Source organism: Lissotriton helveticus, chromosome 1_1, assembly GCF_964261635.1.
Source record: "Lissotriton helveticus chromosome 1_1, aLisHel1.1, whole genome shotgun sequence".
In the NCBI taxonomy this organism is placed as follows: Eukaryota; Metazoa; Chordata; class Amphibia; order Caudata; family Salamandridae; genus Lissotriton; species Lissotriton helveticus.
Genome location: NC_136057.1, coordinates 1364194292 through 1364338470, shown reverse-complemented (window position 1 = coordinate 1364338470; position 144179 = coordinate 1364194292). Strand labels below are relative to the sequence as shown.

Genomic DNA, 144179 nt, shown 5'->3' with positions numbered 1-144179 from the left:
CATGTAAATGGTGCAGCGCGGTGCTATGAGCAGTTTTGCAGTGCCGCACTGCGACATTTAAAAAAGGCAGGGATGCACCATATTGACAAGAATATGGCGCACCCATTTGTTTTTCCTGGTGCTAAAAAAGCTGCCTAGTGCTAGCTCAGGCACCTTTGCACCATGGTGGAAGGGTGTCTGCATTGCAGGGATGATTGTGTTTGTGCAGGAAGGACCACCTTCATTAATGGTGTTTTGTCCTTCTGTGTGCTGCAGAATGCAGCACACATACAAAAAGAAAAATACGAGGAAAAAGAAAAGTATTTCTCCTTGTTGCGCCACTTTTACGCCTACTTTTCAAAGGCATCCATTTTTGGTGCTGCCTCAGATTTACAGATTTTTGTAAATCTAGGGCACTATAAAAAATAAATGGATTTTGCATGGGTACGCCCACAGCAACACCCAATGCATGGCCCTTTGCAGCAGAAAACTGCAGCGAGGAGACCCATATGTACAAGACGGCATTAAGACATGCAAAGGGGCTTAGCATCGCTTTGTAAATATGGAGCAGGGCATTGCGCTACGGAAGCGTCGAAAAAAGTGATGCCCCTTGTAAATATGCCCCTAGGTCTCTTGGCTCTATGGCTGAGAAAGCTTCAAGTTGTATGTGACGTGCGTGTTTTTATGTTAATTTAAGGGTATTTTTGTTGAGCGCTCGTTTACCCGGCGGTTTCATGGCGCTGTTGAGGAGGAATCCTGAGTTAGATGGCAGGCGGATTAGATATTAAAAGCCTGTGAAAACAGAGTAGTTTTCAGGGTGCTGCGAAACTCCAGATAGGATGGCATTGATCTCATTTGGAGAGGTAAAGAGTTCCAAAATTGCGGAGCCAGGACAGAGAACGTAGAGCCTCCCATTCTGCTCTTCTTGAACCTGGGGACCACCAAGAGGGACAGAGAGGAGGAACGCAGTTGCCTGCTGGGGATGTAGGGGTTCGATTTTGGACTTAAAAATAGATGGAGCTGTTCCCGCAAGGGCCTGGAACGTAATATATCCCATCTTAAAAAGGGCCATTTCTCTGATAGGGAGCCAATGGAGGGGTCTTAGAAGGGGTATTGTATTGTATTGTATTGCGACTTATATAGCGCACGTATCACCCGAAGGCATCAAGGCGCTTGCCTTGGGAACCCGTCCTGGCTTTTCCCTGTGAGATAACCACTACTGGGTATCCCCAGGGTGAAAGCCAGGCATCCCGCAGCGGGTGGGCCGCCGTAGTTGAGATTAAGCAACTATTGCCCAGAGTTGCAGCGTGGGACCCCATGATTAGAATAGGCACCGAGGCGAGAATTATCGAGTCCGTGGACATTTTTGGGCTCAGGACCCTGCCGCGTCGGGAATTGAACCCTGGTCCCGGGCCAGACCTCTGCATCAGGGTCTGCCGCTCTAATCAGTGAGCCACACTCCTCCTGTAATGTGGTGTGATTTAGGTAAGCCGTAGACCAAGCGGGCAGCTTGGTTCTGTACCAGTTGGAGCCGCCGGAAGGCGTAAGCGGGGGCACCATTGTACAGAACGTTACTGTAATCTAAACGGGAGAGGACCATAGCCATAAGGATCAGTTTGAGGGCTGAGAAGGAAAAAAAACGTGAGATCTTTCGGATGGTGCGCAAAATGAAGAAACAAGAAGAGACCACCGTGCTGATCTGGGAGTGTAAGGTGAGATGTTGGATGAGCGTACTCCCCAGTGTCTTGACGGAGGGAGAAGGAGAGGGGGGAGGACCAAAACAGGGGGGCCAAAAAATAGAAGACCAAGGGTTGAGTTTACCACCAGTGAGGAGAAGCTCGGTCTTATCAGGGTTGAGTTTAAGATGGTTAAAGCTCATCCAATCCCTGATAAAGACCATCTCCGACTGGAAATTGTGGATAGAATTTGGCGAATCAGGCGAATCAGAGAGGTTAAAAATGAGCTGGAGGTCATCGGCGTAATTAAACACCGTAACCTCCATCCTCTGCAGGGCAGAAATAAGTGGGAAGATATACAAATTAAAAAGAAGGGGGGAGAGAGAAGATCCCTGGGGGACGCCACATTGCACTTTGCGGGCAGGGGAGGAAAAGTTCGCCAAATGGACTGCCTGTGAGCGGTCGCTCAGAAATGAGCTGAGCCAGGCCAGGGCAGAACCTCCAATGCCTGCCGCCTTGACACGGGAGAGAAGGATGGTGTGGTCCACCGTGTCGAAGGCAGCCGACAAATCAAGAAGAACCAGTGCCTGTGGAAGGTTAGCATCTAGCCCCTCTCTAAGTGTGTCCATGACGGAGACCACCACTTTTTCGGTGGAATGGAGAGGGCGGAACCCTGCTTGGCACGGTGCGAGGTAGCCACTGTCCTCGATGAAAGAACTGAGGACTTTAGTGGCGTGGCGTTCAAGGACTTTGGCCAGGTAAGGGAGAAGGGAAATAGGCCGATAGTTTACTAAAGCTGTTGAATCTGCGCCTGGTTTTTTTAAGATTGGGATGATGGTGGCTGATTTGTGACAAGGAGGGACAATTCCTGACTTGAGGGTCTCATTGAGAAAAGTGAGAGGAGGGGAAGGGCAAGTCAGGAAAATGTCGCGCAAGATGTGAGCTGGGCAGATGTCAAAAGGGGATCCAGACTTGACGCAGGGGAGCAAAGATAGAAACATTTCTTTAGACAGAGGAGTTATATGATCAAGGTGATTGGTATTGGGTGGTGGGTCGGGGTTTAAAAACGCTGGGGAAGGAGGGGGAATGTTGGCCTTAATGTCTGCGATTTTATTAATAAAAAAATTATTCAGCGAGTCACACAGGGGCTGGGAAGGTACAGGCTTGGAGGTGGTCCTGTCCGAAGAGGCTAATTCAAAGACTGTGGTGAAGATTTCTCTGGGTTGGTTCTCTGCCCGGAGGATCTTATTGGAGAAATAGCTGGTTTTAGCGTCTAGGATGGCTTTCTTGTACTCAGCCTGGATGGAGGAGTACAGTGATTTAGAGGCAGGGCAATAAGTACATCTCCAGGCACGCTCTGCTCGGCGGACAGCCAGTTTTTTCTCCTTGAGCTCCGGGCTGAACCATTTGTTAACGTCGTGGGCGCATCTTACCCTAATACGCCTTAGGGGGGCCACCTGATCACAGGCATTGGACAGCCATTTATTTAAAGTCTCTGCTTGAAGCGTTGTGGAAAGTTCCTCTATGGCTGGACTAGAGGCTAATAGAGAGGAGCAGAGAGAGGGAATATCAACTTTGCCCCAGTTGCGAGCCCAGGTGTTCTTGGGCAGGAGGGGTTTTGTGGTTAAACTTAAATCCAAGGAAAAGGAAATCAAATGATAGTCGAACCACAAACAGGGGGTGACAGTAGGAGCAGGGATAGGGATATTGAGAGACCAGACTTGGTCCAAAATGTGACCCTGAAGGTGGGTTGGAGTATGAATATGTGATATAAAATTCAGACTGTGAAGTGATTCCGTGAAGTCTCTGGAAGGGGCGTCTTCAGCCGGATCAGATGGCCAAAAATTAAAGTCTCCAAGTACCAGGACCGCCGAGTTATTCACAGCCAATGTAGCTAACAGGTCCTGAAAAGCCGAGAGGAAATGAGGCATATTTTGGGGAGGGAGATACATCAGAACACAAGTGATTGGTGTCTGAAAGGAGTTAGAACATACAGCCAAGTAGTCAACTGCTGGGATTAGTGGGTAGGATAATAGTTGAAAGTGTAAGTGGGAACGAATAATCAGAGCCACTCCCCCCCCCTGCTTTGCCAGGAGGCCGGTCTGCCCGTAAAGCATAGTATGAAGTGGGCAGTGCCGCGAGTAAATTGGGCAGGGAGTCCTGGCAAAACCAAGTTTCCGTAAGGAACAAGAGGGCCGGTTTTTGAGTGTCCAAGAAAATGAACAAGTCAAGATGGTGTTTTACAGCCGTCCGTGTATTTAATAGGAAGGCAGAGATGGTCGATGTGTCACTTGCTTGGGGAATGGGAGAACTGGGGCAGGTGGAAGGTCGGGATAGTGAAGGCAGGTTGGGTGGTAAGGAGGGTAGGGGATGAGTGCGTGAAATCCCGGCATCCATGTTATGCCCCAACGCTGCTTGATTCAAGTCCCAAGGGCCTTGGTATGCGCAGAGTATATCTGGGGTATAGGAAGCGAAATGGGCATAGTGCAGTGCCCCTGACCCCGTCCGGCCGCGGACGGGCGCAGACGGGCTTGCCTTTGGCGCGCTGGCGGCGCGCCCGCTGCTCTCGTCCGCTGCGCGTCCGAGAAATGCACATTGTTATAGGGGGAGAGGAGGGGCGTGGCCTCACGGCCGTGGGCATGGCCTGTGGGCTTGTGGTGTAATGGCGGCAATGATTTTTCCAACCCGCGGCAGCGCTTACATCCGCTGCGCGGGGATATCCAGCAAGTTCTTGAGGGGAGAAGTGCCCAGGGAGAAGGAAGCAGGCAGGTAAAAACAATCAGTGCAATATACAATTTTTAAAAGAAACGAGCGTCTCTCCCGGCTTTCCGCCTCAGGAGTCAATGTCCTCTAATGTTACAAATGTCTTCCCTGAAGAAAGACCTTTAAGTCTGTGGGGATAATAATGTAGTTCACCTTCTAAATCTGAAGAGTAACTAGGCAGCTCTGTGAGCCTCTCATGTGAGATGCAAAAGTAAATTGAATAAGTGTTCAACTATGAATTTAACAAGCACTGGCGTTGCCAATAGGTTTCGCATTTGGAAAGTTGGAGCTATTGGTTTTGTAAATGACATTTTATATTTATATATTGTTATTGACAATGCCAATAACGAGGGGCGTAACACAGGCCCACGCATCCCCGCAGTGCGGGGGGGGCCCTCAAGCTCAAGGGGCCCCCTCAGCACTGCACTTCGGCCTGAGAGCTCCTAATAGAGTCCGAAGGGGGCCCCTCCACGTACCTGGCAGGGGGGCACCCTCAATTATCGTAACGCCACTGCCAATGGTAAGCAATGTATATATGATGTCTACTAGGCAAGACCTAAAAAAGTCATTATGGAGGTTTAGGAGAGGTCATCTATGTTTTTTGTTGCAGTTTTATATTTTATATTACGGGAACAAGACCCGAAGGTATCAGAGCGCTATACACGAGCACCAGTTGCATTACAGATGGACGCATTCATTTTTGTTGGGCACGGGGAGATTAAGTGATTTGCCCAGAATCACAGAATGTTGAGCGTCCCAGCCAAGACTCAAACCTGTTTCCCCAGCGCAGAGGTCGACCGATGTGACCGTTAGGCCACATCCTCTCCCTTTGTTTCTCCATTTGGTGACATTTTTGACCCATCTTTAAGAATCCCAGCAGATAAAGAAAGAATGAAGCAAGCAAATATTTGTGAAGTTTGATGTACATTGGTTCAGTGGCAAAAGTTATAGCTGTCACAAACTTCCTCTTTCATTGGTTATAATTTTAACTATGCGGCATTGCTCTGACCTATAAATACATACCCAATGCAGAATAGAATTCTGGATATCAATTTGAGCCAACCCTGATAATAATTCATGTAGAATGCGACTGGGAAGTCACAGAGAAACCAATATTATAACACTATTTATTTAAATAAAAAAGAACACTGCTACCAAACATGAGGGCATATTTACATGAAAATGGCACAGTGCGGTGCCGCAAGCAATTTAGCTGCACTGAGCTCCGTCATTTTCAAAATGCAGGGTTGGGCCTCATTAACAAGAATAAGGCCCAACCCTGTGCTCACCTCTGTGCCGGAGCTAAAAAAAAAGCTGCCTAGCGCCAACACAGGCACCCTTGCACCTGTGTTGCAGGGATGATTGTGTTTATGTAGGAAGGGACACCTTCCTGCAAAAAATAATCATTAATAGTATTTTGCTCCTTCTATGTGTGCTGCAGAATGAGCAAATAATGAGAAGAAATAAAAGTATTTCTCCTCGTTGTGCCACATTAACACCTCCTTTTCAAAGGCATTCGTTTTTGGCACTACCTCGGGTTTACAGTTCCTTGTAAATCTGGAGCAGTGTCAAAAAGCCATGGGCGTTGCTAGGCACTCCCACAGCAACACACATTGCATGCCCCTTTGCTGCAGAAAACTGCATTGTAGAGAGACACATTTATAAGGCTGTGTAAAGCCACGCATAGTGGCTTAGCGCGGCCCTGTATATATGGGCTTGCATGGAGCACCACCGGAGTGTCAAAAAAGTGACGCTCCGGAGGCTCTAGGGGCTTGTAAATATGCCCACGGTTTCTTGGCGCTAACATGATGGAGAACGAAGAGAAGAGAACCCACAGAGAATACTGTGGATTAATCAAAAATGAAAAGACCTGATGACATTTCCTTAATGACCAGGTGGGAATTTTCAAATTTGGCGTAGACATTGTGTACTACTGTATCCCTATTGGGGAATATCTGGTGGGAAATTAGCATTTTTGGGAACAAATGGCTAAAGGTTCACATTGAAAGGAGAAATTATGGTAGAAAAGGTATACCTTATAGCAATTAGAATGAAGCACAGCATAATATTTGGAGGACATTGTCATATTTAGATTCTGAAGCTTTTGTATTCCTGTTTTTAGTCACTGAAGTTTGGGCTAGATGGTAAAAAATAAAGGACAGTATTTTGAGGCCTGGATAAGGGGCGCCATTTAGAGAAATAAGAGGACATACATCTTTCCCAATACATGTAATATCAGCCTAGCACTGCTAGATGGATGACACACAACTCGTCCACCCCAACACACAGCATCAGGGTCGGCACAGCTATGTAGACTACATCCCACTCATCTCCACCGACACAGGCGACATCAGGACTGACAGTGCTAAGTAGATGACACAAAGCACATTCTCCTGAATACAAGTGACATCAAGAACGACAACGCTACAAAGATGACACCCAACATATCTTCGCCAAGACAGCTATCTTCACAATGGGCACTGCTACATAGCACACATTTCCTCACCCCTGATATATGTAAGGCAAAAAACAGCCATACTATATGAGGGAGACACAGCTCATTCTCAACAACACCTGTAAAATCTAGCCTGGCACTGCTGCATAGACGACACACAGCACATCCGTCCCACCATGGGACAGGCATCCACCACTTTTGGGGCGATGCCCTGCATTTACCCAACTCTAAATGAGGCTCTAGGGGCATATTTACATGTAAATGGTGCAGCGCGGTGCTATGAGCAGTTTTGCAGTGCCGCACTGCGACATTTAAAAAAGGCAGGGATGCACCATATTGACAAGAATATGGCGCACCCATTTGTTTTTCCTGGTGCTAAAAAAGCTGCCTAGTGCTAGCTCAGGCACCTTTGCACCATGGTGGAAGGGTGTCTGCATTGCAGGGATGATTGTGTTTGTGCAGGAAGGACCACCTTCATTAATGGTGTTTTGTCCTTCTGTGTGCTGCAGAATGCAGCACACATACAAAAAGAAAAATACGAGGAAAAAGAAAAGTATTTCTCCTTGTTGCGCCACTTTTACGCCTACTTTTCAAAGGCATCCATTTTTGGTGCTGCCTCAGATTTACAGATTTTTGTAAATCTAGGGCACTATAAAAAATAAATGGATTTTGCATGGGTACGCCCACAGCAACACCCAATGCATGGCCCTTTGCAGCAGAAAACTGCAGCGAGGAGACCCATATGTACAAGACGGCATTAAGACATGCAAAGGGGCTTAGCATCGCTTTGTAAATATGGAGCAGGGCATTGCGCTACGGAAGCGTCGAAAAAAGTGATGCCCCTTGTAAATATGCCCCTAGGTCTCTTGGCTCTATGGCTGAGAAAGCTTCAAGTTGTATGTGACGTGGGTGTTTTTATGTTAATTTAAGGGTATTTTTGTTGAGCGCTCGTTTACCCGGCGGTTTCATGGCGCTGTTGAGGAGGAATCCTGAGTTAGATGGCAGGCGGATTAGATATTAAAAGCCTGTGAAAACAGAGTAGTTTTCAGGGTGCTGCGAAACTCCAGATAGGATGGAATTGATCTCATTTGGAGAGATAAAGAGTTCCAAAATTGCGGAGCCAGGACAGAGAACGTAGAGCCTCCCATTCTGCTCTTCTTGAACCTGGGGACCACCAAGAGGGACAGAGAGGAGGAACGCAGTTGCCTGCTGGGGATGTAGGGGTTCGATTTTGGACTTAAAAATAGATGGAGCTGTTCCCGCAAGGGCCTGGAACGTAATACATCCCATCTTAAAAAGGGCCATTTCTCTGATAGGGAGCCAATGGAGGGGTCTTAGAAGGGGTATTGTATTGTATTGTATTGCGACTTATATAGCGCACGTATCACCCGAAGGCATCAAGGCGCTTGCCTTGGGAACCCGTCCTGGCTTTTCCCTGTGAGATAACCACTACTGGGTATCCCCAGGGTGAAAGCCAGGCATCCCGCAGCAGGTGGGCCGCCGTGGTTGAGATTAAGCAACTATTGCCCAGAGTTGCAGCGTGGGACCCCATGATTAGAATAGGCACCGAGGCGAGAATTATCGAGTCCGTGGACATTTTTGGGCTCAGGACCCTGCCGCGTCGGGAATTGAACCCTGGTCCCGGGCCAGACCTCTGCATCAGGGTCTGCCGCTCTAATTAGTGAGCCACACTCCTCCTGTAATGTGGTGTGATTTAGGTAAGCCGTAGACCAAGCGGGCAGCTTGGTTCTGTACCAGTTGGAGCCGCCGGAAGGCGTAAGCGGGGGCACCATTGTACAGAACGTTACTGTAATCTAAACGGGAGAGGACCATAGCCATAAGGATCAGTTTGAGGGCTGAGAAGGAAAAAAAACGTGAGATCTTTCGGATGGTGCGCAAAATGAAGAAACAAGAAGAGACCACCGTGCTGATCTGGGAGTGTAAGGTGAGATGTTGGATGAGCGTACTCCCCAGTGTCTTGACGGAGGGAGAAGGAGAGGGGGGAGGACCAAAACAGGGGGGCCAAAAAATAGAAGACCAAGGGTTGAGTTTACCACCAGTGAGGAGAAGCTCGGTCTTATCAGGGTTGAGTTTAAGATGGTTAAAGCTCATCCAATCCCTGATAAAGACCATCTCCGACTGGAAATTGTGGATAGAATTTGGCGAATCAGGCGAATCAGAGAGGTTAAAAATGAGCTGGAGGTCATCGGCGTAATTAAACACCGTAACCTCCATCCTCTGCAGGGCAGAAATAAGTGGGAAGATATACAAATTAAAAAGAAGGGGGGAGAGAGAAGATCCCTGGGGGACGCCACATTGCACTTTGCGGGCAGGGGAGGAAAAGTTCGCCAAATGGACTGCCTGTGAGCGGTCGCTCAGAAATGAGCTGAGCCAGGCCAGGGCAGAACCTCCAATGCCTGCCGCCTTGACACGGGAGAGAAGGATGGTGTGGTCCACCGTGTCGAAGGCAGCCGACAAATCAAGAAGAACCAGTGCCTGTGGAAGGTTAGCATCTAGCCCCTCTCTAAGTGTGTCCATGACGGAGACCACCACTTTTTCGGTGGAATGGAGAGGGCGGAACCCTGCTTGGCACGGTGCGAGGTAGCCACTGTCCTCGATGAAAGAACTGAGGACTTTAGTGGCGTGGCGTTCAAGGACTTTGGCCAGGTAAGGGAGAAGGGAAATAGGCCGATAGTTTACTAAAGCTGTTGAATCTGCGCCTGGTTTTTTTAAGATTGGGATGATGGTGGCTGATTTGTGACAAGGAGGGACAATTCCTGACTTGAGGGTCTCATTGAGAAAAGTGAGAGGAGGGGAAGGGCAAGTCAGGAAAATGTCGCGCAAGATGTGAGCTGGGCAGATGTCAAAAGGGGATCCAGACTTGACGCAGGGGAGCAAAGATAGAAACATTTCTTTAGACAGAGGAGTTATATGATCAAGGTGATTGGTATTGGGTGGTGGGTCGGGGTTTAAAAACGCTGGGGAAGGAGGGGGAATGTTGGCCTTAATGTCTGCGATTTTATTAATAAAAAAATTATTCAGCGAGTCACACAGGGGCTGGGAAGGTACAGGCTTGGAGGTGGTCCTGTCCGAAGAGGCTAATTCAAAGACTGTGGTGAAGATTTCTCTGGGTTGGTTCTCTGCCCGGAGGATCTTATTGGAGAAATAGCTGGTTTTAGCGTCTAGGATGGCTTTCTTGTACTCAGCCTGGATGGAGGAGTACAGTGATTTAGAGGCAGGGCAATAAGTACATCTCCAGGCACGCTCTGCTCGGCGGACAGCCAGTTTTTTCTCCTTGAGCTCCGGGCTGAACCATTTGTTAACGTCGTGGGCGCATCTTACCCTAATACGCCTTAGGGGGGCCACCTGATCACAGGCATTGGACAGCCATTTATTTAAAGTCTCTGCTTGAAGCGTTGTGGAAAGTTCCTCTATGGCTGGACTAGAGGCTAATAGAGAGGAGCAGAGAGAGGGAATATCAACTTTGCCCCAGTTGCGAGCCCAGGTGTTCTTGGGCAGGAGGGGTTTTGTGGTTAAACTTAAATCCAAGGAAAAGGAAATCAAATGATAGTCGAACCACAAACAGGGGGTGACAGTAGGAGCAGGGATAGGGATATTGAGAGACCAGACTTGGTCCAAAATGTGACCCTGAAGGTGGGTTGGAGTATGAATATGTGATATAAAATTCAGACTGTGAAGTGATTCCGTGAAGTCTCTGGAAGGGGCGTCTTCAGCCGGATCAGATGGCCAAAAATTAAAGTCTCCAAGTACCAGGACCGCCGAGTTATTCACAGCCAATGTAGCTAACAGGTCCTGAAAAGCCGAGAGGAAATGAGGCATATTTTGGGGAGGGAGATACATCAGAACACAAGTGATTGGTGTCTGAAAGGAGTTAGAACGTACAGCCAAGTAGTCAACTGCTGGGATTAGTGGGTAGGATAATAGTTGAAAGTGTAAGTCGGAACGAATAATCAGAGCCACTCCCCCCCCCTGCTTTGCCAGGAGGCCGGTCTGCCCGTAAAGCATAGTATGAAGTGGGCAGTGCCGCGAGTAAATTGGGCAGGGAGTCCTGGCAAAACCAAGTTTCCGTAAGGAACAAGAGGGCCGGTTTTTGAGTGTCCAAGAAAATGAACAAGTCAAGATGGTGTTTTACAGCCGTCCGTGTATTTAATAGGAAGGCAGAGATGGTCGATGTGTCACTTGCTTGGGGAATGGGAGAACTGGGGCAGGTGGAAGGTCGGGATAGTGAAGGCAGGTTGGGTGGTAAGGAGGGTAGGGGATGAGTGCGTGAAATCCCGGCATCCATGTTATGCCCCAACGCTGCTTGATTCAAGTCCCAAGGGCCTTGGTATGCGCAGAGTATATCTGGGGTATAGGAAGCGAAATGGGCATAGTGCAGTGCCCCTGACCCCGTCCGGCCGCGGACGGGCGCAGACGGGCTTGCCTTTGGCGCGCTGGCGGCGCGCCCGCTGCTCTCGTCCGCTGCGCGTCCGAGAAATGCACATTGTTATAGGGGGAGAGGAGGGGCGTGGCCTCACGGCCGTGGGCATGGCCTGTGGGCTTGTGGTGTAATGGCGGCAATGATTTTTCCAACCCGCGGCAGCGCTTACATCCGCTGCGCGGGGATATCCAGCAAGTTCTTGAGGGGAGAAGTGCCCAGGGAGAAGGAAGCAGGCAGGTAAAAACAATCAGTGCAATATACAATTTTTAAAAGAAACGAGCGTCTCTCCCGGCTTTCCGCCTCAGGAGTCAATGTCCTCTAATGTTACAAATGTCTTCCCTGAAGAAAGACCTTTAAGTCTGTGGGGATAATAATGTAGTTCACCTTCTAAATCTGAAGAGTAACTAGGCAGCTCTGTGAGCCTCTCATGTGAGATGCAAAAGTAAATTGAATAAGTGTTCAACTATGAATTTAACAAGCACTGGCGTTTGCCAATAGGTTTCGCATTTGGAAAGTTGGAGCTATTGGTTTTGTAAATGACATTTTATATTTATATATTGTTATTGACAATGCCAATAACGATATATAAATAGAAAATGTCATTTACAAAACCAATAGCTCCAACTTTCCAAATGCGAAACCTATTGGCAACGCCAGTGCTTGTTGTCACTGTTTTGTTAAGCACTGCCTTGCGACAGGAACCACTTCATAGCACTAACAGATGATGTTTTATTGTCTATAGTGGAATATGAAATATGTCGATGGGTTGTACATTAAACACGGCACCCATATTTTAGAGGTAGTGATCATAAGCTCTAGGGCCCGATGTAGGTAGCCCTTTACCGATCGGAATCGGCCGAAAATACCGATTTTCGGCCGTTTCCGATCGGTAAAGGGCTATCGAGATGTAGGGGCACATTTTCGGTAATTTTACCGATTCGTTATCATTACCGAATCGGTAAACTTACCGATTCGGTAATATTTACCGATTCGGTAATGATAAGGATTCAGTAAAATTACCGAAAATGCAATGTAGGTAGCCTATGTTCCATCAGCACATGGCTTACAGAATCGGTATTTTACCATGGAATACAAACCATGGTAAAAAACCGATTCCTGTGTACATGCACATCTGTGCATGTACACATGTGCCATGTGACAGACAGACGTGCCCTTAGGGCATGTCTGTGTGCCACATTGCACACATGCCCGTTTTGGGGGTGCTAGAGGGTGTCAAAGTGACACCCCCTGCACCCTTGTGAATTCTTTAATTACCGATTCGGTAAATACCGAATCGGTAATGCCTAATCATTCCTATGGGCTTCAAAGCCCATAGGAATGAATGGGCATTACCGATTCGGTATTTACCGAATCGGTAATTAAAGAATTGTTAAGGATTCGGTAACGAATCCAGATGTTGGGACCTACATCCCATTTACCGATTTTGAAATACAGAATCGGTAAAATTCGGTATTTCAAAATCGGTAAATGGGATTTACCTACATCGGGCCCCTAGTTCGATGTGCGTATGTTATTTTGACTCCAACCTGCAGCATGCCTCGCGCCATGTGACATGCTGCAGAATGGGATACCATGTACTCTACTCGCACCACCAGCTAAACACGGTGTCTAAACACGTCTTGTGGTGCAATTTGAGGACAATTCGTGTTTGGGGATTGTTGGACTTACAAACTGCTCTGACAAAACAATGACGTGGTTGTTGACAATGCATCCCCAGATCTCAACAAATCTGATGGGTCTACTAGTGATGCAGAAATCATAATAGATAAAAGACAGCTAACGCCTTGTGTGTGGTTCTTATGCCAAATTTAATGCATTTGAGTTTATTTTATTCCACTGTTGCCGATTCTTTACTGTTACTCGTGTGCTTCTGTCAATGACGTCAGCGTAAAACGTTACCTGTCTACTCTGAAGAGAGTATGACACGATTTAGCAACCAGTTAGGCACTGGACGGAGCTGAGCAAGATGGAAAGCGGGTAGAATGCAGTTTCTATTGAGCACATAACCTTCAAGAAGTTTCTTTACTGTCACATAGAGTAGTGTATCTTCTCTAGAGCTGTGGGTTTTTTCCTGGTATTAACAAACAACCCCTTCGGTCTGCGCACAATTGTTTACAATTTCAACCCCGGCGGCACAACCCGCTTCCATTTCGTTTCAGATTACATTTATATAGCTCTCACTAGCCTTGACGATTAAATATTTTTTTTAAACAACCCGTAATCTGTGGAACCCCGAAAAACTTTCATAAACGCCTTTAGCTCGACTGGCGGTGCACTGCAGAGGTCACACATGCAGAGGGTGTAAACAGGCGCTCGATGAACCATAACAAAGAAGGAAGATATCAACTACAAAAGTGAACCAACCACTCCGTCAGGATATGAAACTGTCCACTCCGGACGCATAAATGTTCAGCACACAAACAGGTCCGAAGCTAAAAGGCAGAGGTCAAAAGAAACAAACATACAGAAAACAGGTTCGTTGCAAACTCGCAGATAACGCCAGATGCCAGTGGAGCAATGACAGGAAAATGTCCTAACATAACGCGCTGAGAGGGTGGGGGTGCCCTTGTGTTCATTACCAGCGCCTAATTACTTCGGATTGTTATGCGAAAGCGGGTGTTCACGTGACAGTGTCCGCTAAGGGGCGTGAAGCGCATCAAGAAACCTGTCTATATTCGCAGGCTGAGACAAATGGCAATGCCAGGGTGGGCGCCGTGTGGAGAGGGCCGGGTGGCGCTCGTGAGATAAACAGCGTCTTGTTTCATGGTGTGCACAAACATAACCAAGTGCTTTCTAGAGGACTTCACTGACGGAAATTATGTAAAGCTAAACCAGTTGGAGGGAAGCCGGATGGGGGCGGTGTTGAAATCTAGTTTGTGAACTGAACATCATCTGCGCCATCTTGTCCATTTCCTCAGACTCACGCACAAATATGCACGGCAGCCATTTTAAGCACCATGGTCTCCCTGCTCACGATCGATCGCCAGCACGTTCCCCTGGCGCTGCAAGCACCCCCCCCCTTTTGCGCACTCTGGCTGCCCCCGCTCTCTCATGCACGGGTCATAAGACCTCTCCTTCTGCGCGACTCTGCCCCTGGGAATCACACCCCGCGCCTGACCAACACCTCCCTTCCTTTCATGAATACCTCTCCTTTGATGACCCCTTCCTCTGAGCCCGATTGTCTGCACGGATCCCAGGCCGTCACTTAGCCTGAAGATACAGTTTATTGCCCCTTACTGTATGGAATCGCCCCTCTTCAAAGGAGCTACGATTGATCATGGCCCCCCCCCCCTTGAGATCCTATCAGGCGCACACATTCTAAGAATCGGCGGAATGTCCAGCTGTGTGATAGCCATCTCCTATTGTATGTGGGGTGGGGATCTCTACTGTAGATATGTGTGGGAATGGGCCTGAAGCGGGGATTCCGGGGATGTCTTTCCATACATCAAAGCATTACCAAGAATGTGTTGTATGTAATAAAGTAATAAACCAGTGTATAAGAGGCCAGGCCTCAGAGATGTTGTTAGAGCACCTCGAGAAGATACCCTGTTGTCTGATTTGACGTGTTCTGCTCCGTCGGAATAAACTCCTGTTTCTTGCCTTCCAGTCTCCAGCGCCTGCCTCTTTGTTTGGTAATATTGAATGGTATGAGAGGCGGCTAACGCCGGGCAACTATTGAAGGGTCCTTGGTCACAAGCGGCCCTGCCATTTTACAATTGGCGTCCCAAGCGTGGGGCCCATCAGCGACACGTGGATCCAGTGGGAGAGGTCCCGACGACAGAGTGAACGACTGCAACGATCGGAAGTGCACCTGCCCGATAGACCCTCGTCTGGCAGCCGGTCATCCGAACTTCACTGGTTCCGAGCAGACCTCTCTCGAGTGATCTACGGTCCTGACTGGGAACCATCAGGAGTGCCGCAGTAACGACAGAGAGTAGAGGACGATCGGGCGCTGGAAGCGGAAGACGAGAAACTGTCCATGCGGTCCGGGTAAGGTCGTGTAACACGACGAATTGCGAATTGATTGTTTGATTGTCATTGGAAAATACTAGTATTATGCATTTGATTGTTTGGTTCTGAGAGATTCTCTGTCTACAAACGTGGAAGGATAGGAGTATTCTCCCTTTGCAGATAGTGAAGGGTGGGTAGCGCAGGCTTTTGCCCCCGTTGTAACCCGTCGCGCCTACTTCCCTCTCCATTGATTGATTGTTTGTTCGAGCATTTACTGTTCGAAATTGGTTCTCTGAAAGGATCTTCTCTGCCTACAAACAGGGAGGAACAGGAATTTCCCTCTCTCTTTGCAGATAGTGAAGGGTAGGTAGCGCAGGCTTTTGCCCCCGTTGTAACCCGTCGCGCCTATTTTATTCCTCATTTGATTGATTGATTGTTTGTCCGAACATTGGCTGTTTGGAATTGGTTCTCTCTTTGGGTATTCCCTATTTGCGAATACTGTAGAATAGAAATATTCTATCTAGTCTTCGCAAAGTAGTGAAGGATAGGTAGTGCAGACTTTTGTCCCCATTGTAACCCGTCATGCCTATCTTCTCCCCATTGTTCAGTAGTTGGTTCAGCCCGGACCGCTTATTAGAGGTGGATCATCCGGCTCCTCTGGAGGGCACCCCTAATAAGGATATGTTTTTGAAGTATGGACTAGTCGCCGTAGCTTATAGTAAGTTGTGGCATAAATATACCAAAAAGGATCGGGAAAGTCCGTGGCCACTGATAGGATCCTTCGATGACGCAAACATAAGCGTGCTGGAAACAGCCCTTTGTAACAATAAAACAACGCCCACTATGCTTGATAGTTTCGGCATGTGGCGCAAGGAGACGGAACAACGAAAGAAAAGAAACGAAGTCAGACTAGAGAAAGAATTGCGAAAAGCAGCTCATTTAGCCGCGAGCAAGTTGAAAGAAGAGATAAAGGAAAGAGAGGGAGCTAGACTGAAGCAAGAATCCGAGACATCGAGCCAATGTCCCATTAGAACACCCTCTACGCTTTACCCTGAGCTACCTTCGAAGCAGCGAGCGAACGATGATCTACTGCTAGGTCCCCCGATCATCTACATGCCCCCTCCATACGCCCCTTCCCAACCCTTAGTGCAACGCGCGCAGCCCCCTAGCACAGATGAGAGCAGTGCCAGAGCCTCGGTCCTCACGGCCTCCGCGCCGGCCGAGCCCCTTGTACTCAGCGCAAGCAGCAACATTAGATGAGCCCGAAACTGAGAAGAAAGACTCTGCTAGACTCAATCGATTGAGTAAGAATGAACGAGCAGGGATTGATAAGATTGTAAAGACGCTAGTAGAACGGAAAGAAAACGAAGATTACGTGACAGATATATGCAATACATATGCTGATAACCACAAACGACACTTTGTTGCACGTTTCTGTTACCACACCCTTAACGCCTATGAAGACCGGTATCGGAACAAAGGTCCTGAAAGCCTAACGACTCTGTATAGAAAAGTCGACATTGGAAACGAGGGCGAGGGTGATGTGACGGACCTCTTCACGCGCACGCTTGAAGTCTTCCGCCACCTCACTGAACAAAGATTAGAAGCCGACACCACGACCCCTGTAGCGACTGAACCTCAAACCGAGAGAACTGACACCATGATGCCAATAAGAGAAGCAGCACCTTATTGGGTCCCCTCACGAGGACAGGGAACACACGACGATATTAACCACCAAGATGCGAGAGGGAGGGTAGTGTACAACTGGGTCTACCAACCCTGGGATCGGCAAGACATCCTGACTTTCCGAAAGTCCTTGCCCGATCTACGAAAGAACCCCACTGCCTTCTACACAGAATTAGGTACCGCCTTGGGTTCGACGATTATGACCCTAGCGGACATCGACTTGTTTTTCGGGCTATGTCTGCCAGCTGATGTGTGGAAGCAAATCCGGAAAGTCGACCACCTTGAGCTGTTCGGACATACCTGGTCACAACTCGATGGCATAGACAAACAGCGAGAGCCCGGACAGAAACCTTTGAAATCGATTCTAGACCTGCCAGACAAAATAGTACTAAAACTGAAAACCATAGTACCAGAAAAGAAGGTGGACTGGTCGATAGTAACGGCCTGCTGCCAGAAACCACAGGAAGACGCCTCAGAATATTTCTCCCGGTTCGAAACGGTGTTCTCCGATTACAGTGGCCAGGACATGACCTCTGCGACAGGACATCACTTGTTCGTCCAGAACTTTGTAAAAGGCCTGACACCAGAAGTCTCGCAAAAACTGCAGACTAGTGAAAGTAGTTGGGCTGCCTCCAAACCCGCGGCTATCCTTCAGATGGCTCAATACTATGAGCGACAAAAGAACGAGAATGATCAAGCGACTGAGAAAAAGAAAAGGGACTTGAAAGAGAGGGTGATGATCGCTCAGTTTCAAGGGGTGACTATAGGAAGGGAACAGTATAGAGGAAACTACCAGTCGAATGCTCCTAGAAATCCACCCCCTAGAGACCGCACACCCGCGCCCGGCGCTCCACGAACAGACCTCGATGAGAACCAGTGTGCGTTTTGCAAAGGATTTGGCCATTGGAAGTCTCAATGTCCGGTTCTTCTGGAAATGATAAAAAATAAAGAGACGAGGGACATGACGAATGGCCCCAGGACTAGAGGGCAGGGACGAGGGTACACAAACGACACCAACAACGAATGACCAGGTAGATCGAACACATTTGACCGTCCCCGACTGAACCAGTATCAACTATCTGACTGTGAGAACGCCCCTGACTTTGCATAGGACTGCCCGGGGCAAGGGAGGGATCCAGTCGAGCTCTATGTTGACCAGCAAGGTCCTTATGTCACCGCTAAGGTCCTAGGTACGAAGTCTCCATTTCTGGTAGACACTGGCGCGACACGTAGTGCGTTATCTAAACGACTGATTCCAAGGGCACCCTTGTCTGGCTCACACATAACATCAATAGGTTTTGATGGAACGCCCTCCACTAACCCCTTATCCGCACCGGTTTCCTTCGACTTGGACAGTAACCCCACTGACACGACGTTCTTGCTCTCCTCCAACACCCCCGACGCCATTATGGGACTTGACTTGTTGAAACATTTTCGAGCCACTATTAGGTGTTCACAAGACGGAGTTCGAGTCATTCTGTACGATAACCCGACTCTGCTCAGACCTCATCCCGCACGACACATGTTCTCCATCTCTGACGCTGACGCATCCTTACTTGACTCTCTACCTCTGTATCTGTGGGCTAAAACTGACGCTGACGTAGGACGAATGATGATCGACCCCGTGCACATAACTGTTCGCCAAGATGCGATACTCCCAGAACTCCCACAGTATCGGATATCGCCCGAAGGTGAGAAGGCATTGGTAATGATAATCCAGTCCCTGGTGGAGGCAGGAGTGGTAGAGGAAGTAGTCAGCAATATTTGCAACAGCCCTATCCTACCCATTGTGAAGAAGCAGGGCGAGGGAGATGAGAAAGCGTACCGCTTCATCATCGACCTTCGAGAGGTCAACAAGGTAGTTATACCTCAGTACCCCGTAGTCTCAGATATCACCACCATTCTGACCCTGATTCCTTCCACAGCCACCACCTTCACTGTAATAGACCTCAAGAACGCTTTCTTCTCCATCCCCATCCACCCAGACAGCCGCTACCTTTTTGGCTTCACGTTAAAATCCCGCTCATATAGATTTTGTAGAGCTCCCCAAGGTTACACAGAAAGTCCCAGCATCTATAGCCAGGCCCTCAAGCGACAACTGGACGCCGTTCAGCTACCGGATGGAGTGGTGTTGATACAGTACGTCGATGACATCCTTTTGGCGGCCGACACCACTCCACTTGCAGTCACAGCCACCATCCAACTCTTGCACTTCCTTGCGGAGAATGGCCACAAGGTCTCCAAGAAGAAGTTGCAATTCTGCCAACCCGAGGTCACCTACCTAGGCCACCTCTTGTCCAAAGACGGGAGAAAGCTTACACCCGATCGAATTCAGGCCATTCTAGAAACCCCTGTCCCAAAGACCCAGAAACAAGTCCGCTCCCTGATAGGCCTCACCTCCTTCTGCCGGCAGTGGTTGCCAAATTTCAGTCTCATTGTAAAACCTCTACTTTCCCTGTTGGCTAAAGATGTCCCCTTCCCGCTCCCTTGGACCCCCGAATGCCAGGCGTCCTTTAAAGAGTTGCGAGATGCCCTTTATTCAGCACCTGTCCTAGGAACACCAGATTACTCCAAGCCTTTCTCCCTCTTCACTCACGAAAGGGAGGGATGCGCGTTGTCTGTTCTAACTCAGCCTATCGGCCCTAAGCAACGCCCTTGTGCCTACTTCTCTGCCACTCTTGACCCCGTAGCCAGAGCTTTGCCTGCCTGCCTTCGAGCAGTAGCTGCCGCTGCTGTCTCTATCCGTCAGAGCGAGGGAATCGTACTCTCGAACTCCCTCACTGTGTTAGTACCCCATGCGGTCGACACCCTTTTGAACCAGACCAAGACTCAACACCTGACTAGTGCACGACTGACTAAGTACGAATTGACACTACTTGCACCCCACATCACTCTGAAAAGATGTACGACTTTGAATCCCGCCACACTGTTGCACTTGCCTGAAAACGACCCCGATGTGCCCCCTATACACGACTGTGTGACCCGCACGGACGAACAGACTAGGAGTAGAGTTGACCTCCGAGACACTGCTTTCACAGACCCTGACGGAGAGCTATGGGTAGACGGGTCTTGCATCAAACTCTCCGACGGCACCACCTCAGCTGCCTATGCAGTAACGACAGCCCGAACAGTAATTGAGACAGCCCGCATCACACAATGATCCGCACAGGCGGCAGAACTGATTGCCCTCACACGAGCATGTATTATAGCGACAGGGACCACGGCAAACATTTACACGGACAGCCAGTACGCCTTCGGAGTGGTTCACCATTTTGGACTCTTGTGGAGAGAAAGGGGATTCCTGACGTCCCACGGCACGCCCATTCTCCACGGAGATCTAGTCTCCGCCCTGATTGAAGCAGTTCTCCTCCCCAAACGATTAGCAGTAATCAAATGCCAGGCACACAAGAAGGTGACAGACTTAGTCGGACAGGGAAACGCACTGGCCGACATCACTGCCCGAACCACAGCTGAGAATAGGACGACGACACGCATGTATGTGACCAGGTCACAAGCAGAAAAATGGACTGACGCTAGGGAAACGATTAGGGACATCCAGTCGGCCAGCACACCTCACGAACTGACTGAGTGGGCACGGGTGGGTTTAAAGGACGATGACGGCTGCTGGCGGACAAAAGACACAAACAAATGGTTGCTGCCTGACTCGTACCTGATCCCCATACTGACTATGGCACACTCCCCCGCACACATAGGATCTGCCCCCATGATCGAACTCACCTCCAAGGTCTGGCACAACGACAAAATCCACGACTCAGCCAGACGCCTGGTCCAGCAATGCCTTATCTGCCTGCAACACAACCCTGGGAAAGGAACTGTGGTACCCCGGGGAGGGTTTGGGGTCCCCGACCATCCCTTTGAGGTCCTCCAGATGGACTACATCCAACTAGAAAGATGCCAAAGCCTGAAGTATGTATTAGTCATTGTGTGTGCCTTCAGCAAATGGGTAGAAGCCTATCCAACCCGTGATAACACCGCCATGACCACTGCCAAGGTACTACTGAAAGAGTTTTTCCCTCGCTACGGTCTTTGTCGAATTCTATGGAGCGACAACGGCCCCCACTTCATAGCTGAAGTTATCCAACTAATCTTGAAAGGGTTGGGCGTAAAACAGAGGTTTCATGCAGTCTTTCACCCCCAATCTGCTGGCTTAGTTGAGCGACACAACGCCGCACTGAAACTAAAACTGTCGAAGATAGTGGCCACCACAGGACTTAAATGGCCAGATGCCCTCCCACTGGCATTGCTATCGATGCGCTCCACTCCCACTAAGCACCATTTGACCCCCTACGAGGTTGTATTTGGGCGACCGATGAACCTCTGGACTGCCCCTAAACCGACCTCCATTCACGACGTCCCGGACGTCCTACTGTCTGATTACTTGTGCAAATTGACTAAAACGTTGTCTGTCATTCATCAGCAGGTGCAGCAGGCCATCCCCGATGCTTCCAGGGGTCCGGGTCACGATATCCAACCGGGGGATTATGTGCTGATCCGAAATTTCCAACGGGCGAAGAGTCTGGAACCCCGGTGGACGGGCCCCTGGCAAGTACTGATCACCACCCGGACGGCTCTTCGAGTGGAGGGGAAACGGCACTGGCTGCATGCACACCACTGTAAGAAGGTCTCCTCGACCCTGGCCACGACAGAAAACGTCAGCACCCAAGAAGAGCTCCTGAACAAAGACCGGCCATCACTGAACTGTTATCCTGATACAGAGGCACTCGAACTTGCAAAATTCTCTGATCCCACTGTGCCATCCAGGGAAGGGTATTTCCTGCTTCGAAAGGAGGGAGCTTCGGCTAAGTAGACCACGGACTAAGTTGAATCTCAGAACGGTAGCCTAAACACAACCAAGGGTTACCCGGAGAGAAGCTAAACGAAGTCTGCGGTTCTGCCCACTACCGAGCACCTCGAAGATGATGGAAGCGCCAGATAAGAAGATGATGGAAGCAACCGGAAATACCCACTACCGGAACCCAAAGACTGACAGTATGCACAAATCGAAGACAATTGCCCTTTTCATTGTCCTCCTCTTTTGCCTCCTCCTCATGACTTCCTTCTGGATCGTGGAAGAGAGCGCACCCGCTCATCAGATATTGCTGACCACTGCACAGCCAACCACTATGAAAGAGCATCACCTGATCTCCCTTTCGCCTCAGCTCCAAGAAAGGCGTAAGGAGTTCTGGAACAATTCCTTCGTGCAACTGTTGCACCAACACTACCTTGCCGCCAACGCCACAAACTGCTGGATCTGCGGGTTGCTCCCGCATGCCACCGGACACTCCATCCCTTTCATCCCTTCCCCTTTCTCAGTTCACGGCTCCTGCCTTGCCTGGTTGATCCTCTTGCAAGAGAGCTACAAGGACAACGCCACTTCTGGTCAAACAGTGTCCCACTTCTACCATGGGTTCTGGCTGAACAAAACCGGAAGGACATCTGCTCCCTTTTGTCCTTTGACCTCTGGTTCCTCCTTCCATATGGACATCCCTGCCAAGGAACGAGTTGAAATGCAGGTGTTCCATAATCTAGCCAGACCCACCTTCTCCTACCTACGGAAACGAACTGCTGCCACTCTGACTGTGGCTCTGTCTGTTATCAATGTCACGGGCCTCGTGTGCCTCGAAGGCCTGGGAACACAGCTGGTGGGTCACAGTTCCTGCCACATCACCAGAACATTGGACTCAATTGATCCCCCCTCCTTTGTTGCTTCTCCGAATATGTACTTTGTTTGTGGCACCAAAGCTTACACTTGGCTTCCAAAAGGTTGGGGGGGTACTTGCTACATCGCCTTCATTCTCCCTCCAACGTACGTGGCCCCAGCAAACCATCACCGGCAGAAGCGCGCAAGAGACATTGAACAAGCCGACTCCACCGGAGCACAGTTCCTGGATGCAGTGAAGGGACTTGTTCCTCTGTGGGGCCCAATGGCAAACAGCCGCGCCATCCGACACCTGACCCAGGCAGTAGAAACGACCATGAACATCACGGCTGGCATCCTCACTAACAATACGGCCGAGCTTCAGGCAGTCCGCCTGGTGGCTCTTCAGAACCGCCTTGTTCTAGACGTGGTTCTAGCTGACCGTGGAGGAGCATGTGGCATCATCGGATCCAGCTGTTGCACCTACATGCCAGATAACTCGCCCTCAGTCTACAAAGCAATCGAGCACCTCCACAGACTTTCCTCAGAGGTTCACCAGGAGCAGGAAGGATGGTCGCTTGGGAGCTGGTTTTGGGGTACTTTGAAGGACTGGGGATGGAGGTTGTTTACATTTATATTGATACCGGTCGTGGTACTGTGTGGGTGTTGCCTAGGTATTCAATGCTTGCCACCTTTGTGTTCACTCATTGCTAACTGCATGTGCCCTAAGACTTTGGACTTCGGAACTGAGCACATGAGCCCCCTCTATGAGGTAGAAATACGTGGCCTTATGGGGATAGATCCGAATTGACAAGTTGGCGAGACATGTTAAAAGGGAGGACTGTTGAAATCTAGTTTGTGAACTGAACATCATCTGCGCCATCTTGTCCATTTCCTCAGACTCACGCACAAATATGCACGGCAGCCATTTTAAGCACCATGGTCTCCCTGCTCACGATCGATCGCCAGCACGTTCCCCTGGCGCTGCAAGCACCCCCCCCCCTTTTGCGCACTCTGGCTGCCCCCGCTCTCTCATGCACGGGTCATAAGACCTCTCCTTCTGCGCGACTCTGCCCTTGGGAATCACACCCCGCGCCTGACCAACACCTCCCTTCCTTTCATGAATACCTCTCCTTTGATGACCCCTTCCTCTGAGCCCGATTGTCTGCACGGATCCCAGGCCGTCACTTAGCCTGAGGATACAGTTTATTGCCCCTTACTGTATGGAATCGCCCCTCTTCAAAGGAGCTACGATTGATCATGGCCCACCCCCCCCTTGAGATCCGATCAGGCGCACACATTCTAAGAATCGGCGGAATGTCCAGCTGTGTGATAGCCATCTCCTATTGTATGTGGGGTGGGGACCTCTACTGTAGATATGTGTGGGAATGGGCCTGAAGCGGGGATTCCGGGGATGTCTTTCCGTACATCAAAGCATTACCAAGAATGTGTTGTATGTAATAAAGTAATAAACCAGTGTATAAGAGGCCAGGCCTCAGAGATGTTGTTAGAGCACCTCGAGAAGATACCCTGTTGTCTGATTGGACGTGTTCTGCTCCGTCGGAATAAACTCCTGTTTCTTGCCTTCCAGTCTCCAGCGCCTGCCTCTTTGTTTGGTAATATTGAATGGTATGAGAGGCGGCTAACGCCGGGCAACTATTGAAGGGTCCTTGGTCACAAGCGGCCCTGCCGTTTTACAGCGGGAGAGCCTGGTGGGGGGGGGGGCAGAAATGCAAGCGAGCGCTCGTGAGATAAACAGCGTCTTGTTTCATGGTGTGCACAAACATAACCAAGTGCTTTCTAGAGGACTTCACTGTCGGAAATGATGTAAAGCTAAACCAGTTGGAGGGAAGCCGGATGAGCCTGGGGCGGGAATGCGAGCGAGGGGAGGCAGGCGGATTAGGAGGGAAGCCGGATGGGGGCGGGAGAGCCTGATGGGGGGGCGTGAATGCGAGCGAGGGGAGGCAGGCGGATTAGGAGGGAAGCCGGATGGGGGCGGGAGAGCCTGGTGGGGGGGCGTGAATGCGAGCGAGGGGAGGCAGGCGGATTAGGGAGATGCGCGTGCTTGTGTGGTCACGTGACCCGCTTTTGTGGTACATGCACTGTGAAGAAACCGCAGTGGTTTCACTAGTCGATTGAGCCCTTGCATTTTCGCCTATTACATTCGCAAGCGAATGATAATAGGCGAAACCTAAAAATGGAGTCCTGATTTGTATTCGCATTGGCCTTATAAATTTATGGCTTACGACAATATTGAAATAATGTTCTATTTCGCACGTGCGTGGTGTTTGGATATTTTTTCAGGATATTTTTAGAATCTCATTTTGGAATGCTAACTAAGCCTGTGGATGTCAGCCATTGAGTGAATTAATGCACCCCGGGACTACTCCCAGAGCCGGCTTTAGCACTGGAGGCTCCCAATGTGACAATGTCTGTTGGCGCCCCCTAATGACCACTTCTGCCACAGACTCCCTCACTACCACCCTTTAACAGTGCCCCTCAAGTGCCTATAACCACTCTCTCTCAGATGCATTTAATTAGTTTTCAAGAACCACTCATACCAGTGTAGGGTGTCAGAGCACTTTACATCACACACATTACACAGCGACAATCAATCATACTTGTGTAAATCAGTGCATATGAAATGTTACACAAGACAGAGGACTACAAGGTGTAGGAGTCATATGTCATCCATACAGGCTGGCAGTGTAGTTTAAGAGTGCTTGGTCTGGAGAAGCACATATTTAACATTTAAAATGTAACGCCATGGTTGGGGGTTCTCTTTAATAATAAGAAATAATTTCTACCCAAATGTACCCTTTTTGCCACATTAGGATGATGAAAAACTGAGGAAAAAAGCATAACTCTCTAATCTATACCTTGCAGTTTGCATGCATCTCTTTGATGACTGTTAATAGCTCACTGTTCTATATTCGAATTTTAACCTATAAACTGCAAGTAACTAAAGGGTCTCTCTGACAAAAGCAGTAACCCATTGACCTATTTACATTATATGCATTCTGTGATCTGCAGGGTACACATTCTTTGCATCAGGCATATTAACTCTCTGCGCTACCTTAGGATGAGTCAACACTTCCATTAGACAAAACTCAGATCTCTCTCCAAGAAGACCATTAATCACTGGAGTTATGTTGACATTTTTATTGTTGCCTGAAAATGGTTGGAGACCAGGAATGAGGCAGCAGGTGCTTTTAACTCCATAATACACTTACAAAAACAGTGCCCTCACCCAAAGTCAGCAGTGGCACCGGTCGCACCTACTTAGAGCCTGCCCTGACTACTCCTAGCATCAGGTGCAGCCATGGAGAAAGATTGAATGCCCGGATATCACGGGCAACAATAGCGACCTACACATATATTGACTCCAGAAATTGACTCCCAACATATGTTATGTTATAAGGATTTGTATCGGATGCTAATCGCTGGGGAGGGTATCAGGGAGCCCTAAAAGGTGCATGCAGGGTTGTCTGAGAGAAGTCTAGTGGAAGAGCCATATTCTCAATTTTCTTCACAAGAAAGAATATACCATCAAGGTAGGAATACAGGGGAAATATAGATTTGCTATTCTTAACTCCACCTCTTCTTACATGGGCGTTATATTAGTATCAACACTGTGAAGTTGATACAAGTGCAGGTCAACATTGAAACTTCATCATTGTCGTAGAACTCTTGGATAACAAAACCGCTAGGATTTAATAACATGGCACACATCATTCTAGTCTTGAAAAGAGTGCTTTAGCCTGTGAGTAACAGAGTATGTAGGCTTAAAATACCTAACTTGTACTTTTAAATATATCAGCAGCTGTTCTGCAAAGAAGAAACTACAACATAACTAAAAAATAGGTCAGCTTTTCTCTTCAAGAACCACAACATACACAACTCAAGACTAGGTTTCTCTGGCTGTCTTCGAGAAGCGACAAGAGGTTTATCGTCTAATTATTGCCTACTAGAAGAGATTTCTAGAAAACCAATAACTGTGTAAATGGATTCCTTTTAGGCCAATCGTTTGTAGATTTATATCATGCGGATATCCACTTTCATATCCCCCATCAAAATATGCTGTAGTGGGACTGATAGTGATGAAGAGCAAATAATAACAAACCTTCTAGAATGCACTAGGAAGCATGCCAGAAAAAAACAACAGATCAGGAGGAACAACATAACAGCATTATTTTTTAAACTAAAATGTTATGTTGTGCAGATCTTCCATAACTGCAATAAATCTATTTTGGTCTACTCATAAAGCATGTGGTCATGATTTATACCATGTACAACATATAACTTCAGGTATCACAGGTTATGTACTTACTCAAGCAGTTGAGAGGGCTTTTTATGTGTCTAAATGATTTTGCCTTCAAACTACCAGTGCAGGGCTCACTTTATTAAGATATGAGGAAAACACCTACCAAGTGTACTGATAAAAAACATAAGAGTAACATCTCCGAAGGACCTCACGGCTATGTTCTACTCTTAACATTGGAAATGTTTCCAGTTCCTATACACAGTGCCAGGTGCTCCTAGGTGGGCCCAGTGGGAACACTCCTGTGGATCCCTATTGATCTACTTGTTCACAGAACACTACTCACAGGTGCATGGGACCAGTTCCAGTCTGAGGGATGGAGGTTAGGGTTTACGAGAGGTAGGTTTTGGATTTGGTGTAGTACGATAAGGGATCAAAGAGATAGGTTAGGGTTTGAGTGAAGGAGGATTGGGCTTGGATGAAATAGGTTATGGTTTGGCTCTGGTTATAGAGGGTTTGGAGGAACCCATAGGGGAAAGGAAAGACCCATATTTAAGCTGTAATACAGAATTCTTAGCTCGCTTCATTAATGTGCATCAAAACACCTGCACATTTTATGGAGTGTAAAACACTGGCCAAGTGCATGGCATTCTGGGATGTACAGTATTCTAAAACAGGGTGCCATAATGAAGAGTTATCATTGAAGCAATGGCTACATGCGATGAGACTCAACAACGTTTAGCACTTCCAAATTTTCAGGAGTGACATTGTGATGGCATTTGGTAGCCCATACTAAGGTACCTGCCTACTTCTCAGTGGTGGCATCACATGGCTCCCTGTGCTGCTACTGCCTTGTTTCCAGTTGTGGCATGGCCCTACTTTCCTCGGTGGCCCTTGTACAATGTCGCTTGTATAACTGGGAAAGCTGTGTCACTCTGCCTCTTTTTGTCTTCTCTGACATGCCCTGTGATTTTCATCCAGGACACTCAACATTTTGCTGAGGAGCTATGATTCCTCCCTTATTAGAGAGATAAACAACTAAGAAGGCTCGAGTCATGGCTCATCATTGAAATAGGAACCAAACACCCCTGGGGGTTAAACAAGGACGACGAATTAGCCGCCTACATTGGAGACTGACTTGGATCACAAGTATTAAAACTTGTTTCCCTTCATTGCCCAATATGAACAGTGTTGCACTATAGGATTCACTTTTCAATTTCTGTTTGTATGAAGCTTGGTCTCTACTTCCCTGCCCTTTTTCAACTAGCCTTTATGCCTATGTCTCTCCATTTACACATATTTTGGCAACAACTGTACACATGTGTCACACAACAGCAGCCCACTGGGGTGTTTATTTGTATGCATTGTTTCCTACAGGTCTGATAATCCATAGCCCAACAGGGCATTCATTGTTAATGTCGAGGTTCAAAGTTCAAATGGGCTAACACCCCAATGTGCTCCCAATGGTTATCACACTTCAGGGACCAGTATCTTGTTAACAGTTGGACAAGGTCTACATTTTCCATTGGCGGGGGCACCGTTGGCACTTGCTGCACATGTTGGCACCCACTGTCCACTAGGGAAAGCGCTGGTTCAGTGTTAAGCTTGGCAGGAGGTTTTAATATTATTAAGTCAATGACTTAAAAATAATTTTAAGAGGAAGAAACTTTATTATAAGCAGAAAACTCACTATTACTGAAAGCAAAATAAGTGCTTGAAAAAGTACATTGAATCCACTTCTGCAAAAAAAACCACAGAATCATGGTGCCGCTTCAATATGCTACGTAGTCTGTTCAGTAGTTCATTAATATTTAGATTTTAGATGTTGTGATAGCACACCTTTATTTAGCCTTCATTTCCACGTGGTATCCAGTTCCTTTTTAGGAAAAAATATATACTATATATAGTTACAAGGGCTTGCAGTCAAACCTCTTCATCCATTGGTCCACTGCAGTGGCATGCACATTTTACTTTCTCCAACTGCAGCAAACAACCTAATGACGCAGAGTCAGCCCACTTCAGCCATTGGCTCACCTGACTATAAGTGGAGGCATTCTGGTTGTGCAAACTGTGCACATCCGTTCCGTAAGTAGACCCACCAGGGACTACTGGTGCAAAGGGTGTGTATGTATGTATATATATATATATATATATATATATATATATATATATATATATATATATATATATATATATATATATATATTGTGATTGATGTCCAAATGATCAGGCTGAAGTCTGTTGTTTATTTCTACAGGCCCGGTGGTCAGATGATGTTTGTATACTCGTTATAAATACCAATGATTGGCTGACCATGTCATGTGATCAAGGGCTTCAGGGCCCGAAACGCGTCATGGCGGACGGAGTGGTGCACACGGTGAAATAAATTAAGCAAACTCTACCTCTTTGGGTCCGTTTCGTTTTTCTATGCCCAAAACCGAGTGAAAGCTGAGAAAACGAATTTCTGGTAATATATATATGTATATATATATATATATATATATATATATATATATATATATATATATATATATAAGGTTTCCAACAGAGCAAAGATTGTACAAAAATCATATTAAGTATTGTAGAAGTTATCGGGTATTAGACAGAATCATCTCAGCATGGGAATTTCTACATAACATAGAAGACTGTGTTGCCCAGGTACTAACCTATGTACTTGTGCTTGTTTTGCTTCAGAAGGTGGGTTATCCCTAAAGTTTCCATCACAGTATTTAAGTGAATAGTCACTCTTTGGACAAGTTTTTCATTGAGTGTACACTTTTTTTAGGGGATATTTTTTAAAACTCTACGGTGTATTTCACTTGATAGTTTCACTATCTGCAAACTGGGTGGTACAGAATAAACTCTCTCCCAATAGCGGCCGCTGCCTACCTTGAGTGGTTGGGCAGCCACGGGAGGAGGGCAGGGTTTTGGAGGGTGTTTAAATAATTTTCTTTTCAAATATATCTGCCGCTGACGGCCGCCTTGCTGCTCCTCTCATCGCCGTCGGGCCAGAAGGGCATGAGCCCTCAGGGCACAGGCTGTGCACCCAATCCAGATGCAGCTCTCACATGAGAGCAGCACCAGGATTGGTCTCAGCGGCATCGTTTGCCGCTCAGATGTTCCATTGGAGCATGGGACTTTTCTCCAAAACACAGCCGGGTTAGAGAAACATGAGTGAGCATGTGTGCTTGGCCGGCCTAGGGCGACCGGCCAAGCACACATGCACACTTATGAATGCACTCTACTCCTCTCTGACATGCCCTGCCCAGCCATGCCCTAGTGTCAATGCAGGGCACGGAGAGACAGCATAAATAAAATGACAATAACTCTGTTATTGTTATTTTATTTATCATCTGGGGCGAAGCTCCTCTGCCATTACAGAGGAGCCGCACCTGCTCTCTCCATAGAGTAAATAGTGTTAACAGTACCCATCTTTGTATTCATATCCACCTCATTTCTCAATGTAGGTTCAGTGACTGTCAGGGGTTTTATACAGGTAAAGACTATCCGTAGTTGGGCATTGGTTATGGAACAGGGCTTGAGTTTCTGGAGGAACTTGGTTTTCCCTGAACAGTTGTATACAGATTGACCATCATGTGCAGGATAGGTTACCCTTTCATCTGTGGTTCATAGTCAACATTAATTTAGCCACCCATGAAGTGTGTGGGATAGGGTCAATGTTGCTCATGAATGAATGAAGAATATTTATATAGCACTCAGCTACTCCAAGAGTGTCCCAGCGCTCAGCATCATAGGTAGAAACAGAAGAACAGAACCCAGCCAGCAACCCCCTTGCCCTAGAAACTAAAGTTTTCAATTTTTTCTTAAAACTTGCTTCCTCTGTTGATAATCTCAGATGGCCAGGCAGGTGTTTCCACAGACCTGCGGTCCAAACCCTGAAGGCAAAGCCTTCTCATCTGCTTTTTAAAGTGGGGTACTGTTAACAGCCCAGCCTGACTAGAGCGCAGCATTATCCCTGGATGTATATATGGATCCTCTCAGTCAGATACATAGGGCCTTTATTGTGCTTTCATTAGCCAGCTAGCCTGGCTAATGAAGGGTGTTACCCAGAAACTGGTCCCAGGATGCTTGTTTCTAGTTCAGGGAAGACATGGCTTGGCAGTTCGGGCTGGACTGTTCCCACGAGGCACAGGGTCAAGACTGATTTGCATATAGCTGGATCTGAACTGAGGTGGCGAAGTGAGCTAAAGAATGAGGATGGATTCAACCCAGATCTGCGACTGGGGGTGAGTGTCTGAAAAGTTTCAGTGCTCCGTCCATCATCTCCTTCTGTTTGCTTCATTGTGGAGGGCTTGATTTGTCAAGGTTAGCGCTTTGAACATTATACCCTTCGGCACTGCAAGCCAATGAATCTGCTCGCGAAAAAGCAAAACAAATGAACGCAGAGGTAGGTTGTACAATAAGTGGACTGTCATGTTTTGTACCACCTGTAAACGCTGGATTAAGTACTCTGTGATGCCCAGGTACAAAACATTGGAGTAGTCCAGTTGTGACAATATCAAAGCCCAAACCACTGTGACCTGAGCTTCCTGCGGAATAAGGTTCAGAAATCTCTTAAGCAGGCAGAGAATCCAAAGGCAGGTTTTTACCACCAATGAAACCTGGGAGTTAAAGAAGAGATTTGAAGCAAACAGAACACACAGGTTTCTAGCCACCCCCGCAGGGGGTGGGGTGGGGGGGACATTATTCGGCCTTGTACCTGTCCATCCTGGTTTGGGATTTGGCCCAAAGAGCAGGATCTCAGTCTTATTTGGATTGCACTGTAGTTTGTTCTTCCTGTGCCAATTGAGTGGTGCCTTTAAACAGAGAGCAAAAGTTTATTTGGAGCTAACTGAATCACCTTAGGTAAGCAGAAGCTGGGTATTGTCTGCAGTAGAAATAATCTTAATGCCAAACGATTCGACCCAAAAATATAGAGGGGACAGATAAATGTTGAAAAGGCGAGAGCTTAGTGCCGATCCCTGGTGGACACCCCGTTTCAACTGCTTGGCTTTGGAAGAGCAAGATTTCATCCAAATGATCTGCTCTCTGTCCTCCAATAAGGATCCTAACTATCCTAAGGCTGCTTTTGCCACACCCAGATGTTCTAGTCTTTTTAGCAAGATGCTATGGCCCACCGTGTCATATGCTGCTGACAGGTCCAACAGCACCAATTTCACGTTAAGACCAAAATCCAGACTTAGCTTAATCAACGCAGAGATTTCTGACAGTGCTGTCTCTGCTATGTCGAGTGTAGGAGAGTAGGGTCTGCTTTTCTATGGTCACACCATTTTTTTGCTTTTTGCTTCACTGGTTTTCGACTTAATGTGGCTGTGGGCCTGCTAATCAGACCCACAGCCCTGCTGTTCTCTCCCTAAATTTCACACCATGTACTTTAGGTACATCACCAATTGGGATTTGGGTCACTCTTATGAGTCCCTGTACAGTGTACTATAGGTATCCAGGGCATAGGTGCACCCAAGGCCTACCAGGGGCTGCAGCATATCTTTTGCCACCCCTGGCTGGCCATCCAAACTGACACAACTGGCTGATCACTCAGCTGGGGCAAGGTTGTGTAATCACCCCTTGCTTAGATATAGTATTCCTATGTCTAACCTTATATCTGGACACATATGCACCTATAAGTCACTCCTATGGCAGGCCTTAACAATCCTGAAGGCAGAGTGCTTGGTTTTATGTGAGATGGTGCTCTAGCATGAGCTGAGCCTGTCTGCAGCTTTAGGAACCATGTCCTTAAAGCTGTTCCAGGATATTGCCATACCATATACTCTTAAGTGCATTATGTACCTCGCGGTCAGATGCTAACTTTGGTTTGGCTTTATCAAAACATGTCGTGTAAGGTGTCATGTGCTTTGGAATACTACCCCCTCGCCAGTCCTGGCAACGGGGGTAGCATTCCACCCTTCTAGAGGGAGAAGACATGTTACTTCCATTAATCCCGGTTAAAGTTAACCAGAGCCTCAGCATCACAAAATGGATGTTGCTGGCACAGACACAAGTCTGACCTCCTGCTGCTGGGAGTCCTTCCAGCGAGGGAGGCTTGGACAATAGGTTTCCTGTCACAGGGAGGTGCTAGCACCACCCAGACAGGCTATAGTGTATTGGGGCAGGGAGGGCTGAATGAAATGAGACACTGCCTGGGGCACACAAGGTGTCCCATGCATAGTCTAGTTCAAACTGGTGTTGGGGCACTCCAGCCCCAGCTCTGGCGCGAAACTGGACAAAGGGAAAGGTGGTGTAACCACCCCTTTCCTGGGTCCCACCCATAGGAGGGACCTAGCAGGTAATCCAGCCCCTAGATTTGGTATATAGGTAGGAGCTGAGCCCCAAGACTTTAGATATATCCTGACTGAAACTCTGATACGAAACTCTGGACCTTTGACATCCTACTCGACGTAGAAGACTGAAGAATCTCCCTTGTGGTCAAGGAGTGACCACCCTGTGCAAGCAGGCACCATCAAGCGCTCAACGGTTTGCTTTGTCGTTGCTCCTGCCGGAGCTCGAACACAGAGCCTAACAAGACCCATACTTCCAGACATCCAACAGCCCGATCCACAGCCACAGCAAAGCTGAGACTCATGGAGGCGACGAGAGACGTGGGACTGGCCATCTTGGAAAGCCAGCGAATTGGTTTCCGTGCAACTTCTGAGGCACCCTCGAAGTTGTGCATTGGGTATTGAGAAGATCCAGCCCCGAGCACCAACTGCACCGAAGATCACCTCTCCACACTCACCGAGTGTTGCGTGGGGCCCTTTGCATTTTCTTGCTTGATGCGTTGGTCTGGTCACTTGCCCATTGGCTAGTGGCCTCTGCGACGATGAAACCTTGAATTTCTAATGCTGGTATGGTTGCTATAGACTGGCCCTTGCTCCCCTGAAAAGGAGCAGCCCATCAGACCTTGCTGGTCTGACCCAGAAGCCATCTTCGATTCCTGCGTGGGTTGCATTTGCCAAGGCCTGTTGATTCCGAATCAAGAAACAACACTGCCAACAGCGAGAGCCTTCGTGGGACAGTCCGTGCCCAGCTCCTGGTCATCATCGACACCTCCTGGTCCACGTGGCAGCGGAGACAAGCTTCACGACTGCACCTGATCGCATCCCGACATCGCCTGGTTCCTTCCTGGTTCCTTCCTGGTCACTGGCTAGTCACCCGGACTCTGTCCCCTCTGCTTTCAGGTACTCTTCATCCTCGATCCGCCCTTGGATCCAACCGGACTCTTCCCTCCTGGTCACCTGCAGCATCTTTTCTCCAAGGCTCCATAGAACTCCACGACGAAACCCGACACACTGTGACACCTATGCACCCGCTTCCTGTGGGTGAGGTAACGCGAGTACCGCGGTGCTCCTGTAAAGAGTAACTCTCCTAGTGTCCTAGTTTCAAGTGGTTAGCTTCTAGTCCATTCGGAAGACTCCTAAACCTTTAACTTTCTAACTTTACGCACCCATTGACTTCTATGTGTGCGCGCGTGTGCATTTAGACACTGCACCCGCATCCCGTGGGCCTCCTGCTCCCTAACTACTGTTAGTCCAGTGTAGCCTCAGCGGTTCTCAAGGCCCTAGGCCTTACCATTGTTCGTGACGTGGTTCTTATACCACTATTTTAGTATATGGTTTAGCGGGCCACCAGGGCCTATCCATATTTGTGCAACCTTTGTATGCTATATTAAGTCACTTGTTATGCTTTTGTGCTTCTGTTCTCATAAAGAGTACAGAGAATTGTTTTAGTAATAAATACATATATATTTTGAATATATAACCTGGGTGGTGTCCTTTCATTTGATATTAAAAGGTTTGCATATGATAAAACAGCTGGCTTCACATGCCCTCTTGAGTTTAGCCTAAGACTGCTTTTGTCCATGCTACCACTAGGATAGCTGGTCTATAAGGTTGACTTTACAACCATCACCATAAGGGTTGTTTGGACTAGTGCAAGGTGCTCACTAGAATAGTGAACATCATATACCAGGCCAACTTCTCACATCGAGCACAAAAGCTGTGCAGGGAAGGGTGTAGCAGCCTATACATCAGTCAAAAAAGTGGTAAGCTGGTGGTTAACTGACTTTTCTAAAACCTTGACCACCGAAGGTAGTTGTGAGACTGGACAAAAAATTGACTAGCACTTCTGGATCTGCATTAGCCTTTTTAAGGAGGAGGACATCATTTGCTCTCTTCGAACTGTCAGGGATAGCCCCCAGCTGAAGTGAAACAGAGAATAGTGTCTGGTAGATCAGGGCAATTTTAATGGCGACAGCCACCAGTATATAAGGTGTGTCATACCACAAGCTTGCTTTACCTAATGGGGGTTGCATATATAATAGCAGTAATGATGCTTCATAGTATTCTGAGCTATTTTGTACTTACTTTCATAACTCAAATGCCATACCCTTTTACAGAGCAATGTGTAAAAAAGAAGCACTAGGGATTGGCTTATCCTAATAATAACAACTGCCAAAAGGATAGCCGATAACATCTTGATCGAAATTCAAACATTGGAGGCACAAATTAAATCAGTATTGGTCACCACGACTTACAATAAACAAGCGAAAGAATCAGAAAAAAACAACAAAGAGTTTAAGGACAACATTTTGGCAAATAAAATTAACAAATTTAAAAAAGACTTAGCCAAATTTGCCATGGAGAAAGTATATCCATATACCAGCGACTCCTATGTCCCCCCTGTCTATAACCAACAGGGTAGAGCACCAGGATCTAATTATTTTACCTCGGGCAGTGATGACAACTCAACTGATTCTGACTCCTCCACTAACAATCAGACAAGAGGTGGTAACCAGAGATTCCGAGGTCCAAGAAGAGGAAGATATTTTCAGACTCCTCCTCCACCCCAATGGTGGCCACCAGGACCATTTAATTTTGAACAACCTCCGTTTCCAGGTCCTATTTACCCATACCAACCGTTGAATAATTATGTACAACAACCTTTTTTAGGACATGGCCCGAGACGGTCCAGAGGCAAAAGACGACCCACACAGACCTCTGTACATTGGAGCCCTCCACCATCATCACGAACCAGGAGCAACCAACAGGATCAAGCACAATCAGGTCCGAGCAATGCCCGAGTTTAGTTGTCAACCTCAGTCATCGCATATTGACTTCTGAAGAAGAATCAGTCCTAGAGAAAGGCCTCGGCTTCGTACCGACTTACAAAGTTGACCCTTTTCAGACTCGACAGGAATTGGCCGGCTTTTTTAGAAAAGTAAGACTCTGCGCCTTTTTCAAAGACAAAGTGGCTCCTGAGGCGGAAGATATACAAGATACGAATACAGGATTGCGTTCGAAATCTACTTTTATCCCGCCCACTAGCTTGACGCCGCCCCAAATATTGACCTTCGAGAGAGCGGTCCTAGAAGATGCAGAATCTATTTTCCAAACAAATACCAAACAATTTAACAACCTCACAAAATGTGAATGAATGGCTCTGTCTACACTGGCAAATGATGATTCGATCACGGTGAAACCCGCCGATAAGGGCGGAGCAACTGTAATCATGGATACGGATGCTTATACCACCGAGTGTAGACGTCAATTGGACAACAAGAGATTCTACCGTTGCCTTAAAATGGATCCCACACAAAGATTGTATGTAACAATAAAAAAATTGGTTGAGAAGGCAGTTAAAGAAAGTTGGATTACTCAACAGGAAGCCTCTTTTCTAATCACTTTACACCCTGTGGTTCCATATTTCTATGTATTGCCAAAGATACATAAGGGGATTCTGCCTCCACCTCGTAGACCTATCATTTCAGGTCTGGGTTTCTTATTAGAACCCCTCTCTACTTTTGTAGATTTTTTTCTGAAACCTCTTGTAAAAGTAATGCCGACCTATATTCAAGACACTAAAGATCTACTACGAGTCTTACAAGATATGCCATTCGACGAAGACCAGGACTATCTCGTCTCGTTCGACGTCGAGTCACTTTATACATGCATACCTCAAGATGAAACCTTATTAGTCATAGAGACTCTTTTAAGTGATACGGATTTAGGTAACATGACTCCTCTCCACTTCATCATGTCCTGTGCTACTTTGGCCATGAAAGAGAATTTCTTCAGCTTTGAGAAAGATTTGTTCCTCCAAGTGTCCGGAACTTCCATGGGCAGCGTTTTTGCCCCTTCATTAGCCAATCTTTATGTTCATCACTTTGAGCAAACGGAAGTGCTGTTGGAGACTAATCCATATTTAGGTCACATCGTGACTTGGAAACGATATATAGACGATATCTTCATAGTTTGGAGAGGACCTTCGTCGTCTATTGATGAGTTTCACCAACAGGCTCAATCAGCGCAATGCATTTCTTAAATTCACCTGTGAATATTCTAAAAACAGTTTGCCATTTCTGGATGTGAGAATATATCATCACGATGGACATCTATGTACAGAACTCTACAAAAAACCGAAGGCAAGAAATTCATTGCTACATTTCCAAAGTTACCACCCCCAAGCGCTACGAGAAAATTTGCCCTTCGGACAATTTTTAAGAATTCGACGCAATTGTTCAGACGTCGTAAAATATAAAGAGCATGCCAATCTCTTGTCATCCCAACTTCGTGATAGACAATACCCAAAAAAAACAGTGAAAGCATCGATGAAAAGGGCCTACAACAATCATATAGATGCCCTATTAGAACCAAAGGTGACGCATACAGAAGATTCCTCTACCCAGAGAATCACGTGTCAACACCTTTTGCAGGTATTCCAATGCCTGGAAAAAGAGCATCCTGAAAAATTGGTACTCAAAATTGATGGCAAGTCTTTACCTCCTCCATTGTTTGCATTCAAACGCAGTAGCAACATGAGGGATCAGTTGGTGCACACCCGCCCCAGAGAGAAAAAATCGAATCTTAGAGACCCTAGTCTATGGGGCCTTCCACCCGTTAAGGGACACTTCCCTTGTGGAAATTGTTCAGTTTGCCCCCTGACTAGTCATCAAACACAGGTAGACCTAGGTACATCTATTCCCTGGGAGCTCAATAAACATACTAATTGTAATTCTGACCGGGTGATTTATCTGATAACATGTCCATGTCACAAAAGATACGTGGGCATGACCTCACGTAAAATCAAGGTCAGGATCTCAGAGCACAGGAGCACTATTAGGTGTAAAAGGAGTGCAACTAAACTCACCAATCATTATATAGATGCAGGACACTCTGACACTGATCTACACTGGGTCATCCTAGAGAAACCATTTATTCCATCTCATGTCACAGATATCCAACAATTTCTCCTACGAAAGGAACAAAAGTGGGTATATAAATTGAAAAGTGACGTTCTTGGGCTCAACGATGATATACCATGGTTGGGACTTTGAGCGGCTAATTACTGCAGGAATAACCCTCTCCTATGCATGTTCACCTTTTAGTGAAGAGTCAGCCTGGGACGTAATTCAACTTCCACACGCTCCCGTTTGAATTGTGCATGAACTGTTTACATACAGATTTGACTCATGCACAAAGAGTTGCCACAATAATTGGCACATTTTGATTAATGTCGGTGGTGTTGCCCTATTGATTTTTAGGACTTAGTCTGCTAACACGGGTGTAGATAAAAGACAATTTATAAGCAGAGACCGGTTTCACGTCTAGCTCCCTTGATACAGTGCTTATGTATGCACATGCTTAGATTTCCACTCGCTTTCCATCCGCTGCCAAATGGTACTAGCGCTTTCCAATAAAGTTTTTCAAAAAAATGATGATTTACTTGATACCATCCGGCATCGCGATGAGCATGCGTGAATTAGTGAACACTATTCACTGCAGCCATGCGCGATAGCACTAGTTGTGGGTTCTGAGCAGGCAGTTGCCTAGACGACTCACGGTCCTGAGACTGTCTGCGCCTGCGCTTAAATCAGTCTTCGATGGCCGCCGTTGGTACCTCCGGTCATTACTCAAAGACCGTCCGGGGTACCGACGGACAGGTAAGGCCACTTTGTTGGTTTGTTCGCGACAATAGTCTGTTTATTTATTTGACTCCCTTCTAGAGGCTTTTTTGTTAGAGACTTTCATCACGTTTTGTTCTCCATATCGACGAACTTGGTTATACACGGGTTTCATTCCAACACGTTTACTGTCTCTCCTTGTTTTAACAACAGTCATGCTTAAGATAGCCACGGGCTTCCAATTTGAGGGCTCGGCGTGTCACTGGGTCCGTGGTCTCTTAGACCTAGTTAGACACGGTTATTGCTCATGACCCTTGATATAACACCTTTTTGAACATGTCATTTACGTTCTGGTGTGTATCATGTTTTATCATTATAACACAGTGGTTTTAATACAGGTTGGATGTGGTTTTGAGAGTTGTGGGAGTTTGTGTTTGAGCTTGAATAAACGAGTACAATGTGATAGATAGCGATGCCATGACCATTTCTACCATGGACATTCCTTTTTATTACAGAGCGGGCCCCCTTCCCTGAGTAATTACCAGGTTGAGGTGAGGGTGACACCCAATCATTATGGGTAAGTGTATGTACTATATGCACTATATAGACTACTTTGAAACCAGTTAAGGTTTCTAGCCGAATAATAATTACAGGCTTGCGTTTTGGTGTAATTGTGAGTGGTGTGTGGTATAATTCTAACATATATATATTGTCTTTACAGGTAACCGGTAAATTCCTCTACTACCACTTAGTCTGGATATTACCGGTGGAGTATACAATTTTCACTGTATTATAATTTTTCACTATTTTGGATATTGGCAGCAGCTCTTTGTAATTTTTGTCTTTTTGGTCCTGAGGAATGCCCTGATACGTTTAGATCTTTGTGAGGGCAGAAACATGTCGACCTATAACACTGTTTAACATTTGATAACTTTGAATGTTGATAGACTGCTTTTTAAACATGACAAGGGCTCTCTAAGAATAAAATGAGAATTGAGTCCCCTTAGTTATTTTTAATACACTTTTTTCGTATAATTTAGCGCTGCACGTTTTGAGTTTCATGATAGGAACCCTCTTCACACAGTATGAACCTATGCCTATGGGTTCTATGGTAGACTCTGCTGAGTCAACAGCCATCCTCTAGTCCTTCAACCAGCTTAAGATATCTCAGCCAATTCCAGAGACTGAGTTTCTGAGCGAGAGGAGGTCAGACCCAAATGATGAAACCTCACAATCTGTGAATGATGGGTACTGACAAGAGATTTTCTCCTCTCTAACAGAGGTGGTTGGTACCTTTACCTGTTGACATATTTTCATTCATTTCCATCACTCACGTTTCACCTATCTGTTCAGACCCAAGGTGTTGTGTGTTATTCGTATGTTCTAAAGGGGATACACACCTTGCAGGTCTTTAAATAATTCCCTGAGACCTCCCTTAATGTTCTGTTTTTCGCTCCATGTGCCACTGTCAGGTGAGTATATTGCCTGACACTTTGGTTGTGGCCTCGCCAAATGTCACATAGGTCCATGGAAGAGAGAAAGTCACCTAAACCTCTGACTCTCCTCCCGACAGAAGTTCGCATTCCACCGAGAGTACATCATTCATGTCACTCCCCATTATCAACCTCCCTTGTGGTAGTTCCAATAACAGTGGGCCCAGTGCGTCCAGTGTAGGTGTCTGCAGCCTGGGATGGGCGTATACCGAACAAAGGTTAAGGATCATTCCCTCCCATTGCCCACTCGCGGCCACATATCTCCCCAATGGATCCAACCATGATTTCCTGGGTATTTAGGGAAATGCCTTCCTGCCTAGCACTCCTACTCCTCTGGAGCCTGTAGCATATCCTGCGTGCGCCAACAGGGTATGGTCGTACCTGTCTAAGGCCCTACAGACGGGCCCCAAAGAGGTGGGTTTCTTGTAACAGGACAATGTCTGGTGCATAATTTTTTACAAATTGCATGGGTATTGTCAGTTTCACCTTTCCATTAAGACAATTTACATTCCATGAGGACCCCTTTACTGATTGCGTTTGTTGACTAGATATTGCTGCTGAGTGTGTGTGTTTCCCATGTGTGGATCCGAAGTCTGTGACAAGGTGTTTACCTTCTCCCATGTTTCTTACTGTTACTCTAAGGAGCCTCCCCCGCCCCTATTACATCATCCTGATGTCTGCACTGAACTAATAACAAACTTCCCCCATATCCCCAACTATGCCCCACCTCCCCCTCCCTGCTACCCCGCGAATCTGGTTGTGGAATACCCAACTGCCCAACCTGCAGAGTACCTTTCTCCCCTGATATAACATGGTAACTGTCAACTAGGGTGGGCATGACCCTATCAGACCAAAACCAGGTTACTCTCGTAATGTGTTGTCTCCCTGATGAACCCTTCTTCGGTTTGACATCTCCTTGAGTCACGGTGGTCCCTCCCCCTTCCAGCAGCAATGTTCAATGTTTGGCGGAGTCTCTTTAAATGTCTCAAACACCGGGCCGAGGAGAAGTTCTCTTCTGGGCATTCCTCCAGCTTCACAAAGTCTTATCTCCTGGCAGGCCCGAGTCATTCATGCCTCCTCAGCCCCTTCCTCAGACCGTGGGCTTGTTACCAGCATCCTCGCCATCTGCTGGCCTTGTTAGCCATTACCTTCAGATTTTTTCTGGCTGTACCTTTGATGTGTTTGGGGCCCTTGCCTCTATTCCGGCTAAATGTGCGCCATCCCTCCACACATTCCCATGCCTCTTCAAGCGTCGCAAAGTGTCAGATCTTGCCTTTGGCTATGACACGTAATTTTGCCAGAAAAATAATCATGCACTTTTTCTCTCTCACTAAGTTCCTTTTTTACCTGCTCAAAACTCCGTCATTGATGCTGTACTTGCAAGGTGAAATCTGCAGATAATCAGATTTTCGTGCTCTAAAAGTGCATTTCTTCTTTCGATCTTGCTGCTTGGTGGATTGTGTGTCTGTCACGATAATTAAATATTCTTGCGATTATAGTCCGAGGTGGGGCACCCAGCTTCGGCTAGGGCACCGGAGCTCTATGAGCCTTTTCAAATCATCACCTTTGGTTTTTCTTTGTTCGCCCTAAGTTGGCAGGGTATGCTCTCAGACGTGAGCCCCTTGCTCACTTTGCCACTAGAGTCAAGCAAGCCCGGCTGAAGACGGCTGTAATGCCAGAAACCGGTCCTGGGAAGCTTGATTCCGGTCCAGGGAAGACATGGCTTGGCAGTTCGGGCTGGACTGTTCCCATGAGGCACAGGGTCAGACTGATTTGCATATGGCCATGTCTGAACTGGGGTGGCGAAGTGAGCTAAAGAACGGTGGAGGATTAAAAGCAGATCAATTGACTGGGGGTGAGTGTTTGTATTGTCAATGCTCCGTCTATCATCACCTTTGGTTTTTCTTTTTTTTTTACCCTTTCAATTGAGAACATTTTCTACAGTCTCTTAAGCTGTAGCTTATTCATGATAAAATCTTCCAGGAAGAGATCTACACTGGGGCCCTCCGCCCTTTCTGGGACCCCAATCACGCGTATATTATTTCTTCTCGCCCTTCCTTCCTAATCCTCCACTCTTGCTGACAGGTGTGTAGCCTGTTGTGTCAGAGTGAGCACACAAGATTCGAGGTGCTTTGAAGTCGCCTGCAGCTGAGCGATTTTATTTTCGGCCGTAGAGACTTTCTCACTTAGTTTTGAAAGATCGGCTCTGATTAATATCAGGTCTACAGACAAAGAGTCTATTTTTTGTTCCAGCGCACCCTTCACATCTCTTATCTCCGCCATTATGGCTGTCAGGGAGGGTTCCCCCTCTGCTACCCCTTCTGGGGGTTTGCTAGTCCTGGGGATTTCATAATTATCCATCGTGTTCGATTGTGGAGGGCCTGCCCCCTTCGGTTTCACCATCTTCCACTGTTGCCCTCAGTAGCAGAACAGGGCACCTCTGTTTCGTTCTATTCCGACACACGTAGGGAAGTAGGGACTGGGTAGGCTCACCTCAGCTCTCCTCCCACTGTCCTCCACAGATATTGGATTGTCTCTCCAGTCCCGAGGCACGAGCCCCTCCGTCCCCTTGGGTAGGGGGGAGAGGGGGCTTTCTTTATTCCCACACACCTTCCATCTTGTACCCCAGGCCCCACAGTTGTTTCAGCCGTCCTCGCTACTTTTGCCTTTCTCACAGGGCCCCTCCTCACTCCCCTGTGCCAAGTCAATTCACTCCCTCCTTTTCAAAATGTATTAGACTCTTCTTTCACAGTTCGAGGCCTTTCAGAGCCTCTCCTGAGCCCATCCGTTGCACCTGGGCAGGAACGAGAGAGGGGGCCGCGCCCCAGTGGCCACACCCCCCTGAGTACCACAGTCCCACTCCCTCACCTCGAATATCGTTGCTCCCGTCAGTCCTCTTGACTCTGAGGAGCACTGCCAGTCTAAATGCAGACAGCGGATGCCTCCCAGCTGACTTTCCCTCTGCTCCACTGGCCCCTGGATTTCACCTCGGTCTACGCCACCTACTGGGCCTGGCAGCCGTTATCGCTTCCGAGTAGGGCCAGGCAATCCTGTGAGGGCTGGGCGGGCACGTTTGTTCCAGCCACTTCGGGTAATCTTTTCTTTCCTCACCTCGTTTGGGTCCAATCTACAGTGGGCCTCTCGCGACCCCCTCATTCCTTCAGCTATTTTGTCCAGCTTCCTCCACTCCGTTGTGGAGACCTCAGCCTGCTTGGATCTGATTATTACGCCTCCAACCGCATCCACGGTTTCATGGGCGTCTCTTGTGGACTATCACCCCAATGTAGAGACCTAGTGGGGAGGGAGGCAGCGTCCACCTTCTGCCTGGCTTTCCCAGGACCCCAGTGTCCCTCCGGACTCAGGATTAGTGACAGATTATAGGGCTCCGACGGGAGCTACATAAGTACGTGGCCATTTTGATCCACGGTTAAGCATCGTCCCCCGTTGCAATTAAATTGTTGATGAGGATGAAGTTATAGTTACCTTAGAGCACGAGTTATAGTTTCTTGAGATTACTATAACTGCTAAGTTTCTATGGTTATTTGGGTGTAAAATAGGAACCTAAATATAACATCCCGGTTACCTTTGTTTTTTTTGTGAATTTCTAAGGTTTTTGTAATGTTATTTCTTAACTATAACGTGCCCATAACCTTTGGATTTTTCAGTGAATGGATAGATAGATAGATAGATAGACCAAATGTTCTATAAACTCTATACTAAAGAGTGTAAACTTTTGCAACATGCTTGCCCTCCAAATAGGTCTTGGATGTGTGTAGGGATCGAGCTCTCCTTGAATGCTTGTGCACATGGTGAAGACCATGCGCAGCATAGATTTATTTATTATCATAACGGGGCTTGAGTGTCTGGAGAGAGTGAGCTCTTCATGAGAAGTGGTACATAGGAATGAACATTTTATGCACCCGGTACTTTCCCACCCCTGTGTGCTTGTTTGACCACAAGAGGTTGGCTGTCTACAAAGTGTTCGGTATAGTTTGAAAGCCTTGCATATTAGGGACTTCACCAGTTTAGAGCCAAACAGCAAGAGACCTTTTTGGTGAATATGCGCTTAATAAATTCTCCATAACATAACAAGGAACCTCGGGAGTCGAGAGGAAGTTGACTCTCCATGGAGGGCTGTGCACAGGGTCAAGATTGCTTGCAGTTGGTACATTCCCACCCGTGTCTGGTTCATTGCCCACGAGAGATTGGCCGTACATCAAGGGTTCAGTATAGAGCGAGGCTATGCATACTAGAGGCTTTGCCTTTTCCCACCTAATGGGGGCTTGAGTGTCTGGAAGGAGTGGGCTTTACATGAAGGGTTCTATACAGGGCATAGACTATGCGCAATAGGGGACTAGCCACCCAATGGGGATTGGGTGTCTGAGGGGAGTGAGCTCTTCATGAAGAGTTCTGTACAAAGCTAAGGCTGTGCATTGAAGGGATTTGGTTACCCGTACCTCACTAATTGCACATAATAGGTCGCCTAAGCACAAACATCCCGGTACAGGTCAACATCTGTATGTAGTAGGGGCTTGACCTACTAAGGGGGATTGAGTGTCCAGAGGTAGTGGGCTTTACATTACATGTGGCCCCTACAGCTTGTTTTGTCTTTTACTTTGTCACGGTTAAGCAGTACTCCGATGGAAGGCACCATGGGCCCTTTGTGCGATCTTGTGGGAGTCCAATTAGACTACACGGGGGTCCACACAAGCTCCCACAGGAGTATTATGTGACCCACAGGATGAATGTTTTCATACACTGTGTGCCTTCATACAAAAGTAATACACAAATAATATAAGCATTGTCAAAGACAAAAGCTAGGAATCCAATGCAAACCTGATAGCTTTGCCAATGCTTGGTTTATATTTTTATTAGTATCGTAATTAAGCGAGTACACATAAATGAATAATGACATTTTCATCAAAAACAGGATCAAATTGTCATTATATTTTACACCAACATATATCCCCCAAAAAAGGCAACAAATGGAAAAGAGGGAAGAAGGGGAGGAAGACAAAATATAAAAGGAAAAATAAAAATACATTTTGTTTTCACTTTCCTGATTTATTCTCTAAGGAGTTGTGAGAAAGAAAGGTACATTTTAGAATTAAAATACAAAAAGGTTATCACTGCAATATTTATTATTTGTGTTGGAATCTGACAATCCTTGGGCAATCCATGACATTTGGCCGAACTTTTTCATTTGAGACCAGGCCCACTGTGCCCATGACTGGATGTACCCACCAACCCTCATCGTCAACCTCGCACCCAAATGGTCTTCCTCACCGAGACCTGGCTGAACCCCACATCTGCCCCAGACTTTGCCACAGCAATCTCTAATGGATATAAAATTACTCACCAAGACCGCACCAACAAGCCAGGAGGAGAAACAGCCATTATCCACAAAGAGACCATATAGTGCACCACCACCGCCACCGACAATACCACCACTACCATGAACCATCCCAACTTCAAGCTCCACACAGAGGACAAGACAACCATCAGAAGCATCCTCGCATACTACCCACGAGACCTGAGCTCCAGTTTCTGCAACACCATCGCAAACAGTATTGCACCCCTAGCCTTACACTCCAATGACTACATCTTCCTCACTGACCTAAATGCCCACATCATTGACCCCAACGACAACAACACAGCACACCTCACCGACAGTATGAGCAGTCTTGGATTGACCCAGATCGTCCACGACCCTACACACACCACAGGACACACACTGGACCCCATGTTCACCATCAGCAATCGTGTCAAATACAGTCAATCACTCCATTGTCCACTTCAGCATTCCCAGCTCCCACACTGCCACTCTGAAGACGACCAGCACCCCCCACCGAGGTGGAACAAAATCTCAGAGACCAGCTGGATGGATACCTTCAACAACTCCAACACCACGACCGCCACCAACGTCGAACAGGAAGTGAAGAACTTCAACGCCTGGGTCACCAATTGCACCAATAGCATTGTCCCCATCAAGGGCAACATTCAGAGACAATCTTCCAAAAATGCAAGGTGGTACACCCAAGAACTCAGAACAGCGAAACGAGACGGCAAACAGCTGGAGAGGAGATGGCGCATCAGCAAGGACACCTCTGACAGGGCAACCTGGAGATTTCTGGCGTGGTCGGAGGGAGCGGTGCAGGTCCTAGGTCTGGTGGCCACCAGGAGTCGTTCCATGTGCTGCTGCTATTAATTAGTACTTTTGTCTTGTCTGTGTTCAGCTGCAGGCAGTTGTTCTTCATCAAACTGGTGATGCTAATTATGCATCTGTGGAAGTTGGTTCTGGTGGTGGTGGGGTCATCGGTGAGTTAGAGGAGAGGTTGGTGTGTCTGCATAAGAAATTATGTTTAAACCATGGGCTCTGACGATGTTGGCCAGTGGAGTCATATATGTGTTGAAGAGCATAGTGCTGGGGACTGGAAGAACAAAGGGATGTTAAGATACATTACCAGCTTACGCTTCGGTGCAGTTCTTCAATGTCCTAGCATGTCTCCAATGCTTAGGATAAGCAGGTGTCATCAGGTTAGTAAAGACCATCTCGGCTGCAAGTCCCCACCCTTTGATTCGGGACAAGGTCCCTTCCGCAAGTAGCCCACAAGTGGGTGTCACAGTAACTTGGGCCTTGTGCTTTTTCTGTAGGCCAAGGCAGCTTCTCTCCTCAGACGGCTGCCCACCAGCTCAGTGTACAACAAGGGAACAGCAATAGGTATTCTCCAGTGCCCTCGGCTTAGTCACAGACTTACAAGGAACCCCAGCTTCTAAAGTCTTGGCTGGGTCAATTGTCTCTTCTAGGTGATACAGCAGAGCCTCTTCTGAAGTCCAAACAAACACAAAGAACAGGTTTTGAGGGGGTAGTTCCTATCCGTTTCAAAATATCACTGGTGGGAACTAGGGACAAATCATAACATGTTCCATATTCAAAATCCGGTTTTCCCACCAACCATTGTGGGGCACATCTTCATCAGTGGAGGGGCTGCACCAAACAGGCAAACAGCGCATGTGTTGAAGAGATACAGGCCCAGATTTACTATGACTTTGAGATGGGTTTGTTTCACAAAAGTCTCAAACACAGCACAAAGCATTGCATTAGGATTTACTTCCAGCGCAAAATCTGCTACTTTCCACTAAAGAGGGGTACCCTGGGTGGTACATGGGCATTTTGATGCAAATCCCTAGCTACTAATATCAGAAAACAGAGATTTGCGTAAAAAAAGTATGCCTCCTCAAGTCAGGCGTGACATTGGAGAAAAGGTTTCTTATCTCCAAACATTTCCAACTTTGCACTTGTACTGTAAGGTACAACACACCCACAAAGTTAGAAAAGAACTAAATCATATCTAAGCGTAGTGTTTTGTACTGGAAGGGTATCCTCCCAGTCGAAACCTACAGTAGATATCAAGCAAACGCCAGGGTGTGTGCATGGTGCAAGGCAACCAAAAGTGCACCAGAGAAGGGGAAGAGAAAAACACTGCCATATCTAGATACAGATATGACACTGCTCTGTTCTCTCCCTTCCACCCAGTTGCTGCTGCATTGCATTGTACATTTGGCCCATAGGGTAGGGTTTGGCAGAGTAGGTCATTCCAGGTCACAGACATGTCCCGACACATCGTAGATGAGAGCACCTGGGGTTCACACGAGTGTGTATAAGGCTAGGGACTGCTGTCACTGGATAGATTGATCTAGAGCAGAACTGTGGCCTACTAGGATATCCATGAACGAACCCTCCCACATAAGCTGCAAGACTTCCTTGGGGTGGGGAGTGGGGATTACATGCATGTTGTCACGTCAGGTAGCAGGGAAACCTTGAGTCTGTGCTGCCATCATTAGAGCACATGGACAGCCAAACATGTAACACCCAATTGCTACATTTGCTACACATAACACAACCCTGAACGTACAACCCTGAATAACTGAAGGTCAGCCATTATGGGGCATAGAGCGAAATTTACATAAATGGCAATAAAACCTCTCCTAAGAGTACATGCAGAGCTTACATTTTGCTGGTGGCTGCAGGTGAGGCCAACCGGGGATCACTGGCAGATTATCGGATACAGAAATATCGTGTGGACACAATATTGTGTCAAAAATATCGAGACCCAAAATATTGGGACGCTAAGTGCAAATAGGTATGTATAGATTTACTATTCTTAACTCCACATCTATGCACCTTGAAGTCATATTTATTGTCAAGGTACTTCTCTGTGGAGTTTCATAAAGTGAAACTTTGCTTACCTATAGAAATTTACCTTCACAATATTTTTGTCCTCGATGTTCTTGACACAATATTTTGGCCCAAGATATTTCCGTTTCCGATACTCTATCTAAATGTCAAATGCACAAGGGTGAAAGAAGGTTGAAGAGAACGAAGGAAAAAAACATGGCAAAGGAGGAAAGCAGGCAGGAGAGGGCTGTGGAGGTAAGAGCGGTGGCGCAGGGTGTGGGGTGGGGGTAAGTGGACAGACCACGATGAGGGAAAATAAAATTTCAAAAAAAAAAGCCACTTACCTTGCACTCACTGCATCACCGACTCGGCGGTGCGGCGAGCGCAAGGTTAGTGGCTTTCTTTTTCCCTCGTCATCGTCTGTCGACTCCCCTCACCCGCCCCACCGCTGTTACCTGTACTGGCTGCTCCTTAAAACAGGAACCTGCCAGAGTGAGGTAAAGGGGCAGGGGGTGTCCGGTGGTGGATTAAAGAGGCCCGAGGTGGATTTAAGACTACTCAGCCTTGGGTTTCAGTACATAGACATTAAATAGCACCAGTCGCGAGCTTCTGATCAAAACGTTGGGCCCCGGCACTCATTCATTTACAAATTAAGCACCGGCATACACGTGAAGATACCTGAAGTGTGGCTCAATGGTTAGAGCGGCAGACCCTGATGCAGAAATCTGGCCCGGGACCAGGGTTCAATTCCCCTCCTTGGCGGGTCTTGGGCTCAAAATTCCACGGACCTGATAATTCTTGCCTCGGTGCCTATTCCAATCATGGAGTCGCACTCTGCAACTCTGGGCAATAGCTTGCTTAATCTCCACAACGGCCCCCACAACGCTAAGGATGCCTGGCCTCCACCTTGGGGGTGCCCAGGAGTGGACACCTCACAGGGAAGGCCAGGATGGGTTCCACAGCGGTATTCGTACAAGCGCCTTGAGACCCTTGCGGGTGAGTAGTGCGCTATACAAGTATCAATTTAATTAACGCCTGTACTACAGATTCAGTGGCAAATGACTAGGATTGTCCCCACGGACTGGTGAGCAGGCAGCACCCCCCTTCTGCTGTGGGTCAGGATACACTCTGGATGCACCCACCATGTAGCAACACTTTCATTTTTCCTTTCATTTTATTTGCATGATTAATTAAAACCTTTGCATAAAGAAGAGTTAGGAAACAAAGCAAAGATAGAAACTTAATCCAAAAACGTATGCAGTGACAGAATCACAATAGGTCGTAAGGATTCACCGTGTAGAACACTGCAATTAATGTGTGCCATTAGAAATTGTGATAAAATACATTCCTGTCCGGTTAATACAATACATTGTGTTCCTTTTTAAACATGTTGGGGCCGAAGGTTTTCCTGGAATATAGACAGGAATGTTACCAGCCTAATGTTTAAAGCTGTATTTATCGGGTGCAATGCCCAGCAGTGTAGCAAAGACTTGTGGTATGGTGGAACAGAAACAACCCACAGAGCACTCTGACAGGACTTCTCTGGGGCAGACCATACACATCAGGCTCAAAAGCAGAAACAGACACTGGGACCCAACTTCACTAGGAGCACGAGGACTTTTTTCTCTACGAACATTATGGCTCCCGATGCCTTTAGGTGTGGCCAGGCTGAAGAGCACTTTTAAAAAATAGGTTGACACGCCCGGGCACAGCGTCCTCTCCCAGACAAGTAGGACAGGTTCAGCCCTGGGAGAGGCTGATTAGGGTGTGGTGGGTGATAAAGGGAGGTGCCGATGTCACCATCCCAACCCCCTAAGGCCCAGGACGCTGGTATATATACAGACCTGTCCGGGACTGGGTTGGACACCAGAAGCAGAAGCCACACTGACAGCTTCTTCCCACAGCCTGACTCTGTAGCAGGTGAGTCCAACCGGAGGGGGGGACAAAGATGGATGTGGGAGAGTATTGGGAGACATAATGGGGAGTAAGGTGGCGGTATACATCCTTTACACCGAAACTTTTACAACGCAAACTATTACAACGCATTGCTCTGGGGGGCGCTCTAGGATAGGGAATAGGTTAATTTACTATCCAATAACCTTCCCTACTATCCACGGGGACTGGAGTTGGAATAGTAAATTAAACTATTCACTACCCAGCGCCTAAAAGCATTATGCGTTGTAAAAGTATGCGTTGTAAAAACTGCGTTGTAAAGGCATGCGATGTAAAAGCATGCGTTGTAACGTCATACATCCAAGGTGGCATGGGAAGGCGGAAGTGAGGTGAGAGGGGTAAGGAGGAACTACAGAAAGAGGCAGGGGAAGGAGAGAATTTAGGCAGCTATGATGGGAAGCTGGAAATGGTGTATGAAGGAAGTGCACAGGGTGGGATGGTTGTGATGTGGTACACAGAGGAGAGATACCTGAGCTCAGCGGCTGGAGAGAGTGGCATGGATGTGCTGAGGGAGTCAGAGGCGCGAAAGAGCTGAGGGGCGTGATGGGTGTCCACGAGTATGCAGCGGAGGATGGGAGAGAACTGAGGGTGGGTGGTTGGATGGGGAGACAGGAGCGGCAGGGCGACGGGAACCCACCAGTGATGGAATAGAGTGGGAACCTGCAGGGTTTGGTTCCGTGGGCTACTCTCTACCTGGAAGCAGGATCTGGGCTGGCAAGGTGGATCCACCAAATGCGGCCCGTAGCGGCGTGGTGATACTGGGGAGTTTTCAGGGGGTTCACGCACTTACTGTTCACTTTGTCGTGCAGGGCGCCGGCCTGCGCGGGGAGCAGCTCGGCGATCACTGGCCCACTTCTCAAACGATAACCATTGTAGAAAACCAAAGGATGGGCCCTTGCAGAATATGATGAGCGCCCACTGAGACTCCAATGCCACACAGATATCCATTGATCTTTGGCTGAATAAGGGGGGAGGAGGGAGAGACCTAGCTCATTGGTAGGGTTGGGCAAGCCACAGAGAAAGGTAGAAGCCGTAGCAGACCAGCAGCTTTAAGTAGGGGAGCTGGGAAGATGGAGAAGAGGGCGTTGGTAGCTTTCCTGAATGTAGTCAAATCTAGAAAATATTTGGGCACCCAATTGATGTCTGCCCCCTGTTAATGACCAGACAGCTTGCTTCTCGCCCACAAATTGCTTAACCATTATTGCCCATGAACAACCTTCCTCTGCCAGTCACCCTGGTGCCTTCCGATTCCAAGAAACTGGATGTATGACGTTACAACGCATGCTATTACAACAAATGCCTTTACGACGCAAGTTTTACAACGCAAGTCGTTACAACGACTTGCGTTGGGGGGTGCTGGATAGTGAATAGTTTAATTTACTATTCCAACTCCAGTCCCTGTGGATAGTAGGGAAGGTGTTGGATAGTAAATTAAAACTATTCTCTATCCTAAAGCGCCCCCCAGTGCAAGTTGTTGTAAAAGTTGCGTTGTAATGGTTGCGTCGTAAAGGTACTTCGTTGTAACAGTTGCGTTGTAAAGGATGTTTCCCCAAGAAACTCCCAGTGACAGGAACATGTTTGGATGCTTCCAACCCAGCTAGCTCTAGGCCTTTTTCACACTTACCCTATACAGCTAACCTCCTGAAGAAGACCCTTAGTACCAAGAACAGCTCTTGTTTGCAAAGCACACACTTTGAAACCCTTTGCAAGTATTTCTTGGGTTGGGGCTCAGAATCTGTGGTAGTGGCTAGTTTGCATTATCTATGATTAAAAATTGACCGACGCCAAAGTTTCAGCCTCGTCTTACTTATCTGTTCCCCACATTTGATCCAGTAGACCTTTCGGTCTTGATGACGGGGCTCTATTGTTTGAACTGGACTACCTCTTTCTATCTGTCTGCTCCTTGTGTGTGGAGTCCCTGAGGGTTCTACGGTATCGCCCCTATAGTTTAACATATACATGCTGCCATGGCTTTCTTTATTGACGCATTCGGATTTTGGGCATATAACCAAGCTGACAATACTCAGCTTGTTGGTAAAGCCAGTAGGCCTGGCTTGCATTTTGAGTGCTGAATAAGATATTAGATAAAGCCCTTTGCACTGAATGTTTTTTTTTTTATGATACATTTCTGTATACAATGCATTTATTAGTTAAAGAATTTAGCATGTGATGATTCAGTACTTTTTAGAAGTAAAAGAGTTCCTCATGTATTGCAATACAAGATCTCCACTGGAGGTCGAATGATATACTAAACAGCCAATAGCATGAGGTGAGACAGTGACACTCTTGAGGGGGGGAGTGACATTGTCTCTGTATATTTCAAAGAATTGGAAATAGTAGGTCTTTCCCACAGTTGTGCTGTTAAGCCAAACCCAACAACTTCTAACATAGTGACAGCGCTGTCAAACAAATGCATGCATCCGATGAACAGCTGGATGAGTGATGACTCTGAGGCACAATACAGTAATGACAGAGAGGTTGGTAGTTGGCATAAGTGAGAAGTTGGCAGTCAGCCCTCTAGACAACAGAGCCTTGGGCAAGTCATGCTTGTCTTCTGTTTGGCTAAAGGCAACATATGGAGTCCCGGGTTATGGCAATAATAAAGTAGGGTCAGTACAGTGGTAGTCTTGTGCTATTTCAGATCAGCTTTAATGAGTTGGTGAATTTGGGCTTCCCCCCAGAACTGACTCTTCCATCTCCTATGGGGTCAGAAACAAAGCTGGTGTTTCCATAAGGTCAGATGCTTTAGTGCACCATATAGTGGTTGTGCCAAACTACTGAGAAAATTGGCCTTTTCAGTGTATTAGGCGTTCCCCAGTAGGAAAAAATCTATTTTGCCCAGAGGACTTGCATCATTCTTGTTCAGGCATGGCTGCACATTTGCAAGCCAAATTGATGCAACAAAAAGAACCCTTCTTTCTGGATTCGTATTCTGTTATTTATTCATCGGCTCATCTTATTAATCTTTCTGCATGTCTCATGGCTACCACAATAGAGGAATAACACTACAAAAAGATGATGGATGGAATGCTGAACATTGTCAAACATTTACCCCCAGTACAAAGATCTGGGCCTAAATCCATCGAGTTTTTGCTCACCATGCCATTCCAGTTTGGACCCAGCCAAATGCCAATAAGTCTTGACCCTGCTCCTCATGGGAACAGACCAGCCTAAACTGCTAAGCGAGGTCCTCCCTGGACTAGAAACAAACATCCTGTGATCGGTTACGGGGTATCAACCCTCATCAGCCAATGGCATTGTGAGCACGGAACCCATGTCTGGGCATACCCTTCCCCCTTGGGGTGACTATAACAACACAAAAAGATGATGGTTGGAATGCTGAACATTGCCAAACATTCGCCCCCAGTTTAGAGATCTGGGCCTCAATCCATTGTTTTTTTTACTCACCATGCTGTTCTAGTTTTGACCTAGAATATGCAAATTAGTTTTGACCCTGCACACCATGGGAATAGTCCATCCCGCACTACCAGACCAGGTCCTCCCTGGACCAGAAACAAGCATCCTGGGACCAGTTATGGAGAATCACCCCTCATCAGCCAGACTAGATTGAACCAATGGCATAGTGAGCACGGTCGCACAATGCTTGTTTTTCCTGTCCAGGGAGGACCTGGACTGTCAGTTAGGGCTGGACTGTTCCAATGAAGAGCAGGGTCGAGACTGAACTTCATATGACTGGGTCCAAACTGGGGTGGTGTGATGAGCAAAAAAAATGATGGATTTAACCCAGAGCTGTGACTGGGGGTGAATGTTTGACAATGTTCAGCGATCCCCCTATCATCTTTTTGTGTTGTTACTACAATGGAGGCCCACTCTTTTTGAGGCAATTTGACAGTAACAGCACTGAGTTTCTCAAAAGTATTACTCTTAAAAATATGTAAAGGGAAAAAGCTTAGAATAGGGGCAAACCGTTTCAGAGCTGGCTCCTGCTCTGTGAAACTGAAAGAGATTCAAGATAGGGTCTGTTGAGGAAGGAATTAAAACATTCCAGCTTCTGGAGTGCAAACGTCTCCCATTCATGCCAGTTTGACATTGACGCAACTGTAGGCAGCTGCTTTATATCACTGCCACATGAGCCCAGAAGAGGGCACCAGATAACAACCCACAGTATAAAAAAATTATTTTTTGTGGGGGTAGGGAGAGCAGCCAAACAGCAAATTGTCATTTTGCTCAGGGTTCCGAAAATCCTTGTATCTTTGCTGTTGCCACTGAGTTGGTCCATTTTCTATATTGATTAACTCCATTGGTCCGTTTGTCCATCCCACGTTCTGGCCAAAACCTCGAAGCCTCTTGGGCATACAAGACTTTTGTCAAGGTTTCTAACATAACACAATACAAAGGGAGACAGTAAATGAAAATAAATGTGGGCTTTTTGATAAAAATTGGTAAGAGGTTACAGGTGGGACAGTGAAGAAAATGCTTAAGTTGTCGTGGAACAACAATAGTGATGGCGCCGACAAGATGACACAAGACGGAAAGCCCTGACAGTACGTGAAGGGTAAGTGCAGGTGGTGACAGAGGAGGGATGAACCTGAAGGGTGAGAATGAAGAAGAACTACAATGAGGGCATCGGCGTTGCCAAGTTTCTCCGCCTCACCAGTGAGAGGAGAAAATAATGTGTATGGTGGGAATTCAACATGAAAACACAACAAAGAGGCAGCTGGGCTATGGGATCAGAAATTACTGAAGGGATCAATGCAGGTGGGAAATGTTATGTTTGCGTAATGAGGAACTACAGAGGATCTAATGCAATATATGATATTAATCACGCCTTTTTCTGGTTTAGCTTTGCCGGAACCAACAATGGCAGAACCAGCACTCGTTGATTGTGCAAAGAAAGTCCTTGCCAAGATAAAGGAATATTGCTCAGAGAAAGATGACAACGGAGACCCATGCATGACTAAGGCCAAGCTGAAAGAGATGGTGCAGAATGAGTTTGGACTCATGATGAAGGTAAGCAACCCTCTTGGGGAGTCCCACAGTCCATTAATATTTGAGGTGCACAACATTATTATACTTTGCACCTTTCAGGGTCCTGGCGTAGAGGAAAAACATTGCAAATATGAGAAAGTTGAACTTTTTATATTTCCCCAGTTCCAACTTTTTAAATAGCTGCTTAATACATTTTATAACTGTTGAACTGACAGTTCTATCTTTTTTTTCTAAATGCGCTGTGTAGCTTTTTGGTTAACAATTTCAACCTTGTTAAATTCCTTTGTACATTTTTGGAAATTGTTTTCAACCTTTTTAATTCATATATTGATGCTTTACTAGAAGTGCAACCTTAACTTAAAACACACGATTCTTTTATGTCACTCTTAAATAAATAACTGCATCCGCATGAACCTTTTTTATCTACTGTACGATTGACAATGCAAACTTTTAAAGAATTTCTAAAATTCCTCATAACTTTTAGCTAGCAAATGCAAATTGTTTCAACTCTTTTTAACATTTTAATACTTTTGGGATGACCATTTGGAGTTTTTTTTAAATAATCTCTTAATGCATTTTACAACTTTAATGTACAATTGTAAAAATGGTAAATCATCAAAAATATATTCAATAGTAAAAACAAACCATTTCAGCCTTTTCCAAGGAAATTCAAAAGTTGTAATTTCTGATCAAAGCATTATAAAAAGTGACTAAAATATTAAAATGAAATAGGTCTAGGGGCCACATGTAGGAAACCATTTTACATTTGCAAACAGTGCGAATCACTAAATTCACCCATTTGCGAATGAAAAATAGCCTTTCAAGATGTATGAAAGGATTTGTAGTCTCAATTTTGGGTAATCCCAATAATTGCGATTAACTTGAATTGCGACTACAAAGAGGTCATCACAATTTGCAATTCCCTTAGCACATGTACCAAGCATTTTGTAAATGCAAACTGTGCATTTAGGAAATTATGTTACCATTGACTCCAAGTCGATGGTAACCATGTGCAAATTTGAAAAATGCACAAAAATGCCTTGCTCACGGGTACCCTTGGTATTGCATTACCTAATTTGCGATTACCAATTACCTACCTTTGCACCTGGAGTAGTGTTACCTAATAGCGATTACCTGATTGCGATTGCGAATCTTTAGGAACAGCTATTAGGTAGTCACTATTTTCTTACATACCATTTTTCGTTCCTTAAATAGCGATTACCTAAAATTCACTATTTAAGGAATGCAAAATGGCTTTTTGATACCTGTGACCCTAGATGTACTAAACATCTTTAATGTTGCACCCAATCTAATACACTGTTTGCGACCACATCATTTATTTTTTAGAATTTATTGATTCCATTTTATTGGTTGGCAAACTTTTATGGGTTTGCAAATGGATAATGATTTACAATTCAGAAGGGATGTGAAGTAGGCTTCCCTTTCAAATTGGTTACAGTTCCGCGAAGGGTTATCAGTGTTCAGAATTGGATGGCGCACAACATGTAGTGGTTGAGTAGTCACGATGGGGTAATGTTGTTTGGTGCTGCTTGTTCAGAGAGAACCCTAGAACTCTGAAACCAAAGGGTGAGAAGGCTAACCCTTATGATAAATAAACTGACCAATCAAGCGCACACAACAGTTTTAACTATATGAGTAATCAAGTTAGAGTCTTCCAAGGATAAGATCACACACGAATGTTCTTTCCATTCCTGTTTTAATAAGTATGTGAATGTTTCTCCTATCAAAGGAGATCCATACAGAAAGAAACCAGCCGACACGTGTTTCGTCAGTAAGGGTGTTAACCCAATGACTCTTCAGGGCTGCAATAGTATGGAATATCGTACTTTCGGGGGAACGGTGACAATTCCAACCCGCTCCTGTTCGGGTTTTTTTTTAAATTAGAGTGTGCAAGGGTCCGCACAATGAATCAATGGTAGTACCAAAAAAAGCGTATTTCGACAATGGCGGGTATTGCCTATTGTCCCTGCATAGACAGCGTTGTGCCGTTGGTGTAACGTGGAGGATATTTGCCGGATACGGGAAACACCCAAAAGGCGTTTTCATTGTGCAGACCCTTGCACACTCTAATTTAAAAAAAAACCTGAACAGGAGCAGGTTGGAATTATCACCGTTCCCCCGAAAGTACGATATTCCATACTATTGCAGCCCTGAAGAGTCATTGGGTTAACACCCTTACTGACGAAACACGTGTCGGCTGGTTTCTTTCTGTATGGATCTCCTTTGATAGGAGAAACATTCACATACTTATTAAAACAGGAATGGAAAGAACATTCGTGTGTGATCTTATCCTTGGAAGACTCTAACTTGATTACTCATATCGTTAAAACTGTTGTGTGCGCTTGATTGGTCAGTTTTTTTTCCCTTTCAAATTGCAAATCGGTATGGGATGTATCAGTCTTTTGGGACTGCAATCTGGTTGCAAGACATTGAAAAATGATCTACTTCAACTTGACGTAGTAAGCTCTTCACAAAAGGGAATTGGGTCCTCTTGTGAATGGGAAAAGAACGTTTGTTTAGGAGTATAAAGTTGTCCAGGGGACCACTGCCAACTCTCAAACAAACTTTTCAAAAAAAGGAGGGAGTTTTTTACATCAGCCACGCGGATCTTCCACAGGATGGGGAACTAGAAGGGGGCAACCCTCAGCAGTTTGTGGGTATCGCTCCAGTCTGGTATACACCCGCTTGTAGATGCGGTGTGTATTGCGGGAATTCCATAAGGATATATAGTGTATTTTCCCGCTTGAGTTTGTAATCGGGTGCAATAATCAGTTATGCACTGAGGTAGGGGACTGAAGAATCAGTACAGGCCACAGCGGATTATTTCGCTCGGAGTGATGCGTCAGCTCACTTACTTCCTACCCGCATGCTTCTGTCCCGCTCAAGCACTCATGTTCCCCACCCAAGCTGTCTGTGTTGTTGTAGCCCCCTTCAGTCTTCCTTGCTGTTGCTTGCACCGTCTCGCCCTGCTCCAGTTGTCCATTGTTGCTTGCCCCCACCTCCTGTCCTGTTTGATGCTTGCCCCCACTGTCTGTCCTTGTTGTTGTTTGCCTCCTCCCACCCTCTGTTTTGTTGCTTGCCCCATATGTGTTGTTGATTGCCACTCTCGCCCTCCTCCCACTGTCTGTATTATCACTTGTCTGTTCCCACTGTCTGTTGTTGCTTGCTCCTCCTGCTGTCCACGCTGTTGTTCACCCCACCCGCTGTCTGTGTTGTTACTTGCCCCACCTACTGTCTGTGTTGTTGCTTGCCCCCTCCTGTAGTTCATTTTGTTGCTTGCCCCTCCACCTGCTGTCCATGTTGATGTCTGCCATTTCTGCCCTCCCTGCTGTTGCTTTCTCCCTCTGTGTTGTTGCTTGCCCCTTCTGTTTTGTTGCTTATCATCTCTGTTGTGTTGCTTCCCCCTTATGCCCTCTTTCCGCTATCTGTGTTGGCCCTGCCCCTACCTGCCAAAACAAAAATAAAAGCATTATAATGTGGCCAGTATCATCAGTGCTTTTTAAAACATTTGCAGTCATCCACCAATCTATCCCTCCTGTTGTGATTGCTCTCCCTTCACCCTTCTTCCATTGCCTGCCCCCACCATATAAAAAAACATGGTATGACACAGCCAAGGCTGGCTGCGTCATGGCGCGACACGGCCAGCAAAGGCTGCATCATGACACTTTTGTTTGAAACTTTTAGCCATGATGCACAGCAATCGCATGCTGTACAGAATGGCTAAAAACACTGACACATACCTCACATAGGAAAGACCTACTGGGCTTGCCAATGCTTGCTCCCATATCCTGTGGTAAATGAAGTTCTGAGCAATATTAGAGAAGAGACTGCCTTTCTCCTTAATGGCTCTGGTTACTGGGATTGTGCTGGTTACCCAGGAATGACTCATTTTCCTTGACTCTTATGTAGTAGCTGTGGTTGAGTAGTCAAGGTTTTCTCGCAGGAGGTGGTGTGAGATTGATTCTACCTACAGTACAACTCATCCGTTGCCACATTTAATATAGTTGCGCCTCTAGCTAGAGATCTTTTCTTTTAAAAGAAAAGTGTCCTTCATGTACACAGGCTTAAACAGAAAAGCCCAAATCGTGAACAATGATGAAAACAAGTAGTGCCCAGTAGATTCCACACAGCAAACAGTAATATACACAAAATGGCCCCTAGTGATGGTGCTTTGCATGTGGCCGTGTTTATCTATTTGTACGTCATCAAGAACATTTTGTCTTTTTTCTTTCTTTTAAAAAGACATCTTTAAATGGGCCTTCCAGTGAAAAGAACAAATAACATCTGTTTAGCTACTCCTGCACACAAAAAAACAGTTACCAATAATGGGAATTCTAGCATGTACCTTTAGGGGATGACGTCTGCTTGGATTTTGCCATAGATAGTGCCACTATGGTCCTATTAATATAGAGTCGCGTAAACATAAAAGCCAAAATCGTGAACAATGATCAAAAACAGACGTTCCTGAGATAGATTTCACACTGCATAATGTAACAAATCACACAATTGGCAGCTACTGTGGATACCTTACATGAGGCAGTGCCTTTCCATTGGTAGACGTTGCTATCTTTTGGAAGCACCAGGTTCTCGGTCATCGCAAAGTCCTCTCTCTTAGGGTCATTTAGGTAGGCAAAGGTACAGGCAGTCGAAGCCCCAAGAGTCAATTTCTGGATAACAGTCTATTAGATCCATGTTTAATGCATTTTCCAGTAGAGAGCCAGCCTTTGTAGGCCAGGAGTTCTAGGAAAACGGCACCAACAAATAATATAGGTTGACTAATGGTCGGTGGCACCTGATTCCAGTCTCAGAGCATAAGATTGTGAAAATTCTTTTCATGAAATTTTGCAAAAATCACGTGGAATTGTTCAAAAAGTTTCAAAATAACATTCAGCGTTCTCTAGCATCAAAACTGAGTGCAATGGCAAATGTTGCATTTTACCCCTTCGATGCTGATGATGAGCTCAGCTCGTCATCAGTTACGGCGCTCGTACGCTGATGACGAGCTGAGCTCGTCATGTAACGCGGCTTTTCGCAAAACGCAGCGCACAGCGGGAAAACCGCTAGCGCGCATGCGGTTAAACATCATGTAAGATACCAGAAGGGTGACTGGTTCACAGGCAAAATGTCTCCCACAAGATATATTCTACTCCTGGAGACAGTTCATTTAACTTGCACCCTGGCCATGCAGTGCTCATGACCTCACACATTACATCACCGATGATGTTCCATGACAGTGATTTCCCAAACATTTTAGGAACAGGACCCATTTTTTTGTTAGAAGGACAAGCTTTTGCGACCCACCTAGCTTTAATGGACATGAGGTGGGCAATTTTTTTAATATAACAAAAGCATCATGTGCTAGCGCACTGTCATTTACAGACAGCGCATTTATTTCACTGAATTTACTGATAAAACTATATTGCACACAAATGTCAATGTGTGAATATTGGGTTTTGGTGAATATTTATCATGTGTGTATCACCAAGTAAAGTGTCTTTTTTTTATCCTATTACAATGTCTTTTTCCACCTCTGAATTACAAAAAAACAATTGTGTTACACAAATCCGAATACTAAAAAAAAACACCAATTTGTCAGCATACATAGCCTTACGTTTGACCTCTGTCTTTGCAGTACAGCAAACGTGACAAGAGAAATACAGAATTGAAGGCATCTTTATTTATTGCTCGGACTTTCACGACCCACCAATAATCTGCTGACGACTCACCAGCTGGTTGTGACCCACAGTTTGGGAAACACTGTTCTATAACATTATTGATCAGTGATTATATCTGAAATGACATCATTAATGATAACTCTGTGCATTGCAAGGGCGAGAGTTATAGTTACTTCAGTTAACTATATAGTAGACAAATTTCAGTGGTCTTTGGAGTTCAAAATGTTACGTCTTAACTGACATTTTAACCTATGACGTCACTTTAACCTTTGTTTTTTCTGTGAATTTCTGAGTTTTTTTTAATGCAAAGTAAGATATTATTATCATGCCAAACCTAACTATAACATGACTTTGGCCTTTGTTTTTTACTGCGATATATATATATATATATATATATATATATATATATATATAGAGAGAGAGAGAGAGAAAGAGAGAGAGCACTAGAGAGAGACCTTTGTCAGTGCTCCTATACATGTATAACATCTTTGCAGTGCTCCTATACACAGTCTCCTCAAAGCTCAAAGTTTATAGACCTATATATGCAATGCTTAACTAATAAAACAGTAAGTACCGGAGCCCAAAGATTTGCCCAGAAGCCTGTGGCCAGTGCTACAAATATCAGGGGCTGAATAGTCGTGATTCTACCTTCTGCCTCTTTCATCCAGCACCATGTACTCCCTGCCCCTTTATCTCACACTTGCAGGTTCTTTTTGCATCCCTGTTTCTCACTTTGTCACAGTTTTTCCATATTTTTCTTCTTCTTCCTTGCTGCTGTTCGTGTTTTTCTCTCTCCAGTTCTAGGTGAACATCTGATAAGGAAAAATATTTGCCGTAAATGGGGGATGTATGACATCACAACGCATGCTTTTACTCCGCATGCCATTACAACGCAGTTTTTAAAACGCAAGTCGTTACAGCGACTTGCGTTGGGGGGCGCTGGATAGTGGAATAGTTTAATTTTCTATTCCAACTCCAGTCCCCATGGATAGTAGGGAAGGTGTTGGATAGAAAATTAAACTATTCCCTATCCTACAGCACCCTCCAGCGCAAGTCGTTATAACGACTTGCGTTGTAATAGCTGCGTCGTAATGGTAGTTCGGAGTAAAAGTTGCGTTGTAAAGGATGTTCCCCGTCAATGGGTGCCTGTGAGCCCCACCTGCCATCACCTGCTCAAATTAAGCACTATATGTAATGTCTTTTCACTACTCCAATGCACATATATAAGGTCTCAATAATGCTCCTATTCACATATATATGTGATCTCTTCACTGGTCCTATACAGGTATATAAGTGGTTTAACATCCAAGTTCTTTCTTCTGCAGGACCCTAACAACGCCGAAGCAGTGAAGAAGCTCTCGAAACTGGCGGAGGACGTAAAGGACAGTAATCTCACAATCCCCGATCTCTGTGGATTCTTCGGCAAACTGCTGATCGAAATGTCCAAAGGTGAGAGCTAATAAACAACCAGTACTCCCTAGACATTAGAGGGCTTTCCATGTAAGGCTTTATCATTATACTGGATTCCAAAGTAGTCACCTAACATGACAAAGGCAATTCAGCAGCACCACCCGGACGGTGGAGGCAGAGGAAGGCCCTGCCCTGCTACCAGAAGATAGTCTTCCAAACACACCAACCCTCCACTTCCTCCCCAGGCTCAATCTAGTTATCCAACCTAAGAGAATTTGTGCCCAGCTCATGAAGTTGTACCACTAGGAAGTTGGATGTCCCCCTCTGGGGTCATTTTCATGCCCAAAATAAAGGTTCCTAATTAATCTGATACAACTTGCCACCAAAAAGCAAATGGCCAACTTCTAAAATGAGGCTATGTACTATCATTCATTCATTGATCTTTATTTCGGCGATTTGCCATAAAAGATAAGCATAAAATTGATACAGACAAAATTAGACATCAGTGTTACATCAATAGCGGGGTAGCACATAAGTACAAAGAGAAAATGCGTCACCTATTCTATATAACAATCCAATAAGTCACTACTGGTTGATTAAAACGGTCTAAAATTTTACAATTTAACGAATAAAGACAATTTTAACAATAAGACTAAAATCTTACATATAATAACCTAACACAGAATTTTAGCACTAAATAGCACAAACAGAGGCTCAGGAATGAGGTACCCTAGGGATTAGGCGCAATCTCTTGTGCCATGCTGCTTCTAGAAATTTGGCCATTGCGAAAACAGTTACTTTTGAGAGGTCAGTTTTAAGAATTCTGAAGGCCTCAGAGCATTTACGAAACCCTAGATTTTTACATAAAGGAATTACCCAAAACCTTCTGGCCGCAATGTAGGCAGGGCAAAAGAAGACTAGATGCAGTTCATCCTCAAGCCTACAATTGCAACCAGGACAGTTTTCCAGGGACTGCTGCTTCCATTTGCTGGTAAATGCTCTTAGCGGAAGGGTACTGTACCGCCATTGGAGATATAATTTCCTGGCCAGATTCGGGAAGATGTCATCAAAAACGGACTCAAACTTATAAAAGTCTTTCACCCCGAAAAAAGTGTTAGCCAAAGAGTCTGGACGTGTGCCCTGTGTATGGGATGCAAGGTTACATGCATAAAAGGTTGCCACCAGATGTTTACGGGACAAACCCTGACATGCCACTTCAGGATCACTCCACAGGGACGGGAAGCCCAGCCGGGCAGATTCAGTTTTTATGTATTTAAACCACGGAATTTTCTCTATAGCAGGAAGAGCAAGGATTTCCTGCAATTCCTGCCTATAATTGGCTAACTCAGGAGTGGACCATAATCTTCTCCAAAAAGTTAAAGGCTTCACACCCACCACTTCGTCCAAAGGTTTCAGACCCAGATCCAGCCTAAGGGGCAGAAGTGGTGTACTAGCCGGTAACTTTAGGAGTTATCTAAGAAACTTGTTTTCTACAATGACCAACTCTTTTTTGCAGGCATATCCCCAGAGTTCACTACCATAGAGGATCGCACCTCTGGTCTGGAGTCTATAAATCTCCAACGGGGGCTAACGGCCTAGCTGATGATCTATTGGAATTTGCTAGCCTAATTATTCCCCCTGTTAATTGAGCCAATCTGAGCTGGGACTTAGCCTGGTGATCACCCCATTCCAGTTTATCATTCATGGTCACGCCCAGGTACTCAAACGTAAAGACTCTTTCTAATCTATTCAGGCCTATAGATGGGTTGGGTCATGTTTTTTGGGGGGGATTAAAGATCATGTACTTAGTCTTCAGGGCATTTATTTCAAGACCATGCTCTCCACAAAATGCCTCGAACCCCTCCACGATACGCTGAATCCCCATAGGGGATTTCGACAGCAGCAGGGTGTCGTCCGCAAACATAATTGAGGGCACCCTGCTGCCGCCGAGCCTGGGTGCATCTGTGTTAGTAACATTGTTTAAAAAATCGATTACCCCGTTGACAAAGAGGCAAAACAGGGTCGGTGCAAGAACACAGCCCTGCCTCACCCCTCTGCCAACGGGAAATCTTTTAGAGAGGCAACCCATCCTCCCGCACCTAACCTGTGCATAATTGTGTGTATGTAGGCGAACAATGATGTCTAAGAGAGCGGGGGGGGATGCCGAGTTTGGCAAGTACCGTCCAAAGTTTACTCCGCGGGACCAGGTCAAAAGCTGCGCGGAGGTCGACAAAGACGGTATACAATGTACCCCCCTCCACCCGCACCGTCTTCCAGAAGAGAAGGGCCAGCCGAAAGATTTGGTCCGTGGTTGACACCTTACTCCTAAACCCAGCCTGGAACGTGCTTAAAATTGAGTGGTCCGTCATCAATTCCTGCAGGCGGTCAAGAATCAGCCTCGCGAAAACTTATTGTGAAACATCAATGAGGCTGATTGGCCTGTAGTTGGCTGGGAGCAGAGGAGAGCCCTTCTTGAAGATAGGTACAATCTCTGCTCCCAGCCAAGTACTGGGGACCGCCATTCCCCCAAGGTTTGCATTAAAAACCACTAGCAGGTAGGGAGCCCAGACCCTAGGTTGGTGTTTAAATAAATCACCCGGGATTTTATCTAAACCGGGTGCTTTTCCTGATGGCAGTTTGGTTATTGCGTTAGAAACCTCCCCCAATGAGAGTTGCATTGGCTCAGCACCTTCCAGAGTTAAAACTTGCGCAGTTGACCCACCGGGGGGAAAAAGATGTTCAAACGATAACCCAACTTGGGGCTTGTGCAAGCCCGGGCCAGCCTCTTCGTAAAGGCTGCGGAAGTGATCTTCCCACACTGAAGCCGCTATGTTGGCCTCCACAGCTTGAGCCGGCTCGGCAGATCCTGTTCTCACTATCTGCCAAAATTTACGAGCATCTCTAGCCTGGAGGGAGGCCAACATGTTTTCCCAATTGGAATAGTCCCAATCCACCTTTGCATGGTGGATGGCTTGCTTCAATTCCGCCCTCCTAGACTTAATTAACTCTATGTCCCTGGGGTACTTCAATGCAGCGAGCAGGTTGGCCTTTGCCTTCCTACAAGCTGAATTGAACCAAGAGGGTCTTTGCCCCCTACGGGGCCCTTTCCTCACAACTGGGTTTAAGAGTTCCACAAGGGTATCCACCAAGTCCGTATGGAGGGTACCCAACTTGGGGAAAAGTTCTTCTGAAGAGGGTCGATTAATAAGTGCCCCAACGCGTTCAAATGTGGGGAGGATCCGTGCATAAAGCTCAGAGATATGGACAGGATTATCCAAGAGCTTAGTCCATCGGACTCTGCGCCTATCATTAGTTAAAATTAAATTCTGATCTGGAGATGCCTCTGCCGGCTGGTCATCCATGGAACCACTGGGCGAAACCAGCGAGAGAATCAGCGCATTATGGTCGCTGTCACTTCTTTGGACTACCTCGAAGTCAGAAACCTTGTTCCAGTCCGAAGTCTGAACAAGGATGTAATCCAAATGAGACTCCTGCCCGGGTTTATTAAAAGTGGGTTTTGAGGGGATGTCACTCCTAAGTCGGCCATTGCAAGCCCTCAGAGAATTACTGAGAGTAAGTGCCAGAATTTGTGTTGCTAGGGGAGACCATGGCTTAGCTGGGGGGCCAACTAATTGCGGAATTCCCCATTGGTCATCTTCCTTCAGAAGCGCTCCCTCCATAGTCAGGGTTAGCGGCTCGTACTGGCAATTAAAATCTCCCCCCAACAGGATCCTGACACCCTTGGGTAATGTGGGCAAAAATGAGGAGAGCTCATCAAAGGTGGGTGATGGCCTTGTTATGCCCACCGGTCTGGAATATACATTTATCAGCGCGAGTTGTGTACGGTTCGACCATTCCAACAGCACGCACTGAAGATCCAGTGAGTTGGTTTTAAGGGCCCTAGCCAAGCATCCCAGATGGGATGCCACCCAGATGCAGAGGCCCCCCGAGGGCCGTCCTTTCCCCTCCCATTTGGCTGGGATTGAAAAGGTTGCATAGCCTGATCGCCATTTGTCCTCCCGCACCCATGTCTCCTGAAACATGCATACATCCTGGGTGTCAATAAAAGACCCCCAATCTGGGGAGTCTAATTTGCCCTGGAGTCCGGCTAAATTCCAGGAAAGAATAGACAAACAGGATATACGCTTGCCAGAAGACGTCGCAGGGGAATCAGGTAGCGCAACCACAGTGATGTCTGACAACTCGGGGAGGGGTTCGATAGATTGGACTTCCCCACCAGTCACACCCTCGCCAATTTCATTTATTTGGCCACCCATGCCCTGGTCAGACTGTAATCTTCAATCGCAATCGTCTAGTCCAGAGAAGACATCAAACCTATTTACTGACTCCAGGGGTGTGAAAGGTCTCAGGTGATCCATTCTCCTATTAGAGTTTCTATTAGGCCTAGGAGGTACCGTATTCCACCCGGAGGGGTCAGCAACATGATGAGGGTGTGGGGCTTGTGGCGGATACCCAGTATTGTAAGACATTAAGGGGACAATCTGTTTAGGTACCTGGCCACCAATATAGGTGGAGGGGAACACTAGGGATCTGGGGTAAAAATAAGTCAGGGGACGCGGGACAATGGAGTTGCTGCCACCACCCTGGGGCCAATTTAGTATATAATTGACTGCTAGAGGGTCTCTAAAATTTACGACAACTAGATCTCCATCGTTATCCTTGACCCTACTACCCAGCCAAGAAAGTCGTCGAACATGCACAATATCACCATTGATGTTATGTGTGAGTGGTCTAAATTGGGCAAGCCAGTGCATAATTTTATTTTTGAGCTGGAAGAACCCCTTCCTCTTATTAACTGGCAAACTAGGGACCCCCGTCAGAACAACCACATACGGGGCAGCTTCAGGAGGTAATTCCACTTGGGGGCTTTTACGAGAGGGTGACCTGGTATGTCTGGTGGAACCCCTTGTGGTCTGTTGTGGATTCCCAGCAGATGATTTTCCAGGTCCCATCAAAGCTGCGCTAACTGGTTTGGAAACTGAGTTGTTATTCTGCTTGGGGGAAGGAACCTTCTGTTGCTTGGGGTTCGATGATTTAATAGATTGGGAAGTACCTTTGGGAGCGCCGAGAGTGTTCGAAGTCACCACGGCTGGTGGTGCAGGAACCCCACTCACCAATACCTTGGGTGATCCCTCGTGATTACTAACTACAGCCTCAATGTCCTCAAGCCTTTTCTCCACCCTCCTCAACCTCTCTATAATGGGTAAGATGAAAGACCTTATTAGGTGTTCCATGTTATCCAGTGAAGCGGCAGTAGAAACATCCATTAGGGAGGGGTCATCAGGAATATCAATTGGGGCGTTAGTGTTCACAAGTTGTACAACTGGTACCAATGGTGGCAGAGGTGCCGGGTTTGGCGTATTAACTTGGGCGGCCATTGGGACCAGAGCAGTTCTGATGATAGGCTTGGAAGGTTTTCCAAAATCGGTTTGACTAATCTTTGGCTTTTGCGGGTCCCCCCCTTCCGTCTTCTTTTTGCAGGTGGTGGGCCATGGATCTTTGCAGGCGCTGTTTTTTTCAATTTATTTTGAGCAGGTTTAGCCTGGACCATGGTCCGGGTAATCGAGTCAGCATCAAACAGTATCGGACTAGAAGGAGGAATATCACTTATGGGCTGGTCTATAGGGACCAAAGGTGTTGGAGTGCATTCGCGTAACAAAAGTGGGAAGCTTTCCAGAGATAGAAGATCTTCATTGCTGGGAGTACATCCAACAGTAAGGGAAAGGGAGTTGAGCGGGGGATCTGAGGAAACCTTATTCTTCATACTTTCGACAGAGCGACGGCGCTCTGCCCTACGCTCTGCCAGAGTCTTCTCCCTATCTGGATCGATGAGAGGCTTTATAAAATAATTGTCAAGGGGGCCGTTAAAACTACACCCAATCCTCTCAGGAAGTGTTTGGTCCGGGCTTTGGGCCATTGTAGATAGGTGGACCAAATAACAATGAAATCAATACGATAGAAGAGGGTAGGCCCTGCCCGGCCTCACTCGGTCTCTGAGGGCCTCAGAGGGCCCGCCCTTTGCCCGGCGCCCGCCCGCGTCCCGCGATGCGCGTCCTAGGGCGTGGTAATGTAGCCAGAGACCGCTGGGGGCATGGCCAACGGGAAGAGTCACCAGGTGCTGGTCGTCTGCACGCCGCTTGTGATCCTGGGACTCGCAGTCCCGCAGCTACGCCAGAGTCTTCTCCGCACTTGAAAGATGCTGTCAGGCCCTTTGGATCAGGTAAGGGACAACAAACTCCTCGCAACTTCGAGCGACTCCCGCGGAGCGGGGGCCGCAAGACGTGGTTTTAAACACCCAGAGCGGGGGGCGCGGCCAACGGGAAGAGTCACCAGGTGCGGGTCGTCTGCACGCCGCTTGTGATCCTGGGACTCGCAGTCCCGCAGCTACGCCAGAGTCTTCTCCGCACTTGAAAGATGCTGTCAGGCCCTTTGGATCAGGTAAGGGACAACAAACTCCTCGCAACTTCGAGCGGCACCCGCGGAGCGAGGGCCGCAAGTCGCGGTTTTAAACACCCAGAGCGGGGGGCGCGGCCAACAGGAAGAGTCACCAGGTGCGGGTCGTCTGCACGCCGCTTGTGATCCTGGGACTCGCAGTCCCGCAGCTACGCCAGAGTCTTCTCCGCACTTGAAAGATGCTGTCAGGCCCTTTGGATCAGGTAAGGGACAACAAACTCCTCGCAACTTCGAGCGGCACCCTACTATCACAACAGATCTGAGGCAGTTGCAAAAGGCCGCCCAGTTTGCAAAATACATCTGGTCGACCTTGGGGTCTGTAATTCACAATAGCCACAGTCTCTGGTTGCTGCTGTGGAGCCACTGACTGCTGACAGCCAGTGGATCCTCAAAGTGGAGATTTGGCTGCCAGACTCCATGTAAAATGTCCCCGATGTTTGTCACAGTGTCTGGGGACAGTTTACAGATTTCTGTGTGACACCACCATGGTCTCCATGACAGCTTTGCTCAGAAGGGAGGCCGGCAGAAATGGTGTGGGGAGGAGTGTCACATCTCTCAAGTGGGTGTTCCTGATGTTGGGGCTGATTGCTACTCTTTCATCAGGAACACTACCCTCCACCAACCTGAAAATAAGGCAGCAGAATGCAAAGCAAGGCAGTCAAAAGAGCAACATTTGTTTGGTGGGTCCCATTACCGTCCTCTTCTTAATCAAGCCTCTTAGTTTACCAATGTTCAATTCTTGGCAGGAAGCCCATTCACCTAGTTTTTCTTTTTATCACTGGGCACTCGACTGTAATCCTTAAAGCCATTTTTACACAATGGGCACACATGTCAACAGAGTTGCAAATAACCCCTGGTCCTGTGAAACACCATTATCTTGTTAAAATGCAAACATTTGATATTATTTTCTTGTTTCATTATTCTTGATATCCACCAAATATATTTGCATATGTTCAGGGCCTGTAGCATAACCAACACTTTGTGGTCTGATTTTTTAAAACTATGCTTCTAATGAATTTCAAAATATTTGACCCTCACACCTTGCTTTAATATGAATCTAAGACAAACTTGGTTACAATTTTCTCTGGTTTTGGTAATGATGTATCATTGAGGCCAACCATAGAATTACATGGGAAGTGTGCATATGAAACCAGTAGTGGGCATATTAATACCCAAGAGGGTCATTCTCTATCCTGTTCAAAACAGACCATCCTCCTGCGATGGGCTGCATACACTTTGTACTCTTAACTAGTCGGACAAGGAGCCAGATCTAACCAAAGACCTTGAATAGGTGTGCTTTTGGGCAGAATATCCCATAATGGACACAGCTGGAATGGTAGCTGCATAAGTTGCTGGAATGCCTTATCATGGTTTCAGATAGACTATGCCATCCACCTCCAATAATGGTTCTCCCAGGTTTTAGCTTGTGCAGCTGGGCTGACAACCTCAATTCACAATAAAACCATATTCACATCTACAAATACTCACCAGCTCTCTAAGTCTGTTTTGTCTACATTAAATAAATCTATTAGGTTTCGGTTCGGACATCACAGTCAGAAGGCGGTAAAAACCTCCAGAATCATCAAGTGTACACATAGTAACATATATGAGGATAATACATAGACAGGAAGATTAACCATCACTGTTGAAACCACTCACTTGTTCTCACAATAATCATATCTCTCAATAAAGACAAAGAAAAATCCAGAAAGAATGATCAATTTAAGTTGTAATCTATCTTTATATGGGTACCCTATAACTCCATACAGAAGGCCCAGGGGCCCTAAAGGGAGGAAAGTAAGGTGAGGAGGGACGCAGCACGTGAAAATTGGTGTTCCACAGGTTCGCATTTTTCATAGTTTTAGTCTTAGACTCCAGAGTGATTTTAAAATCAACGGGATATGAAAAATGTCATTGTGATCGTAAAGTTTGATTTTTATTTCCATGTGGTAACTTTACAAATCTGTTTATTTAGTGTTCTGAACATTACTCAAATAGAAAAAAGAGACTCTCTGAAAAATAAAAACCATGGAAGACATATTTCTACGTTCTTGTGTGTTGTTAAGCCATAGATATAGAGGAAAGATATTGAATTCTTTTTGTAAATTTCTCTTTGAAATGTTAACTTGTGTAGCGTGACTCAATAGAATTTTTTTTCAGTCATCTTCCTGGGACCTTGTATTATTCTGGTTCATATGGGGAAAGGAAACTCGTTTTAAGCATCTGTCTATGTATTGATGGTGCGTTTTTGTGTACAATGGGGCCACACGTTGAGTGCTGGCTCAATGAAAGTCGCTATTACTATTGATAGAATTACCAGTGTGAAGACACTTGAGTAAAACACTTACAGGTCACAACCATAGATCTGTTGATCTCCAACAGTGCTCCTGACAAAGGACTGTACCCTTTTATGGGCAACAAGGGCTGAAACATGGTGACCAAAAACGAGTGATGTCAAGGACAATTTACACATCCGATAAACATCACAACGATTTTTAATGTTACCCCTGTGTATTGCACTCCATATTAAACACACATTTTTAGATACAGGAGATAATTTAACTTTATTCACCCTTGCGGATCCCACCGGTACTTTTCCAGGAGAGGAGGCGGTACTCACCAAGGGAAGCGAGTACCTAGGTGGGAAACACAATGATGACATCGCCCGATACTACACTATAGTGGTGATCACTTAACGCCATGAGTGGCCAAAATTGGTTGAGAATTTTTGGTTATTATTATTATTAAATGAAATTTATAGGTAGCGCAACTAAACCCGTAGGCATCAAGGCGCTGAAGATGGTAAACGGAAAGCTCAGAAATCACCTAAGAAGGAGTTATGGATAGGCTTCTTGAAAAAGCCAGGTCTTAAGGGCTTTGCGGAACAGAGTGTGGGAGGGGATCACCTTGAGGTCGTTGGGGAGTATATTCCAGAGTCTGGGTGCAAGGAAACGGAAGGACAGCTAGTACATGAAGAGACCAGAAAATTATTAAGTTCACTCCCTTTTGATTAGGATACGTTACTTTGTGGAAACTGAGTGACCTTAACATACATTTCTCCTCCCCTGGTTTTAATTTTTTTGTGTCTTGCTTTCTCTGGCATTGCTCTTGGGAACCCTGTCATTAGAGAGTCTGAAAGGCAGTGCTACTGTGAAAAATAGCAGCTTTTAATTTTCCACTCAAGTTTCAGGCAGTTGCTGTTTTTGGAAAGCAACTGGGCTTGAGGGAAACAGTGAACAGTTTCACCTGAAAAAGTTAAACTGTTGCCATTTGTAATGACCTGCTGAGGTGTTTCCTGGCAACACGCTAACAGGCCCCTTTGACCCCACCCACCATCAAGCACGAGGGCGGGAGCTACACTATGCTCTGTAGGCCCAGAGTACTGGTGCTACACTGCACAAGAAAATGATCAGGCCTGGAGTCCATGCGGTGCATTGTTTTTTTAATGACTAGATGGCATGGCTACTGCTTCTGCATTATATTAGAAGAGTAGGCACCCAAGGTCTAAACTCCATAGGCACAGCTGAATTTTTTGACAGCCGGGAGCACAAAATATTGAAAAACATTCCACCTTAACTTCACAAGAGCAGGGAAGAATGAACGGCACGCCACTCTCCAGTGTTACCTAGAGGCAAGCAGCAAAAAGTTCAGACAGGGAATGAAAGGTAAGCAGCAGGTAAGAGTGGCATTCTTTGCTATTCCTTAGTTGATAAGTTGAGCAGCCAAAGATCTTCACAATTGACACGCAGGGGCTACATTAATGCCTTACATCAGTGCATGTAAATATGCCCAAAGAACTTCCAAATAGCCCCACGTCACAGATGAGATCATTAGCAATGTGTGTCATTTTACCCAATTGCATTTGCATGGTGGCATTTTTCTAACTATGGTTACCATGTTAAGAGTGAAACTAAAAGTTCCTGAGTACAATATATTATAATGCAAGCCCTGTCTAAACGTACTAAACGTTATAAGAGGCTACTAGTCAGCTTTGTACTGTTCTCACTGCTTTAGTAATGCAAATTGTCTGGTATTCAAAAGCAGAACATTAAAAAAGTTTTTAAATCACATGATTGGGCACACTTTTAAACTCAAACACCAAATTAAGTTTTGATGGAAAATGGCCAGTGGTTATGCACATTTCAGGATATATTAACCTCATGGGTGCTGCTGACGAGCTCAGCTCGTCACGGCCGTTGGAACGTTCGCACGCGAGGCTAATTTCCCCGCTGTGCTGAACGTTCTAAAAACGGGTGCGGCCGTGACGAGCTGAGCTCGTCATGAGGGCAGCTCCGCTGCGCTTCATGACGAGCTGAGCTCGTCACCAGCACGGCGGCGCCGCGCGCGGCCCCCCCTCCCCCCGCAGCGAAGGGGTTAACACCATTTAAATGGGGGTTAAACAGCAGTTCCGTCATTGCTACGACTGCACTGAGTGTCAAGCTGAAGGGGGCACCAATTGCACGATAGGTTGAAGTGAAAACAGAGCAGCGTACACAGATATTCGTGTTTCTGGCATTTTTCTGGGGATAATAAGAATGCCACAATATCTCTGGTTGTTATTGCACTTGATGGAGAGATCTGTGATTTGTCTAGCCACATTTTTGACTAATGATCAAGTATCATAGATGGTTAATGTTCCCTCAATAAAGCACAACGTGCAACATGCAGGTCACGGACTATGTTTTATATAACTAGCTCAGTGGGTTACTGCTTTTGTCAGAGAGATCCTTTTGTTGCTTGGAGTTCATAAGTTACAATCCTTCTAAAATAGCACATTGAGCTGCACCAAAGCTCTGCATACATATAGCAAGGCATGGGTTACTTTGAGTAGTAATATAAAAGTATTAGTACGACGCCCCAAATTATTGTGTTATGTTTCACATCCTGAGGTTATGGTGCAGATTTGCAAACAATTTGCGGTTGGTTTGCGTCATAAAAGTGATGCAAACCTGATGCAAAGTGTTGTTTTGAGGTTTACTTTGCATAACAAATCCTGAATTGCATTGGAAAATAGCCGTAAAGTAACACAAAGTAGCACTATGCTGAACAGTACTTCAGGGAGGCAGATTTTGACACTCATCTCACCCAATCCCTATCTACTAACTTTGGTAGAAAGGGATTTGCATAAAAACACTACACCTCCTTGAGGCAAGGGTAAAGTTGGAGAACAGATTTTTTTTCTCTAAACCTTTACAAATTGTATTGTGCAAGGGCATGTGCTTTTGCTCAAGGTACACCAACACTAGAGGAGTGAGCAACAGCACCATATCTTAGTGGATATAGTGCTGTTGTGCTATCTCCTTAGACTTTGGTTACTGCACTTCATGAAAACGCATTAATTCGCCCCTTTGTTTCTCGAGACCAAGCACTCTTAAGATATCATGCCTACCAGTATGGCTTCTACACCTTGTAGCCCACAATTTTATTTAGTAACATTTCTGATACATTGACTTACATACTTGTATGACTCACTGGTCTCTGTATAATATATTTGTGATGTAAAGCACTCTGACATTCTACATTGGGATGAGTAGCACTATATTACACTCATTAATGAAAGAGTTATTGGTGGCCGAACCTGGAAGAGCTTGGTTTGAAAACAGACACACATTGCAGGGGCTAGAGGCTTAAGAGACCACAGCAATGGGCTCATTCTGGGACAAGATCTTAAGGGAGCAAAGAGATGGGCACAGAGTCACAGCCTCAGAAGGAAGAAAAAGGATGGGTGCATTCTTGCACTGCCATATACCAGCCTGTCTGGGCCCCCTATGGCAATAAGATCAGAGTTCTCCCAATACAGTAAGTTGAATGGGTTATCAAAGGTCACATGATAACACTACCTGTAATATCATCAGGCCAAAGGTTACGTAATGTCACTTTCTACAAAATTCCAGGTCAGAGGTCACATGATGGCAATTCATATGATGTCACCAGATTCAAGGGCATGTGATGCAATTTTTTTGTAATTTCACATAGGGGTTAAAGGCCATGTGAAGTCAGTTCCGCTACCCCTGGCATTTTGGTGAATCGACAGCCATGGATTGTGTGTTGGTTCATGTTTTCCCAGCACCACCACATTCTCAAGGCGAGTCTCTTACACCACGTGCCGATGTGTCCATTCTTCATCCCACAAGTCAGAAGAATTCCCCACTCTCATCAGCAGCCGTGGCGGCTGCTGTCTCAGATCACTGACCACAGGGAGACTGCACCCCCTCGTAGATCACATTGTGCTTTGTCAGCAACCCTCTTGTCAGCACCACCTCCAACAATTTCCTGTAGCTTCAGTATATTCTGCTTAGTCTCTAGCCCCTTACATTTTAGACCTGCCCACAGAGCTTAGCAACTGAGCCTCCATCTTGCCCACAGCCAGACTTCACCAACATGGAATCTAGACTCAATGCTTGGTCTTCTAGCTTCTGGATTTTGTTATTTGCAACCTGTTTCTTACACTCTACACCACACTCTCTGCCCGTAAAGCTTTCCAATATCTCTTCCAATGAATTAAAAGCCATCTCACCTTTAGTGAGGTTTGCCTCCATTTTCTTAGGTAAAGCATGAATAGATCCTAAAAGGGCCTTCTCACCAATGGTAAGAGTCCCCTGCAGGATATACAAATCTTTCTTGCTGCCCTTTTTTTGCGGCGAGGCTTACTTGTCAACCACGATGAGCAAATACAACCAAATTTCACTCCTGGCGGGTTCTGCGCATACGGCCTGAGCTGGAAGGCAGATCCAGCCGAAAAGGGCTTCTTTAGTTCAGATGATGAGGTGAGAGGTTGATCTTTGCCCCTGATGAGCTAAGTTTTGACTTTCCAGTAAAATATGTAAGCATGTATCAGTTATCATTTCAATACTTGATCAGATCCATGGTCCTTGAAAACCCACTGGTGTCTTATCAAGAAGGAATGTGTCCAGGTCATAACTGACTGAAGTGAACAACTATCTCCCCAGTGGAGGAGAAAGCATCCAAGCATTTTGCAGACAAAGCGCAGTCAGATACATGTTGAGAAAAAGCAAAGGAGCGAATATGTCCTGCGTTTCAAGCTGGTGGTGGTTTCAATGCAAGTCATTATTCCACTAGACCAGTATAAAGAAACTTAAGCTGAAGTACTATCAAGGCAATACAATATTTGACAAGATAGTTTCAAATAGCATAGTTTGCAAATTGTCTCTGACTCATCTACAGTCTACTGTGACAAATGCTGTACGAAATTAAAGAAACCAGCATCATTGATTGACTCCAGTGCAGACAATATCATTACAACCGTTTGTAGAGCATGGCATTTATCATGGACAGATTGTTTGTGCCAGGGAATTGGGCCTTAACAGCCTGATTCATCAAGCTTAATTGCGCTCGCAAAGGGCCAGATTCTGAGAATCTGGCCCTTTGCGAGTGCAATTTTTGCATTTGGGATTCCCAAATGCAAAATTCGCTAATAAAGAATTCGCACATTTGCGAGGAATTGCATTTAAGGAATCTCTCTTTGAGATTCCTTAAATGCAATTCATGAACCATTTTGAAATTGCGAAATCGCAATTTAGGACCGCTATTTACCACGAAGTCAAACCTCGTGGTAAATAGCGAAAACTTAGAAAAATGCATTCAAATGCATTTTTCTAAGTTGCATGTTATACACACACGTCCTTTGTACACGTGTGTGCACAACATCAGTGTAAATTCACATTTCAGGGATGCTACAGGGTGTCCTTTGGACACCCCTGCACCCTTGAAATCGCATCCTTATTTGCGATTAGCAAATTGCTAATCGCAAATAAGGAATAACTCCCCATTCATTCAAGGCCCATAGGAATGAATGGGGAGTTATTCCTTATTTGCGAATAAGGAATGTGTAGGAATCGCAATTTATTTAGCAATTCCTACATGAATCCCGTTTTGCAGGTCCTTAATAGCGATTCCTTATGAATCGCTATTAAAGACTCGCAAAACGGCCCTTTCATGAATCTAGCTGTAAGCTCCCAAGCAAGAAGGAAATTCGCTCAATATATGACTTCAAAATCTTTCATGCTAGAAGCCCTAAGCATCTTCAAATAGTACTTCAAACATCAATGATGCAGGACCCTTTGGTTTATCAATGCACTTATACCAATCTTCCATATGGCAAACTCAACAGGCATAGTGCACACACTCACTAGAAGCACAGGAATCAATGCTTCCAATTTATATTTGAAAACAATTTTTGCCCTTCCTTGTGTGTCTTGTACACGTGAATAGCTCGAGAAACGGAAAGAATGTCAACAGTGCTAAGGTGATCTGTTCCCCAAAATGGAGTAGAGATTTGTTGAGGAATGCTTGACTGCTAGAACTATGGCACTGGTAGAGAGCACCATCAATCCTTCATTCAGAGCTGGAGTATCAAGAAACAGGCAAATACATGAGACACCCAGAGGCGTCTGAAGAAAGGGGCAAAGGGAAGGGAGATGTAAAAGGGTGTGTGAACTTAGCAGGCAAACACAGGAGAGAGGCCACTGATGTATCTGATTTGAAGATAAAGCGGATTGCTATAGGGCAAATGCAAATGGAGTATGACGTGTGATGGGAAATACAAAGGTTCTAACATGGAAGAGGCCAATAAATGAGACTTTTTCTCATTTAGGTCCGAAGGATTCATCGCCGGTAAAAACAGTACTCCCCTCTTGTGGATGGAAAATTATCACTACGTTCAATGAATATTGCACGGAAACAGATGACAAGGGGCAACATTACATGTCCAAGGAAAAGCTGCAAGAATTGGTGAAGGAACAGTTTGGAGACACAATAAAGGTGAGAACTGCTTAATAGTTTATCTAACTTTTTATTGAACAATTCAATTTTTTTCTAGACACAATAATGTGCTCCGTATTTGTTTGTGAAAGCTAATTTATTAACAACTGTTTCTAAAACACTTAATACTTTTCTACAACTTCAATTAAACAATCCCAACTTATGCATAAACTCTTTTCGTTTTTTATAATTTTTCGATTTGCAATTTAAATGTTTTTAAGCTCCTTAATACAGATCCTAAATTTTAGTTCATAATTCCTGCGGCTTTTAAATCCTTCATGCTTTAAAAAATATTTTTAATTATAAATTCTAACTGGTATTGTACCACATTCATGCATTTTATAATATTTAATTAACAATTCCAACTTCTAAAACAAATTTCAAATATTTGCCAACTGTCACTTTTTTCAAGACATCTGGTAAATGTTGGAGTGTAAAAGAAAATTGTATAAAGTTATTTATTATTCTGTTAATGCAACAAAAGGTGATGTGGGGGATGCGTCCAAATGTCCGAGCCACTGGCAGGCGCCGAATATTAGTCCATCGTTATTTTGTCCAGTGGGCGACTCCAGACAGTGCTCCAGAAGAAACAGGCAAGTTTCAACTTCCAGGCCAAGCCCCCTCTGAATGTGAACACAACCAACTCCAGATGGTTTTCCACCTTTTTAGGCTTCATCAGTGAGGTGCAGCCTGGATCCTATGGTACAGAAAGCACAGAACCCAATTCAGGCCATACTCATTGCATCATGTTAAAACAAAAAGGGTGATGGATGGAATGCTACCAAAATCCTCTGCCAATCGTTCAGTATGTATTTCAATCCATCACTTTCTTGCTCACGTCGCCATTCCAGAAGTGCAGTAATCATGTGTAAAACAGCCTTAGTTCTACCCCATAGTAACAGTCTAGCTTGAAATGGAATACCCTATCCCCCTGAACAAGGACACAAGTAACCCCAAATAGATTACAGCCTAGTTGCGCCTCAGCAAGGGGGTGCGGCTTGATTCCACTGCCAATGATCAAAGATGGCCACCGGAAGATCTTGCCTCTAAGAGGATGTCTGGCTTGGGATCACTTTTTAGTTTAAATCCCTGCAGATTACAGCCTCTTATGCCCTACCGTGATGGTGTCACTACTACCTGCCGCAAAGCAACATTTGGAGAATACTGCTGTCCGAGCAACACCCGTTTTTCCTCTTCCCTGGACCAGTTCCCTCATGACGCCCATCCCAACTCTGCCCAACCCGAGCTCGAGGAGAGAGAACTTGGCACGGATCCTGGTAGCAGTAAGCGGATCTTGCCTCCCAATGCTGTTCTTGCGTGGCTGACTGCAGAAGTTTCTGTGGAGGGAGACACCCTCTGCTAGCCTGTGTTCTGGGGTCGATCAGCTCTGGAGGGAGGTGCCCGCCGGCATCTTGGAGGCAATCAGTGAGGGGACCCTCACTGGTCACTGATTCTGCCATTCAACCTTACCTGAGGAACTGTCTGCCATCCACCACCACTTCTCTCCATGCACAGTAACTACAGGTTCTTGCACGTAAGGAGTAGCAGTGAGCGGGTCCTGCCTGAACTATGCTGTGGCTGCAGGGTCTATGCACCGCTTAGTGCCAATATCGGCAACACACCCCTCCCGTAAACACAGCAATACCATAATAAAGAACACACAAGACACATTGGTTGTTGGAGAAAACATTGCTGCAGGTTTGTTTTGCATAACAAATATGCCAACATGGTGGGTCAACTTAGGGGCGATCCAAGGGCAGGCAGCCCCTATGCTGCCCTGCCCACCTGAAGAGCCAATTTGCACGGTGGCCTAACCAATCGGTGCAAACCATTTTGGGGGATTACCCCTTCCATCCTGTGGACCACCAGCCCACCTATTTACTCACGCCCCTTGAGGGGGCGGAGTGTATCCAGGCAAACCCCGGTTGCCCAGATTTACAACCTCCCTTGAAATACTGTTAATGCTGTTCTTTGTGATCTTTGCTGCATACTCAGCATCCTACCTGCAATCTTCCCTCGTGAAACTAGTTGAGACAACCTCAGCCTTTGGAAGCCTTACCTGTGAGCAGGCCTAGTGTGTCCCCTGACAACCGTCAACCGCAGCCTATGGAATCCTTACCTTTGAGCAGGCCTAGTGTGTCCACTGACAACGGCCATTTTGGGTACTGGTCTCTAACATGCCACTTGCTCTCTTTGTCCACAGGCAACCTCTAACACTCTACAAACTTTTCCAAATACTAAAAAAGGACTCCATCCCCCAAACCAGCCCATTTCTCTCCATGCAGGTCAACAAAAAGAAGACTATCCTTGGAAATGGGGCTACCCTTCCCTGACAACGGCCATTTTGTGTTATGGCCTCTACCATGTCACTTGCTCTCTTTGTCCACAGGCAGCTCTAACCCTCCACAAATGTTTCCAAATACTAAAAAAAACCACTCCCCGAGGAGGAGCCTAACGAGCGCCCAAGATGGCCGCGTAGGTCAGCAGCTCCGCCGGGAGAAAATCCTCGCTCCCATATCCTGACCACCTCCTGTGACACAACGTCGCCTCATGTCCAGTGGAGACCCTGCGCACCCCCCAGAAGTAACTCCGGCCCCGCTGTGAGGTCGGGGGCCGGAGCGGCGTGTTTGGACGTCTAGGCCCCTCTGGACTGCGGGGCCCGGGGCTCGCGTGGGAGACGCGGCCGGCGGCGAGTTGGATAACAGCCGCGGCCTCAGACCAGAAGTGCCGGTCGGAACGGAGGATCGCGGAGTTTGGCCCGGGAGTGAGCGGCATCTACATATACATCCGGCGTGGCCCTTCCGGCCCCCTCCCCCCCCCCGGTCGTGCTCCCCGCTGGTAGCACCGGGTGGGGCTCCGGGTGCCCTTTGGAGTGCCGAGTGCGGCGGACTTGGCTCCATGCCTGGAGCGGTGGGCAGAGGCGTGATGCAATCGGCGGAGAACCCGCGCATCTACTCCTGAGATACCTCCGGTCCCGATGTGGTGTCGGGGGCCGGAGTGAAGTGCGTGCCAATCCGAAGTGCTGTGGAGTGCTGAGCCTTGGGCTCGAGTGGGGAGCGCGGCTGGTTGGGACCTGCAGGATGCTCTACCTGATACCGGTGGGGCTGACCGGATCCTAGTGGCGCTGACTCTGGACTAGCAGCGGGTGAATGACCCATGTATTTGGTGCTGGAGACCCTCCCCCCCCCGGTTGTGCCCACCGGTGCGGCTGTGGGGTGCCCCAGGTGCACTGGCGAGAGGCTGCTGATTCATCGAGACGGGGGCGTGAGAGAGCCATTTCGTGTGACAGGTGTGCTGTGGCCTCGGATCCAGCTCCGCGACGGATTCGAGAGCGGGAGTGGTAGACTGAGAGACGAAGCCCCCGGAGAAGAAAGTGCTGGGAGGCTTCTTGAGGCGCTCCCGGTGGTCGAGTATACTGCGGATAGGAACTTTTTCTACCGGCCCGGAGGGCGCAGGAAGCATGGGGCACCCCTCTATTAAACGTGAGTGCACTCTACGGCCTCGGTGGCAGTGCAAGAAGATCGGCCTCCTACCCTGCTCTGAGCCCTTCCCCCTATTCCCTGGCAGCCGGTAAGATCGAAGGGAGGATTTGTGGGGGCACGGTTGAGATCTGGACCCCTTGGCCTGCCGGTGTTGCTAATGACTGTTTCCTGGAGGCGGCCGGTGCAGGACGAGTGATGTGGCTTGGGAGCGGTCTAACGCCCTGAGGTAAAAGTGGACACTGAGACTGTATGAGGCGGTGGGCTGGTGGGTGAAGAAAGCGGACGTACTTGGTGTTCACTGTGTGTGTGTGTCACTGACGTTTTAGCTACCTGTTGAGAGCCCTGCCTGGCGCTCCGGGATGGCGTCTAAACCGGACTCCGAGAAATCCCAGTCTCGGTCCTCTTGGAGACCTCGATATGTTCAGTCCAATAAATTGGACCGATAAACGACGTCTAGGGGATCCCCGCAGGACCTTAAGAAGTCGCAGGATTTGGGGAAGAAACTGCCTAGCCCTCTGGTAGAACCCACGCTTCTCGATGTTATGGCAGCGATCAATGGGGTGAAAACATCATTGGGACAAAAAATGGAGTCGCTTGACCAGAAGCTCATTACAGTAACTATTGAGGTTAATATTATTCGTGCAGATCTCACTAAAACTAGCGAGAAGGTCAAATCCTTGGATATTAAAACAGCGAGCTTGATGGACGATGTGGCAGAGGTACAGCAGGAGGTACGGGAGCTCCAGAGGGTCGGGGAACTCACGTGCCGGAAGCTTGATGATTATGAAGGGAGGGCCCGAAGAAACAACCTTAGGATAGTTGGTCTTCCGGAGAAAGCTGAGGGCCCGGCCCTGGACTTATTCGTTGAGGATCTAGTCCTTACACACCATCAACCCAAGGGACTGAGCAATTTCTTTAATGTCGAAAGGGCGCATAGAGTCCTGGGTGGCAGGCGGAGGCCTGGGGCTCCTCCGCGTCCGCTGATTGCGAAAATACTTACCTTCAGGGATCGAGACACTATCCTGCAGCCTCCAGGTCTGGAGGCCCCCTGAAATTCGAGAACGCTAACCTTTCCTTTTTCCCTGATTTCACGCAAGCGGTGCAAAGGCAGCACCAGGGGTTCCTTGGGATTAAGAGGAGGCTTAGAGAAAAGGGTTTGAAGTATGCCATGATGTTCCCGGCTAGACTGCGGATTGAGCTTAATGGGAAAACGTGTTTTTTGGATAATCCTGCCATTGCCTTGGACTGGTTGGACGCACAGCCTGGGCCAGAGTCCGGGGAAACTGAAACTGTAGAGGTCCCAGATGAGTTAGAGCAGGAATAGAGGGTGCCGCTTCTGGGAATCAATGGTGGGGTGGTCGGCAAGCGCGTTACTTTAGAATGTCATGGGTGTCGCTGTTAACGTGGGGTTTGGGGCTTGGGCGGTGGGGGGTGGTCCCTTGGAGCTGTCTTCCTCCTCATTTCTATCTTTAGTTAGTCGATTAGTTAGAGAGTGGGGCGGCAGGCACACTGCAAGTTGGGGTCAGGCGTAAGCCAGGAGCAGGGGTGCAGGGTGGGGGGAGGAAGACTGGAAATGTTTTTTCTTTATGTGTTGTTTCATTTGTTGGGGTGTGTTTTTTTTTGGTTTTATTGTTTGAGCTCAGGTGATATCATTGTTGTGCTTTGTCTGCTGCATGGGTCCGGCGACGCAAAATAGCCGAGGGTCGGGGTGAGAGTGTTGAGCTGGAATGTAAATGGCTTGGGTGTTAAGATCAGGAGGGGGATGGTCAGTCAACTGGTTAGGCGACATTCCCCAGATGTGATTTTATTGCAAGAGACGCATCTAGTCGGGAACAGGTGCATGGCCCTCCATAAGGGAGGGTATAAATTGGTGGCGCATGCTGGATTTACTACCGGCTCTAGAGGTGTTGGTATCCTGGTCAAAAACTCGTTCCCGCTGGTGGTTCAGGCCACATGGATTGACCAAAGGGGCAGGTATGCCGGTGTTTCCGGACTGGTTGGGGGCCGGATGGTCACCTTTCTCTCTATTTATGTGCCGCCTGGCCTTCAGACTGAGACCTTTCGGGATTTGAGTACTATATTTCTTAAGTTGCCTCTTGGCGGTCTAGTCTTAGAGGGGGACTTTAACTTGGTGGTTGATGGGGAGGTTGATCGAAGTCCACCCCGGGCACTCAGACAGACACAGAAATGGCTCTCAGAATTCCTTGATACGCTGGGGCTGGTAGACAGCTGGAGGGTACGTAATCCAACATTGACGTATTATACCCATGTCTCGGCTGCTCATGGTAGCCTGTCTAGGCTGGACTACTTGTTGCTTCCTGCGGCGACAACGTCCATGATCCAGGAAATGAGATTTCTCGGCCGGGGAATTTCTGACCACTCCCCGTTATGGCTTTCCCTCGCTCTTGACCTACCGACAGTCGGTAGAGTGGCTCCCATCGGCACCTGGCAGTTGAAAGACCCTGCTATAAAGAGGGAGATTCTCTGTATGTCTGACCGTTATTTCATGGAAAACATGGGGTCGGTAGCCTCTGCACAGTGTTATGTTATGTTATGTTAAAATCGGTTTTATATAGCGCTCAGCTACTCCGAGGAGTGTCCCGGCGCTTCAAGTAACCCGATGCAGAAGTCAGGAGCAAACGAAACAGAGCAGAACAACTATTAAACAAACAGCCAGGACTTCAGCTCCTTCCTGAAAGCTAGCAGATTAAAGTTTTTCCTCAGAGGGACTGGCAAGGAGTTCCAAAGCAGAGGTGCCAGGTGACGAAAGGAGCGACCTCCAATCCGGGCTCGTCTGATTGGCGGAACAGATGCCAAGGCCAGGGCGGCAGACCTCAGCGCCCTTGATGGCAAGTAGAAAGTCAGTCTATTCCTGATATATTTCGCACCTGAGTCATGGAGTGCTTTAAAAGCAAGCGTAAGCGCCTTAAAAGCAATCAGTTTTTCAATAGGGAGCCAATGCAATTTTTTTAATAGATCCGTGGCACTGGATCTCCGGTGGAGGCCGTAAATGGCTCTGGCAGCAGAATTCTGCACTACCTGCAGGCGAGATAGGAGATATTCCGGCAGGCCCAGGTAGAGCACGTTTGCGTAATCCAAACGGGAGCCTATCAGGGCCTGTACGGTAACTTTCCTGTGGTCATGAGATAGCAACGGAAGGAATTTTCTAAGCATTTTCAGGATGCCAAAACACTTCCCAACAAGGCCAAGAATCTGTGGCTTCAAGGTGAGACCATCGTCGATCTGCACTCCCAGATTCTTGGCCTTGGAGGAAACATGGCTGGGGGCCACCACGAGAGCCACCTAGAATCGGGTGGACAGCCGAAAAACAGCAGCTCCGATTTGTCGGAGTTGCATTTGAGGCTGTTAAGTTCAAACCACTCGAACACCGCCCCCAAACAGCCTCTGATCTGCACTCCATCGAAGTCAGAGCCCTTCTTGCAGGTGAAGAGGAGCTGGGTGTCATCAGCGTAAGAAACGATCTGGGTACCAAAAGACTCTGCCAGTGCCGCCAGAGGTGCCATATAGATGTTAAAGAGAGTAGGGCTCAAAATAGAGCCCTGAGGCACCCCTACCTCCAAAGGCGGCACTTCGGCAGAGAACGGAGGGGCCCAGATCGTTTGACGACGGCCCGACAGGAAGGACTCAAACCATCTGAACACCGCTCCCCGTAGCCCGATCTCTCTTACAAGGAGACCTCCATGGGGAACGGTGTCAAAGGCCGCCGACAGGTCCAACATTACCAGCATAGCCTTACCACCGCATCTAGCACCTCTCTTATGGCATCGGTGACTTCTAACAGCGCGGTCTACGTGCTCATGTTGGCATGGAAGCCTGACTGAGAGTCGTGTAAGATGTTATTATTTTCGAGGAAAGTGGAGAGAGAGACGTGGACATGCTTCTCCACCACCTTAGCCAGTGCCGGAAGGAGGGAGATGGGCCTGTAGTTGGTATGAACCAGAGGGTCCAGATTCGGCTTCTTCAAAAGCGGCAGGATCAGGGCGTGCTTCCAGGCCCAGGGAACTACACCCGTACTGAGAGAGAGATTGAGCACCAGGTTAGCCAAGGAATTGATCACTGGGGCCATTCTTCCAAGACATTTCGCTGGGCAAGGATCCTGAGGGGAGCCAGATTTTAATTTAATAAGAAGGTCAAGTGAGGAGAAAGAAGAGAGAGGAGGAAAAGTAGAAAAAATAGGACCATCATGGGGCTGGGACACAGACAGACGAACACTAGTGTCTGACCAAGTCATCGAGCTAATAGGGGGAAAGAGTCTTGAATACACTTAATTTTGGTAGCAAAAAAATTTGCGAGTTGAAAAACCCAAGGTTCAGAGTGAGAATGTGTGGGGAAAACTGCGCTCGGTGAGGTAAATTCCTTGACAATGAGGAAAATTTCTTTGTTGGTATCTACGGCAGCCTCAATTCTTTTAGCAAAGTAAGCTTTCTTCTCTGACAAGATGTTGCTATGGTATAGTTTGATGGATTCCCTATACACATTTTTGTCCGATAGATCGTAGTGACGGCGCCAGGCCCTTTCAGCTCTCTTACACAATCTCCGCATCTCGGATAGGGAGGCAGAGAACCATGGGGCAGAGGCCGGATTACTGGCTTTACGGCGGACAGTCTGTGGAGCTAACTCGTCGAATCTTTCGACCAGCCAAGTATTCAGGAGGTCAAGATCGGCCTCTAAGCTGCCTGACAGCTGGCAAGGGTGGGAGGAAAATGCATGCGCAGCATGTCAGTGGACACTCGATGGAAAGCTCGTGAAGCCTGTCGAGAGCATTCTAAAGGCCTGGGTAATATTTTATCCATCAGAGGAATCTGAAAGTTTACTAGGTAGTGGTTGGACCATAAGACAGGTTCCGGGGGGGACATTCCGATCGGGATGGTCGAGAACACTTGGTCAAGGGTATGGCCTTTATTATGCGTGGGAGCAGCAATAAAAGGAGACAGACCTAGGGGGATGTAATATCCAGAATCTTAATGGCATCAGCATCGATACTTGAATCCATATGTATGTTAAAGTCCCCCAACAACAAACAATGTTCAGTTTTCAGACATAGTGCTGAGACCACAGCCTGGAGCTCTTCGTAAAAAGAGCCTGTGGGTCCAGGGGGTCTGTATATTAAGAGCCCAGCACATGCTTGGTGAGGAGACAAGGATAGGGTGAACCCAAGGGACTCACAGCCCAAAATGTCATCAGTTGGAGTAATGGCACAGGGAAAGCGCTTGTCCACTACCATGGCTATGCCTCCGCCCCTTCCCGTTGTTCTTTTCTTCCTGAGTATGACATAGTTGGAGGGGATGGCTGACGCTATGTCAGTGCCCGAGCTCTCCCCCAACCAGGTCTCCGTAAGAAAAAGACACAGAGGATTTACCTCTGACAGGAGATTATAGATGTCCAATGAGTGCCTGCTTAGGGATCTTGTATTAAGGAGTAAACAGGAGCTATGTTTAGGCCGGTTACAGGGAGGTGCAACAGGAGTATGGTCCAGGCGCCAGCCACAGCCAGGACAGCGCCTTTTCAGGGCACTGCTCCCTGGAAAGATGCTACAACAGTTGTCCATCTCACACCTTAAGGAGAAAAGCTCCGAAGTGGTATATGTGCGCATACTGTCTGGTAGCCTGGAAAAAGGTAATGACCCCCCCCCCCCGCACCTGTCCGCCTCCGGGACACTGACGGGCGCAGACAGGCTTACCTTAGGTGCTCCTTTGTCGCGAAAGAGGCATGCGCACTGCGCTTCCGCTGCGCGGAGGAGAGTGCCTCTAGCTTTATAGCTTATCAGGCAAAAGTGAGGAAGACCGCATCACTGGTCCGCCGACCAGCGTGCCTGACTCCTCCTAGGATGGCCACTGACAGTGTAGGCAACCTACTAGTCCCAAAATACCCTTCTGCACATCGTCAGCCGTGCGGGTATGGGAAAGTAAAGGAAAAGTCCACCGAGATGCAGTTGCCACCCAGCAAAGCGGAGAAACAAAGATTGAGGCAAAGAAAGGCAGAGATCGAGAAGACACCCGGCTTTCCGCCTCAGGTTTTGAAAATGAGGAGAGAAGAGGGAAGCACACAGTCAGGTAAGGGAAACACAATGTTAGAGGATTCTAAAAGCGCTAACAATCAGCGCGATAACAAATCAATGCAGCACTTAGTTGTGAGCTGTCAGAGGCGCTAGCATTCAGCGCGAAATCCCACCAATGCAGCACAAAAGTCCCTCTGGGAAGCGTACAAGACGGTCGCTAGAGGAGAAGTATTGTCCTTGGTTTCAGGGAAGAGGAGGGCAGGCCATGCAGAAGTGGCGCAGAAGGAGGCGGAAGTTATTCTCCAGGATTTGGAGGTGGCTAGCTCACGCACACAGGCGGGGCTCCATTTGTTGCGTCTCCGGGAGGAGGAGTATAAAAATCTGGTTAGGAATAGGGCTGTGGCTCAGCATAATGCCGTCCAGAGCCGTATCTATGAGCACGGCGACAAAGCTGGCAAGCTGATCGTATGGCTCTAACACGGAGAATGTGCATCTAGATTAGTACCTGAACTGGAAGGATCACAGTTGCGCAGAATCACAGAGCCACAGGCTGTGGCGGAGGAGTTATCCGATTATTACCGGCAGTTTTATACGGCCTGTGGTGACTATACAGAAATGGATAATGCCGAGATGATTAAGAATATAGTCATGCCACGTCTGTCGGAGAAAGATAGTAGATATCTTGATTCCGCATTGTCAGACGATGAGATAGCCCAAGCGATTAGGCAGATACAATCGGGTAAAGCTACGGGCCCCAATGGGATCCCTAATGAACTGTATAAATTAAATGCTGCCAAGCTGGCCCCTCACATCCGTGCCATGTTTTTGGAATGTAATGAGAAGGGGGAACTCCACTAAAACCAGAGGGTGTCCAATATTGTGGTCATACACAAGGCAGGTAAGCCCCCGACACAATGTTCCTCTTATAGGCCCATATCACTTCTTAATGCGGAACCTAAGATACTTGCGAAACTCTTGGCCACTAGGTTGATCAAAGTGATTACAACCCTGATTCACCCTGATCAATCGGGGTTTATGCCACACCGTAACACGGTGCTTAATTTGCGACGGCTACACGGAGTCCTAGGAGGCTCCTCCAAAATCCACGAGCCGACGGTGCTGGTATCCCTCGACGCCAAAATGGCCTTTGATAGGGTGGAGTGGGGGTATCTGTTTGCGGTCTTGGCTAAGCTGGGCTTCGGAGATGAGTTTATCGGCTGGGTACGGTTGCTGTATGCGAACCCCCTGGCTAGAGTGGTCATCAACAATTGTAGGTCCAGTGACATTCCGTTGGGAAGGGCAACCAGACAGGGGTGCCCATTGTCTCCGCTGCTCTTCGCCCTCGCTATGGAGCCCTTGGCTGCCTGGGTTAGATGGGACAGATCAATACGGGGTTTGCGATGGACGCCTGAATAGGAAGAGAAAATCTCCCTGTACGCGGACGACGTTCTGCTTTACCTCTCTAGCCCTAGGGATTCCTTCCGTAACTTCCTGGATGTACTTGCTGTTTATGGTAGATATTCCGGGTTGGCCATTAACTGGGCGAAGTCAGTACTCTTTGTGTTGGTGGGAGACCCACCGGCAATCCCCGCGACGTGTCCTATCCATATTGAGACGGTAGGGTTCAAATATTTTGGTATATTTATTACGCTTGATCTAAAATTGCGGTATGATAATAATCTGGCCTCCCCACTGAGTAGGTGCAGGAAAGATGTGGAGCGCTGGAAGGCTCTTCCTCTCTCCCTGCTTGGGAGGGCGGTCCTTTTTAAGATGATGGCTTTGCCTCGGTTCTTGTACGCTTTGCAAAACTCAATGGACCCGGTGCCGCGTACTTCAGAGAGATAGAGGCTCTTCAGAGTCGACTCCTCTGGGACGGTGGGGCCCGAATCGCCTTTAACAAGCTGACCCTTCCGTGGTATGACGGCGGGATTGGACTTCCGGATCTGCGGAAGTACTACTGGGCCTCACAGCTGGCCGCGGTGAACCACATTGTTTACGGACTCCCCGGGGATCCGGGATACGCATGGACCGGGGTCAGGCCCCGGGCAGGATGTTTGACCGGGCGCTGTACGCCAGGCCCGGGAAGTTTCCATTGACAGGCCCGACTGCGCACGCGGTACGAGTGTGCCACACAGCTAATAGGGGTCTGGGGTGGGAGGGCAGATTGACACTCGCCACCCCCCCTTGAATTCTGAAGGGTTGGGCAGCTTAGGGAGGACTAAGGGATTCGACAGATGGGATCTCATTGGGATTACCCGGATCAAAGATGTGTGGGGGAAAGACTCGATACTCACGTTTGATTCCAATGCGAAGCAGTATAGTTTGCATCAAAACGAGTATTTTCGCTATTTGCAGATTCGGCACGCCCTTACCACACATGTTCCCAAGGACGCGGGGCTTCCGGAGGCCTCTCGTCTTGAGGATCGTGTGTTGGATGGTCATATTCCTGAGAAGACCATCTCTTTGATCTATAGGAAGTTAGTTAACAGCTCCGGGGACCCGCTGACACAGCTTAGGGCTCAGTGGAGTGCGGATGGGTTAGAGCTTGATGATGAAGACTGGACAGAGGCAGTGTCATCCCCTATGGTAGTTGCTGTCCAGATGCGGCTCCGGTTGGTCCAATTAAAGATACTGCATAGATCCTACATAACAGGGCCTCGCCTGATGCGAATGGGGAAAGCTGAGAGTGGAGTCTGTAGAAGAGGTTGCAGTGAAGTTGGTACATGGATGCATATCCTTTGGCATTGTGATGCAATCCAGAGGTATTGGACAAAAATTCACAAGGAGTTGAGGGACATTCTGGGTGAGGAGTTGCGTCCGGAGGCCCGGAGATGTCTGCTGAATGTGTGGGAGCCGACCGACTTGGGTGCGTACCAGAAGCAATGGGTGACCCTGGCCTATATGGTAGCCAAACGTAACATCGCACAACTTTGGGGGGCCAGTCAACCGCCCCGTATTGGTAAATGGGCGGAAGATCTTATTGATGCATGTTTCGAGAGAGATCGGTGTATGTGGCTAGGGGCTGCCCGCAGAAGTGAGGGAAGGTTTGGGGAGAGTGGAATAGCCATCGTGGGGGAATCTGTGAGCCGCCCGCAACGGGATTAGGTCCAGGAGAACAGGACTCCCCTTGACCCTATTACTGATTGTTGTTATTTGATCCTGTATTGTGTCAATTCATATCCATGCTTTGAAACTGAATGTACTCACCTGAGACTCAAGTTCTTTTTAGTATTGTTTTTCTTTTTCTTTTTTGCTTAATAAAAAGAAATAAAAAAAAAAACACTCCTCCGTCCCCAACCCAGGCCATTTCGCTCCACGCAGAGCAACAAAAAGAAGACTATCCTCGGCCTTGGGGCTACACCTAGTGGCAACATTTGTTATGGCGCCTTCCCTCATATATAATCCCTGCACCTGATGAACTTCTTCAGAGTCCTCATAGCCTTTGAACGCAATTTTCTTGCATTAATTACCTATGTCTCAGTCACTTATTAATGGCCTGGGTTGATCCCTTCCAGACAATAAAAACCTTCAATGCGGGGTTCCTGGTTTGGCTCACATTAGCAATATTTGAATGCTTATCCACTATTGATCCTGCCCTTTCCAGCAGTGTCTTGGTAACTCCCTGTATAACAGCAATTTTCTTGCAGCCTGGCCTGAGGGGCATTAGGATAATTATCTCCCCCAGTTATTCAAACCAAACATCCACACTGGACACTGCATATACACCCACACAACAATAACTACTTAACATCCCCAGACTCTACCTTAGGACTTTGCTCCCAACCCCTCCCCTACAACAAGTACGTGTTTCAAGCACACAAAGTGGTTTGCTTTAGCCACTGTTCGGAGCTCCACCCAAAAGCCACTCATTCTTTGGCGGCACATAACACCCCTGCACCCATAAATGCTGCCTCAGCTCCACCATGGAAAGAAATGGTCTCAATTTCCATTGCATCAAATGTTTGCCTAATCTTTCCAAACAGGCAGTGAAAACCTACAAACGCAAACTCCTCAAAGAATACCCAGAAACACTAATAAGAAACATCCACCACAGCGCAACACATGGAGGCCTTATAACAGACCTCATTGTCTTAACTAAACAAATGGCCAAATGGAGAGACAGCTTTCTACAGCACTTTCACATAACAACCACCATAAACATCCCATATGGATCCAAACTTACCATATACCCATCCCAAATGTTTATCTGTGAACTGGCAATATACATCCATGGAAATAGAAACATCCTAATCTAAGTGACTAAAGACAATCTCTCCATCTTTGACCGCCCCTTTTCCATCCTCCGCTACGCCATGTCCTCCGCCTTTAAGCCCACCTTCCCTCTCACCATTGCGGATCATACCCTCACTCCCTCTCCCACTGCGACAAAACCTGCCATGCCTCACCTCCCCACTCCTGCTCCGACCTCCCCTCACACCCATCTTCTACTTCCCTCACTCCCCTTGAATCTCTGAGCACATTATAAGAGCATCCTCGGTCCACATCAAGTCCCATCCCCCTTCTCTAACTCAACAAAATACTACTCCGTAACTCACATAGGCCACTAACCACATCACACTGACAAACCCACTCCACCCCGCATTGACCACCAGTCTATCTTACTCTCTCCCCTAGAGCCTATGGCATTCCAACTGATCACCACAATCAACCAACTAGACCTCAAAATCAACATCATACTGGAAAAATCACCTCGCTACACAAGCACACCAAGACCTACTCCAACTCATTTCATAAGCACTCATTCACGCCAAGCAAACTGTCTGCCACTTCCACCTCATGCTCTACCACCTGGGCAACCGACACCTCCCGCTCCCTCATCTGGGCAACTATCCCTTTCGACCAATACTATCTTTAACCCAGACGTGCCATGTCTGGCTTGTCACAACTTGAAGCGGAAATACTGAGCAACTCATACACAAATACCCCCGGTCAATGCTCCTACTACAAGATCCAGGTCATCCTTGGCACAAACAGGAGTCCCCCCCCCAGGCCCCCAGCCCATCTCACATCAATCCAACTCACACATGGCAATTCAAATTCCTCAAACAAATTTAACACCATTCTTCTAAACTGTCAGTCAGCAGCCAAGCGCGCCACTGACATAGCGGAAACCCTCCTTCTACACAAAATCAACATGTTTCCTGATTGAAGCCTGGCTAAACGATCACTCATCAGCCATGATTGACCTTGTCACCCCACCAGGCTTTTCAATTATTCGTCGTGACTGGAAAGACCATTCCGGTGGTGGATTAGTTATCATACATAGCAAGAACCTCAGCTTAAAACCTTTCCACACAATCGACTACTCAACTTTTGAATATCTAGGAGTTGATCTCCCATCCAAAGACTCCATCCCTATCAAACTCCACACCGTCCATCACCCCTCAGGTAAAAAGCTCCTAATTCTTGAATAGCTAACAGACCTTATAACACTAAACTCCATGAATGATTCCACAGACATTATACTAGGAGAACTGAATCTGCACTTGAATGATGCCAACAACATTACAGTACAAGCCCTATCCGCCCTCATTGAATCAAAAGTCTCATTCAACACTGCAAAATACATACCCATAGTAAAGGCTCTACCCTCGACACAATAATCTCCAACCTTTGTGGCTTATGCTGCCACGTCATCGTTCCCCTTGACTGGACTGATTATCACCTAATTCTCTTCGACCTCAACCAGACCAAGCTCCTCAACCAAACCCATTGTCAGAAACACTGGATAAGGAACGTACACCAAATCCAGCATTCAGAGCTAGAATGCCTAATCAGCTCCCAAATTCTCCCTTCTCCTGAACTTACCACCACTGATGACCTCACCTCCCATTAGAACACAAAAATTACAGAACTCCTTGACACCATTGCCACCCTAAAACTAAAAAAAATCAAGAAATATACCTTCCAGATTCTGGTTCCACACAGACCTGAACAAAGATAGACGACAACTCATATTGACTGAAAGAAACTGGAGAAAACAACTCTCACTAGCTCATCTCTCGCTCCTCAGAGCAGAACGCTCAAAATACAAAAAACACGTCTACTGAGAAAAATCATCTTTTTTCCAAACCCAACTGGATCATTCCAGAAACAGACCTAACTACCTTTCCAATATCATCAAACATCAAACCTCCTCTATCCTACCACAGCCCATTAATAACTTCATCAAGCGCTGTGAAGAGTTCACAAACATTGAACTCTCGCTGGACCTTCTCACCTTATCTCCACCTACTAGAGCTGACCCCTCTTCCAAAGATATGCCCCCACCTCATCAGCAACTGAAGATGGCCCTCCCAAACCCACACCCTCAGAAAACCGGTACACCATCACCAATCACCTACATCTAAAAAACAATGCAACATGGTTTAAGTTTGAAAACATCTCTGAAAAGGAAGTCCTCAAAATAATATCATGCCTGAAGCTGACCACCCGCCTCTGTTCCTCTCTTGTCAAAAATCTCAGACACATCATCACTCCAACTTCGACTAATATTGTCTGGAGTTATCAAGTTGCTTCATGCCAACTTCTCTTAAACCCCGCCAAATCAGCCCCTCCTCAAAAAGCCAAATGTCAACCCCAATGACCTCAATAACTACAGGCTATACCCAACCTCCCTTTACTTGCCCAAATCATAGAAAAATGCATACTCTCCCAGCTGAACAACCACATTGAAAAATACAACCTACATAACACCTTCTAATTTGGTTTCAGTAAAGGCTGAGGTACAGAGACTGCAATCCTGAACATCAAGGATGATCTACACAAATCCCGCAATGATGGTACTGCCTCCTAATCCTCTAGGACATCTGCTTGGCCTTTGATGCCGTCAACCACAACATTCTTATAAACACCCTCTCACAACATGGTGGCATCAATGGTACTGTCCTGCAATGGTACGCATCATGCCTGAGCGAAAGATCTCACCTAATCAAAATAAATAATTCCACATCACCAGCAGCACTAGTCAACCATGGAGTTCCCCAAGGCTCAATCCTATCCTCTGCCGTGTTCAGCATCTACATGGAACCCCTTGACTGATCCTAAAGTAAGCCAGGACTGCCTACCTCCTTTAAGCTGATGACTCCCAAATCTACATCAAAATCTCGTCACTCCTAAATAACACTTTCTCCCAAATACAAACTTGGCTGACCAACAACCACCTAAAGCTCAACCCAACAAAATTGAACTTCTCCTCATCCAGCCAAACACTAGCCCTTGCCCTATCCATAACTGGCTCGGCAACCTAACTGCACTAAACTGTAAACTATCTATCTCCAACTCTGTCAAATCCCTTGGAATCGCTCTTGACAGAAACCTGAACATGAAAGACCACATCAACTCCTCAGCAAAAAGTGACTTCTGCACACTTAAACACCTAAAAAAAACAAAAACATTTATTCCCCTTGAAGACCCGAAGACTGTAACAATATCCCTAGTCCTCTTCAAACTGAACTACGGCAATGCAACGATCACTGGCACCCCAAAATTGCACTTCTTACCAATGAAGTCCACACTCAACATAGCAGCCAGACTGCTCTCTGGAGAGAAACGATATGACCACATTACTCTCACACTCAAGAAACTCAATTGGCTACCAATTGAAGTGAGAAGCATATTTAAAACAGCCTGCATAAACCAAAAAGCCCTCTACTCTGGAAAACCAGCTTCCTTCACCAACAAACTGTCAAGAGCGACCAAAACAGACTCCTTCAAAGCTCTAAGACCCTTCTCTTGATTCACCCTAAATTCAAGACTAATAAATGTCGCACCCACCCCTTCTAAGGGAAAGCTCCCATAATTCGGAATGCCCTTCCAAAAGAACTATGACAACCAATCTTACCTACACTTCAGGAAAATTCTCAAATTATCTCTTCTCAACAAATACCTAAACCCTCCCTCCTGAATCAATTCTTTCCACCCAGCTCTCAGCCCGACTTCTGAACAAACTGTTCCATCCAAACCTAAGATTCCAATGTAGCCCATGCCTCAATCTCCTGTAACTACATCAGAACTGCAGTGATAAGGCTCTCCTGTATTCCTATTGTATATTGGAGCCTTGTATTATATGTATTATATCTCCAGTATATCTCCATCCTACTGGTTTATATGCCCTCCAATTGCTGTATACACATTCCTAGTTATGCTCTCTGACTAGTTTGCGCTATATAAATTGTTTTTATTGTGCATCACTGTATGCTTTTTACTTATATTACATCCCCTATATGCATCCCACTGTTCTATATCTCTTGTGGTCACTCTGATACTTTCGGACCCAGTTCCTGCTATAAAATGTGTTTTGTATTGCACATTACTGTATGCTTCCTACCATTATTATATCCTCTGTATGCATCCTACTGTTTTATATCGCCTGTAGCCGCTGTATATACAACCCTTGAGAATCGCTCTGCTGCCCTCAGGCTTAGTTTGTGCAATATAATTTGTTTATTATTGCACATTATTGTATGCTTCCTATTTGTATTACATCCCCTGTATGCATCTTACTATTTTATATCTCCTGTAGTCTCTTTATATACAAACCCTGTAAAGTGCTCTGATGCCCTCGGGCCAAGTTTGCGCTGTATATAATGTGAAAATGATTAAATAAATAATACATTTTGCCCTGCAAAAGAGTGAAATGTTTTTTACTAGAGCAGAGCAGTTTGTTCATTAAGAAAAGTCAGGAATGGCTCATTAATATTCAGGTCCATTGTATCTCCTCCACAGTGTCCTCACTAGACTGCCCTTCGACTACCACCATAGTCTATAGTTTGGGGAAGGCAGTTCCTTGGCAGAGGTTCAAGTTGCTGCTATGCTAGGAGAAGTTTTTGCTTCACAGATAACCTTTTCAGCAGGGAGTTAGGGATATCAGGATAAAGTTCAGGTTTATACATGAAAATATTCAGGAAGGTGTAGTGGAATTGCCAGAATCTAGCTCTCAATTCCAGGAATCATTATTTCCATTCATGCAGGAACCTCAAGATATTGCCTGAAATAGTCAGATGTCCAGCTCCAACCAAGAGAATTCAATTAGAAAGACTGAAGCTAAATAACTAGGAGATGGATTTGATAATGGGATGTATAGGCAGCCCCTCACATCACAAATCTCAAAAACAACAACTTTAAACACAATCTCACTATTGGTCATAGCTAAGAGGATGTGGGCTGGGTCCCTTTTCAAAAGGGAAAATACAATATCCCAAACATTGCCCATGATATCCAAGGCTCTGTTCATGCATTACATAGCCCCGTTGATGACAAAGAGGAAAGGGTAGAATTATGAGGTACTCTTTGGATATTCGTCTCACTATCAGAAGTAACTAGTGTTAGTATGTTACTCCCTGGGAATCAAAGTAGGAGCTTCCTTGGTACGCCTCACGCAGACTGTGTTTGGAACTCTACTTGATAACTGGGCTGGGAATTGGGTGGGCTTTGGAGTCAGAGAAATCAATAGGTGGAACTTGATATATATTACCTACTGGTGGTCTCTAGTAGGTACTTATAGTTAGGACCATGTTTCCATAGGAAAAGCGTTTTTTGACTTGCGTATATCTTTGGCGCCAATCTTCACGAAATTTGCCAGTGATTCTTGTTGCACATGGAAAGTTTCTGAGTGATCCGTCAAGTGGAGGATGAGAGCTGGGGGAGGTAAAAAAAGAAGGTGTTTTTCCCATGCTAACTTTGGCAGAGATTTTAGACACGACTACAGCCCGAACCACTGGACAGATTAACACAAAATTTGGCAGAAAGTTAGCTCACGGCCCAGAAAGAACCCTTTTTAGTATTTGGTGTAAATCCATTAAGCAGATTTTGAGATATTAAAGGAAAATCAAATTTGTATATATAGGGACGCGAAGGCTCTGTGCACCCTCCCGATCTCGTGCTGAGATCTGATTGGCTGCCAATACTTCAATCAAAAAGTTTTGCCAGCCATCTTGGGACTCAACTGAGCCAAGACCCAGAAATTTTTTTAAAGAAGAAAAGGGGCAGGGTAGGAATACCCTGACCGAGCAGCTGAGGCCCGGAGGTCCCCTCACCAGCTCATAAAAGCATTTTTTAAGACATTTTGCAATGAAAATCATGACAGATTCACAGCAGAAAAAAATGGGTGGTCTTCTGTGCTTGTTTAAATGTGGGCCTCTGGGTGGGCCATGTCCTGTGGGTATGCCTGCACCTCCAGATGATTACCTGACTACTTATTATGTGTGCGATTTTAAATAGAAGGCTCCATTAAGAGCCTGCCAATTCTCGCAATGCAATTTGCAGCCACTTCCAAAATGGAGCTCAAGGGGCCTGGACCAAAACGCCAGCGCTAAAAGCGCTTCAGCTATATCGCCGTGTGGGACAATACACTACCTGGACTTGGGGTCAGTAGCCCCTTTTGACTTCACCTGTACTTGGGGACCCCATTTTGAACAAAGACAAGTGCCAGGAGGCGCAACTGCAGAATGGACACAAGGGGACGGGCCATCTCCCCATTGCTAAAAGCGCCTCTCCAGTCTCGCTGTGCAGGACAATACACTACTTGGAATTGGGGTCACCAGCTAATGCCGTCTAAATGCATGGGTAGTCTGGGAAGTTGCCTGGGGAACCAACGAGCATAGGGGCCTAATGCAGAAAAGAATTCAACTCTAATTTTCCATTAAACATTTTTATTCCTGTGAGTGGTTGTATAGGCAGTGCCCAGTGCACTGCTTTGCCCGGGGGCCTATAATGCTGTCAGGACAGCCCTGTCATTAGCGCCTTTTGGCCTTAGCTGTGCCTGGGAATCCCATTTCTCACCAGGATACGCGCCAAGATGCGCGACTGCAGAACTAAGCTCAAGGGGGCAGGGCCATCACCTCTGGGCTAAAAGAGCCTCTGCTATCCACTGTCAATCAGAAGAGGAGGCCATTAATTTAAGAGCCATTAATGGAAAATGTAAGGCTTAGCTGCAGATGTTCCAATTTCATTGAGATTTGTTTACACCAGTTACTTCTAGGTACTCTTCTTATCTGGGATGCTCAGTTGAGGACAGGCAGTGGGTACTCATGTAAGATGGAGCACGGATGCCCTACAGGGATGCCACATCTGCCAGTTCATCACAGAGTCACCTCAATTTATTGACCACATTCCTTTACCTGAGAGGCTGTTTCGAGAGAGGTGGGTTCAGAAATGGTGCAGATCAAGTGCACCCCATGTCCCATACCCTGTTGAGATCTGGAGACCTTCCTCATGCCCCTCTATAATACACCCAGTCCTCATAATAGTGCAGATCTGCAAGTGACCTGAGTGAGGCACTCACATGGGGGCATGAGGGACTTCGAAGAGAGAGGAGATGGGCGGACTCACAAGGTGGCAGGTAAAACCCAACAGGTTGCTGGTGATGCCATTTCTTGATGCCCTGGTATATAAGGACATCTTAATCAACCAATAAGCACTTACTTCATATAGTTAAGAGAAAGTATCCTTGTTTGGTGGGGATTTACCTCTTTGTAGCCTTGTTGTCCTCTCTATAGAGAATTCATAATATCACAAATATATGGATAAAGATGCACAAGGAACAATTACTTTGCTGAAACGCACACAAGGTCACTGGAGACATTTGCTTTATAGTCAATTTTGAAAATTTAAAATATGCACTGGACATTTAACCAATGAAGTAGTTCTTAGTAATTAACCGAAGAAATTACTCCAGTTAGGTAGACATTTTGTTAAAAACGATGTTCTCTTGTAGGATAACGGGGCAGTGAGGCTCTGTTCCTGTGTTATCACACACAGCTACTGAGACTCCCACATAGACACTTACATACCCACTCACACACCCATTCTGCCACTTTCACATCCACTCACAGATCCATACAGCCACTAACATCCACTGACTGGTCCTTAAACCATACACACACCCACTCACACACTGACAAACCTACTTGCACACCCACTTACAGACCCATACACCTACTCACACACCCACCCACAGCAACAGAGCCACATACACACACACACACACACACACTAATTGGCCTATACAGCCAGTCACACACCTACTCTGAAAGGTCACAGGTTACAGTGAACAAATACATTTTTAAAAACCTAAGAAATCCACTTAGACGAAAACAAAGGTTACAGAGCCGTTATAGTTAGGAAATGGAACTAAGCAAACTTGGAAATTCACAGAAAAAACAACGGTTTTCAGGGCCGTTGTAGGTCGAAATAGAATTTTCAAAAATGTAGAAATTTAAAAAAAAAATCAAAGGTCACAGGGACGTTATAGTTAGGAAATAGAATTTTTTGAAACTTAGAAGGTTACAGGGACGTTATAGTTCAGCTCAGATTCCACTCATAACCAGTGAAATTCAGCAGTTATAGTTACCTGAGCAACCATAACTTACGCCCCACAATGCACTGGTTATGATGATCTCACATATTGCATCACTCATGTCATAGTCAGTGACATCACTGATGACATCCCAAATGATATCTCAAATGACATCACTGATGACATCATCCACAAAAGCACACACATACCTGTTTACACCCCCATATAACATTTTGTATGCCCACTCACACACCCACACAACCACTCACATACCTGTTCACAGACCTATACAAGTACTCGCACAACCGCTTACTCCTCCTTAGAGCTACTGACACACACACCCACTCACTCACTCATACAGCCACTCACACAACCATTCACTCACCCATACAGCCACTCATACAACCAGTCACTCACCCACACAGCCATACACTGACCCATACAGCTACTCACACACAGATGTATTCACCTATACAGCCACTCACTCACACACCTGTACAGCCTCTCAACACAGTCACTCACCTACCCATACAAGCACTCATTCACACACCCACACAACCACTTACATACCCATTCACACATCCATACAAGCACTCCCATATCTGCTCACTCACCGATAGTCATTCACACAGACACACACTCTCCAACATTCTCCAATACAACCGTTCATACACCAACTCACTTAACCAAACACTCACTCAAATAGCCACTCCCTCGCCCATACAGACACATTCACAGCCAGTCACTCACTCATACAATCATTCAGGCACCCACTCATTCGCTCATACAGTCACTCACCCACCCATCCACTGACTCACCGATACAGCCATTGAAATACCCACTCACTCAGCAACATAGCCACTCACACACCCACTCACCCACACAGCTACTCACACATCTACTTATACACTTATAAAGCCACTCACACACAGTCACACATTCATACAGCCACTCACACACCCACAAAACCCCTCACACACCCATACAACCACACAGATAGTCACTCACCTACCCATACAAGCACTCATTCACACACCCACACAACCACTTACATACCCATTCACACATCCATACAAGCACTCCCATATCTGCTCACTCACCGATAGTCATTCACACAGACACACACTCTCCAACATTCTCCAATACAACCGTTCATACACCAACTCACTTAACCAAACACTCACTCAAATAGCCACTCCCTCGCCCATACAGACACATTCACAGCCAGTCACTCACTCATACAATCATTCAGGCACCCACTCATTCGCTCATACAGTCACTCACCCACCCATCCACTGACTCACCGATACAGCCATTGAAATACCCACTCACTCAGCAACATAGCCACTCACACAGCCACTCACCCACACAGCTACTCACACATCTACTTATACACTTATAAAGCCACTCACACACAGTCACACATTCATACAGCCACTCACACACCCACAAAACCCCTCACACACCCATACAACCACACAGATACCCACTCACACACCCATACAACCACTGACACAACCACTCACATGCCTAAAGACCGAGTAAAAAATCCACCCACTCACCCATACAGCAACTCAGGCATGCACCCACACACCCATACAGCCATTCACACACCCAGTCACACACCCACTCAGATTACACGTGTTACAAATAGTATCACTCATTAGTAGTACTGCTAGTATACTAATCTAACTTTTATAGTAGGTTAGTATATGTTTAACACCCATAAACTCTTAAAACATTTACACTCACGTGATGATGTCATCAGTGATGTAATTTGAAATGTCATCAGTGACATCACTGACCATGTTAGGAGTGATGTAATATGTGAGGTCATAAGCAGTACATTGCGGGGCGCTAGTTATAGTTAGTGCAGGTAACTATAACTGCTGAATTTCAAAAGTGAAATTTGACCCTAAGTATAACATCCCTGTAACCTTTGGCGTTTTCAGGGAATTTCTATGTTTTTTATCATTCTATTTCCTAACCATAAGGTACTTGTAACCTTTGTTTTTTTCAGTGAATTTCTACGTTTTTATTCGAAATGATTTCCTAACTATAACTTCCCTGTAATGTTAGGTTTTTTAAGTGGGTCTCTTAGCGAAGCATTTGGTGGTGAAGATTGATTTATTTGAGTATGACCCGCCTTCCCCCTCTGAGAAAAGACAGAAAAGAAGGAATTCCTCTTGCTGGCTGATGTGGTAAAAAAGTGTTTAACTGGAGATGTAAAAGCAGAAAGTGCATGTGAGGGACACTGGATATATCACATTGGAAACATCAAGAAATGAAAAGAAAGATTTTAGCGTTTTTGGTACTGAATTGACATTTGGAATCACGCCACTTTCCTTATCTGAAATGGAGTACTGTTTTCAATGGTGTGCTCGGAAGGAGAAATACGTCCTACGTTTTAAGTCACTTGGTCATTTTCAAACACAGAGAGACTTTCCCGTGATCAAGGCTCAGCAGAGCAGAAAGGCGTTGGGATAGTGAGCCTCCTGCCAGCATATCTACATGTGAATAAAATACTTGAAACCACTACAGCCGGAGCTGGTGTACTTGCTTTCAGGAGAAGATAAAGAAGTGAGTGTGGTGATGCATTATCAGGAAAAGGAGAGTATAGTGTCCCCATTTGGGAGGTTGGCAGGGTTCTACCCATGTCTTAGATGTAGGGCCTGCAAGTACACCCGAAAAGTGTTACAGTATCAGATACCAGGCGTTAAGGAACCAATGAAGATTAAAAGCCTGATGAACTGTAACACAAGCCACATGATATACTGTTTGGTATGTCCATGTCGCTTGCGTTACATAGGAAGCACAATCCACCCCACCAAAATAAGAATTTTGGAACATCACAGAGCCATACAGAACAGAGATCCCACATACTCAGTGGCCTGGCATTTCGAAAAAATCCATGACAGCAACAGAGATCTTTTGAGTTTTTTCTGTATGGATCAAGTGCCCCTGAATGTGAGAGGTGGGAATAGACTCTTACAGTTACGCAGATTAGAGTCGCGGCACATCATTGAAAATCAGACCAAAAGGCCGGGTGGCCTAAATAGTGGTGAGGAGATGGCCATACACTTGTAATGCTCCCCGTACATTAATGCATTAATGCTCATAATTGCTCTTTATATGTGATTCCAAACAGTTACCAGTACCTGAATGCATAAACAGTATACGTGCAGAAATAACTGCTGATGTAGAATAAGGCCCATCCAGGGCAAACAATCTTTTGTGTATACCTGTAGTCCATGTGTTACTGCCCATCCAGGGCGTTATGTTTTACTTTGTTTAATATTTAGTCACACATCAAATTTATAACAGTAGATGTATGCTATATATATGATGTGGTTTGACTTTTTCCTTTACTACTTTGCATGCTTAGTAATGGCCAACACCTTTGCGAATGGAAGCTGGGTGTCCTTTGTTTATGTTTCATGTATTGTATTATATAAACTTGCCTCATGGCGGCGCCGGCCACTATTGAGAAAGGCGGCAAGCCGAAACGCATCTGGAAGTGTACTTTAAACCCAAATAAAATCAGGGGTTTACTACGTTCCTGAGAGTGCTTATTGCAGTTTGTGCGAGTGAGCTTTGGATTGTCTGATCCGCGCGGAGTCTGTCACCATGCTTCAAAGCACCCAATCGAGAGTGAAGGGAGTCAATGTCGGACAGCGGAGCAAAATATATATATATATCTCAAAACTAGGTAATATGTGTGCTTGTGTGTGGATAGATAGATAGATTGACAGACAGATAGATAGATAGATAGATAGATAGATAGATAGATGTTGTCTGTTCTGTGCTTCTTTAAACATGTAGGCCTAGATGCATGAAGCTAAAAACCGCTCGCAAAGGGGCAGATTCTCAGAATCTGCCCCTTTGCGACCGGTATTTTTGCATTTGGGATGCATCATCCCAAATGCAAAAATCGCAAATTGGGAATTCGCTAAATTGCGATTACTTGCATTTAAGGAATATCAAATTGAGATTCCTTAAATGCAATGCATTAAAGTTTAAAAAATAGCAATTTCGCTAATAGGGCTCGCAAATTACCATGAAGTTGTACTTCATGGTAATTTGCAAAAACTTTGAAAAATGCACTAAAGTACATTTTTCAAAGTTTCATGTTGCGCACACACATGCCCTAAGGGCATGTGTGTGCGCAACATATGTGCACAGATCAATTTCAGGGGTGCAACAGGGTGTACTTTGGACACCCCTGCACCCTTGAAATCGCAATCTCATTTTGCGATTCACTAATTGCGATTCGCAAATTGAAAATTCTTCCCATTCATTCCTAAGGGCCTCTAAGCCCATAGGAATGAATGGGGAGGTATTCCTTAATTGCGACTCGCAATTTGCGAATCTCAATCAAGGAGTTTTAAGAAATTGCTATTTTTAAAGTGTTTTCTTCTTGCATACCATTTTGCTATTCCTTATTAGCGATTCCTTATTTTTCGCTAATAAGTTATCGCAAAATGGATGCTTGATGCATCTGGGGGTTAGTCTCCTCGTGCTCCTGTACACATTTGTAATGTCTCCTCGTGCTCCTGTGCACATACATAAAAGGTCTCCTCAGACCCACCCTAAAAGCGCTAGAGGTCACCTTGGTGCCCTGAGACCCATGTACAGTCTCTTCTCTGCTCCTGTTCATATCTAGAGTCTCCTCTGTGCCTCATGAGTGCTTTCTCTTTTCTTGCAGAACTCAAAAGACCCAGAAAGAGCAAAGGCTCTCATGAAAAAGGTGGACGAAATAAAAGAATCAAAGATCACACTTGAAGGCATGTGCCCAATGTATGTCATAATCCTGATCGACTTGTCCCATAGTTTGAAGTAAGACTAAAGGACCTTTTTAGCGGTGCATCATCCTAACAATGGCTTCCACAGCAGTTGCACAACGCAGGGACTATAAAAATGTTAATAGATCAGCAAACCCGAACCTTTACTAAGACCAATGGCAACCAAGAACTGTTCATCTCGTCTATAAAACACCACTCTGCCAAGAACATCACAAACAACCCTCCTCCAGCCAGTTAGTCAATCCAAGAGGTGTATCGTTCATCTTGTGAAGCTGAACAGCAGTGAAGGTGGACGTCCCACTCAACAGGATATCCTCTTCCAAGAAATCATTCCAGGGTGAATCTGACTCAACTTCCATCAAAATAGTCCCATGGGGATCGTTTGTTACTCTCATGTAGTTTGTGGAATTTCACAGTATGCAAAATATCAAGAATGATGTGAGTGCCATTTTTTTTCCAACACACTTTTGTGCCACAGGAGACTGGTCGAGCAGAAGAAAGTGTCATGGGAGACTGTTTCGAGCAGATAATGTTTCACATGGGGCCTTTTCTCGTCAGGCAGTTCCCTTGCTGGTATTGCAACTCAATTTTGAATGAAAGGTACACCACCGTGTTCGATTTTAAGTCAAGATACTCCAAAGTGCATTTTCCGAAATGTATTTGTAATTTCACTTAATTTTTCCGAAAGTTCTTTCACAAAAGCGTTGCATCATTTTGCATAGCCCTGAAAAAGAAACCATTGATCAGCTACTTAAACGAGGCCTGCTCTGGTGGCACCAGCTCTCAGGTGGCCACGAAAGGCCTCACTGCTTGACAGAGCCATCTCTGCTACCTTGGGGTTTATTATAGGACATGTTCGCTGCTTCTGGAATTGCAGTGAAGCTGTAGCCTGCTGCCTGCTTTCTTAATTTCCCCTTTAAATCAAAATAAAGTTTTTCTTTACTCACGTTTTAGGGCCTGAAATTATTCCAAGTCAGCACCAACATGTGCTCGTGCATGACAATCCCAAATGAATCATATATGACCTCATCTGCTCGACCCATGGGTACTAATGCAAGTGCCACATTACTCGATAACAAGGATTTCTCATGTGTTTGAGTGTGCGGGTGTGGTTGTGTGGTTGTGTGTTTGTGTATGTATCAACCACTTCCTATTTAGGTGTTTACTTCATTTATTTGAGTACCTTTATTCAAAGTGCTGAATAAGCCAGGTGCAGAAAAAAACCAGAGTAATAAAAAAAAAAGAAGGAGCGTCAAGGAGAGGATTTGGCCTTACAGGCTAGTGAGGTTGATCTCAAATTTGGGGAACCGTGTTCGACTCTTGGCAATGACACTTAGAATCCTGTGATTCTGGGCAAATCACTTAGGGCCAGATGTACGACCATGTCATTTAGCGACTCACAAATTGCCCTCAATTGCGATTCGCAATTTGCAAGTCAAGTCGCTAAATGACATGTACAACAGTGTCTGAGACACTGTTAGAGATTCCTAATGGGGTTGCAAATTGCATGCCTCGTGCATATTAATGAGGCATTCACAATTTGCGACCCCATTAGGAATGGCTGGCCCTCCCAGGTATGGTGGCCTGCTGGGCTCAGCAGACCTTCATGTCTGGGACTGCTTTGAAATAAAACAGTTTTTTTTTAAAAAATGCAGTCCGTTTTCCTTAAAGGAAAACGGAATGCATTTAAAAAAAGAAAAAGGAAACATTTTCATTTAATTTTTTAAGGGAAGGTGGGACCACTGTTTGCCCCTTAAAAATATTTTAGCCTGCATTCGAAAAAGGTAAGGAGTCTCCTGGGGACCCCTTCGCATTTGCAAGTGCTTTACCACCCTCTTGAAGAAGGCGGTAAATTGCGAGAGATTTGCGACCGCAATTGCTGGCGCAAACCATTCTTACATAGGCCTCTGACTCGTATTAGGAAGGGACGCCCTTGGAACGCCCCTTCCTAATAGTGACTTGCAATTCCTACTAAGCGAGCCGCTAAAAAAATTGTGACTCGCTAAATAGGGATTGTACATGGCCCTATTAGATTTTACATGCGCAAATGGGTTGCGCTTGCAAAATAGGGGCGTACACCTGGCCCTTAATCTCCCTATGCCTAAAAAAACAAAAAAATTAATGTGACCTTGTGTGACATAACTGATGCTTGTGTAAAGCGCTCTGTATCTTCGGGTAAAGTTCGCCTTATATAAAACGTGAAAGAAAAAACAAAGGTTGGGCAGATGGATCAAGGCCATCGGCCTTCAGTCGCCTTTTTCAGGGAAATAAGGTAAGGTATCCTTAATATGGGTGGAAAACCCATGCCTCCATACAGCTGCTAACAGAGAGAACAACGTGAAGAAGAAGCAGAAGGAGACGAAATAAAGCTAAGATCATGAGGATAAGGAGGAGTGCACAGAGAACATAAATTGGGGCAAGAGAATGAAGATATTTACAACTAAACAAAGAAAAGGAAACTTGTATAAGAGAAGACAGTGGAAGCCATCAAAGTGGTGAGGAAAGTGGTGTGGAAGTGAGAAAGGGAGCAAATAATATATTTAGGAAGACCAACCTAGCCGGAATAGTGATTAGGAAATGAAAGGACAAGATTTTGAGGCATCAGTTTAAAACTACAGAAAGAACGAAACTATCTGATTTACAGACAAATTTTGGCTAGAACGGGCACAATTTAAATACTGAGTCCATCTGATTCAGGAAAATAAACGAAATGTCAAATTCAAAGCTTAGATTACTTGCAGAATTGGAAAAACAATTTTAGAGATGGTCAAGAAATAATCGAAGGAGCAGCAATATTGATGAAACATGAAGAAAAAGTCTGTGATGTTTTTAAGCATTAGATTTGAGAAAGTGAGAAGTCGACCTGGCTTCAGCAGCAAGGACAGCCTAAAACGTTGGTCTGAAGAAAGGATGAACAGGTGGAAAAAAGATGGCTAAGGAACATAATAAAACCCAATGTAGCACCAACAAGAGAGAAAGCAGAGGGCCAAGTACAGAGCCCCATGGAACACCAAAGCGGACAAGGTGAGATGCAGACATAGCACATGCGAAGAAAATGTGGGGTTAGCCAAATAATAATGAAACCAATCCCAGACAGATCGAGTGATTTCCAGAGCACAAGCAGAAGTCAAAAGAGCACATTCATCGCTGTGTCAAAAGCAGCAGACAGATCAAGGAATTAGAACCCAGGAGAGTTTACTATTTTATGCCAGCTAAAGAAAATTAGCAACAGCAGGGAAATTCTTCCCCATCTGGGCTGCAGACCTACATTTTACAATCCTAAGTGCTCTCTACTAGGTTTTGCTCCAGTGAAGTCATCATGGCAAAGTGCACTGCCTCCATTTCAGTTCTGATACACTGAAGGGCCTGGAAAACACCTACAAGCCCACAAAATGGAGGAAACATATCCTAGCCTGAGCAATTACTATAGTCTCCACCAGTGGGCAGCAGAGGGAATCCTCCAGAAATAAACAGGGACACTCACAACAGAGATTGGTCACACCTCAGCAGCAAACACGATGCACTGAGTAATGCCAGTCTACCCCTGCCTGAGGGGCTTTGCGCACTCCAACCCGTGGCAGTTCCTTGGAGCGCCTTTGGGGTAACAGTCACTCCCCGGCTGAAAATACTCCATGCTCTCCTTAGTGGGCATCCTGAGGTGTGCTTGTGCTCCACCTTCCCGATACTGCCAGAAGGTGGGATTCCAGATGCATCCTGTGGAGCTTGGCTCCACAATCACACAAGTGTGGCTATCGAGGTGGATTATGTCCATTAAAGCTCTCTGCAGTGCTTGGTACTACCCTCAGAATCGTACTGGGCGTGTTCCCACTCTGCTTTTCATACACTTTTAGATGGTGAGTGCTCTTTGAAGCATCTTCCTGGAGCCTTTCGATACCTCTAGAGTGCATCTCAAAGTACGCTTGCACTTCGTATTCTAGGCACTCTCAGAAAGAGGGATTGGCTAAAGCAAATGAGCCCATAATCAAAGCCCCCTCTGCAAAGGGAGAGGAGAGGGGAGGGGATACTTTTATATGTTCATAAAGGGAACACCTTGGTTGGTATACCACTTCAGAAGAGTACTCTTGCAATTGTGAGATACAATTTTAGATCCTGGTGGAGGAAGGTTGACTTGGATCCTTGGAAAAAGGGCATCAATGGTTTATGATCAGTGTAGATGGGGAATTGGTTGCCATATAGATAAATATGGAAATAGCAGCAGCCCAAGCCCTGCTATAGCGTCTCTTTCAATTTTAGAGTAATACTTTGTGTCAGTTGAGGATTTACTGGCATAGACAACTGGAGTCCATATTGTCTTGGCATTGTAGGTATATTGCACTGAGTCCAGTTGGGTTATTTATTTATTTATTTTATTTTATGAGTTTTATATAGCGCTGGCTAGACCCGTAGGTATCAGAGCACTTTACATTACGTTACACAATGTTACAGAAAATGATAACAATTACACATTACATCAAAAATAAGCAACACGTTGAGAGAGGAAAGAAAGGTGAGACAAATAGGGGGGAGGGGGATGTGTGAAGGGGGAGTATGAGGGAAAAGACAGCAGGAGAGACGAAAGGAAGTCTGCCCAAAGACCAACTGGGCAGGTGACGTCCGAGGAGGGAATCCTCTCCATCTATCGTTTCTGGTGTTGATGTCCACTACTAGTTCTGGGCATTTCACTGGGTCATAGAATCTCATAGTAGTCTATGCTGATAGCGTCTATTTGACTCTTTGAATGCCTTTTGGTGTTCTGTTCTCCATTTCCACTCTGCACAAGCTTACAGGAGATCTCACAGTGGTTATGTAAGGGTTTTCAGGTTAGGGATAAAAATACCACAGTACATGACCATGATAAGGAAACTGCGGACCTCTGGCTTGTTTTTCGGCAGGGCTGCTGTCTGGATATCTTTCACTTTCCTGGGGTCCATAGAAACTCCTTCTCCTGAGAACGATCTTCAAATAATTTTCTGTTTTCTGTGAGGAACCCACACTTGGCTTTGTGTAGTGGGAGGCTGCTGTTTTAGATTCGCTCCAGGACAGCTCGGAGTCTTTATTTGTGCTGTTCTAAGGACGTGGCATATACTAGGATGTCTTCACTCATATTGAGTATGCCACTTAATCCTGATAGTAGCTCCCATGTGCAGTTTTGGTAGACTTCTGAAGCACTGGAGACGCCAAAGTGTAAATGGTGAAATCGCCGAAGTCCTACATGTGCAGAGAATGTTGGGAGGAACCTTGATCCTTTCTCTAGTTTGAATTGTTGGTATCCTGCATCTAAATCAATTTTTTTGCAAATCATCTGGCACTGTTAATCTAAGTGAGCATGATGTGCTATTCTCATTTAATTGTCTAATGTGCCACGCTTATGTCTACACATATGCGTACTTTGTCAGATTGCTTCAGCTATTACGCGACCACTATTTGTGCTGCATTTCCTAGAGAGACTGTGGAATGTTTTGCTATTTTATTCATCTTTAAAAAAAGATAAAATAGGAAGCAGTGAAGGCAGTAGTGAGGGGTGCCTGTGTAAGGGAAATCTGTGTAAATCAAAAACTGTTAGCAGATACTAGAGCTTTGGAGTAGAGAATAAAAAAAACTGGAGCACGAGGCAGCTTATGCACATGAACTGTCATGATTTAGCCAATGCCAAGTGTGATCATGCAGCACTGTCCTCCTCTCTCTATGACAGTTTTTCCATGTATCTTTCAGACAAAACGTACATAGAGAGAGGGATAAGACAGGTGACAGGGAAAATAGAGAAGAATAGACAACTTATTGTGTGTATCATTGATCAGAAAGGCTTAGATTCGGTGACCAGAGTCAGTGAATAATTCTCTCAATTATATCCTAGCACATTATACTCATCCAACAAACTCCTGACCCGGAAATAGTTACTAACTACCTGAGAGCTGCACAGCTGCCGTAACAAACTTTAGACACAAAATGGCCATTAGGTAGCCCTTTGACGAGAGAAGAGTTGTTATCTATGATTGAAAATATAAAGAAACGGAGAACAGCTAGTACAGATGGCATACCAACTGAATTTTATACTGCATATGCAGGCTTACTCTACTGATTGATAAATTACTAGAATTGTGTAATGAAGCTTTGGACAGAGGCAAATAATGAGACTCAATGACAAAGGCACTGAATGTGATGGTTCTTAAGCCTGAAAAAGATTTGGAAGGCTATAAATCCTACAGACTTCGTACAATTAAGACACTTGAAACAAAGATACTGAGTGAGGCCATAGTTAGACATATACTGAACAGTTACATCCTGGCAATCACAATATATCCCAGGGCAAAGCACCATACTTGCTCATGTAAAGTATTTCTTTGATAAATAAGTGGAGGAGAATGTGCAGTTGCTTCCCTGGATATAGTGAAAGCATTCAACACAGTGGGATTTGGGTTATATGTACCTGATAGCTTCAACTTTGGTCTCTCTATCTTGGAATGGATTAAGTTATCATATTCTAACCTGCAGGCTCAAGTGAAAACTGGTAAGATAATATCTGAGCGATGGAGGGCGGGTCCTGGCCCTTGACAGGACTGGCCCCTGTTGGCTTTTATTAGCCCACGAGCTAGAACCCCTGGCTAGTGAGAGGAAAATACAGTTGAAACAATGGGGGCTAAAACTGGCAACACAGTTCATGCTGTATCCTTCCTTGCTAGTGATACCCTAGTTAGCTTACGAAACCTGTTATATCAGCCCCTCATGTGCTGGAATTACTAGATGAATACAGAGCCCATTTGGAATTCCGCACAACCTGTTCAAAGACTGGTATATTACCTATGAGGGCGGCAGCATGCGTAGATCCCTGCACCCGGCCCAGACCTAGATTTACAGTAGCATATAACTGATTTAAAAGAATGGTAAAAAGATTGGCTCATGATGGAGAAGCTTTTACAAACAATGTACTGTTATGTACCAACAAGCGTGGGCAATGCGATTGAATTCTGGACTAGGTTCCCATATTTCTGCAGAAGAGCATTAACATAAATGTTGGTACTTCCAGGTGCCTTTATATACTTCACAGAATGTTTTGGCTTCTTCCTAGAAAGTTATTCTAAAAGTTGAATAGCGTGCTCACTCTTCTGACATGGGCGAGAACTCAACCCAGAATAGACATATTGAAACTACCCTACGCTGGGGGGGTGTGGCTGGGCAAAACATAGTAAGTTATTATTTTTCATTCCAAATGAGCTACCTTCCAGAGTGGATTCCTGCAATACCCAATAGGGAGAGTAGACTGTTACAGGGCTGCAATGGTAATACAGAACTTTTTCTTATAACATTCTTTATTGCTCTTTAAAACATAATGTGTGCACCATCATTCATTGCTACATTAAGTGCCAGTATACATAATACTGTGTGTACCTTCCCAACATGTGACAAAGTTTTACATAGGGCTTGTAAAATAAATAGATTGTCAATCGTTAGCAGCAATACAGTAGTTAAGCAATTGCCCCAGACTTTGCCATGTTTCTATGGACATCACCTTTGATTGAAACCGCTCTGCCTTGGCGCAATAATCTACTCCCTGAATCCATTCCGTCATCGGTGGGGATATTGAGGACCTTCAGTTCTGTGCTATATGTCTTTTGGATATGAGGAAACCCATGCCTACCAGCAATCTAGATTGTCATCTGCTTCTCCACTCATCCCTCAGACCCAGTATGTTTTGGGCTCCGGCTCTCTCCGCTTGCGCACGACCTACGACAGCATATCACATACTTGGTTACAGTATCTTTGTATACTCGGACATTCGAAGATCTTGTGAAAGAAGGTTCACTGCTTCATCCCACAGTGCATACAATGAGGCTCGGAGCCTTGGGTGTACAGTACTTAATTTCTCAACCAGGTAAAGGTGAGTTGAGCAGTATCACAGTTAGTTGCACTAATGCCCCAGATATGGGATGGTACATCTCACTCAATGGTGAAAAATACCTCCTTTTTGCAACATGCACCGCTGCATCAATTGAAAGAGTTTTAAACCACCCAGAGGCTAAAGAAGTGGCCTAGCTGGACAGCCAATATTTAACCATGGGGGAAATATAGGAGGGCAACAAGCTTCATACATTTGAGAAATCAAGAACACAGCTGGGGGTGGGGGACACTTATGGAAATAATATAACTGGCCTCTGGTGGTCCATGATTTGTAGGACACTGCTTCATAACCACCCCGGCTGTGAACTACCTGTTAAAATTAAAGGGCAAAGAGATAAACGAAATCCAAATATTAGAAACAGACTGTGAAAAAGTGAGGGAATACCAAAAAAGGTATAGAGCAAAGCTAGATTTACTCTTGCATAATTTAAGTATTAAATACAGGTGCTTATAACCTGTAATATTTCATGAGACATACCCCACCCACAATGGGGAGTGCTGAAGACCTGGAGAACTGTCTGGTCTACATCATATGTCTTAGACACACCTTATAATTAAAATGTACTGGTAACAAGTTGTTCCTGTACCAAACTGCTATTTACCTTTATGCATTGGGTTTATCTGATGTGTAAAGGTAATTGTAGTCCTTTTTTCTCTTTATCTTTCTGAAAAATAATAAACCAATTAAAGAAAAGTACAGTGGTGTATAAATATTTCCAGTTGAAAAGGAAGGACAAATGTATCTACCAAAAAAGAGAAGAAATTAATATAGTTGTAGATAAGCTTTTAGGATATAGAGATGTTCTAGAAACAGTGGTCATATAAATATGTATATAATATAGTTGCAGAATAATTATGCCCCAGGTTCCGTGGTCCACATACCAAACAGCAAAAAATTGAGTTAAGGGATAACAGGCCCAGCGCAACTTCCTCCAAGAGCATATCCCACGGTCAGAGTTCAAAAAGATTTCTGTCAACCTACTTGGAGGTACACTAATGTCTAAGTAATATCCACACTTTGTCAATAGTATTTAGTCTTTTTTATGGCAAAATGAATTCCAATTAGATCCAAGATTTAGTAAAAACACAACAACCAACACGTGTTTAGAGGATTGATCTTCTTCAGGGCTTTCAAATCGTGTATAGAAAATATCGATCATACAGCGAAATTTCAATCATAATTGTAAAGAACTGTCCCATATTGGTATCAACAATTCCACCATATTGGCGCATCTACATCTCGCTCCCTCGCTCTCTGCTTGCAAACAAAACATTTTTTGCAAGCAGAGAGCAAGGGAGTGGGATGTAGATGTGCCCAGAATAAGAGGATCATACCTCAAAACACTTGCTGGCTGTTGTGTGATGTTCTCAATAAAGATTGATTTTACTAAATCTTGGATCTAATTGGAATCAATTTTGCCATAAAGAAAACAATACTATTGACAAAGTGCAGATATTACTTAAATTCTCATGTACCTCCAAGTTAGGGTGATCAGATTTTCAGATGAAAAAAGCAGGATGGGCACAGACATAAAAATAGGACTAAACGTTCTATTACGTCGCAGGGCATCATATGTATATGTATATACTTTTTCACATTCCCTCCCCTGCCTGTGAAGAGCTCCATGGTCCGGGTGCTGGACCTGCCGGGCTCTGCAGCCCTGATTCACCTCATTAACTCCTGCTGTGCTGATTGAATGAGGCGAGGCAGCACAGCAAGACTGTCTAAACAAATGAACTTCTGTCACCGATTTCTAAGAGGGCAGTTGAAATGTGAACCTGCACAACACTGTTATTAATGAGCAAGTTCACACGACCCTCCCTTAACTCCTTGTGTGCTGCCGTCGGCCATTGAACGTTGCGAGCACTACCTTCCTAGTGCTGCGCACGTTCAACGGCCGACGCGGCCCCTCCCGCGCAAGGAAACGCAAGCACCGCGGCAGAATTACCGCCGCGGTTAACGGGTTAAAAACCAGAGCATTTTTGTATTTTAGGAGAAAGTGTCAGGATGCTGGGACAGTCCTTCATAAACCAGAACTGTCCGGGCAAATCCGAGACGTCTGGTCACCCTACTCCAAGTAGGTTGACAGTGGTCCACATACTATGTATTTACAGATCTATTAGGATAGCTATGTCTTGGGAAATAATGATACAAGAGAAATGTCTCTGACACAAACAGTTCTGAGGCACTATCTCCTTTAGTGACCCGGAGCTCTGTGCTTCTCTTACCGTTAGTACCACCCTGAACCAATGTTTTCACAATATTAGGCGGGCAACCTGATTTCCTTGTTTACATTGAACTTTTCAATTCGAATTGCATGTATCTGTAATCACTCTTGTTTTCAATTACTTTCCTTATTTAGTTTTTCTATTAATTTCCAGACGTTGGTGTCTGTTTCCATTAAGTTTTTTTATTAGGTAGCCAATTCCATCACACTTAAAATAGACCCAGCTAACACATTTCATCCCTTATAGGGACTTCATCGGGCCTTTCGATCAGCCTTTTGGCGTGTGTGTCCCAGACCAGCCTGTCCCAGTCCTCTGGAGCTGAGAGCTACCCAACCTTTGAACCCAGCACTGTACCCTCCTGTTACTCACGACCAAGAGCACAGATTTCTCCATGTCAGTACAAGGACTAGACAAGCCTCTCATAGTGACCAATTGCTATGACATCCTTTACTTTTAATTACATCAGCTTGTCCTAGTGACCAAGATCACCAAGACTGGGTCACCCTTTACCTTGTGACTGGACCAACATATGCTAGGTACCTGCGACTCCATGCTCCTACCCCTAATACCAGAACTAGACCAGCCTTGGTCCCTAAAGTTCTGAATCCCCATTTGATAACTTATTTCATTCTTCCACAAGATCTCTGGCCACTGCAAGGAGAGATGGGCAGACCAATGTTGGAAAAGTGGGGGGATTCAGCTGGATTCTGGATCTCTCAGCTATTAATGAACAAGATCAATCAAGGCCGCCCACAATGAAAAGTGCTGACCAGTAGCACTGGGGGTAGGAGTGGGCTAGGTGCTGCAGCACCCCTAGATAAACTGGAGACAGCTTGGTAGAAGAATGGGCAATAAACAAGCTGTTTGTGTCTTGTTCTTGCAGCGAGTTGCAATTTTCTACAGGTTGTTACATCTTGGATTTAAGTAAATCAGGGTGCAACTGTTGGCAGCAAACTACTGCTAAACTTTATTGCCATATAGATTTATGGATACAACTGTTTGCCTGCAAGCTTTACGCTTTTTTTTAATCCACACGTTTATGATATTATGTATGGAAAACATACATCAAATTGAAGTATTAAGATATTTAAATGGTCAATATTACATTATGTGATCATGTAAAAGCCCAACCTTTAATGTCACCCCGCTGGGGTCAAAGAGAAGGTGAAGTAAAAGGAGAGCTAATCTCCACAGAGGTGAAAAACACTTATTTGCTTCGTTTCCACAGTTTTGAAATATTTAAAATATATTACAACTAATAGAAGAGCATAAGAGACAGTGTCACTCAATGCTCGAGTGAGACTGGAGCTCATATTCCAAACCAATGTGAAAAACATCCCAAAACACATTACATAAAGGCTAACACTATGGTACTTTGTTATTCCTTCTTTGTAAATCATGTATCTGAGATGCCAGCCATTGATAATCCACAATGCAATGCTTTATGTGACATTTAGAGTAGATCCAATGCATTGTTGGCATAGGGGTGGGCGGAATTTTCGGAGTTTGATTCTGCTGAATTCTGGAGAATTACATTAAAATTCCGCAACGGGGTGGAGTGGCCATTTGGCGCTATTGTCTCAGCGCAAAATGGACCCTCACGTCCAAAAATGGATGCGGGGGATGCATTTTGCGCTAAGAAATAGCGCAGCCAAATAGCAAATGCACTGCAGTGCATACCCCTTGGTGCGCTTACATATTCTGGAGAGATTACTGCAGAGTATGCAGGGGCGCTGAGGAGTATGCACTGCTGGGCAGTGGTTTCTAAACAGGGCCGGAAAAGAGGGCAGTCCCTCAATATTTAAAAAACACTTTTAACCATAGAGGGACTGCTCCCTCTTCCGGTCCTGTTTAGAAATCACAATACATACATACATACCCCTTGGCGTCCTTCCATACTCTGCAGTAATCACTGCAGAATATGTAAGGGCGTCGAGGGGTAGGCACAGCAGTGCAGTCAGTGGTTTCTAAACAGGGCTGCATACTCTATTACAACATGCCTCGCAAAGCGAGCAGCGCATGCGTGCTGCCGCTAAGCTCGACCTAAATCCTCCAGGGCAGTGCTTAATTTGTAAAAAAAAAATAAGTGCCAGGGCTCTTGTTAGGAGGCCACTGCTGCTTGCATCACACATTGTCCCTGCCATGCTGCCAACGATATTAACAACACAGGCACTAACCATCACACTCCTACAAGTGTGACAATTCAGACTACTTGAGGCCACCATAGCTATAAGAATGGCTGGGGGGGGGGGGGCAGGTAATAGTCATTTTTAATGTTTATTGAATGAATATTTACTTGTTGTTGTGGTCAAATCCAGATTAGCCAGACAGCGCCATCTTGTGGTAGCTGTCACAAGCGCCGGTGTTGAGAATTAAGTGTTGGTGCCGAGCACGGAAAACCACTGGCTCAAATTAAGCACTGCACCCAAAATATTACCCACATATGTGTAATATTTTTCAGCGATTTCATCCTAAATCATCCACATTCATTTTACTGCACATCCTGTTATGCTATATTTATTTATTTTAAACACCAAGTTTCAAGAAGTACAGGAATTTATAGTGAAAATGTTATTCAACCAATCAATCAGAGTACTTGTAAAGCGTGCTACATACCCGTGAGGGTCTCAAGGCGCTGAGGGGGGCGCTACTGCTCGAGGAGCCAGGTCTTGAGGAGTCTTCTGAAGGTGAGCATATCCTGGGTCTGCCGTAGGTGGGGAGAAAGGGTGTTCCAGGCCTTGGCGGCGAGGTAGGAGAAGGATCTGCCCCAGGAGGTTGTTCGTTGGATGCGGGGGACAGCGGCGAGGGCGAGGCTGGCGGAGCGGAGCTGGAGGGTGGGGGTGTAGAAGCTGAGTCTGCTGTGAAGATAGGCTTGTCCGGCGTTGTGGAGTGCTTTGTGTGCATTGCTGAGGAGCTTGAACGTGATCCTCTTGTCGGCGGGGAGCCAGTGTAGGTCTCTCAGGTGGGGGGTGATGTGGCTGCGGCGGGAGACGTTGACGATCAGTCGGGCGGAGGCATTTTGGATGCATTGTAGTCATAGTAGGTGTTTGGCTGGGATTCCTGCGTAGAGTGCGTTGCAGTAGTCCAGTCTGCTGCTGACGAGGGCCTGTGTCACCGTTCTTCTTGTTTCGGTCGGGATCCACTTGTAGATCCTGCGGAGCATGCGAAGGGTGTTGTAGCAGGAGTAGGAGACGGCGTTGACCTGTTTAGACATGGAGAGGGAGGAGTCGAGGATGAATCCTAGGTTGCGTGCATGGTCGGTGGGTGTCGGTGCTGTTCCCAGTGTGGTCGGCCACCAGGAGTCATCCCAGGCTGAGGGGGTGGGTCCGAGGATGAGTACCTCCGTCTTGTCCGAGTTCAGCTTCAGATGGCTGTTCTTCATCCAGTCGACGACGTCCTTCATTCCCTCTTGGAGGTTGGTTTTGGTGGTGTGCAGGTCCTTGGTGAGGGAGAGGATTAGCTGGGTGACGTTGGTGTAGGAGATGATGTTGAGGTCGTGTTGGCGTGCCACTTGTGCGAGGGGGGCTATGTAGACGTTGAACAGCGCCGGGCTGAGGGAAGATCCCTGGGGGATGCCGCAGATGATGTTGGTGGCCTCGATCGGAAGGGCGGGAGGCGGACGCTCTGGGTTCTGCCGGAGAGGAAGGATGTGGTCCAGTCAAGGGCCTTCTCTTGGATTCCGGCTTCTAGGAGGCGTGTCTTTAGAGTGCGATGGCAGAAAGTGTTGAAGGCAGCTGACAGGTCCAGGAGGATGAGGGCTGATGTTTCGCCGTTGTGTAGTTGGCGCCTGATGTCATCTGTGGCGGCGATGAGGGCTGTCTCGGTGCTGTGGTTGCGTCTGAATCTGGACTGGGACGGGTCTAAGATGTTGTTGTCTTCCAGGTGGCAGGCCAGTTGCATTTTGACGATTTTCTCTATGACCTTCGCCGAGGCCGGGAGTGGGGAGATGGGCCGGAAGCTCTTGAGGTCCTTGGGATCCGCCTTGGGCTTCATGAGGAGGGCGTTGATTTCGGCGTGCTTCCAGCTTTCCGGGAATGTCGTTGTTTCGCAGGAGATGTTGATGACCTTCCGTAGTTGGGGTGCGATGGCAGCGTCTGCTTTGTTGAATACGTGGTGTGGGCACGGGTCTGACGGAGATCCTGAGTGGATGGAGTTCATGACCTTGCATGTCTCGTTGTCGTTGACGTTGGACCAGAAGGTCAGGCGGTTGGCGCTGGTGGTGTTCACAGGGGAGGTGGGGTCTGGCGTAGTCGGGGCGGTCATGGTGTTGAAGCTGTCATTATTGCAGTAGGAACATCTCAAACGTGAAATGCTATATGTAGAACAATGTGGGTTGTACAAAAGAGCAGGCACAACTGTATAATTTACGATTTCACCCATATATTTAGAGTGGTTTAGTCCAGTCACTAAAACTTTACCAAATGTCATAAGAGTATGTGTAAGTTAATTTCGGTGTTATTATTAAAAAAAACAAAAAAAACAATACTCACTTCAACCTTTTGCCCATCCTTCCTCTCTCACTCATCCCAAACCTTTATGGCTACTATGAACTCCCAAGTATCCGTCTCAACCCCCCCCCCTCCTTTTTTGGCCATGTTCTCCAACTAACAGGCACACACAACCACTACTTGCAAAAAATGAACTACTGTACCTTAAAAATCCATTCCCATCACTCTATTCCTACTCAATACTCTACAAAACACACAAGAAATCAAGAGCACAAACGTAACACAACTAATGGACAAGGAAGAAAAAAACACATTACTAATCTACTAACTATTAAACTGTAATCCTGGGTTCCGGGATAGTGTGCTACTCGACACAAAGCACATCGACGCCTCGTCAGGGGCAGTAACCGCTATATAAATACAATTCACAATTACAATATTTAGGATAACGTGCTTCTAAAAGCACCACAGGAAACCATCTTTTGGGTAACCATCCGCCTTCAAGAGGGGATTAAAATGTCTCATGTGATACACTCTTTTGCTAAGTAGTAGGCATTTCTCAATATCCATGCTCTCAGTGAGCTGCCCCCAATCACCAGCACCACCGCTCTGACAATTGTTTCAGCACCAATGGTGCTGTGTACCAGTGTAATCTACCGATATGGGCACACATTCTGTACAGTCGCGAACGGGGCAGTTAAGTGCGGTGGGTTGGGTATGGGGTGGGTGGAGTCGACAGACGACGGAAAAGGGAAAATAGAATACATAAATAAATAAAAACGTTGTCTGTCAACTCCCCCCCAACCCCCTCCACTCCACCACGCTTACCTTGACCATCCACAAATTATTCTGTAGCAGCCACACTTTGTGAGCAGGCTGTGAGCTAAATGGAGCCTAACACCATGATGTCACTGCCATTGACGAAACAAAGGTAATTAACTGGTCACTTCACAAGTCTTTAAGTGAATAACTCTTAGAAACCCGAACACTTACGGACTTCCTTCTACCTCGTTACTACGACCTCAAGCTCATATGCGAGGGCAAGCGGATTGGCTTCCCTGCTCCCACCGACCCTTATCCGGCGTCGGTTTTTCTCCACCTCCCTACACCATTAAGACGCGCTAGAAGCACCTCCTGCACGCGTCTTCCATTGTATATACCCGATTAGGACCGGGTTGGAAATATCACCGGTCCGACGATACAGCTCTCATCATTTTACTCCACAGCCCTGAAGAGTCACGGGTATACCCCGGTTTTGACGAAACACGTATCGGCTGGTTTTCTTATGAAACTAATACTTACATTGGATGAATAAACATCTTACAAGTCAAAAACATTGGAGTTGGATCTTATCCTTTTCATTGAATGACTATCAAACTGAATTGATATACTACTGCAGGTTGTGTGCGCTTGACATTGCATTCATTGAAACACAATATAACTACACCAGCCACACGCTGCGCGGGAGCGCCGGGCGAAGCCCGGGCAAAGGGCGGGCCCTCTGAGGCCCTCAGAGGACGAAGAGGTTGGGTCGGGTCCACCCCCATAACGACTGTATTTTCCCATCTGCTAGGGTTTGTGACTGCTTATATCGTGCTGGGATATAGAAGGCTTCTCCCCTTGTACAAAAACGTCCTGCTGTCACCTGGTTCCTGAAACATTTGTTTTGATTAAGCCAATTTTATTTGATTAATTTCATTATGTCCACTAGAGGCAGTAGAAGTAAGACAGCCGCTGGAGGATTACCTGTGATAGGACCTATAGACAACTTTATAACAAGGACTAACGAAGCAATTGAACTTAGCATTTCGCTCTTAGAGCATAGGGTCTCGCAAGACTTAGAAACTGCAAAACGATCTTCCCTTGGGAGCATTGCCTCGGCAAGAACCCCAGTTAACTCTAAAAATCCACACACAGACTCGTTCGCAAAACTAGAGTTGACCTTCACACTATACCTAATGAGGTCAATCTATCAGCTTCAAATCCCCTAATTGACTCTGACCTAGATTTAAGCAGAGAACTAGAAAGGACCCCAGAATTAAACATTGACCCTACACCAGAAAAGATAGTGGAAAACATTGAGAGACACCAAAGAGGCAGGCAAGAGGGTGCAATCCGAAAGCAAACAAAACAAACGGCCCAATCTATCACCCCTGTTGTTAAAAAAGGACAACCCAGGAAAGGCACAAATATACATTTCAACGCAAATGGCATAAGCTCATCCATAGAGACAGTAAGCGAAGACTCTCAGGGGACCTCCCATGTGCATGTGGACAAGCCCGATGCAAATATAGCAAATGACCAACTAGTCAAAAGATTTGGCGACCTTTTAAGCATTTTTATGTCGCCAATCGAATCTAGGCTTGCCCGTATTGAAAAGCAGCTAGACGAACTAACAGCCTACAACAAAAAAGTTTTGAGTGTTGACCCACAAACAAACGTAGGTTCCAAGACAAGCACTAGTAATTTTACATCTTCTAAATCCAAGGTCACCCCAGTTTCAGACCCTGTAATAAAACCAAAGCCCACTATTTCCTCAAACAAAGAAACCGCTACAAATAAGCCAGCAGCAACTAGTAGCTCTATTCATAATACTGACACGAACACTCACACCTCAAACACTCAGCCAGGGAAAACGCGCATAACTTCTCAAAGTGAAGGAAAGACATTGAGCCAAACTAGCGACACTGCGCCAACCTCTCCTAGGGCCCGAACGACTCATGATGTAGCCTATAACTCAAAGCAGATACCTCCACGCATTAGCCTGCCGCCTGAGTGCGGGGCCTATGTGTTAGTTTTAGTTAACGTCCCCAAACTGAGGTACAATCAAGACGAAACCCCCTCATCACGAAAGAACAAGACTCTACATTGGTTAATAGCTAACTGCAATTTCCCAATGGAAAGCTCTGAACAGATTATACACACCCAGAGAGTAGGATGGATAGGCCCTTTGAAGAAAAAGTTTGAGGGGGACTGTGTAACCGTTAACTTCAAAAATCCGCAATGGGCTGAAAAAACTCTGGCCAGGGCCCCCCCCGTCTACCTGGGAATTTAATACCACCCTTCTCCCTTTGGGTTATTTCTATAGACATCTGATTAGTACATATCCCATCATGGCAAACAATCAGATTACTTCGTTTAACGACCAATATCTGCCAACCAAAAGTAACTCTCCCTTTTTTCACCAGAATTCGCAATTTTCTTATCCTAATGGTCCTGCACAGTGGCAACAGGGCCAAAATCATCCACATTTGATAACTCACCCTTATCTGTCTACAACGCCTCACTATGAGCCCAGAGGCGCCCGTTGGCGCCAAGTTACTGCAGCACCAGGTAATTCTTATAGCATCCCCACTTATAATAGATTCACTGCATTGTCCGGTCTGGATTATAACGACTGACTGAATCAGGACCAGCCTACAGGGGAAAACGTGCACACATCCAATATAGGAGAACTCCCTACAGGAAAAATCCCAGGCACAGAGGATAAAAATATAACACTTACTCCCGGAAAATATATTTCCATTGCTTCCTTGCAACATCAGCCGGGCGACTGGACAAATTACCAACAGCCTCTTCCAATCCTAGGCAAACAGACAACTTAATGGTTGCATCATCCGTTCCCAGCCCTAACCCACCTACCTCCCAACTAGACTTCATGTATTGGAATATAGCTGGTCTATTTGCCAAACAGACAAACGCTAACTTCTTGAACCAGGTAAAGCAGAGTAACATTATCTGCCTTCAGGAAACCTGGGCTATTGACCCCATACACATAACGGGGTAAGAGACTTTTTTTTCTGGAGCCAAAAAATCAGCTTCTGGAAGAAGCAGTGGACGTCTAATCACGTACATTGAAAATACTTTACATAGCGAGGATATTCTCCCCCTAAAGTTGGAAGAGAACTACCAGCTAATAGTTCTGAAGAGAACCAAACAAGAGATCTATGTAATACTAAATTTTTACAATAATTTGAATGTAAGTGACTTAACTAATCTTTTATTAGAGATTTCCCTAGTTCTCCAAGATCTTCGAGGGAAGTATATTAAGAAGTCATGCACATTATTGTGGGGAGGTGATTTCAACCTTCATCTTTGTAGAAATAATAACGTTGATAAGTGTGGAATTAAAGAGGATAATGGCAACAGCATAACACACTTCTTACATTCGATCGAGGGAGAAAAAATTAATGAGACAATGATGGAATTGGAACTAGGTTTTGCTAACGAGATTAAAACCCCCCCAGTAGCCTTTGAGCCAACATTTAATGGAAGGGGACTAGTAAGCTTGATAGACTATGTCCTGATATCACCATGTAAGGGGCAAAACATCGAAGTCTTTGAAGTAATTAAAAACCCATTGAGTGACCATTTCCCAAACATCATCGCTTTACACGAGTCAAAACCTCATAAAGATCCTGAAATAATGAACATTTTAGACCAGCAAGAGCTGGAACTAGGATCATTAAATGGCTACACATTAAAATGGGAAAAAATTGACCAAGGAGCGACTACTGCAAAAATAGTCAAGCAAAGTCAGACAGACATAATAAACTGTCTTGATCCTAGGACAAAATCCAAAGAGGTTCTGGTTAGTTTCAACACCATTTCTCAAAACATAAAACAAGAACTTACCAGAACACAGAAACGAAAGAGCCAGGAAAAAAAAGGCTGGTTTAGCCCGGCTTGTACTAAAGCGTATTCACGATTAAAGGAAGCCCTAACTAGGGGTAAGAGAAACAGAGGGGAGGACGTTAGACTAAGAAAGGAATATGCGCTAGCCTTAAAAACTAGAAAGAAAGAGCTGAAAGCTGACCTATGGGACCAACTAACTAGAAGCTCAGAACTAAAAGATAGTGCAGCTTTCTGGCAAATAGTCAGATCTCCTTTTTTAACAGATAGGGAGGACTCACCATCCATCGACGTTGCGATTAGCGACAGAGAATGGGTGAATTATTTCTCCAAAGTTTTCAGTAATGGGAACACACGGGCCACGGACCATATAGATCCGCTGACCCAGGTCACTTATCCAATAGCATTGCGATTCACACATGACGAGGTACAAAAAGCAATACAATCCTCAAAGTCAGGCAAAGCCCCAGGCCCGGACGGAGTGCCCGTGGACATTTTTAAACATGAAATAGATCTCTGGTCCCCGCTACTGACAAACGTCTTAAATGCCACTATAGACGAGGGTTTAATAGAATCCTGGACAACTTCGATATTGGTCCCTATATTTAAAAAAGGGGACCGAAACAGCCCATCTTGCTACCGACCTATTTTGCTCCTGGATTCGCTCGGGAAGATAGCAGGTCGGATTCTTCTCGACTGACTCCAGGAGTGGACAACTAGTCAGAACATCATTTCCGCAATACAGTACGGGTTCCGAGAGGGGCTAGGTACAGTAGACCAAGCATTAAACCTGTCTCTATTGGCTGGAAAATACATGGAAGCCAAGGGCAGTGCGCTGCATATGGTCTACGTTGATTTATCCGCAGCCTTCGACTGTGTAGTACACTCGAGGCTGTGGAAAATCATTTTAACTATGGGCGTGGACCCCTCGGTAGTGGATTTCCTACGGGAATTATACACAGGAACAACGGGGAGAGTAAGATTTGGGACAAAGGGGCAACTCACGGAAACTTTCAGGGTGGAAAAGGGGGTCAGACAGGGATGCGTGCTGGCCCCCTTTCTATTCACCCTATACACAAATGGGCTAGAGATAGCTATGCTCGAGGGAAGCAAAGATCTCCCTTCAATTAGTCGTCGGCAGATACCAGCTTTGTTATATGCCGACGACGCGGTTATCCTAGCAAGAACTCCTGTTGAGTTGCAGCGAGCACTAGATAGATACTGTGCCTTTATGAAAAGTCTAAACCTGACCCTGAATGTAAAAAAAACCTTTACAATGCATGTGGGAAGTAAAAAATCTGCAAAGATCAAAAGTATATATGTGAACGGGGAGGCGCTGGACAGAACTGCAACATACCCATACCTAGGAATTGTAATTGACGAAAAATTTAAATGGAAGGCAGCGATCAATGCAAGGAAGCTGGCCTTTCTAAGAGCAACTACAGCATTAAAATCGTTCGCACAAAAATTGGGCAAGAGACCTCCATTAGAACTATTGAAAATATACAACGCAAAATGTGTCAGTACTGCCACATACGGCGCTGGGATATGGGGCCTTGCAAATGTGGACGAATTGCAAAAAATTGAAAATTCCTTTGTCAGATACTTACCAGCAGTACCGAAGAGCTCTCCCACATATGGCTGTCACCTAGAGCTGGGCATAGATTATATATCTGACACTATAAAAATGCAACCAGTAATGTTGTGGCGCCGAATTTGGGTAACTGAACAATGCCATTTAACAAGATCAATTGTACAAGATATCAAGACACTCGATCATTGTGGTAAGATAAAATGGCTGGCATATGTCAAGGCTCTACTAACAGATCTAGGCCACGAAAAATTCTTTGCTGAACCATTAACAATAGCAGAGATCTCAAAGGCAGACTTGAAAAAAGCATGCCTGGCACACCTGGGGCAGGTCCGCTTACTAAAAGAGATAGGGAAACCTTCTGCCCAACAGGGGTTATTAGCTCAGACTGTGTTTTCTATTAAACCTTACTTGTTGTACAGATTAAGCCAGTTTGAAAAACTATTGTTAACACGTTTCAGACTCAATATGTTTCATCAAATGGTTTCCTTTCCCTCTCAAAACGACTGGCCATCAAAATCGTTCCCATGCCCTTGCGATTCTGTTTCGACACAATCGACCATACACGTAATACTTTTTTGCAAATTTTATACTATTCCACGAAGGCGTTGGATATTACCCATATTGAGAAACTGGGGTATGCGCCAATGCCGTCCAGCATTCCTGGCGCTTTAGTACCTTGAAGATGAAATAATAGCAAAAGCGATGGCATGCTTCCTTAAATTTTGTATTCGTCATCGCCTGAATCTTTGATAAAGATAAGTCATCTTGTTTACACATCAGGGAACTGAACAAATCTTTGTAAAAACTGTAAGTTACGTTATGGTAATATTTTTATGAATTGTCAATTATATGCAAATTTCGTTTTATTGTATAGCAATAATTAATATAATTTTTTAACTGATTTTTAAGTGTATAAAATGTATTTTATGAACTTTTATGGTATTTCTACAATGATGAAAAACCGAATAAAGTTGGTTTTGATTTTGATTTGAATAACTAAAATTTAGAGGCAATTTAAAAAAAAAAACGTTTTCAAGATCTGTATGCATAAGATATGCATGTTTTGTACGAACATCAGCTGTATCTGCCAATATGACTAAATTTAAAATAATCATTTACATAGCGCTTATTAATAAGAGTTTAATACTTGACAGGAGCTATTTGTAGTACCTAAGAGTAACAAACGTTTGGGGTAAAAAGAGTAAGGTTGTAAACTTATGATATAGAGTGCGTGCAGATCTTTGATGCTGATTCAAAAAGCACTTAGCTATATTTCTTGGACTGTAACTTGTGGTCTGCAGATGGCACACGCATCTCTGCAACGTAAGCTTTAACCTACCGAGCTATCCACCTAAAATACGAGTCTGTGACCTACAAGTTGCATGCTGTGCTACGCAGTAGGCACATTCATCCTCTGCTATTTTACGATGAGTCAAGCCTTTGACTAGACTGCACACAGAGCTCCCCAGCAAGTGCATTAACCACCAGAGCTATTTATGCCTTTGAACTTGCTTGTCCTCCTTGATGTCTGCAGAAGCCGTCTTCACCTCGTAAGATATTTTAAAATGCAGTCTGTTCTTGGTGAAATACTCCAGAATAGATTTACTACCACATCTGTCCTTATTGAAAATGTATTTGGGGGCAGAGTTTTCAAAAAATAAATGTACGAGTTGACTGTCAGACTGAGCTTCTCATATCTTCGCCTCCTCTCTGTTGCCATCCGGGAGCCTTTTTTTCTGTTTCCAGAGCTGGGCCCTGCGCTGCCTGCTCTCACCCGCCCGCGAGGCTCAGTTACGGATTATCCCCGAACAGCCCCTAGACTGCGCCTTCTAGGCGTTGGCAGCCTCTGCCTGTCTGGGTGATCAGAGGCCCCTTTGGCTCAGGTGCAGCGTTCTCAGAACTCGAGGTTTGTCAGGTTAATTGAGAGAGGAAGAACCCCGGAGGGGACAGGAAGACAGGGAACAGGTTTCACCAGCACACGGCCCCTCCGCAGTGAGAGAAACCGAAAGCCATTTTAGAGAGAGGAGTAAAGATAGGGGTGCTGCTGTCTGAGATAGTGATAACTACACTTCACAGCTTGCAAGTTTTCCATTCCGTTCATGAGGAGGGCATCGACAGGAAGCCTTCAGTGGTCTTTGTCACGGAGACTTGGGCAAAGGACTCCTCTGGTCCTGACCTTATTGAAGCAGTCCCGGAAGGGTATTGCCTGGCACGGCATGACAGAGCGGGCCGTGTGGGTGGGGGGTTAGCTATTCTTTATAAGGAGTGCTTCCATTGCCTCATTACACCGGTTAAGGTTTCCAGGGATACCTTTGAAGCACTCCATTTCTCTCTGACAGGCCCCCATAAATTCACATTTAATGGACTTCTGGTCTTTCGCCCTCCAGGCCCTAGAGCCGACTTTGGACAGCAACTGCTTCACATCCTAGAACCCTATTTTGGCCGCGAAAACTTAACGGTTCTGGGAGATTTTAACTTCCATCTCGAGCTGTTAGAGACCCATGACACTCTCTCCCTGCTGGATGTTATGTTGGTTTGTGGACTTCCCCAACTGGTGAAAGCAACCACCCATCGAGCAGGACATACGCTCGATGGAATCTTTTCCAACGATCGGAGGCTGACAGTAAAAGATCCCTTTTTTCTGTCATGGTCAGATCACTTTGCCATACCATTTATTATGTCCTGTCCAATCTTGGATGGTTTTAGAAATATTCCGAGTAAAACGGAATTACGTAGGAACCTGAATAATATTACGGAAGGTTCCTTTATACCCTGGATATCTAGCATGTCTTCTTCCCTGGGGGACAATGTCCAGTCGGCTGTCTTACAATATGATAAGACCATTACAGAGGCTCTGGAAGTATTGGCCCCTACACGGCCATGCTATTCTGCTAGGAAAAGACCTTCAGCCCCGTGGTTTACGGAGCATCTAAGACTACTCCGACAAGAAGCTAGGAGACAGGAGCGTTTATGGCATACCAGCTGGGATCTAAGGGATAAGGAAACCCATAAGATCTTGATAAGAAAGTATAAATTGGAAGTTATCAGGGTAAAACAAGAATACTTCACTGCCCTAACTTCCTTACTTTCCTCTCCTAAAGAGCTCTTTAGGATAGCGGATTCCCTTATTACCCTTCAGACCCCCGATCCGGTGATTGCGTCCCAGGAGCTCTGTAACAACATAGCGTCTTTCTTCCAGACTAAGATCCTGGACATTTATACCGCTTTAGAGTTACTGAGACCTGTTACCACCAAGCCCGTAGTTCCCGCTGCCCTGGACCCTGCCCTTTCGGAGAAATCTCAGGCATGCTGCCTGGAATCCTTCCCTTCTCTCTCCCTACAGGATGCAGAGACACTTCTTAATAAAATTAAATCTGGCTCTCCTCTAGATGTTTGCCCGCTTAAGATCTTAAAGCAGTGTAGAAACTCTCTTTTACCCCCTCTTGTAGACATCATAAATAGGGCCATGAGGGAGGGTATTTTTCCTCAGCAGTGGAAAAATGCAGTAGTAAAACCTTTACTCAAGAAACCCTCTCTCGACCCTGGGGTACTAAAGAATTTCCGTCCCATCTCACTGCTCCCAGCCCCCGCGAAGATGTTAGAAATCCATCTGAATAAACATCTTGCTGCCTTCGTGGAAAATTCTGGCTGTTTAGATCCCTCCCAGCATGGATTCAGGAGGGAGCATAGCACCGAGTCTGCCCTCACCATAGTACTGGATAATATCCACATGTGTGTGGATGGGGGACAGACCTCCCTCCTGATCCTTTTAGACCTTACAGCAGCCTTCGATACCCTTTCTCCCTCAGTCTTAACATCTCGCCTGAGGAAGATTGGGGTTCAGGGGGAGGCACTAGCTCTACTTACCTCTTTCCTCGATCAACGAGAGCAAAGAGTGAAGCTGGGTAAATTTCTATCTCCATCCCTGTCTGTGCAATGTGGGGTCCCTCAAGGGTCGGCGTTAAGCCCGACCCTTTTTAACATCTATGTGACCCCCCTTGCCAGACTAATTAGATCTTTTGGGATGGAGGTAGTTTCCTATGTGGATGACACCCAGATCCTCGTCTCTCTCTCCCAGCCAGTTATTCCGACAGCCTCCAATTTTAGATCTTGTATGGAGGCTGTCGGACAGTGGATGATTCACAATTCGCTGAAACTGAATGGGGAGAAGACTGAGGTGATGGTGTTCGGAGGTAAGGAGGAGGTATGGTCAGCCGATTGGTGGCCAGACTCACTGGGAGCATGTCCTGTCCCTGCTGCATCTGCTAAAAATCTCGGGGTAGTGATCGATCCTACCCTCAGTATGTGTCAACAGGTAAATAGGACCATCTTTACCTGTTGGGGCATCCTTCGCATACTGAGGAAGATCAGGCACTATCTTTCGCAGCAAGCTAGGAAACAACTGGCAGGCTCTCGTCTGGACTACTGCAATGCGCTGTATGCGGTACTGAATAAAAGTCTGCTGCAGCGCTTGCAGGTAGTCCAGAACGCAGCGGCTAGGTTTGCTTTGGACCTACCTCGAGGCACCTCGGCCACCCTGGCCAGAAAACGGCTTCATTGGCTCCCCATGGAGGACCGTATCCTGTTTAAAACCTTGTGCCTGATCTATAAGGCTTTAGCAAAAAACAGCCTTATAGGAATTGGATCTATCCTGTCCTGTTATAGTCCTTGCAGGACCTTACGTTCCTCAAGCAAGGCTTTCCTATCAGTCCCGCGTATCCGAAAAGCTAGATGGGGTGGTAAAGCCTTTTCCGCCTTGGCACCCAAGTGGTGGAATGTTCTCCCGGTGGAATTGAGGTCTCTCCCCACCCTGCAGTTATTCAGAAAGGCCCTGAAGACCCGTCTCTTTGCGCACGCATACTTGTAGTTTGATTTGCCATTTTTTGATTCATTTTGTTAGGCGCCTTGATACCTCAGGGTTTTAGTCGCGCGATATAAATTATTTTCAAATCAATCAAATCAATCCAGTAAGTTTGTTGGGTTGCTTTCTGGGATTTGCACAGTGAAAAGGCAAATCCAGGAAAAGATGAACTACTCACACCTGGATCTGAGGAACTCAAATTCCATATTAAACTATACTAATATAACACCCAAATAACTGAATAACATATCCACTACTCAAATAACTTCATATTTTTTTACTATACGAATTTTCAACACTAATCCTTTATGGGTTCCGGAGTGGCGTGCTACTCGCCAGAATAGCGCTTCAACACCTGGGGTAACAAGTGCTATATGAATGCAAATCTTTCTTCCCCTTTTATCCCTCAGCTAACCTTCTCACTCCAAGTAACTGACTAATATCCACCACCTAAATTACTTCATATTTCACCATAATAATTCACCACTAATCCTTTGTAGGCTTCCTGAATAGCGTGCGTCAACAAGCGCTATATAAATACAAACCTTTTCCTCCTCTATCCTTCTGCTATCATTCCAAATCCAATTAACTGACTAACCTTTCAACCACTTATAATGTACTTGCATGTTTCACTATACTTATTCAACACAAGTCCTCTATGAGTCCCAGAGTAGCATGCTACTCGCCGAAAAAGCATTCGACGCCTCGTCAGGGGTAGTAAGCACTATATAAACACAATACAATACAATAAAACAATAATATGCAGCTTTTTACAGGCACTACAGGCCATTAAAATGCTGATATAAAATCGAATGCATCGAATTCAACAAACCCTCACACTTTTGCCATTAGGGGTCAGAGTGAATCTCTAAGGGACCAAAAGGCTCCAGTGTGTAGTGTTAATCCCAGCTTCAGAGTTCCACAATCTTCAGCAGCAGCTGGTGGGCAGAAGAAATACTACAGTAAAAGTGTGGCACACCCCCAAGAGAGGGATGCCAGTGGTACAAGGGCAGGAGAATCCATGATGCTGCAGTGACAGGGAACACCAAGAAGATCTCCCCTTGGTAGATGCCAGGCAGGTGGTTAGTGCTAAAGGTTGATCCGGTGCCTCCTATGTGCTAATGCTTAATTTGTAAAATACATAAATCAGAAAAATGAAAGTGACTACATTTTGTCTTAGGAGCCCTTCATCAGTACTGCCAAACACCAAGGCTGTCTACCCCTTATCATATCGCTTGCCTTTTTTTCCACCATCCTACACTTTATGTCTCTTCATCTCACCTCGAAGACTATTTTTCACCAATGCCCACTCCTTTTGTCACTGCCTTCCTAGTTTTCAATTCCTCGGTTTTCTGCCTTCACTTCTCTTTCTTTGGGTCAAAATCTGATGAGGAAAAATGAGTGCTGGGTCCAACACCAGCACAAATTAAGCCCCCCTTTCTGTCCAGGTGTTAAGAACGCTCACATTGACTGCAAAATGCCTTCAGATCCTCCATTGTCAGTAATGCTGTACTTATTTAACATTTCACCTATTTTACTTAATCTTAAATTCCTTTCAGAGTATTTGTTTTTAGAGATGAGTTTCTGTAGATTGTTTCATGCACATAGGCCACTTTTATAAATCATTGTTTCTTTATTGAATTTTTCATAAAGCTATTTATAACAAATATATTTCCTGTTTTACAAAAACGCTTGTCAGTGTATAGTGTGAACTAAGCCATCTCTAGATATCGGGGTGAATTTTAGGTTGTGGGTATTCAAGACGAGGCACGATTGAGAGGTCTGGGGTGAAGGCTGAATGCAGTGCAAGTTTCTCACAGAGCCTTGTCAGTCAGTCATAAAGGTGTTCAGATTACATGCACATCCAATTCTGGGCCTCTCTTCGGACTACACAGAGCTTTGGCTAGATATGTGCCAAGTGTAAGTGTCATTTTCTATGAAAGTGTGTAAAGGAGGTGTGCACAGTTGTTGAAATAGTAACAATGTGAAAGGAAAATGTTGTATTTACAGCTGAGGAGCAAGAGAGCAAGAGAGCGGAGCATGATGAAGGGGAGGTGAATAAAGTAAGTACATGCAGAAGATGGAGTGAAAAGGCAGCTATGAAGTGGAAGTCAGATATGCCGCCACCTGGATGAAGAGCAGCTGCCTCAAGCTCAACTCTGAGAAGACTGAAGTCCTCATCTTGGGTGCCACCTTTGCCGCCTGAGACGACTCCTGGTGGCCCACAGCACTTGGAATCCCCCTCAACCAAAGACCACGCACAGAACTTCTGAATCATCCTGGACTCGTTGCTCACCATGAATCGCCAGATCAGCATGTCCCATCATCCTGCTTCCACACGTTACGCCTGCTCCAAAAGATCTTCAAGTGGATCCCCATCGAGACCACTGCAGCAGAATCGACTACGGCAACGCACTCTACGCCAGCATCACCTGGAAACGCCTCAAACGTTATGTTATGTTATGTTAAGGGAATTTTGTATAGCGCACTGTCACCGGAGGTATCATGGCGCTGAAAGGGTGCTGAGGAAACAGAGGGATTTTAGCAGGGTTGTGGGAAAAGCCAGGTTTTTAGTGATTTGCGAAATTGAATCAGAGTACCGGAAGTCCTAACTGAGAGGGGGAGAGAATTCCAAAGTTTGGGGCCGAGAAAGGCAAATCTTCGACCCCCAGATCTACAGAGTTTGAAGGGAGGGACCACCAAAAGATGTAAGTGAAGTGATCTAAGGTTACGTGAGGGACAGTAGGGACAGATCAGGGATTTCAAAAAGGCGGGACAGGAACCAGAGAGAGATTTGAAAATAAGACAGCCAACCTTGAAGGCAGCCCTTAGGCTAACCGGGAGCCAGTGTAGCTTGATAAGGAGGGGTTTGGCGGACTGCCACTTCGGAATCCCGAGGGCCAGTCTCGCCGCCTGGTTTTGGATGACTTGCAACCTATTGATGGAGCATTTGGGTAAGCCGTAATAGATGGAATTTGAAAAATCCAGGCGGGAGAGAACAAGGGCCATGATGACTTGAAGCAAGGCATCGGGAGTAAGAAGGTAGGCCACCTTCCTGATCCTGCGCAGTTGGAACATGCAGGAGGAAACCACTGTCCCCACCTGCGGCCCCAGAGAGAGCCCAGCGTCAATAGTGACCCCGAGGCTTTTCACCGAGGTTACCGGGGAGGGAGGAGAGCCAAGCTCTGTCGGCCAGAAATATGGACCCCAGTGGACGGCGCTCTTACCCGGCAGGAGGAGCTCCGTCTTACCGGGGTTCAATTTCAGCTGGTTCTGACACATCCACTGAAAGATATGGGACATGACTGCCTGAAAAGTAGGAATAGAAGAAGGAGAGTTTAGAGAGAAAATGAGTTGTAGGTCGTCCGCGTAATTGAAGACGCGGACGTCCCACTGCCTCAGAGAAGAGAGAAGAGGGCGAAGATAGAGATTGAAAAGAAGAGGGGATAGAGAGGAGCCCTGAGGGACCCCACAAGTCAGATGTTCCCTAGGGGCCCTAAATGTACCTAGGCTGAGGGACTGGGATCTCCCCATAAGGAAAGATTTCACCCAGGCCAGCGCCAGGCCCTGGATGCCGGCCTGTTCGACACGGTGGAGGAGGATGTTATGGTCCACCGTGTCGAAAGCGGCCGACAGATCTAGTAAAACCAGGGCCTGGGAGGTACCCTTGTCAGCTCCGTCTCTCAAGGTATCTAGGACAGCCAGGATCACAGCCTCCGTAGAATGACCAGGGCGGAAGCCGGCCTGGTTGGCCTCGAGAAAGATTGAACTCTCGATGAACCCCGACAGACATGCAGTGACATGGGCCTCCAAGATTTTTGAGAAAAAAGGTAAGAGAGAGATAGGACGATAGTTTGCCGGGACGGCAGGGTCGGCTCCAGGCTTCTTCAACAGAGGCACTAGAACGGCCTCCTTGAAGGAGCTGGGTACCGTCCCGGAAAGAAGAGAGGAATTGAGCAGAGGAAGGATACAGTCGGGTAGAGAATGGCAGATGTCGCAAAGTATGGAAGGTGGATAGTGGTCGTCAGGGGAGCCAGACTTGATCCGGGCCGCCAGGTTGGCTAAAGATATAGCGTCTAGTGGGGGAAGCTGGGTGATAGAGAAAGCATTATGAGGGGGTGTGATGGGAACAGCATCCAGTGAGGTGACCGGGATAGTGCCCTTAATCAAAACAATCTTCTGTAAAAAAAAGGTGCTAAGTGCATTGCAAGATTCCTGGGTAGGGGCCTGGGACAAAAGCGTTCTGGCGTCAGACGTGAACTCGTCCAGAACTCTAAAGATCTCCTTCGATTTACAGGGAGCTGACAGGATACGCTCGGAGACATAGGTTTTCTTGGCTGCAGAGATAGCAGATTTGTACCTATTACGAGCTGCCACATAGATATCTCTACTTGACGGGCAGTAGTCTCTTCTCCATCTCCGTTCGAATTGACGAAGTTCTAACTGTAAAGTTTTGAGGAGTGGAGTAAACCATTTATGAGAATGGTTATGACGAGAGCGAGGGAACTTGATTAGTGGGGCAAAGATATCGCTGGCTGATATGAGCCAGCTAGAGACTTGCCCATCTAGCTCATTAATGTCAGGGTCATTGGGGGGAGGCGGACGTGTGTGAGACAGATGAGTTAGCAGTTTGGAAGAGTCGACGGCCTTCCACTTACGAGCCATGCCACCCTCCCGCGAAGGGATCCTGACCTGACCAGCCATCGAGATGGTGGTATCGATAAGGCGGTGGTCCGACCACACGCAAGGTGTAATAAGCGGGTGGGAGGGCTTCACCCCATAGACCCAGATATGGTCAAGTATATGGCCACCACTATGGGTGGGGGAGGTGACTAACTGGCTGAAGTTCAGGCTCGAGAGACCTTCAAACAATTCGAGGGCGTGGGGGCCAGCGTCCCTGTGCTGAAACCAATAATTAAAGTCCCCAGCAATAACTATGCGAGGAGAAGAGGTAGCAATGCTAGCAAGCTGCTCAATAAACAGTGCGGGGAAAGAGGGCATGGATTGTGGGGGGCGGTTAAGTACCATAAAGGTAACAGCGCCCACCTCAGTTCAAACAACTGCAGAACATTCAGAATACCTCCACCTGTTATTGAACGCGGAGGTGAAAATCTTGGCCAAGCTTCTGGCGCAGCGGATCCTGCCCCATCTGTCCTCAATTATACATCCGGATCAGTCCGGGTTTATGCCGCACAGGAACACAGCGCTGAATTTGCGGCGACTGCATGGTATCCTGGCCAGAGCTGACACCATCACCACACCGGCAGTAATCCTGGCACTTGATGCCAAAATGGCATTTGACCTGGTGGAGTGGGAGTACCTTTTCGAAAAAGGCTGACACATATGGGGTTCGGGCCTCGCTTTCTAGCATGGGTAAAACTGCTGTACGCGGCCCCGATGGCTCATGTGGTGGCGAACGGCCACATTTCCCGCACTTTCCCGCTGGGTCGGGGCACGCGCCAGGGGTGCCCTTTGTCGCCCCTGTTGTTTGCCATCTCCCTGGAACCACTCGCGACTCTCATACGAGCCTCTCCCCTCCTCAAGGGTATACCAGGGAATGGGGGTTGGGAAGACCGCCTGTCCCTCTACGCAGACGACATGCTGCTGTATCTAACAGACCCCGGGGTGGGAATACCGGCCTTGCTACGCATTTGTGACACATACGGCAAGATCTCAGGCTACACGCTAAATTGGTCCAAATCAGAGCTCTATGTCCTACGGGGTCCGGCTCCTGACCTCGACGATACTTGCCCGCTGCGATTGGCAGGATCGTCCTTTAAATATCTAGGCATACACGTCACTAGGGACCCGGCTGAATTCGTGGACAAGAATCTGAAGCCGCCCCTGGATAGACTCAAGCGGGATGTGGAATTCTGGTCCGGCCTGCCGTTGACACTCCTCGGCAGGGCGGCGCTTTACAAGATGATGGCGTTGCCGCGCTTCTTGTACGTCCTCGACAGTTCACCCTACCCGGTGCCACCCAAATTCTTCCAGAAAGTAGCGGCTCTGGTTTCAAACTTGCTGTGGGGCAACCTCCCGGCGCGAGTGGCACAATCCAAGCTACACAGGGACTGGTATGACGGGGGCATTGCGTTACCGAATCTGAAACTGTATTATTGGGCTGCACAATTGAGGCCCATTAATCAATGGATACACGCACCATATGCCGAGCCAGCATTTCACTCGGACAGGGAGCAGTTGGGTGCTGACAGTCTGCTGGGTCCACTATATGATCACCGCAAGGTGCGTACCCTGATCGGCCCCACCAAGTTGACGGTGCAGATATGGCATGCAGCTACGGCAGCTCTGGGCTGGAAGGGGAAAATCACAAGGATGACCCCGCTGTGGGACTCTCGCGCGTTAGGCAACCTGAGGAACACCAAGGGGTTCGCACAATGGGACACGATAGGTATCTCCGTGGTGGGTGACCTGTGGGAGAGGAATGAAGTGATCCCCTTTGCCCGACTAAAAGAACTCTACGAGCTCAGCGACAGGGAACTCTACAGGTACATTCAGGTCCGTCACGCATTACTTGCAGCCATTCCAGCTGACACACAACTCCCAGAGTCCTCGCCCTTGGAGGATCGCCTACTCACAGAGTGCATGCTAGAACGGGCTACATCCCTCACTTACCGTAAGCTCCTCAATAACAGCCCTGACCCCACACTACACCTGAAAGAGAAGTGGGAGGGGGAGGTTAGCGACATGGACGACCATGAATGGAACGCAGCTCTTGGGTCACCTAAAGAAATAGGCATCTCGGCACGCATGCGGCTGGTGCAATTTAAGATCCTGCACAGGGTTTACTATACAAGGACAATGCTGCATCGCATACATAGAGCGCCCCATCCCTATTGTCTGCGTGGGTGTGGGGAGGAAGGCACGTTCTTCCATACTATATGGGACTGTCCCAAGATCCAGGAATACTGGAAACAAGTACTCCGCACACTGTCACAGGCATTAGATCACTCCATACTGCCTGACCCGAGGAGGTGCCTGCTAAATATTTGGGAACCTACTGACTTGACCCGGTACGGGCAACTTTGGGTCACGGCGGGGCTAATGGTTGCGAAACGCGACATAGCGCAGCGCTGGGGAGCAGCAGAACTCCCAACCAAGTCCCAGTGGTGCGTGAACATGGATAGAGTGATGTTGACCGAGCGAGCAGTGTACGTCAACCGAGCCTGCCCCGGGAAATGGAATAAGATATGGCTGAAATGGAATGAGTACAGGGGGGACATCTGCGAACCCTTGCGAGAGAATGAGTTGGATGAATCTGACGATGAGGGCTAAACATGGGCGGGAAGAGGGAGTGCGGAGGGGGCATGGGCGGCTGCAGCGGGTCGCCTCTTGGAGCTTAGACGAATGAGTCCGAGGGGGTAGGGGCGGGTGGGGTGAGTTGAGGCATGTGCGCACTGGGTGGGCTGTCAGGATCCCAACCTCCCAAGAGACACTAAAGACTTGAAACGCACTGATTCGTGTCAGACCTCACTGTTTTTCCTAACTGTTGTTGTTCTGAGTTTGTTGTTTTCCAAAAAACGAAAAAACTCCGTCAAAACCTTAAACTACTGCATTGATTAATTGCTCAACTGGCGCTTTTATTGTTTCAGCTCCCTGCATCGAGACTTTTTATTGACAATGTGATATGATTATTCTTTTTGCTGAAAATCTCTGTATACGATGATCCTAAGATAGCGGCCGGCCCTCGGGGTTGTAGGCATTCCGCTGTGTACTATGCAAAGTGCATTAAAGGTTTTGGAAAAAAAAAAAAAAAAAAAAATGAATACCTCCACCTGACTCATCCTCAATATCCAATCAACCAAGACTTACCTTCAAGCTCCTCACACAGCCTACAAATGTATTTATTTTATTTATTTATTTGCAGGTTTGTATAGCGCTGTGAATAGACTCCTGTAGGAGTATCTCCGCGCTTGTGACATCCGGCCAGAGGGACTATGAAGGGTAGTAATGATGTTAAAAATTATTTCAGACAAGTGCTCTTGAATACCACGAAAGGGTGCTTAGCTAGAATGAACTAAATAAAAAAGTTTTCAGGTTCTTTCTGAAACGAAGATGGTTGGAGCATTGTCTCAATGAGAGTGGGAGCGCGTTCCAGAAATTAGGACCCACCACAGACAAGGCCCTACCGCCTAGCCTAGTTTTGCTTATCTTAGGAACGCTCAATAACAGCTGTTCGCTGGACCTAAGGGTACGGGTGGGAACGTATGGAACACATTTTCTAGCCAAGTATTCTGGTCCTGATTCATGGATCCCTTATGAATAATACAGCAGGTTTTAAACTTCACTCGTTGACGTATAGGCAACCAGTGAAGTTTGTGTAGTAAAGGTTTAGATGGAGATCTGGGAGGTGCATTAAGCACCAGCCTGGCTGCTGTATTCTGCACTACCTGCAGCCGATCTAGAACCTCTTCATTTGCACCTGCCAGGAGACCATTACAATAATCAAGACGGCTGATAACTAGAGCCTGAACTAAAGTTCTCCTATGGGAGTCAGGGAGGAAAGGAAATATCCTACGGAGGAGACCTATCACGTGGAAACAGGATCCCACGGTGGTGTTAACATGTTGTTTCATGGTCAACTCCGGTTCCAATCGAACTCCCAGGTTCTTGATTATGGATTTAGGTTCAGGAACTGGGCCCAAATCAAGTGGCCACCAATCGGGGGACCATTGGACCCTGGCTTCACCGAAAAGCATCACCTCGGTCTTTCCAACATTACATTGAAGAAAGTTGGAAGACATCCACCTCGCTACTGCCTTCATCCCATCGGAGAAAGATTGTATAATCTCCGGTGTTAGTTGTTTAAAGGGGAAAAGCAGCTGCGTATCATCAGCGTAGGACACTGGGCAAAAGCCAAAGGCTCTGGTTATTTCTGCCAAGGGAGCCACATAGGTGTTGAACAGGGTCGGGCTCAAACAGGATCCCTGCGGGACCCCCTTGGTGATATTAACCTCTTCCGACCTAAACTCACCCATGGTGACACATTGGGTGCGGTTGGAGAGGAAGCTTTTAATCCAGTCCAGTGCCTTACCGCCGATTCCACTCACTGACAGTCGTTCGATCAAGATGTTGTGTGAGATGGTATCGAACGCTGCCGATAAATCCAGCAGTACCAGGACAACGGAATAACCACTGTCCTGGTACATCCGCAGATCATCCGTTATCGACAGCAGGGCCGTTTCGGTGCTATATTTTGGCCTAAAACCTGACTGTGATGGATCAAGGCTGCCTGATTGTTCAAGGTAGTTAGATAGATGTTTGTTGGTGTGCTTTTCGATGATTTTCCCTAGAAATGGCAACAGGGAAATCGGCCTAAGATTTGACATGTTGGTCCAAGGGGAGGATGTATTCTTCCTAATAGGTCTGACTAGGGCTTTTTACCAATGCTGTGGGACATTTCCAGTTGTAAGTGAGAGATTCACCAGTCTCTGAATATCAGGACCCAGTGTTCTCCCTAAAGGACCCATAGGTCTGGCTGGAAGCGAGTCAGCCGGGCTCCCACTTTTAATGTCAATGAGCAGTTTCTGAACCTCTATTAAAGATATTTCAGGAAAGTCATTGAAGGAGTAGGAATTAATGGGCGCTGTTTGCACCAAAGTATGATTATCATGGCTACTCATGGCAGGGATAAGTGTCTCTATTTTTTTATAAATGGCATCGATTTTTTCAGTGAAAAAACTGGAGATGCTATCACAAAGGTGTTGTGAGGCCATGTCTGCACTTTCGCATGCTATAGGTTTTAGAAAAGTGTTGACAATCTGGTACAATACTTTCGAGTCGTTACCAGCTGCCTCTAACTGTGCGGTAACATGATTCTTACGTGCAGATCGTATGGCTTTGTGATAGATGTTAAGGGCCTTTTTATAGTTGGTTTTGTCTTCCTCCAAATAAGATTTTCTCCATGTCTTTTCTGTCTTTCTAGCCATGCGTTTAAGACTACGCAGTTCTTCCGAATACCAGACCTCTTGTTTCCTAGCAAGGCTCATTTTAAAGGTTTTTAGTGGGGCAATTTGTTGTACTGCAGTATTAACTGCTAGATCCCAATTTGAGAGAGCGGTGTTTATGTCATCTATAGGCAGAATGGGAGGGGGGAGATATTTCTGTTCAAAAGTAACGTCGGTAATTTTATGCCATTGCCTTCGTTTGGATGGTATTTGAACATGGGGAATAGAGCGTGGGCCCTTCACTGGCATAGAGAACTCAAGCATGAAGTGGTCTGTCCAATGGTATCGTTTAGGTGCACAGCATTCGATACCAGGGAAATTGGATATTATCATATCTAAGGTGTGCCCTGCTTGATGTGTGGGTCCACTGTTACATTGCTTTAGTCCTATTAGGGATATGTCGGTCAGGAAGGATTGTACCTCGCTATTATTTTCTTCCTCGCTATGTATATTAAAATCCCCAAGCAGCAAAAAATCTTTGTCTGGGCATACATGAGGTGCTAGTGCTTCCACTAACTGTTTGGAAGTGTTTTTTATGGGGCCTGGAGGGCGGTAGACCAAAGCTCCTTTTCTACTGTGTTTAGCAGATGAACCGATCCTAAAGATCAACATTTCAAAGGCCGGGTTACAACATTGATCGATAACCGAAACTGAAATATTGTCTTTGAATACAATTGCTATTCCCCCACCAACTTTTTTGGGTCTGTCCATTCTAATAATCTTATAGCCCTCCGGTATACCAAGGGTGATAGCTGGGGTAGAGTGGGGTTTGAGCCATGTCTCCGTTAAAAAGCACAAATCGGCTTTATGTGTGGAGATGAGGTCCCAGACCTCAATATAGTGTTTTGCTAAGGATCTGACATTGCACAGTAGATTCTTTCCTCCCTGAACTAAAACAGTAGGGATATTAACAGTGCATTGTTGGAGGGAAGTGTCTTTATCTGTCTGGAATTGCATATGACAGAACCTACACGAAAATGGCCCTTCAGGGAAGCAGTAGAGTTGTTGCTTACAATTAGATGTTAACAAGTTAGAGCGTAAGCACATTAGAGCCTGTGAAGAGTAGATGAGCCTAGATACCTTCAAGTCCCCAGATGTTACTGCCATGGCCCCTGGTCCCGTCCAGTCGCGGACGGGCGCAGACGGGCTTCTCTCTGGCGCGTCTCCGGCGCTTCGCTGCGCGCTTTCTGTGACGAGGGGGCTAAATACCCCTCAGCGTGCAGCAGCTAGAGCGCTGACCGCTCGATGTAGGCGGAAGTGACCAGGCTCTGCCTGACCCGCCCTCCGCTCAACGGCACTGGTTGCCAAGTCGGACCGGGGCGGGCAGGACGGGTGATCGAGCCCAGGCTGGGTTTACTGTAAGTTTTGCCCTGAAGCGCGTAGCCACTGAATGTAGCGCTATTACACACAGCAATTAGCTACAAGGGTTATTAAAATCCGGCGCGATTAAAATTCAATCAGCAATTTCAGTTTTTAAAATCACGTGCTACATCAATCAATTGCTCACAGCCTGAGGCGTCAGCGGGTCGGGGAGACACTGCCACCGTCCTCCCTACCGCCATACACAATGCAGAACCTACATACCTTAACCATTGCTGCTTTCATTCCACACACCCACCAGAGACCTCCTCTCTGCCCAACTGGCCCGGACTACCATCCCACGGCCGGAGGAAGTCCTTCTCATACCTTGCAGCAAAGACCTGGAACACCCTACCTCTCCACCTCAGGCAATCAATGTCACTGCCTCAATTCAGGAATGACCTTAAGACTTGGCTCTTCAACTGAACCACAGCGCCTTCGACAGACCCGCTGTTCCCCCCAACATCCCCCCAGCGCCTTGAGACCCTTACAGGTGAGTAGATGTGCTTTATAAGGAACCGGATTGATTGATGTGTGGATGGTGTATTTCAGAGGGCTATAGCAAGAAAATGGGCATAAGTTACTAAAAGTACAAGAGTATAGCACAAAGACATTTGAAGGGGAGAAAGTGAATGAGACAATGCAAAGACAATTCTATAGCACTATGTAATATTTAATTCTCATCTCATATTTTCAGAAAAAAACCATTTCGAAATATATTTATTTACAACAAATTCATTGTTTTGACTCGTTTATTAAGTTGAGCCTGTTGAAAGAGACCCATTCTCATTTAACCAAGAACTTACAATGGTTTAAAACCACCTCAATACTAAACTTTGGCAAAGTTAAGACCTATAGGCTATAGGCTTTGCCAATGCTTCTCTGATACTGCTAATAAACATTTGCAAAGTCAATAGGTCCAGCTTGCTTTAGGCATATGTTTAGTGTGATATGCCAGAATGAATTAACAGAAAAAAGATAATAGGCACAAACAACCAGTCAGGTGGCACACTGTGTGATGCACAGCACTTTAGTTCACACACACATTTTAAGGCATTGCTTAATTACATATGACACACCTCTTCAAAAGGATTCCTATTTACGAATTGACCTTCTTGTGAATAGAACCTGTGACTGCAGCCAGGGAAAAAATTCATTGAACTGTTTTCCCAGAATTGGAGCCTATGGCTTGCCTACCTTAGTGGCATGTGAACAGACCTGGCTAGAAGCAGGCCCTTGTCTTCCCCCGGTACACACATTGCTCTCTCCTTGCTGCTCCCCGGAGCCTCTCAAGATGCAGTACCTTCCAACAGCACTCGAATATCAGGCAAACATCTAGTGTGCTTAATAACAAGGGCAACACTTCCATCTAGTGGTCAGAACAGAGACATTTTTTTCTTCTTAGAATTAAACAGTTGGCGATTGTTTTCCGACATCCGACTGTGCTGTTAATACAAATATTACATCACTACTCGCTTATAATACATTTATAAAAATTGCGTAGTGAGGTTACAGTGACCAGTCTTCCCGGGAAAAAGCAAAGAGCGTAAAGACATCTAAAAGAAACGAAGAGAGAAGGTGTACACACTCTGAAAGAAGCAAGAGGGAGGGAGTAACATCAAACCTCTAACTCTTCCAAGCATTCACAACTATGCTCGGTGTCTCAACACTAACACCTTCACAACTTTAGAGGGAAGAGTTATGCTTATCTGCGGTTTCATCTACACTGCGGTTACTAGAACAGATACTGCAGTGCAGGGCAGAGCCAAGCAGCAGCAGCAGGCAGGGTCAAGACTCACAAGAGCACTACGATCATTCTTTGATGTTCACCAGTTTAAGGCAACCAAACGCAGAATCATTTCCCAAACAGCTACTTTTGTTTCAATTTCAGCAATTGTATTACATTTTCCAGCCAATGGTTATTATTTAGTTCAAGGAGATTTGTCTTCCCTTGGAAGCTTGTCCCATAATTACCAAGAGACACGAGCATGTAAAAAATTCTCAGAGGGTCCCATACACCACCAGTAGGCAGTGGCGATGCATTAGAATGTCCATCGCAGCTGTGTTCTTGTGACCCGAGGAGGAATTTTGGCCTGGGTGTTCCCTTGACTTTAGGCAGGAGTGGTCTAACTACAGTAGGTGGGTTTCTTGAAGAAGTCCTATGCCCCCTCGGAGAAAGGACAGCTCACAGAAGACAGAGTATCATTTAATTGGGTTATTAGGACGTCAGACATTATAGGTGAGAATATGAAGTGTGTTAGTGGACATGGTTGTCACAGGGAGCGGTGGCTTAGTGTCATGTTATGAAGGGGGTGCTGTGGTGTGTTGACATGACTCAGGGCAGACAACAGCTCCATCCGAAGACCCAAAACCCATTGAAAGGCCATCTTGTGAGGATGAAGGTACCTGTCACCATTCCTGCCAAGTGTCACGCATCTTGCGTTAGAATAATGCATTTCCGGTCATTTTCCACCATAACCACAATGCGTGAGATTGTCACGCAAAAGAATAGTGTCCGAAGTGTGATAAAACTGTGTAGTTCCAGTTTCTTGCTTTGGTGGGATGGACACATAAAAGCGAAGCTCATTTTTTAAAGGCCACAACATGGTGCTAAAATACAACATGTCATGTGGTATAGGAATCTCAATATATTATGACGTGGAACTATCCTGCTATAACAGAAATTAATATGCAAGCCAAATGAACCTCAAAGATTTTGAAGATCAAAATACAAAACCTCACGCCTGAATGATGAATTTTATGAATAATATTAATATGATTTTAGCAATATTAACCTGAAATTGTATTTTATTGTTAGAAATATTTAT

General features: G+C 46.1%; 1 protein-coding gene across 1 annotated transcript; it reads left to right on the top strand.

The window, feature by feature from the left end:
- The first annotated feature begins 50303 nt into the window (after window positions 1-50303).
- On the top strand, window positions 50304-105313 carry LOC144824370 (uncharacterized). The gene is made up of 5 exons (XM_078683485.1): window positions 50304-50401; window positions 55239-55405; window positions 62406-62529; window positions 77579-77745; window positions 104271-105313. Exons 2-5 carry the CDS (start codon window positions 55256-55258, stop codon window positions 104403-104405), a joined length of 576 nt encoding a protein of 191 aa, XP_078539611.1. The 5' UTR covers window positions 50304-50401; window positions 55239-55255; the 3' UTR covers window positions 104406-105313.
- Window positions 105314-144179: the final 38866 nt, after the last annotated feature.

What these genes read in the sequence shown, in the direction of transcription:
- LOC144824370 (XM_078683485.1), top strand. Translation starts at nt 55,256, where the DNA reads ATGGCAGAACCAGCACTCGTTGATTGTGCAAAGAAAGTCCTTGCCAAG. An exon ending in AGTTTGGACTCATGATGAAG is followed by an intron (nt 55,406 to 62,405) that starts GTAAGCAACCCT and finishes TTTCTTCTGCAG; the next exon opens with GACCCTAACAACGCCGAAGC. An exon ending in AGTTTGGAGACACAATAAAG is followed by an intron (nt 77,746 to 104,270) that starts GTGAGAACTGCT and finishes CTTTTCTTGCAG; the next exon opens with AACTCAAAAGACCCAGAAAG.